A 136,076-nucleotide genomic window follows, 5' to 3' on the forward strand; every position below is an offset into this window, starting at 1 on the left:
AGATTGTACTGAAAGCAAACAAGGGATGTGTGACTATAAACAAAAAACCCCAGCCACCTGATACTATTTTAATATAATTTTCTCTGTGGGTACAATGTTTGCTGGAGAGAAGAGCCCACATGCCTGTCACTTGGAAACACAGAAGAATACTCTACTACAGCAATGGTCCTTATAGCCTAGTAGCCAGCTGTGGGTGAAGCAGATATTTGAGAGAAAACCCCAGTGAAGACATCCACCATACCAAAAGTAAAAGTCCCATCACAGATGGCACTAAGTACATATCCTATTGCCAGTTTGCACAATGGCAAAATCTAATCAACAAAGAAACACAAAACTAATTCTCACCTGGAACACCCACAAACTGGGCTGAGGGACTTGGGGTGAGGCTGATCAAGTTTCGCTGCAAGTGGCAGAACTGCAACCTTTTCTCTGTGTCTAACAGTTATCTATGGCTCTCAGTCTGCATCCTCTTAGTAGTTGGACTCTGCCGACTTAATCCCTCTTTCCTTCAAGATTCTGCTTTAGAGGCAACCAAGCTGCAGCAACCAGACTGATTCCTCACTGCTTTGTATGTTTCTAGAGAATAGTACATAGTAATTTAAACCAGTGTCATCTCACAGCAGTGTCATCTCTATACGTACCCTTACACCCTCTTTCCTCAGGAGCATGGTCACATGAGCAGTGAATAATGATACCTATATCTTCCTTTTTCCTTTTGACTTTTTATTTTTGCTCTAGTAAATGTGTGGGAGTCTAAACAGGAATAACATATTTGATAAGTACTGATTTTGTATGTTTCCTTTAGTGAAATCCTGCCTTATGCATGTACATCTTTGGTGTAAAGGTGCTCAAATATTTCAGAGGAATGTCTGTACCAAAAAAAAAAAAAAAAAAAAAAAAAAAAAAAAAAAAACCAAAAGGAAGTAAAAAACATGGCATGAGTCAGATCCCCTACATCAGCTTAATCTTGCCACTGTGGAGCTCTAGAGCAGGTAGGTCTGGGCAGTACAGCAAGTGTGTATTTGTGTATTTATATTTTTTTCTGTCATCAGGAGCATCTGGGATGCTCTTATGATGCTGGCTTCAGCCAGAGTTCAGGAAGAACTGCTGGAATGCCAGCACAGAGGGCTGCTCTATACCACACCCCATCACCTTTGTGTGTGGGACCTGAGAGCGGGAGGGAAGGAGGGCAAACAAGGCATAGAACCTGTGCAGTCAGCATCAGACCACCCAGCAGTGTAATGCTCGGCAGTGACTCCAAGCAATATACAAGTGCCTTTACAGAGTGAAACAATTTCAGCTGGGGGCTGAGAATCAGAACTCATGTTTTATTCATCCAAATTGCTTTTCCCCACTGCAGAAATCTACACTCATCTCTACACTACAGAAGCTGTTCAATTTCCTCTTGTTTAGCACTGTGCTGGAGTGCTCACATTTCCACCGAGTACCTTCACTTAGAGACTGATCAGCAGTAATCACAAGTCCAACTTCTCAGGAGTGAAGCGTGGGAGAGAGTTGTAGGCTCATCTAATTTGATCAGTCTGTTTTGTTATACTGAATAGCTGATCTTCAACAGCCAGCTCCCGTGGAAGGAAATAAAAATACGAGAAATCCAGTTTCTTTTTCTTTTTGCTTTTTTGGTAAAATTTTAGGTTTGAGTCATCTTTCCCAGGCTAATTGTCAAGAAACTGACAGATCCGTTGTGGTTGACAAGTGAGTAATGGCAAGAAAAGAGGGAGTGCAGCAGGTGTCAGTACTAATTTGGTAAAACAACTAAAAAAAATGAGTAAAGGGTGGCATGATAGTCACTTACATAGTCATGACGTTACAAGCTCTTCGTACACAATGTGTGCAGAATTTTACAACACTTAGAACATTAACTATTAACCAACCATTCCACGTTCCATTTCAAAGGTAACCTACAAGTTCACCATAAGATGTTTTTGAGCCTCTTAACAGGAAAGACAGGTTCACAGCACTGCTGGGGGACCAAACAGAATGTAGTTTCATGATTCTCATCTGTCAGATTGCTGGGAACACAGAACAGTCCTTGCAGGGGGCAGACCCCTTGTTCTGGCCATGGCTTGGCTCTTCCAGGCTGGACCGTCAGGGAAAGATACCCCTGCCAGACCTGGAGCATTTTTAATTGTTGTTGCCCTGCCAAGATCTCCATTGCCCACAGCTGCCCTAATTCTCCCAAACTGTGATTCTGATCAATCCCTGCTCATTGTTAAGGGGATGATTTTACAGCAAAGCCCAAATCTTACTTGCTGAGTGGAAGAAATGAGCTTTGCTCCAGGATAATTCCTCTGGCTCTGAAGAGAATACTCTAAGAAGTATTGCTTTTAGAAAGCAAACCCTTGGAAATACATTCTTTTACTTACCTGCCAAATCTGCCCCTCTGAGCTCTGTATTTCCTTGCTTCAATCTCAGTTGTCACTGCCACTGCATTAATAAGCAAGTAGTGTTCTCGTTTTGATCCCTGTAATGGTGTTAGTGACTACAGGCCAAATAATAGGTTCTGCTGGCAGACCCCTAGGACACTCTTTTGCTCTGAAGTAGCTGTACAAATAGCATTGCAGAATTTCATCTTTATTGTCTGCTAAAGAATTTGGTATCTTATATGCTCTGTTTCAAAAACATAAAGATTTTTCCACATCTAAGTATCAGTCCTGAAAATTCACCGGGTATTCAAAGAAAAGCTGATTTTTTTTCCTGGCTTCTGAATAGTTATTAAGAATACAGAGGCTGCAGGGCAACTTCTACTCTGGCTTTCATCTGTATAACCCCCATTGTCTTGTAAACTTGCCTTCACTTTCACACACATTATTTGAGTTGGAGGGGTCTGCAAGGCACCTCAAAGCAGTAGTTGTGTTTCTAGGGGGTGGGGCTGGAAGGGAATCTGGTGTCCTCTCCCAGAGCTACAAGGTAATAAAGCTCATTTCTAACTCAGATCTCAGCAAATCAGCTCCTAACATCTGTACAGATTAACTAAGCAATTATTTTTTTCTTCTCACTTTCCAGGATGAAAGTATTGCTATTAGAAACATATTTGGGTTGGTTTTTTCTGTTTTCTTTAAATGAAGGAGTCATCTCCACCAGCCATATGGAATGGCTCCCGCTCAGCAAAGCATATCTGGTAGGAAGAAGATCCACTCAACCTTTCACAATACAGATCTCAATTCAGCAAGGAAGAGAGCTGACAGGCACCTTTGCAGCAGATTTAAATCAGAAGAAAAACCTCAAGCAACATAAGCAATCTGAGCCAGCCAGCAAAGTCATGCTGACCTTCTGCTGGTAGTACTGCAGACCCAACCGTGACTTCGGGTGCTGCATCCTCAGGAATGACAGCACTGTGGGAAGCCACAGGCTCTTCCCAATGGCTGCCTCTGCTCTGTTGCTGTCTGATGGAGTATTATCACTATGACAACCTACAGGTATAGGATGTGTGAGATAGTGGGAGCTCCAGATGACCCAGATTGCATGTGCATGGCTCAGAGCTGGGCTTCCCTGCCTGGGAGAGGAGCAAGGAACATGTGGATCCACAGGTAACTCTCCCCTGACTCTGTCTTGTCATTTTCTAGCAAGTTTGGGATGTAAGGCAAGGTGAGAGCTTTAGAGACACTGGATATCAAGAATTTTAAATAAACTTCAGTGGGACAAGGAAAGGGAAGATTCATTTTTGTCCTCTGTTTCTAGAGCCCTTCTTCAGGGCTTCTTTTTCTTCAGGAAAAGACTTGTAGAGAATATAACAGTGCCCTTCAACTCTATCTTCTCCAGCCTGTTAAAAGGTAAAATGCTTTAAAACCTCATATAAATTGCCTGTCTCTGTGTCTGTGTGTGTGTGTGTGTGTGTGTATGTGCATGCGTGCATTACTTTCTTTCACTACTATGACAGCACATGCTCCTCCAAAGCTGTTCACAGCATTAGAAATACAACTCCTCCCTCCAGTGCCCCGTGTGTGTGTGTGCGTGGCTTGGGCTTTCTGCTTCAAATCACTCCCTTCCGATTGTGGGGCTGACGGTCACGACTCTGCTCCACACCTCCAGGCTTCCTATGGAGGGGAGGAGTATCGGGGAAAAGCAGGCACTTAACTGACCTACAGAGCCATCGATAACTTACTCCCTCGCAGCAGAATTACATAGGAAAGGGGAGGGAGGAAGGAGGGGGAGGAGGAGGAGAAGGAAAAAAGAGAAAATCCAGAGAATTCTAGTCTTGCAAATATAGTGAAACCAAGCAGTTGGAGTTCATTTGCTCTAGAAAAGCAGAGAAGGAAGGGGACGTTAAATGAAAAACAGCAAGAACAGTCTGTAGCTTTTTTTCCTTATAGTGACAGTGTTTTAGAGGTAAAATGATTCCTCCGAGCAGCACGACTGAAGTCAGCATGGACAGTGTGGAGAAAGAGAATGAAGTGGAGAGCCCAGAGCAACCCCCCTCTCCAGCATCAACTACCAGCCAGGAATCAAAGGTACTCAGAATATGAGATTTTATTTTTTTTTCACTCTTTCTTTGTTTTGAAAAGAGATGTGTTGCTTTGATTTTTATTTGGAGCCTATACCAGCCCTGCCCAGCAGTAGAGGTGCTATGAGCCACCTCTGAGTGCAGTGCCTGCTCTGACACTCCTACTTCTGAATTCTCCCTGTCACCTCAGGAATCTGAACTGGGAAAATACCTGCCTTTTGACATGTTTGGGTTTGGGGACTTTTGCTTGTGTTTCCTCCTCCTTATTACAGTAAGGTCCTGGAGTAATGATGGGGCTCAGGGAGGTGATCACTGCCAATGGATGTTGTTAGCTGTTTTCACACCAAGCATCAGATCACTTAAAGGGTTTGGTTGGAAAAATTGATTTTCTCAAAGGTTAGAGAAGAGATTTTTTTTCTGAGGGCTTGGAGTATTTCACCTGACTTACCTTCTCTGGCAGACCCATCAATGAACTTTCACTGTTTAATGAGGCAGCAGTTGAAACAGTATGTAAGTGACAGTTTTATCACAATGAACCTTATGTACACTTCCCAGAAAAGGATTTTTGTTTTTTTACAGCCTTTTTTTGGTTTAGGAATATCTTAATGTGGTTCAATTTACCTTACTGAAAACCAGCTTTCAGCTCAAATGGCATGGCCTCTGAATTTTTAATCGACTTTTATATTAAAAGTTTTTCTGACTGCCAGTATGTTACTTGGAAGATAGAGAGGTAAAGGGTAAAGTGGTAACCTTACATAATGAAAGTTCTTTACAGCTTACTTGGATGATGTGCTTTTGTTGATCCTCTATTACTAACTTATGATTGATACCATGGTAGCACCTGACAGATCTTTCTGTGAACTTCACAGTGATGCTGTGTGCTGTGTAAACATGTAAAAATAGGGAGGTCGTTGTAACTAACAGCTTACAGGTGGGTAGAGCTTTAGGAGGTACTGTGAGAGCAAAACAGCTGCTTCACAGGAAAGCTTTGTGCTGGCCAGAATATAAAAGCAGTGGCTGACTGCGTCTAACATAGAAAGATTGCTACATTATTCTGTAATTATAGCTAGATTTCTGGAGAGTGCATCAAAATTATCTGTCTGTGTGGGTAGAGTTCTGATGTGGGCTTTGGACTTTTTTTTAAAATATATTTATTTAGATGCTATACTTCAAGGAAAGAGCTGAGGCATTCCCTATGTAATACAACCTCTTTAAAAGAAAAGAGCTCTTCCAGTAGCAATAGCATAGAATATTCACTATACACATTCAGCACTACTGAGACAATGCTGGAGTCTTCCTGGTTAATGGGAAATGAAAATTAAATGGGTAATTGGTTTAACCACAAGCTCCAAAATGATATGGTTGATCCGTGCATAAATCCCACCCCCTGAGACCACTTCTCTGGAATTGCTGAATTGTTATTTGGGCAGTGGGAAGCTCAGCCCCCAGTGAGGTCCCAAAAGTAACTGCAGCCTTCACTGCACTGCCAGCACCAGCTCACCAAGTGTGCTGGGCTGTGCACAGGGCCTGGTGGGCTGTGTGCTCGATATGTTCCCAGCTATGGTCCTCTCTCAGTGCTGGAATGGTTAAGGAGCTCCATGTGCCACTTGATAACAGTGATGCTGGAGGGACTTTCCCACTGCATCACAGAATGCTGTTCCCAAAACAAACTGACCGGCATGGATCCCAACCTGAGGGAAAGTGAAGAGCTGCACTGAGGGTTCCTTCTTGCCATTTGTGCACCTATGTGTTTCCAAGGATGACAACAGGATTAAGGCACATCTGGTCAGAGAACAAATAGGCTACAAAACAGTTTATAAACAAACATTATTATCATTAATTTTTTCAATCTTGTGAGCATTTGAAGTGGTACACTGGAAGAGGCAAAAGCTATGACCATGCAGTTGATGCCATTACTTGTACACAGATATTTTTAGTAAACAAATAATCTGTGTATTCACATTTTAGAGCTGCAGATACGGTCAGATAACATGCTGTATTGTCATTTCAGTAGATGGAGTCAATAGAATCTTCTGATCACTGAGGTAATAAGATTTCTTTCTTTGGTCCTACTAAATAGCAGGATGGAAAAATTCTGTGATTTCATTTTTTATTTTTTTAAGAGAATTTATGTACTTCAAAAACTAGAGCTTGACAGAGGCATAAGTCAGTGCTTTTATTCTGTGGTGTCCCCTGCTGAGGGAGTTATCCTGTCATTCACAGAAAACTAAGCTTTCCTCAGGTGCTCTCTGCTACCTAGGTTAACAAGTTCATGCCTGCTGCATTTATTGCAGAACACTTTGTGCAGTATTTAATTACCTCACAATGACTTGTTTCTGTAGCACAACACTATTATACCTCCAAATATGGGAACAGAAACAACATGGATAATAGCAACCTTCAAAATGCATTTGAAAACACTTCAGCAGAAAAGCAATTTTGAAAAAATAATGTAGAACGATAGCAACAAGCTTGCTTCCAGTCCAGTGTAATCACAGACAACTGTGGCAGATAGTCCCATGTAGTACCAAACTCCCAAAAAGAGTTTTATCTAGCACCCTCTAGACTGTACTCAGAAGATGACAGGAAGGAGATACAGCAAATTCTGACTAACGTGAGTTTGAGACACAGAATTTCTGACTGCTACCAAATTGATGAAATTTGGAAGGATGACTCTCATGTGTTAGTCACATACCTCTGTCACAGGAAAGCAGCTCACTCTTTAACATACACTAAAACCTCCCACCACCTTTTCCTATGGATTAAGAAATAATTGCAGGTGAGCACACCTGGCTGCTGAAAGCTGAAGGACTGTACTCTGCTGCATGTCCTCCTCCTCATGAGCACCGTAACACCTGAATAACTGCTTAGAATGGGGAAATTCAAATATACTTTCAATTCACCAAATTTCCTGGGTCATAAAAGCAAACCGATTCGCATATTCTAAGTATATGTTTACCTTATAGTATAGATATTGCTACATAACCTGATTGAGTCTTTTGGGTTGTGTACCCTCAGGTACTTTACAGATAATACCTCCAGTGTACTGTCTCACTGTTCAAATAGGTGTCTGAAGAGCAGCAGACATGCTGTAACTGAGCCATCCTGCAGCAATATGTATACTGCTACTGTGCTAAAAACCCTACAGCTTGAATAGTTAAGGATGTTCCAAAACTAATATTTAATTTATTAAATTAATTTATTGGCTCTTGAAAACATTTACTTCACACTTAAGTGTGACTTGAGTGGGTACTTAAAGTTTACTAAGAGAATAACTTTAAGGGGTACCATTCAAATACATATAATTGCTAATTTTATTACATTCATATGTTTGTAGTTATGGCTCCCACCTGTTTGGGTCCTTTGCATCTTATTTCCAAGAAAGCAAATTACCAGTTTGCCAGAGACTTTTGTAGATTTACAGCTCAGCAAGGGAGGCAGTCATTAGTTAATAAATCCCAAGGGAAAATTTCTTCATGATGGTAGCAAAGACACACTGAACACTTGTTCAACCACTAACTTAGCAATATAAGCAGAAATCTAGTGGCAGCAATCAGAGGTCATATTTCTGATGTCTCTTATGTAAATATACCTTGGAACTTGGTAAAAAAACCTAAAATTTTTGTCTAAAACTAAATTTGTGTCTAAAACTAAAATTTGTGTCTAAAACTAAAATATGTGTCTAAAGAAGAGTCCTACGCATGACATTATTTCTTTATGTTTTGACAGAGTTGGCACATAACTCTGTTAACTTTACCCTTCTTTTATTTAATTGACATTTCTATATGAAGAGGAAAAAGCCCATCTGTTGGTTTCTTTAGGTGTGAGTCAAGTCTTTATTGCTCCACTGTGAATAGTGGCTGGGGTTATTCATAGCCAATAGAGTATATCTGAAAATTCCCTTACCATTTTTAAGTTTTAGGGGAGGCTTGAGCATCTATTATGTTTGAACTAGGATCAGTAGAGTTTATTAGCACTGCTGATCTTCAAGGTATTAGTGCTCCATGTCAAGTATGTTAAACATTTTTCAGGCTTTCTCACACACCCCAAAAGGGCTGTCAAGTCCTGCCCCTGCCGTTGCAGGCAATCTGTCATGTTAAAAGTTACTTTTTTGTAGACGGTAGTGGATTTCTGTGAAAAGCAAATGTTTTTCCACAGCTCTGCCCATGTCCATCTATTTTATTTTATAAAATCTGACTATAATTGTGATGTACTGCAGTCATGTATCTTTGGAGTGATTCAAAATTTTCCCCTGAACCACAAACTCATGGGCTTGATAAATTGTTTACAGTGAGGTGAGTTAGGTAAGTTGAATAGCTAAAAAATAAAGGAAAAAAGATAAATTGGATTTCCAAATAAATATGGCATCTGGACTATGTATTTCACAAAATAAATGAGTCAGTCTCAGTCTGACACTTTTGTACACTGACTATCTAGTGGCTGATATTCAGGGAAATGCAGACCATTATCTTCAAATTCAGGTATGGCAATTCAGGAGATGTAATATGATTGTTCAAATATGAGCTAACCTGGTATGCAATACATAAAATGGAAGTTGCTAGAGTAGCAAGCTGATAAAAGGATTAAGCATTGAAGTTCAAGATGTAGACTTCATTTATGAATATTCCTCTATCAATCAAGGTCGAACTTATATTCCTGTCCTGCTAGACCAATAGACCAATACTGTTTCCATGAGGCTTCAAAACCAGGTGTTAATATTAGATATTGAACTAATAGTAACACCTTGAAACTCTTTGGATTTTAACAGGATTGTGTGGGATTTAAATCTTGTAGGATTTGTGCTATGCTGCTAAGCAGATATCTTCCCCATTTAAAGAGTTAATACTTTATGAGGCTCCATAGATGGTTACTAATCAATTAATATTTTAAAAGGGCAGGGACTACGGTGTACAGTTAGTGTTTCACCCTCCACACCAGTGATAAATATCCAGTACATAAACTACTGCTGTAGTCTTCAAAGGAATACCAAACAGCTTAAAAACATCCCATGAAAGAGGAAGAAAAAATCAGTTCTCCTTCTTAATCTTACCTCCATGCCCCTGTGCGAAATGGTGAGTACATGCCATGAAGGTAAGACAAAGGGAAAGAAATTAGACTAAGTATTTTTATGCGCTTTGATTAAGAGTTGTAGCAAAATATATAGAGGAAGATTTTATTAAAGCAGGAAAGTAATACCCTACCCTATCAATAATTTCTTCAGCAGACTCATTCTTATGCTTACATTTATTTTGACTTCTCTCCCTTTCTTACTCTTGTTCTGATTAAAACACTCTGGTATTTTTTTCACTTTGATATATATGTCAGATCAGTTCCCAGGCACATCAAGATATCTAAGGCAAAATAGAAATGTGATCAGTTCATTCTCTTCTATCCACACTTTCAATAGCATCAAAATGAAGAAGACATCTATTACCTTTCAGCTACTAAAGATGACTTGACTGAACTCTGGTGTGGCAAAAAAATGCATTTACTAAAAAGTGCAAATTTTCACTGAAGCAAAACAAGTTGTTTTAACGGCTGGAAGAGAGGCCAGTTGTACTATCCCTGTCTCTTATGCTGTATTCTTTTTCATAAAGTAATTCTCTTGAATTCAGGTTTTACCACTACTTTTAAAAACTCTTCCAACATCTGTATGCTCTAATGGTTAAGAGATGCTGTCTACCCTTCACCCTCTTCTAATTCCAGTGGAAGTTTAATTTTTGCTAGCTTGTGTGGAATTGTAATTTCAAAAATGTTACTTTAGCTTAGACATCTCTTTTCCATTCTTGGTACCTGTTTCCATCATGTAAGAATAGACTTTTATGTCTGTTACCAGCATTTTATTTTCTATACCAAATAATCCTGACTGACATAAGATAAACTCTCCGTTCTTCACCTCATTCTAGTAGCAAATCCATGAATCTGTTTTGGTATTGAATAATCCTTCTTGAAAAAGGATGACTGAATTTTTGCATGGTATTCTATCTGAGATCTCATACAGTATCACTATTGCTTTACTAACTTTCCTGGAAACCTTGGTGTTTGTGTCTCCTAGTCAGCCCTTCGTGAGCCAGAGGTCTCCGTTCTATTATTCTATAATTTCCTGTGGATCCAGGATGCATTTGTCTGTCCTCATCTAGAGTGCTTTGAATCAGGTCTCAGGTACACAAGCTTGCATTTCCACGCCTGAACTTCATCACATTTCCCTAAGTCCATCCCTCAAGGTCCAGGCCTCTTCATACGCGGTGATGCCTCCCACAGAATGTTGTTAAAGAAACTTTCTTGCCTGACCATCCAGAAGCTACTCTGGTTGTCACTCTTGTGCCACTTGAGCTGGGGCCAAGGCCCCTTCGCCTCTCTACACACTCACACAGTCAGACCAGGTTTCCTTACTGGCTCAACTTCAGGTTTCCCATAGCAGAGTCTCAGGTGTCTTGATCCTTTAATCACTTTAATCATGGTACAGTAACAAAATAACAGCTTGAGCTGGGTGTCTCCAAGGAGGAACCCCAAAGAAAGGAAACCCTGGGGTTTTATGCCCTCACAGTCTCAGGGTGCAAAAGTCTGAAGTCCTTGTCCTCACCTGGCTGGACCAGAGGACCCTGTGCCCTTTGTTGTGCAAAGCATCTGCAGTTCACAGCCTCTTGCCTGATGTCCCACCACCCAGAGCTCAATATGCAGCTGCACACCAAGCAGTCTGCACTAGATGTATGTCAAGAATGTCGGAGGGAAATGGTCTTATAACATGCACAGTCTTTGCATCATATCCAGTAATAAAAGTAGAGAGCAATATTGACCCTAAGACTAGGTTGGTGTTGTCCTTTGATGAACTCCACCAACGACCAACTCTCAACTTCTCCTTTCAACAGTAACCATTTCCCATAGAACTTTCCATAAAACTTATTTACAACTTTCCCTCTTTTCTATCTTGGCTAATAGATTCCCTTTCAGTAACATATTCAATAATTTTAACAAAATCCAAATAGACACAATCTACCTTTGACCTAAAACATTTTCTGTGTCTAGAAAATTGTTCATGATTACAACTGGTCTAGGGGGATTTAACTTTTTTGGGGTTTGTTTTGCTTTTTTTCAGATTCTCTTGAGGTCAGATCTACACATCTGTGTTTGCTGGGATCACATTTCCTGCTTCTTGACAGAGACCTCTATTTCACTTTGTATCATTTCTGTCTTGACAAAGCTTGTTAAGAAAACTTGTTTCTAGACTTCCAAAGTAAAATTTTATGATAGAGTTTAACTGCTTTCTTTTCTCCCTTTTACCTCAACAGACACATTAATCTGCTTTTTTGATGTAATACCATAAATTTCTGCAACTTCTTTCCTATTATTCCTATTATTTTTCCCCAGGATCATGGTTCTGGGAAGAAAATAAGCTGAAGTATTTGCTGAAGTTCTGAGCCAGTCTTTTATCCCATCCTGACTGTACCACAGCCTTTTTCTTTCCCTACCTTGAATCAATTCATTGACATTTCCTTCAGTGGAAGGATTCATTCAGCTTTTCTTGCAATTAATATCCTTAGACCTATGGATAGTGCTTGAAAGATCCAATTTTATTTGCATACCATTTTTTTTCTTTTTTTTTCTTTCTCTTGTTCCCCTCCTCACCATTCAATGTGGACTCTGCTTATTCCAAATTTCTTTTTTGAAGTAACTATTTTCATGCAGTTTTCCAGGTCTACAAAGGCCAAGGCTGTTGCATAACAAGTGGTCATCTGGGTTCATCAGCACTCAGTACTTGCCGAGAGCCAGCACTTTTTATCAGATGCAGTGGCCTGTTTACACAGCTCTGCTGCTTTCCAGACCACTGCTAAAACATCCATACCTTCATATAGATACTAGTTCAGGTCCTTCTGCGTCACACTCCAAAGCGTAATGTGGTCTAAAATATATCCCTAGTTATCTGAGAGTGCCAAAGGCTTGGAATTTCTTCAAGAGAACGGAGCACATCAAGGGCTATACTTTTGAAATACAAAATATGTCTTGGAGGTTCTTTTTTTCCATGCCCCTTATTTAATTTAAATGAAAGTAAATCATAATCACTTGATAGAAAACTATAATTCTTTGTATGACAAACATTTCTCCTATTGCCTACCCAAGCCACTGCTGGATACTCCCAATGGGTAGAAGATTGCATATTTGATAAATTTATTCTCTTGTTTTCCAGGTAGAGGATTAGTCTTTCAGAGGTGAGCATGAGTTGTGTATTCTTAACACAGTACTCAGTCCTGCACAACTTCCAGTTGCATAGGCAAGTAGTCATTCAATGTTAAATGAGCACTGCCTTTCTCGGGCAAGTGCTGAAGCATAAGCAAATTTTGCATGTTCATTAACAAAGAGGACCATCTGTGAAAATGAGAGGTCTATGTGTGAATGACTGAAATAATTTGATTTTGTTTTCCTTCAGCATATGCCTCTACTTGAGGAAACACCCTTGATTCAGTAGATCAAATGATAAAATAAATGCTTCTTGTCAGGGAATTAAACTCATGGACCCTGGAAAACGTATTTACAGTAGATATCTGAAAAGCAGACTTCTCGTGTCTTTGACATCAGCAGTTAAATATGACATATGGCTTGCATATCTTCTTATTTATTAAAACAAAATTTAGTTTCATGTCTGTAGTCTCACATAAATATGCTAGAGGCTCATGGAATTTTCTCATTAACAGGTCAACATTTCTTAGCTGACTTGTTTTTAAGTGATGAGAGTAGTTTGCTAAGCACTGTCAAATGGAAGCCTTACAGTTTTAGGGGCTGCAGCAGTGTTAAAAATATCACAGCATGAATAATTCCAAGAGAGAGGTATTTCCCAGCCAGAGGAGGCTGTAAGTTCAATATGAAATTGCAGTCCTCTGTGAGGAACAGTGAAAATTTCAATGCTTTTCTTTTCTGTAGACATAATATGCTCCAATTCTGAGTGCCATTTAAAAGCTTGATTAAAATGCCACACATGCAATGTTTTATTAATAAAGATCATTTTAACAGTCTAATGTTCTGAATAGAAAAGGAAAATACAGCTGATCTATAGTAACTGATGATTAGGCTTAATTAAGAAAGGAGCAAAATACTATAAACTGGTATTCACAGAGCTATTAAAATATGCACTTAAAATATTTCTTTTTAGCTTATTCATCAGAATAAGACAAAGAAATGTCTACTTTGGAGGCACACCTCAGGTGAAAGAATGAATTCAACCTGACAGGATGTTATAGCAAATACTGTTGAATATTATCGTAGAGACAGACTTGCATCACCATCATCCTAGTATTTAACTTCTTTTTTTTTTTTTACAAAAGTTGCTTATTCATAGTGAAGGGAGACATCAGCTTTTTTTGGCCAAGGGTCAGTTTCCTGGCATGATGCAAAAAAGTTACTTCCCAAAACACCACTAATATAGGTGTACCATTCATCTTTATTTACCGGTGTTTTCCCTGCCAGTTTAAATGCTGCGGTAGTGATTCTCAAAATCAAAATACCTTGAGATTGAAACGAGAGGCTAAAAGCCTTGACCCAGCCTCAATTGCCTTTGTGCATACCCAGGCTGAGAAATGGTCTTGGACTAGGCACCTCTATCCTCACAAGTAAACAAAACATGCTAGGCAAAATTCAACATGGTAAACTTGTCAGACTGTCCATGACTTTTGCACAGCTAAACTAAGAATCCAGCTGTTAAAATGTTTCAGGTTCATATGGGGTTTTAAAATGCACCTACTCTTAAGTTAACAACCAGTATGAGTCAACCCAAGGATCCAGCATATACAATTTTTGTTGTACATCTTAGTATACTTACTTATATTATTTATAAGATTAGCTCATTTCTCATATACGTTCACACATCCTCTTTTAATTTAAATCATCTAATTAAGGAGTTATTTACAAATAAAATGTGACTTAAATGATCTGCCAGACATTTCTGGTAATGAGCCTTCCAGTGAAATATGTGCTTGTTGAGTGCTTTGTTTTGCTTATTTTTCAGTGTCAAAACATCTGGTTATAAGGAATTGATTGTGTAAACTTTTGTCAGGGAGATTTCCTTGGTTGCAGGTGAAATTTACAATCAAAAGAGGAGAAAAAAATGCATCCTAGATACATATATAGCCCCATTTGTGTTCAGAGAGCAACTGTGAGCAGATAAGTTAGTTGTTCAGACTCCCTATATTATAAAATGGAACACAGACCTAAGCTGTTTTGTCAAACATTTATTTAGAGGAAAAGCCTGCTTTATGTGGTCTAAATTAGCTTCTCTGAGGAGAAATCTCTTTCCACTGACCATAGTAGGCAGCTACAGCTGAGTGTAAAGTTCAAATTTAAGTAAGGTGAACACCACTTTGATTCTGTCAAAGCGAGGTCTTGAACCTTGCCTACAAAGACTGGTCAGCATCTGTCCCCCTGGCTGGCTAGTATGTCTGATTTTCCACTTTTCTGCCCTCAGCTCTCTCAAAGACATTCTGAGAACCTGCAGCTGTTTTTTATGCCAACGTGGAACAAAATCACTCAAACTTTGAAAATTTTTGCTAAGTGGAACTGCTGTTTTCCAGCCGTTCCTATAATGGAAAGTTATGCACCTATGACAAAAAGGGAGTGAAATGTGAGACTATCCAGGCTTCAAAACGTGAAGTGCTGCTATTAACTGCAGCCGCGAGATGAATCGTGTACCTGTTTCATGAAGTATGGGCACATAGGAGTCTTTGGCAGGTTCACAGCAGTCAGATCTGTCTCCTGTAGTTAGTCATAATGACAAATGGACTTCATCCTCCTCACCGTTAAGGATCCAGGCAAACAGTTAACTTTTTTGCTAGCTTACCCACTCGCTCTCTGCCTTTCAGTGTTTTTCTCTTTCTTTCCTCTCTGTTCCTATTCTCACACAAATGCTTTAATCTATGACCAGGCTCTCTGATACAATGAGTCTTTGCAGGAAAAATTCCCAGGTTTCCAAGCTTAGCCAAGTTTAAAGGTTCCTGTTAAGAAAATAGATGGTGGTTCTTCAGTTAGGGGGAGGGACCTTTTATAAACACTGTGTGGATGCTGGTGCTCATGCCATAAGAACACTTGAAAAAAAGCAAACACAACAGTTTGCACTTTCCCTTTCACCTATACCCAAGCCACACCTGCTTTATTAACAAATAAATTACTTAAGTTTCATTTAATTTCCTCATACTATCTGGTTTTAGGTGGTCTGTTCCTTGTATGTGGATGCCTAATTATCTCTTTATGTAACCTTATGGTGTCTTTATATGTATATGCAGAAAACTATATATAAATTTATAACCTAGGCAATGAAGTAATAGAAAACATTCTTTATGGAGAGGAAATGAGGCTGACTTCCTAGTCTTCCAGTCTTGTCCCCTCCTTTCTGAGTAGGTAGCTGAAGGCCAATTCAACTCAGAAGATCAGTTTTCAACTGCACTGCCAGTGGAGGGCTTTTTAGCTCCTGCCTCCCCCCAGCAGCTTAGGCTCTCACAGACTTCCCCAGGCTGCAGTTCTGCGCTTCAACAGCACTGACTTTTTTAGCAGTTCCTGCCTGGCATCCAAGAAAAATGCTCTGGGCATCTTCCTTAGAGATTATCAAAGCTAAAATGAGTGCCAACAGCTGTAATAGACCTGCGTGAATCCTGCTAGAATGTAGACAAATTAAAAGCTTTTTACAAAGGTCAAAAAAAAAAAAAAAAAAAGAGGCAGTCAAACCTTACACCAAAAACCTTAACAGAGTGATTTTCTTCTGAGGAGAATGTAGCTATGACTAGATGCTGGCCATAAGAACTAACCACTCAGTCTGGTAAAAAAAAAATGTCAGTTCTTTTTAAAACAGAAAGCTAGCCTACTTTTTTTCTGGCACTATAGGAAATGCACTGTAATAAATACAATATTCCCACAGTAGCAACAGAGGCAATGTCGTTTGGCCTTTACTACCATCTGCTGAATTCCAGAAAAGAACCTCTCCTTTCCTTAAGTTAACATCTCTCCAGTACAGTCACACTCACAGCCACTGCTTCATGTAAAAAAAAAAAAACCAAAACTGATGGGAGAAAATTGATATATATCTCAGAAGTTAGCATTGTGTTTGCTCTTTAGTACAGCAGTAGACAGTAGCTGTTTCTGCTATAATATTTCACATGTCTTCTAGGCCAGTGCTATTTGGCTGATATCACAACTTGCACCTACTCTGACAGTAGAATAGACTAGACAAAGCGAAGCTCTTCATGGAAATCCCCCCTCTTACACAAGATTCATATTCATATTCTTTAAAGCTCTCTCTGTTCTAATATGACTTTCCTTTCCTCTTCCTTCTATTTCTCTGCTTTCCTGTCTGCCTGAATCCCTCATGCAGCCCCATGCAATATGTTGTTCCTGTTGAAGTCACTGATATTTTTTTCAGATGAGACTTTGCAGTTTTACTGGTTCAAGATCCCTGACTTCCCTACCGAATCAGTAACTCCTTTTAAATCTGTTGGTAACTTATGTCAATGCCTACAGCTCTTTTCTCTCTCAACACCAAAATTATGAAGCTCCATTTATTAGGTGAGCACAACATCATGGCAGCATTATAGGCTTTTTTTTTTCCAAAATCATTATTACTATTATTAGATGTTCATGTGCAGGATTTCATTAGCAACAGTTTAACTTTAGAGAATTCTGAGGAATTTAAAAAAAATTCTTAATATTCAGAAAAAAAATTTAGTTCTTCAGAAAGAGTTATAAATTCTCTACCATACTATTTGTGGTATTCTCTGTGAACTATCTTCTTACACAAAACCAGCTATCTCAGTATCAAACCATATTTTTGCAGTTCAAACAGTTATAATCTTGAAATTTGATAGAGGTAATTTGAGAAGGAAAGTTGTGCAGCTGGTGAGGATAAAAATAAAATGTTTTTGTTTTGCAGGGTTGATCTTGGAACAATAGCTGGCTAAAGATATGTTCAGCAGCTTGGAGGTTTAGGAAAAAATATAAAAGAAATGGATTAACCTGAGGCAAATGGAGTCAAAGATATATGATAGATCTCATGCATAACAGCTCTTATTAGTTAATATCTCCAAATATATGTATTTACACTGTCAACTTCTTGAAGCAATGTTTAGGCCTTCAAGCATCTCCATAAAGTGCCAAGTAACTGTGTGCCATATATATGACAATATCATCATCAAATTAAACAGATTTTTCATGTGGATAGTTGGCCTATCCTTTATGTAGGACATTGAATGACTTTTTGCTGGGCATGACTAACATGTAATAACAAGAAAACTAAAGACAGACTGAGATAGAAACTTTCTGTACCAGTAACAGATTCCGTGGAAACTGTATTACAAGGATGATTTTTCAAAAAATTTTGGAAATACTTTTTGAAAATTAGAAAGCTACTAGAGTAGATGTGTTGAAAAGGATAAATGCATGTCATAAGTTACACTTTGAGAAGAGCTTTAATGGAAAATGTACCAGATCTGGACTGCATCTGGAAATAAACAGACTTTTGTCATGGTGGACAGTAAGATAACTGGATGCACAACAAATAACAAGGGAGATGTTATCAAGGTAGGAAAAAATTTTAATTGGCACGGCATTTGTTATGTATGTGGTAGCTTATAGGACTTTAGAACTGAAAATACGACATGAAGGAAACTCTGTGGATACCCAGAAGATTTAACTAGCCTTGCTCTGCCTGTGCTGTCAGCTCTTCCTCCAGATCAAGGGCTTCACGCCAGAGTGGTGCCAGGGCAGCGATGTGCATCAGAACCATATGGGTCCTGTTAGACTTGTGGTGTTAGACAGGGGTGGCTACATGCCCTGGCCTCCAGAGTAGCTGGCAAGAAGCAGTGTTCACATGACAGGACAGTGTTAGTTTTCAGGAGGGATAAGAGGAAGATGAAAGGCAGCAAATTTGCTACCAGATTGCAAAAATATGCACAAGAAGAGGAAGGGAACCATGAAAAAGAAAAACTGGAAGGGAACCAACAAACACTGCTAGTATTCTGTAAGGCATAAGTTCGTATGCCATCTCCCACTGAGAATTATTTGAAATGGAAACATGGAAACGAGCTGTAAAATTTGGATCTGAATCTCTGTTTGTGGACAGGCAGCAAAAAAGGAAGTGCAGAAACCTGTGGAATCAAGTAAGCCAAAATATCTGTGTGGGGGCTTCTTTTAAGCCAGTAGGCCATACAACACACAAATTCTGGCATTGTGCCCTCATTTTCTCTTTGAAAAACGAAGTAATATCATCTCAAAGCATATTAACTAAACAAGAATTGGACAGAATTAATTCACACAAAGTATGAGTTGAAACAAGTGTCTAGGAAAGACAAAAGAAGCAGGAGCATATGTGTCCACTGGATCTATCTATATTTGGTTGTGGAGGAGCAGAGATTGAAAAAGATGGTTTAAGAAAAGGAGAAGGGAATTAAAAAGTTGAATAAAGTCGGCCATGTAACAGAATATCCAATGTGGCCAGGTGTTTTTTCAAGCTCTGCATTCAGAAAGCCTTTGTTTTTAATGCACAGTGTAAAACATTGACAAAAATTTATTTTGAAAACATACAAACAAAAAAACTCAACGACCCAGGCAAACCCTGAGCTTCACTCTGGAAACATGCTCTCTGGAGTCAGCGGGAGTTAGAAGTAAGCAAAGACTTTAGGATTTGGCCCAATGACAATAACTTTGTTGTAGAGCTGAGCACTTACATGTTTTCATTGCAAAGCATTTTAACAGTGTAAGTTTTGAACCTCAGAAGTAAGAGTGGAAACACTGACAGAATATTAACTATAACAACTCCTGTTAGATCTCAGTCTTCCTTTTTGTTTTAAGATGATACAAATGTGATAATACAGTATGTGGGTTGTGGTGTTCATGTTAATTTGCCCTGAGTTAGTATCAGCCTCCCTGCCAGATGTATTTCCATATTTGCTTCAAGAGACATACTACCATTTAAAGTATTATAAAAGAGCTAAGCTTAAAAAAAAAAATAAAAAGAAGGGGAAAAAAGAAAAAAAAAAAGGAAAGAACAACAAATTGGTAAAATAAATTAGTAGAAACTATTGCTATAGGTAGCCCAGCATTTTTAAGCAGAACATTGTTGTGTTTGGTCTTTTTTAAAGGTCAAGTGTGTCATATTAAGCCATAAGATCAATAGTGGAGATGCACACTTCATAGACGGACAGATATGAGATACGGTCAAGGATGATTAATCTTACATTCACAATCACATTCGTTCCAGATTATTCATGAGAAGGAAAAGAAGCAAAACTCAGGTCCTATTATTATCATTCTTGAAGGCTCTCAGCAGGCATACACCAGTGTAGCTTCTTTCACCTCAGCAGGGCCTCCTGGATTTACGTCACTCTGAACCCTGGCCTTTTAACCTCATAATTTCATCATGCCACTTCCACAACAGCAAAGATTAGTAAATGTCTGAATCAGGAGTTAGCAAAGGGAAATTGGTGTTCCATTCAGAAGCTGATATGGAAAAGAGCTGTTCAAAAAGAGCTGCAAAATGTGGGATTCCCAGAAGTGATCTCAGAGATAACACTCCAAATGCCTTCTACATCAAGAGGCAAGAGATAATAACATCGTGATGGGAACAAAGTATGGACATGACCAGCTGCTTAACAACCAGGTGCCTGAGGTGAACCTCAAAGTACAAAACAAGATGATGTAAACACCTACCTGTCTTGAAATTGAAAGTACAGGCTGATTTAAAAAAAAAAAAATGGAAGGACTGTTCTTAAATATCTCTTGTTTCCTTCATGAGATTTCCTTTTGATTTCAGGAGAAATGACTGGAGGCAGCTCAATTGTCAGATCATGAAAGGGAGACACGAGGCACACAGAGGTCTACACCAGACACATTTCATAACCTGAATTATAAAGGACCTCCTGCAGCTGGTGCCACCCATTTTGGAATAGTTATTTAGTTATTAGTATAATCCTGGATATAGATAGAGGATTTGTGATCTTTCTCTCTGTTCCTGACAAAAGCAGCTCTTTTTTTACTAGGTGAAGCAGGAGAGGAGATGAAAGGGATAAAACATTTCGCAACCCCGATATAAAACAAGCAGCAGGCTTTTGTTACGTCTGAACTGTTCCTTTGTTCAGTTTGTAAAGTGTTTTTATTTATGCACATGTTGGCAAAGAAGGAAGAACTGATGATCTTTCAGCTCAACACAGTGAACCCAGTAGATCTTACTTTGGGACTGTTAATCTGATCTTCATTACTCAGATTATAAACTTTGGAAAGCTACAGTACAGCTTCTCTGAAAGATAATGTGAGTTGTTAGCTTGAAACACTGTAAAATTGAGAAAGATTCTCTGCAGAAGCAGGCCGAACATGAGCCATGGTTAAGTGATATTGCAAGCATTTTCCCCAAAATAAACTTGAATCAAACCTGTTAGGAAGTTTGAAGAAATATTGATAGAGAACAGATCTCTCAGGAAGATGATGTAATACACACTCTTTTCTTTCTAGATTACCCTTTCTAATACAGTGTGATTAAAAGAAATCAAAGGAATACACCAAAATAGGGCTGTTCAAAAACAGAGCAGCAAAAATGCTGTTAGGTACAAAATTTGAGAGTTTATGTGTGGATTTTACTTAGATTTTTGATAAAAAAGCCTTACATTTTTCTGCATTTTCATGCATACAAGTATCATTGCATTTATTTTATGTGTTTTGTCCTTTTTATAAGCTGTTTTAAACTGTTTAAATTACTGTGAGACTTTTGAAGTTACTATGAAAATATAATTTAACAGGGAAGATAATGTGAGCTCTGCAAGTCACAGTTGCAGAATATCTACTAGAGTGTTTACTCTTTTTACGCCTTAGGACTAAGTAAAATGTTCTGAACACAACAGAGACAGAAAAGGAGTTCCCTGAGATTTGATGGCAATTGGCCTAGTTAATAAATTCTGTTTCCTCAAACCTATTACTCCCTAGTTTATCCTGTCACATCTTATGCTGAATTTGCAGGAATATATGAAGGAATTTGGAGCACAAAGAAGAATTTTTCATATTTTCAGGACTTAAAACTTTCAGCACTTTATTTCACATTTCTCTCATATATTTGCTAATTCTGGTTTCTTGCAATATTAGAAGACTACTTACCCTAAAACGTAGGATAAATTCCAACCAACTGCAGGAGCAATTATTGAGAACTAGATGAATTTTTCAGCTTGGTTCAAACCAAACCAGGAAGTCATACAGAATGAACAGGTCTACTAAGCAAACATGCTGTTTGGCTACATGTGCAAGCTGACCTCTTGATAATTTAGAGTTCGGCTAATTAGAGATGCATACACACAGCTGGCAAGGATGTAGTACATCAGGAAAGGGCTGAGGATATGGGATTCACAGTGACACCTGAGCATCCCTTCAAACTTCATGGTTTCAAACCCAGAACCTCTTTCAAGGATTCTTGCTGCTATGGTCTGGCATGTCAATCAGAGAATTTCATTGTAGTTTAGGACTCCATGAGTGAAATAAAAGCATAGAAAGAGCCCTGTCTGAAAAGGGTCATATCCTAAATCAGTTTGAGAATCAGCGAGTGGATTTAAAAAATAACGTAGGACAGGGAGGAGAGGCTGAGGATGATGATCAGGGCAGCAAGAGCCAGCCAGAGTAGTTGTAGGTACTCAATGAATCACTAACAATATTATTGTTAGGTGTTATGAAAAATGTCTCCTCTTTGACAATTTCGATACAATATTAAAGCAGGCAGTTTGATTTGTTTACTTTTTACAATGGTAACAAATATATTTGTTCTAATGCCAGCTATGCAATCTGTTTGAGAAAACACACAAATATAGTACGTAGCAGACTATGCAATAATAAACACTCCGTCTTTGTCTATGGTGGATTAAAAGGATACAGATTCCAAGAAAGCTGGCTAGAGCAGACACAACTACATGGTACGGTCAGATTCTCAGACTGCATAAATCAGCTACAATTGAAGTCAATTTAGCTAATTCAGATTGTACTAGTAGGGTATTTGGACTATTTATTATTTAGAAAGAAGAATGTAGAAAAGGAATCAGCTTTGCTTACAAAATTTATCATGGGTGCTTTGGCAATAAACAATACCAACTCCTTAAGTATTAAAAATATCCTTTCATCTTGGTAATGCTATAAGACATGGTACTTTTCTCATCAGCAGGCAAATATATATATTTTTTATGAAATTGCATACTGCCTTTAGGTATGTTATAATCTTATTTTTCCCCTTTAAAATGCCAAGGCAGCGGATTTTCAGATCAAATCCAGTAAAAAAACCACCCTTGTCTGTCCTCAAAAATCACTTACTTTTGTATCCCTCAGTTTTAAGAAGAAAATCATTAGCCCGTGAATCAGCAGGGCTAGCTGAAGCTTAGCAATGCCGCCTGGCTAGCTTACACCCTGGTAACATCCAATCCTTCAACAAAGCTAGTAAACAACTGAAGTATATTCTGAGAGCTGCTAATACAAATTGAATGTTCCTTGACCCAGAAAATAGACTGTACTCAGTAGAGGAGATACCATTCATCAAGACTTTTGTTCTCTCCCTTATTTGAAAGGCTTTTGGTCTGCATCCATTTTGGTAATAGCCTGGGTACCTGACGTGCTCTCTAGCAAATCTACACAACATCATCTGAGCTTTCTGTGATGAAGTACTTCTTTTATAACAAAGTGAGAGTCAAATAATCTGAAAATTTGCTCTAAAAAACTGCAAGGAAGAAGTGGTTCCTTACAGAAGGTGGATGTTTATCTCATAGCAGAGTGAAATCTGCTGACAGAGCATTTTTAGTCTGCATACTAAACAAAATAGCTATGTTTCGTAAGAACTGCAGGATTCAAACTGGCTTGATGGTTCATTCCAACTCTGTTAATACACTGTATTACTTGTAATGGATCTAACGATATTGTTAACAGTAGTGTAAAGAAAGAGATAGAGAAGAGCAAGCAATATTTTTTGTTTATTGCTAGCACAGTAACAATACAACAGACAGCTGATGTCTGAAAATGAGGGCTTGGTTGTATGGTCAGTCAGTAAAGTTCACTTGATGTGTGGCTCATTTGTTCATTTCTCCTGGAAGATAGTCAACAGTGGAAATGTATAAAAATAATCTCCTCATTGGTCCACGCTGCACAGGAGCCTCTGCTGCTGGCAGGGATGTTAGCAGTTATTGAGAAGGCAACAAGATCAAGCATGCTGGGAAATAAGCTGATGTGGGTAGATCCCACAAGGGTTGCCCTGAATGCCAAAGCTCATGGCCCAAGCAAACATAATAATATAAAGTAAAGCAATATACACTTTGACCTCCTTGTAACCATCATTCACTGAGATAACTAGGGACAGAGTTTCAGGAAGGGGAACGAAGCATTTGTGCATAGGATGTGGTGGGAATGAGGCTTTCTCTGAGTTTTGAATGATGAGAAGGTGTGACAAAGAAGTTGCGTTGAGAAATGGTGAAGGCATAAGGGACACCCATCGTATCATTTTAGTTTGATTTGGGAGTGTGTTTTCAAAGTAAATCTCCCAGTGTTGAGATTGTTGCTACTCACCTCACTGTGGTTCTTATGCTCTCTGCACAGGCTGCATCACTTGGAGGTTTGCTTGTGCTCCAGGTGTGCACAGAATGCATGCCAGTACTGATGGGCTGGGATGGTTCAGAGCAGAGTACTCTGTGTCCTGAAATGAATACAGTGGGCATGCTGGGTCCTCAACACTCCCTATTTCTTTCTCCAGTCTGCTTCTACAGAGCCACACTGACTGTCAATGTAAACAAGCTGGAGAATCAAAGGAAAAAAAGTTTCTAGATATCAGGGAGCAATTAAGAACCTGAACAAAGAACTCTGCAGGGTGGACAAATATCCTTGTAACTACAAAGCTATAAAACAGCTCAAATCATTGGTATCTTTCCAACTTCAATGGGAATTTCTTAAATGAAAATTGTAGAAAAGTGTTGCATGCTTCTAACTATTACATAAAATGAAGTCTCAGTGAGCTCAAGTGCAATGCCCATTCACAGCAAAAGCGGTTGGCACCTAGCTAATACTAGGAATGAATTTGAATAGCTGTTCTTTTGCTGCCTCCTCTTTTCTGCTTATAACAGCTGAAGAGTTCTAGTATAGGGGAATTAGGAACAGAGGAGGTGCTGATAAGCTGTGGTTTGTCAGAGTTTCCTGATCCCTTGAAGCTTGAACATTCAGGGACTCAGAAAATTTGAGATTTTCCTGCAAGATACAGAAAAAAAAAGCTTAATTAAGCTCTGAGGCTGAGCTACTGCACTTATCTATACCTTGCCTGTGGGGTTAGTATGTGCAGTCACTGGGAGCCTGTGTGACTGATAAAAAGCTTTTAACTAGAGACAAACTTTTTTCCTTTACTCTAATTTCAAACTACAGGAACATTCTGGACTTAATGGCAAGGGTTCATGTTTCTGAACTCTCAAAGTTGTGAAGTCTTCTGATGCTACCCCAAGTCTAGAAAAACTCCTGTGCTTCTGGGAATTTTATTTTTATTTAAATGAAAGCTAATTTGTAGCCTTGCTTGCAGAAGAGAAAATGTGAAAGCATTAGGAGACTTTTTTCAAATACATTTCTTAGACCTGTTTTGTGCTTGGTTTAAGGTTTTATTTAATTCTGAGTACATGATTTTTCACTGAAGTGTTGAAGTAAGTACTGAGTGTAGAACAACCCTAGTCACAGGTTTTTTCAAAATTTTGGTAGTGATTCTTCCTAAGATTTGACTTTGAACTCATTCACTCTGCAGAAAGAAAGTAAAAATAATAAAATTTGCATACATTCGTCTCTACTGAGAGATTTGAGTCCTGCCTCGGGTGAACACTATAGCAGTTCTATTAGAAGCCGGTGGCATTACAAGTGCTTTAAATCAGTTTACAGCAGACCAAAATCAGGCATATCTTACATGCCCGTATTTAATTACTTTTGAAATCTTACAATAAAAGAACAGCAAATTTTGAAATAAGGAGATTGCGATGTTTAAGTAAGGGAAGCAATGCTCACTTGACTGTGGCATGATAATCACTTAAGCTTTTATGGTTTCATAGTTTATTCTAACTGTATAACAACCTGCCCTTGTCCTTGCTTGAGCCAACTTTTCCTGAGTAAACAATCACATACCAGTACCCTATTTCAAATTCTCTCATGGGCCTAATATGAGAAAGGAAAATTGGATCTAATTTTAAAACCCGTTGCCAATCTTCTATTGCTCTGTATACTCTCACTCATGCGTGAGGGTTATAAAACACGCTGATCTGAGGGGTACTTTTTAACAGTACTGATGAAAGTATATAATTAAGTGTGCAAAATGCTAAACGTTGCCAACATTCTTCATTCTTGCACAGTCACTTCTGCACACATATAACCTATTTGGGATATAATAGTCCCAGACTTCCACTGATGTTTTAGGTAGGCAATGTAAGCCAAACATGTAGGTGTCTTCCAGTCTAAATGCAAATGAGAATAAAATTCTGTATTTGGCTAATGACAAGGATGCCCATCTTGTCTGGGAAATATTTAAGCACATGAACACAGTACAGTGCTCAGGGAACCTCAGAGAGGACTATTAGCTTGTGCAGAGATATCTGTCAAATCTGTGAAGGTAACTTGGTCAACTCATTCTTGAATACGTGTCCTCTGAACATTCTGGATGGGAATGCATGCAGTTTCACACTCACCTTAGTGTATTTGTATTTCTTTGGGCATGCATAGCCTGAAAGCTGGACTACCCTTCTTTGGAAAATTATTGACTTTTCTGCCTGGGGGAGGAAAGGCCATAGGTACATCCCTTGACTGGCAAATGGCTGTGCACAGCAGAATGAAATAAGGATAGTAAATGCAGAGCTTCTTCAAATATACTGCCTGCATTGTCCAAACTAGCAGGATAGTTGTTTCATTATAAAACCAATACTGTATTTCACAGCTTAGTTTTCTTTCTCTGGCAGAAGCAGTGTTTTGAAATTTAATTAGCTTCATGTGGCACTGTAGAAATGGATGGCAAATCAATAATGGATGCCATTTCAGTCACCTTGTGGTGTTGTAATTCTCTGTGTTTTGCTACACTAATTAGGTCTGACTTCAGTGAGAAGTGTTTCAGGAGCAAGGGGGTGAATTATTGCTGACTTCCTGGCTGTCACAGGGGAGACGAAGTAATCTCAGAACAGAATAACCTCGGTGATTTCAAGAAGTGGTAACTTAACATTCAAGAAGAAGAGAGAAGATCTCACATTCTGATGGTGAAGTTGTACAGTGATTTTTGGGCTCAGTCACCCCATAGCTTAGGCTTCAGCTGAAAGAGCTTCAGAAACCATAAACAGGATTTAACTCATAGTTGGCATCTAATGACTTAATTGCTCTTATTTTCATATTCCCCTAGAGACTGAGAGTTTCTTGCAAATAGGTATTTCCTTCATTTGAACCCAGGGCTCCTCTGAAACCTGAGTGAGTTGTGGGTGAGAGTTGTACACGTGGGATGGGCCCCAGGTTCTGACCCCTCACTACTCCCAAAGTCACTGTGGAGGAACAGTTCAGGAAGCAGAATGCAGTTTGCTTCTGTGTAGCAAACACAAACACTGTTAACTGGAGGCAATGGCTGCTCCTTGTCCATTCATCTGACTCAAGGAGTTTATTGGGACACACTGTGAAGAAAGCTGGTGTCTCCCTCTCCAGGAACAAGCTGTTTTTGAAGGTGGAAGAGAGGCATCCTCCCAGGATGTCTTGCCTCTCCTCTCCAACAGCATGCTTTCAGCTGCATCATAAAGAAAATGGGTAGAACGGGAATAGAATTTAGGGAGAGCAAGTGCTCTGAGGCCAGTAAGTCAGTGTGACGGACCAGTGCCATGCTTTTTTGGGAAAGCATGTGAACTCCTTCCCTTTATATTAATGTGAATTATGGTTCCCAATCATCATTGCTTCTAACATAAACAGTTTCTAATATAAACCATTCTGGCTGCTTACCACAGACAGCCTGAGCAACATGGAAAATTTCAGTTGTTACCTCACAGTCACCCAGAGAATAGCAGCAGTGATTGAAATTATTTTGCAGTGGTTAGAATAATGCTGAGTGAAACGTGATACAGGGTTATTGCACTTCAGAGAAGGTAAATATGAAGTAGATGCAGAGCTGGCTTTCCTTTTACCTGGCCTCTACTTGTGGGCTCTTGGAGTTGTCAAACCCCTAAATTTGTGTGGCTGATAGCTTGATAGCTTCTGTGCCTCACCTAATGCCCTTCTCAGCCTTATATAAAATTGGGAGATGGAGGGGAGGGTTGAAGGATGAGAGGATTGCTGATATGGCACAAGACAGCAGTCAAAACTGCATATAAACTCTTTTTCTGCCAAATTCGAGAAATTTAAGTATATTAAATATATTTACTGAGTTCACTAGCCTTGTACTGCCATTTAACAGCTGTTCCTGTAATGGCTTAACAGGCTGCTTAAATACTATTAGAGTATGAATAATACTCTAAGTTCCCTCATGCTTGAATACAAAGGATATATTCTCCAATGAATACAACTTTCAACAGCACATTTATGCTGTCATACCTGAAAGTGAAGACCAATAGAAGCATTCATTAGGGCTATCAAGTTTATTGTCTGTCAGAAACCATCTGTAGTGTGGTTTGTTTTCTGGTTGGGATCTACTTTCTTTGCTCAAAAATTGCCATTTAAACGCTAAAGTCAATTTTATTGTTCAGGTGGTTCAAGGTCTGCCAGTGGCTTCCAGGTTCACTTGGCAACAGCACACCCAAAACCAGGAGCCTTGCATCATTTTTTAAGTAGAAAAAGTAGTAATTATAACTGGCTTATTTATTGCAGCTGCAGAAACTGAAGCGATCACTCTCCTTCAAGACGAAAAGCTTGCGGAGTAAAAGTGCAGACAATTTCTTCCAGAGGACTAATAGTGATGTGAAACTGCAAGTAGACTTGATGCCTGAGGTGAGCACAAGCACTGGACAGCTCCCCAACTCAGAGAGCCAAGCATCTTCTCCCACCAGAGCCCAACAGCTATCAGAAAACAACAAGACTCACATCTTCCAGGAGCACATCTTCAAAAAACCCACCTTCTGCGATGTCTGCAACCATATGATTGTTGGTAAGAAAAAATATTTTAAATCTGTGTGGGTGTCCATGCTAGAACTTGCAGGATGACCTTTCCATAGCTTCTGTGAGCCCAGATGTTTACTTGAGAATATTCATGCATAGAGACTTATGTCACATCTGCCACAGGTTAACACAAGTTCTATATTTGTTGACAGATATCTTGCCTTGTAGACATATACTGTTGTCACAAATTACAGGTGAGGGATTGAACTGCAGTCAAATTTCTCTGTCATTCAGGTTATATTGAGTACCAAGCACAAGCTCTCTTGTATGTTACACTAGAAGCAGCAGAAATCCATCTTGCAAATTTGTGTCTGCTATCCTCATTTTTTTCCACAGCAGTAATTCTAACTCTCCTAATCCTTGTGTCTGCTGTATTGCCCCCAGTACCCTTTCACTGTGGTGACCATACCTACCTCCTCCAGCTATCTCACTGTCATCTAACTGACAAGAAGTAACATCTGCTGGGTGAGAGGCTTTGATCTGCTTGTGTGTGTGTGTGTTGGCTGTCTAGGACACGCGTTTTGGGAGACCAGGTCAACAGAACAAATATAACAGCTGAATTTACACTGCAGACTTTCTTGGGATCCTTCTGCCTGATACTTGTGCACAAAATCTCACACTAATTTTATACCTTTGAAAGATAGGCCTGTCTGCTCTCTGAAACTGTCCATGAGTATGTAAGTTCCTGCCAGGGACTGACTAAGTGACACAGAGGAACTAATTTTATTATTCTCTCTAGTGTGCAGAGAAAAACTCCATACTGTGCCCTGCTTGTAAGGTAATTTTCAGTGCAGTGTGAAGACTTAAAAAGCCAGCTTCATTCAGTTCAACTGTGGGGCTGTACAAGGACAGATCAGGAAAGAAGTGCAAGTGGCTGGAGGTGTAGAACATGCATGGTCACCACTGTGGGAAGCTGCAGGAGTTGCTAATCAGAAATCTGATCCTAGAAATTCACATCCTTGTGGCTAGGGTGTTGTGCATATGGTTTGGTTTTCTTGCCTACTAATTATCTAGTTGTCCCAGAACAGTAGATCAGGAATGAATTCAGTGGCAGTTTACACATGTGAAAGTCAGTGACACAATTTCCAAGTTTTAAGGCAGGACAAGAAGTTAAAAACTGGTTTAGCTTCATGTAGAAGCAGTGTAGATCTTTTAGTACAAAATATTGTCTGTAATTTGTCTAGCTTACTGTAAGAAATTTATATCCCTTGGCATGGAAGTCACTGCCTTTCAGCTAACAGTATGGTAAGTTCTTGAAAGATGCTGATGGGGTTGCTCAACATTTTTCAGATGAGGGTGCTCAGTGGAACACTCCCCATTTTGTGTGAGGAACTCATGTTCTTTGGAAAAGGCAGCTGTCTACAGAACATTAAATCTGATGCAAGACAATCATGCTTCCATAAATTAAATCATATCCTCTCTGCACCACAGCTCTACTAAATCCAAGGAAATTGAGGAATTTTCATCTTAAGTTTTTGGTATTATTTTCCACTCTTTTAAGTTTTTTTCTACTTGAAGTGGTAAAATAAATAAAAGAGAGAAGGAGTAAAGCATCGGTATCAGGGAACTTCACAGTCCAGAGATTGAAAGGAAGTCTAGAAGACTAGTTACTTGAAATAACTTTATAAATGGAAACATGCCCAGAACTTGTCTCCTGTTGTAATGTGGATGGATGTTCTATCAAAGCTTAGTTTCACAAATACATACTGCAAATATAAGTTCTTTGCATTTCTGGCAGCTTCTTGTGAAGTTGTATGGAGATTAGTATAGTCACAAATCTGCACAACTCAGCAATAGTGTTTCAAAATACTTCTGCTCAAGATGGATTATTACTGGCAGCAAACTTTGCAGGGAGTAAATCCAGTTCATAAACACCCATGCCCCTCTCCTTTGCTGGGCAATCTGTGTCCGCCTGGAATAGGAAAGTCCTGAAGCATAGCTCCAAGCTTCAAAACATCAGCTTTAACCCCACCTGCCTTCTGAACTTTTTCTTCTATCCTCTGAGGGTTTTGTTTTTCTGTTCTGTATCTCAGCCACTTCATTAGCAAAAGAAGCATTTTATAATTGCTGAAGAAGCTAATGCGACCTATTTTGTCTGGTGGCAGTCTGAGTCAGGTGAATTGTTCTGACCTCCTCCAGCTCATCTTTGCTTGGAGGTAAGGCAGGAAAGATGTTAGGAGTTTTACCTTATAATGCCTTAAAGTCTAGATGCCCTGATTCTCATAGACAGACGTCTTCTCTATTCCTGTACTCTTCTCTTTGATCCTTACTGCAGTCATGCCTGGTTTTGTTGTATTGTATTTTAAACAGCATGGGAGATCTAGATGCTACTGTCTGCAGTTCAATTAATCCGTATAAGTTATGCAGTTGTTGGTTATGGGAAGGTGAAGCGAAGCAGGCAGCTTTTCAGGAAACCCTGTCAAAGCATGCTCTCAAAAGCAGACTGAAAAAACTTCACTTCTGTTCTGGAACTCTGAATTTACACTTGTAACATGAAGCCTATTTATCCTCTCTATGTGCATTTTTCGTGGGCAGCGACATTTAAGAGTAATGAGTCTATGGCTCTAAATTCCTTATTGATGAGAATAAACGCAAAGACAGACACATGTTTTGAAGACTGGAGGAAGGAGTCCAGGAAAATCCAGTTTTGACTTTAGATGGTTTTAATTTTGCCACCAAGAATGATGCCAGGTTCACCTTAAATGGCTCTCTGATCTATGGACTAAGCAGCTCTGGTACAGGGCAGCGTGATGAACTGTGCATAGCATGAACTTGCAGCGCACGCTTCAATCTCACTCACATGGCAGAATCTGTCTGTAGCTTCAGAGTGAACAGGACACTGAGAGCAGAGGCAGCAGGCTCCCCATGCTGCTCTTTTCACAGCGAAATGGAAGTCTGTGAAGCTTTATCTTCCTACAAAAAAATATGTTCATCATCTCTCCTTGACTGTTGGGCCAAATATTGCCCTTGGGATGCAGCCCATATGCCTGTTTGTTCATTTGACAGAAGTACAGTCAGAAGATAAAGGCCAAATACATGTAATTGTTTTCAGCATTCAGAGGATGATGTTTACTATGATCAGTATAATGTAAACCTGCTCTTTCAAACGTTTTTATGCATCCCAGAGTGCAGTGCAACATATTCAAAAGAAACCCTGTTTATTGATTTGATTTCAAAAAAGAAAGAAACAGTATTAATAGTATGCTTCATACCTCATGTTGAAGGCAGGAGTCAAAGTGTAACTACTATCTGTACAAGACTGGGACTCAATTTCCACTTGAAAAATTTGATATAGAAGCAGTAATTTTCTCTCAAATGAAATAAGGAAGGAAATTTCAAATTCAAGGGATGTTTGAAGAGTGCACAAAGGATCCATTTTATGATAATGGGGGCTTCTTACGGTGTCAAATACTCCAACAAAATCATCCGTTCTAATAATTAATTCAACAGTAATAATTCACGTAATTTCAGAAGCAAACCAATAGTGTCTTGGAGCAGACTCTGTACTCCCTTCTCCCACTCAGTTTTGCTGCTGTGAGTGCTCAGTGTTCATTAGTTTAGGACTGAGGTTTCAGCTCCATGGTAGATTATATATTTTCCTAAACATATCCACCCTCGAACATCCTCTCACGGCATGTTTCTTAGAAAACTATTAATTTACTGTTCCTAGTAGTAATATTTATTGCTATTTTAATATCTAACCTCAGCAAGGGAAAATTTTGAAAATCAAAGGACCTATGGAATGTATCACTAGATCATCATTTAGAAGACACTGGTTTTTTGTTGGTTTTTTTTTTTTTTTTTTACATCACAGTGAAAAGAAAATCAAGTCAGAATGCCTCTGAGTTGATTCATGTTTCTGCCATTTTCTGTGTTTACCAAGAATGTGGTAAGCTTTGGCAATGGCAAATAAAGGGAGGCAAAACTACCTAGCACCACCGAAGGTAGATACTATTAAATTAATGTTGCATCAGATTATAGTCTAAAACTATGCTGATCAGAAGTAAGTTCTTAGTTGTCTTCAGTCTCTGATGTGTCATCAAGCATCTCTGTGATACTTTACTATTGAACAAAATATGTCAGTACTCTACAGTTGAAAAACATTGTGTTTTTTTTAAAAAAAACTCCATCTGTAGACTTCTCAACATTTTACTCATTTGCAGATCATTTCCTGTGCTGATTCACATGGAAAAAATGTTATTTTCCACACATTCCAAGCATATGACATGAAATTAATGTATTCCCATCTAAGTCAAATATAAGCAATGCAGCAAAAAAATAAGGAACTTTGCTTTTGAAAATAGATTACTTTAAAGTAAATCCTTTAAAGTTGTGTTTTAAAGAAATAGCCGCTCATTTATGACAACATCATTGTATGTTTATTTGTGTGTCAGAAGTGTACTTAGCTATTTCATTCCATTCTTAACCTTAGCTCTGGCACAGGATTTTATCCAAACACCTGTTTCATTGACACCTGTTAGAGTATGTTTGACTGGAAAGACATTTTAGAGGGCCACAAACTTTCAGAAAGACCAGACAAAATTGTGTTCTGCAGTATCCAATAATTGTCAAAACCAGGTCCTTCTGGATCATGCCATCACTGGCTTAGGTACCTGAGATGTATGCACTTACAGATGCTCTCAGGGTAATCAGTTTTCTGGTTTGGATGCAGATTCTCTAGACCTTTGCAACTTTGGAGGTAAATAGCTCAGTAGCTGTCTTCTCAAGGAACTAATCAGGTTAGTTAGAGAAACCTGTAGAAAATAAACAAGCAAGTAAAAAAATAAAACCAAAATATAACTCTAGCATAGACTTTCAGTCTATTAATCAATAGACTTAAGCAGTGAAATTGTGCTGTCCCTTCATCATTGACTCACTCCTACCACCGTCTGTTCTGGTTTAGCCAGTCATTCTGGAGTTTCAAACAACCAAAGAAGTACCATGAATAATTCTTTCTCGGTACGTCTTTTAAAAGCAGCCTGTATTTCTTTATTTCACTGTGCAGTTGTGGCTACTAGAACTTTCAACCACTTTTATCCCCAAAGCTATGCTGGAACATCCTCCATAAAATTAAGCTCAAGGCTGATAATTTGGCCCAGCTTTTCAAATGCTGGAATAAAGGAAAAAAAGAGGTCTAGATTGGAGCCTTGGTCCCCCTTTTTCATTAGTTGCTGTATCCGAACCTCTCCTCTTAGACTATCAGCAAGTGTGACTAATAAGTACTGGAAAAACTCCATCGTTTGAGGAAGTGTTTATATAACTGTAATTTATGTGGATGTTTATTAAATATAGCAAAATTTCACAGGAACTATGACACAGTACTTTCTGCCTCCAGTCTGATCAGCTCCCTCATAAAGAATATGCTTGACTTTTTTTAAGCTTGCTGCCTCACTTCATTAAGTAGGAATTCTGTTTTGATCCAAGCCTGCCTGTATTCAGTATTACCCAGGTAGACAAAGATGCCATAAACACTCACAGATTGATCACCACTGCTTGGCAGCTAGACAGTGTAGAAACACTCTTAGAAGCATGGCTATAACTGAAGCTGTTTTTCCAAGGCTGTGGTAGTTTGGAGGACTCTTTGGACAGAGCTCTTAAAAAGAAAAAAAAAAAAAAAAAAAAAAAAAACGAAAACCAAAATAAATGCATTTTTATTGATCTTGGAGGATGAAGGACAAAAATAATGTTGTTCATTCAGTCTTCACCCTGCCCCCCACTCTTCCCAGTCTCTCTAGCATGTTCCAACCCACATGACCTTGGGGGAAGAGACTTGTGTTGCCACTGCATCAGTATGGGAGTTGTCCCCTCTAGAGAAGGGTAAAGAGCCACCAGTGAGGAGGAGATACCTGTGGAGCAGCTTGTGGCAGCAGCTTCATGTCCATCTCTCCAATGGGCTTGTGCAGTCCCAGCTGAGCCTTCCCACATCTATTTTCCAGATGATACACTGTTACTATTATGGTATAAAATTGTGAGTCTGAATGTTGTTTATTATTAAGAGTTTCCCTGTGAAGAGAAGTTTTCCAAAGCAGCTGAATCCAGCCTCCTTTTGTTTTGATTGTGAGGAAAAATCATGAAATCGTGCCCAACCAATCTAAAGCCTTCTACTCTGGCTGAGTAGGTGAGGGGAGAGCAGTGAGTGTTTTCTACCTTGACTTCAGCAAGGCTTTTGACGCTGTCTCCCATAACATCCTCATAGGCAAACTCGAAAAGTATGGGTTAGATGAGTGGGTGTTGATATGAATCAAGAGCTGGCTGAATGGCAGGTCTCAGAGGGTTGTGATCAGTGACACAGAGTCTAGTTGGAGGCACATAGCTAGCAGTGTTCTCCAGAGATGGGTACTAGGTCCAGTCTTGAGCAACTTATTCATCAATGACCTAGATGAAGGGACAGAATGCATCCTCAGCAAGATATCTGACAATACAAACCTAGGAGGAATGGCTGATACCCCAGAGTGCTGTGCTGCCATCCAGAGAGTCCTAGACAGGCTGAAGACTTGTGTGGAGGGGAGGCTCATGACATTGAACAAAGGCAAGTGCAGGGAAAGAATAACTCCCTACACCAGTACAGACTGGGGGCTGATCTGATGGAAAGCACCTCTGCGGAGAAGGACCTGGGGGTCCTGGTGGACAACAAACCATCCATGAGCCAGCAGTGTGCCCCTGTGGCCAAGAAGGCCAGTGGTATCCTGGGGTGCATTAGGAAGAGCACTGCCAGCAGGTTGAGGGATATGATCCTGCCTCTCTATTCAGACCTGATGAGGCCTCACCTGGAGTGCTGTGTCCAGTTCTGGGCTCCTGGGGACAGGAGAGACATGGAGCTCCTGGAGTCGGACCAGCAGAGGGCAAAAAGGTGACTAAGGAACTGGAGCATTTCCTTTACAAGGAAAGGCAGAGAGACCTGGGCCTGTTAAGCCTGGATAAGAGATGACAGAGGACACAACATCAATCTGTGGGAGTATCTGGAGTGAGATTTTCAAGAAGATGAAGCCAGGCCCAGTGAAATGACAAGGGCCAATGGGCATAAACTGAAACATAGAAAGATCTATCTGCAGATAAGGAAGAACTTCTTTACTGTGAGGTTGACACCACTGTAACAGTTGCCCAGAGAAGATGTGGAGCTTCCTATTATGAAGGTATTCAAAGCCCATCTGGCCATAATCCTGTGCAACCTGCTCTAGGCGAACCTACTTTACCAGGGGATTGGACTGGATTATCTCCAAATGTCCCTGCCAATCCCAGTCATTCTGTGATTCTTCGAAAAAGGGCTGTTGTGTAAACTTTTCAATGACAGGTACCAGTATATATTACTAAGTGATCCATAGTCTCTGTCTCTCCCTCCTCCTTTCCTTCACTAAATTTACTCCTGGATTTAGGAGACTTAGGTTCTTGCTTCAGTTGACGATGACAAACGGCTCTGGCGCCTAAATTTTCTAGCACTTTTGAGAATCAGTGTAAGAATTGCTTAAGTCATCTCTGACCTGCTGTACTACGGTGTAGGGCAAGCAAAAACATTATATTTTGTTAATATGTATCCGCAAAAAATTGGTGCAAAATAATAATTTTACCCTATTAGCTTGAAATTGAACTTGGCTTCTCCTACAAGATATTTCCTGAGTTAATAAATCTCCCTAAGTGTCAACCTTCCCACTTTTGAGGGAAACCCTGTAAGAAGGTAGCAAAAGCCTTCTGGAAATATGAATTTAAGTTCATCAAACTGTACAGTGACTAAACCATTAGTTATAGACTAGTCAGGTATAGGTAATGTCATCTAGACTCTCCAAAATTTCCAAACAGATGAACAGATGGAAAGAGGTAGAAACATGTATGGTATATGCAGTATAGGTGTGCTCCATCTGCTGATACTCCTATTTTTGATAAACATGACAAAAAGTATCCAATTCATACTGCCCCACATTTCTAGAGAAGCTACAGAGTGCCACACATTATCCTTTCTTTACATTATTATTTTTCTTTGGTAACAAAGAGTTAAACATACTTTAAAGCAAATATTGAAAAGTAAATGCTTAGTTTATTTACCCTCTGGGAGGGCTTCCTCCTCTGAGATGAGGCAAGAATGTTATCAGTAAATTGGATAATCAGGAACTGCTTAGCTGAGAAAAGAGGATGGAAATATATTTTAAATTCTAATTTGTCCTTGAACAGCATCAAACATGTTTCACACTTGTTACTAGATAATTTTCAAGCTTACTGTAATTTTGGGGAAATTGCTATTAATATGATACTGCAATTAATCCTCAGTCAAAAGAGACTTTAAAAATGTTGACCAACATTTGCTGTTTAATTAGATGAAAAACAATAAAAATTTCCAGCACATCTACAATCAGTATTTTACTGTGATGTTAGCCATGATGATTTTTAACCAAAAACTACATGAAAACCCACTAAATACTCTAGTGTGTAGTGGCCATCACTCTTGAAATCAGCCTTAGTGAAGAAAATAATTGTAAGCTTAAGGTTTTTTTGAAGGCCTCTGGATGAAGCAGAATACAAGGGTTTTTTATGTCCTTCTACATACTTTTTCTGAGCTCATATGGGACATCAGGTGTTTACAGATAAGTAAATCAAATGCACCTTCATTAAAGCTGACCTTCTTGTAAAAACATTATTTTTCTATTTAGAGTCTTTGTCTACCGGAGTGCCACTGTTATGTGTATAATTACATTGCCACATAGTGACTAAAGCACTAACTGGTAGCAAAATTACTAGAAGCTTCACCTTACCGTGAGTTGCAGAAGCCTTAACATGAGGCAATTAGCAGAAATGCTTTTGCAAGAAATAGAGCACTGCCATCATGTAGAGTAAAATGCCTACCCACAGTTGCTCGTCGCTGTCCTTAATATAGAAGGATGTTTCAGAGAGCAATGGTCCTGGTGGCTCACATGGAGCATCATGTGTTTTTCTGCTTTGGTAATAGGAATGTAACTGCAACTTCACAAATTACCTTCTCTAAACTGCCAAATTTTTAGTTTTCCAGGTATACATGACCTATAACTGTTTTGCTCTTTGACATAAGTTTATCTTACATACTGAAGGATGCTGTAGACACCTGGATCCTGACTTCTAATTCTGAAGACTTGCTCAGTTGAAAATTACATTGTGGTGGTTTGCATGCAATTACATGCAATTGAAAATTGTGATTACATTGCAGTTTCCTTTATAACAAGGAGGGAGTGATCTTGAAAATCTTGGAATAGTTTGTTTTGACCACTAGATTATTTCCTGTTTAATAGAAGCGTTGGAAGCAAGAAAGAAAGATGGGGGTGAGGGGGAGGGAAGAAAAAAAAAGTAGTTATGTCTTCCCTCCACTTCCTGCAACAATTTCATTTTCACAGCCAAGAGAGGAAGTGGCATACGGCTGGTATAATCACTGAGCCAACACGAACTACAACATCATAGTCAGTATGTTCCTGTTTGGCTTCCTGGAAATCACAAAAGAATGCTATAGATTTAATGCACACAGGACAATCCCTCCAAATGACGATTGGGTGTATTTATGGGGGGACTTTTATTTGCAGTGCTAATATTGCCTGTTTTTCTAGCTGCACCTCTCAGAAGTGTAGCAACCTTTCATATCCTAAGATCTGTGGCATATCAAACTCTCCAGACAGAGTTTATTCTGTCCCAGGTCTTTTTTTTTTTTTTTCTTGTGAAGCATGGGGAAGAATTCTTAACACTGCTGATTGCTTACAGTGGTCCATCATCAATGAGCTTGACTAGGCTGCTTAGGGGTGTTCTCCAAGGGCAACAAACTCTTTGTTAGCTGAAAAAAACACTTAAGACATTGATGGGATTTGAGCGTGTCTATCACAGATGCTATTTCAAAATGCCCCATCTGAAAATTTAGACTGATTCTTAATCAAAGAATCCAAAATTACGTTGAGCTCTTGCCAAGGGAGAGATAACATAAAATCCAGTGTGTGGAGGATCTGGATACCAGATTTTATTGAAGAAACAATGACAATACAGATTTTATCCTGTTTAATTTTTCTCACACTCCTTCCGTCCCCACCAGCATTTCATTCCTGAAGTCTCCTTTTCCCTGCAGAGGGGTCACTACTAGCCTATGCAAGTTGAGCAGGAGGGTGTTGTTCCTTTTGTGATGCTCCTTGCAATTACTCTTCTCAGGTGCCTCTGGCCAGAGTCCCTGGCTTTGATGTCCATGGCTTCCTTATCTCCAGGGTCTTCCCCCGTTTCCCAGACCTCAACCCAGGGCAGGATCTTCAACTTCTTTCTGGGCCCCCTTCTGCTTTCTGAGACTACTTCTTCCTTTCAAGAACTCACCTCTTGGCACCAGTGCTTCTTTCTGGAAACCATGTTCCCAGTTCCTAAAGTCTAAATAATGTATGTGCATAAGAACAGCACATGACCAGCCTTTTAACCAGTGGGTTGGTCTCCTGTCTCTCTATTAATTGGAGGCTTTGGGATGCATCACTTTTGTTTAGTCCAAGTGTTATCAACATTTCCAAGCAGCCAATAGTGGTTGCAGCTTGCAGGTAGCAGTCTCCTGCCTCAGAATTTGGGAGTTCAATTTCACCCATGCAGTTATACACAATTATCTGCTGCCTGTTTGTGTTCATAATTCCAGCTCTTTTTTGCCTGTGACAGCTCCTAAATCTTAGTATCTGTTAGTAACATCCAGCTGTGTGCCAGTACCTTCAGACACATTGATCTGGTTTTTTTCTCTTCTCCCCTCCAAATCATGCCTTTAGACATCCCAACAACAGCTCCTTTTGCGCTGGAAGCCATTTTGCTAAAAGCAAGGTTGTCTCATGGGTTTTGCTGGACTTTTGTTATATGTTATGTCATTATACACAGTACAACAGATAGATATAGCTGCCAAACCTATTGCTACCCCTTATTGGTTTACTTATCTCTGATAGTGGTAGCACATTTATGGTCAATGTTAATTAAGGTTTTTGGACAGCAAAAAACATAATCATGCTGGTGCAAACCACATGTGTAGATGAGAAAAGCTATGGCTTGAATTGGCTTTGCTTGTTCCTACTAGAATCAAGGGCGAAGTCAGATTATGCAAATACTTTCTAACCATGGACAATTTATGAGTTATGCATTGAATTATTCCTGTTGATAGACAAAATCTTAGAAAGCAAATTTTTCATGGGTTTGATTTAATGATTTAAATATTTAGAAATAGATATTCCAGCTTAATATCTGTATTTTTTCACTCCTCAGATTGATCCTGAGGCAGATAATGTTCTTTTTGCTTTGCTGAACTACATAAACTTCTGTACAACAATTTGACAGAAGTTTTCATATTCATTTCAACAATAATTGGTGCCCCATAGAAGTGTATCTGCAGGTGCTTTCTGAACTGCTATGTGTCAAATAATAAATTCTCCCAGGCTGTAACAGTGAAGGCTGAGATCGCCTCTTTGAGCAGATGACAGTAGTAAATAAAGCATTTTTACTGCCCAGCCTCTGTGATTTCACTGGGGGAAAAAATTAAAACAAACCAAAAAGAAACATACCTGCATTTGGTGAGAAAGGTTTCATTTGAATGTTTTTCCATTGGTTGGACATTAGGAAGAATTTCTTCACAGAAACAGTGATTAGATATTGGAATGGGCTGACCAGGGAAGTTGTGGGTGGAGTCACTATGCCTGGAGGTGCACTTAGTGCCATGGTCGAGTTAACAAAGTGGTGTTCGGTCTTGGGTTGAACTCAAAGATCTTAGAGTTCTTTTCCAACCTAATTAATTTTATGATTCTATGATTCTGTATTTCCCACGTGGAAAAGAAACTGAAACACACTTTGTTATAAAATGCAATCGTACAAAAACACATTGTGACTTAATGTAGAAATAAATTCTCTGAAAACTGATCCCAACACACTGTTATAACTACCCAGTTACTTATGATGAATTATCTCTAGTTCGAGCAAATCAAGATGTCAATTACCCTGTAGCTTCTGATGAAATCCTCCTCAGCTACGTGTGATCCAAGGTAAGAAATGGCTTTGGAGCAGAAACATCTGTGTGTGGCCAGATCCTGACGAGCCACTAGATTTAGGTGGAAGCTCCAATTCCCATCTCTATCACTAGTTACTGTGAAATGGGCAAAACAGGGAGAGAGAGGAATTACGGTCACAGTAAGTCACACTTCAGCATTTCATGTGCAAGGCTCATCGCCACAGGCACTGCCAGTCAGTTTGTGCTAACACAGACCGGCAACAACACTGAGGCACTGCGCTGATGAGGGAGTGTTTTTGGTGCAGGAAGGAAGAGCCAAAACCCTCAGTAAGCTTGAAACGGCAAAGGCTAGAGAGCAACGGGTATTTATTTATCAGGGGCACTTTTTTTTCTGTTTGTTTCTTTTTTCTTTTTTTTTTTTAACTAAACCTTTCATAGTTCTAATTGATTGTCCTGATCTTCTGGTAAATAGAAGCCTCTCATTTCAAGCCCACTGATGATGATGAAGCCATGTAAGCAATAGGCAATGTTAAAAATCCATTAAGAGACCAGTGAGGATATTAAATCCCTTTGCTGAGGACAGATTGTTCTTTTGTTTGCTGTGTAATTCTTTTCCCATATTTTCAGCAAGCTCATAGCCCTGCTCTTCATTTCACATCATAATTTTTGTTCAGATATTGGGTTTGTGTTTTCCAGCTCCTCTATAATGGTACAAGGCCCTTGAAAGACAAAAGTTTTGGCATATATAAGTGGCCCTACAAAATTCAACTGCTCTTTCAAACCATTTCAAAACACAGAAAAAAATGTCTGCACCTGGATGACCTTGCATTTCAACATATGTAAGAACACAGGTGCAAATAACCTGAGCCTGCCAACAGAGATCATTTGAAATCTTTCATCATCTTCATCTCAAGAGTTTACTAATATTACTGAGATCAAGTAATATTGGTCTGGTTTACTAATATTACTGACACCAAGCCATTGGTCTCTGCTTGTCCTCAACTGGGACAGCACACCAAGTTTAATTTCTCCATGTTCCCTTGTCCTGTTCAGCTCTGCTACCATCATCATCTCTGAAGCAGTTCAGCATCACCTCCCATAGGCAAGTCTATGCCCAACTGTTCTAAGCTATTTGCCTTCTCAGCAAAGCAACCCAGTGCAAAGACCTACAAGCACAGGCTCATTGGTCCAGAAAATTGTCCAGGAAAGTAGGCATTGATATACCAGTGCCAGTTTGTTCAGAGCAAAGAAGGTTAGATAAGACCGATCATGATCAGTGTCTAGAGAACTGGGACTTTTTCTTTCAGTAATAGCTGTTAGTTTATTTACCATGGCGTTCCAGCATCTTAATTAACATTTAGATGATCAAAAACCTGAGATGATATTTTAAGAAGTATGGAGGTGGATATTTCCTTTCAGGGACAGACTTTTATAGCAAAGCTGCTGAATATGTGAAAAGTGCTGTGCAAAGAAAAAACCTCTTGTGGCCAAATTTTTAAAAGACTTTATTTTAGCAGGGATATTTTTCATCTCTATAACAGTCTTGCAGAAAAACCTGCCTATTACTGCCTCATTTTTTTCTCAGCATGTCATTTCTAAAGAAAACTATGTCACTAGGAAGTCAGTTCTAATTTTATGCACTGTTTTGTTGCCTGCCTACATGCAAGGCAACTTTTATTGCTATTTGAACATTGGATATTGTTATGGAGAAACTGGGATAGGCATTCAAATGGACCCGTACCTCTCAGTGACATATAATCTAAAATTTATTAATTTGAAAGGATAGGTACCATGATTGGATATCAAGTCTTATTCTACAGAACATAAATATATAAGTTCCAGCTTCTCTCTACACCCCATTTGGTTTAGATTGACATAAGGTGGACTCAGGGGAACAGGACACTTCAGCCAATCAAGGCATCAGGTTCAGACCTGGCAGCTTGGTCCCAAATGCAGGTGTTCCTCCTCTAGTTCCAACATGTTGTTGGAGATCCCTGGACAGTGTACTGCCATCCCAAGAAACTATTGACTTAACCCACCCAAAACTCTGTACATTTTAAACTGGCACATTTAACTGTAAAAAACCCAAACCCACAACCTAATTAAAAAAAAAATCCATTACTAAAGAGTAAAACCTCTGAAGTCAATACCATGCTGCTATTATTTATGAAAAATTGCTTAAGTAAGATTTTTGCCTAGTTTTCTCTTTGTTTTTTAGATATTTTTGTTCTATACATCTGTTATTCATGCGTAGAGTGCCTTTGCCATAGTGTTCGAATGAGATAAGACTATCTAGTCAGGTCAAAAGAGAAGAGTACTCGTAAGTTCAATTTCATCTTCTTACAAAAGAAAAATTAATACTTTTGGATAGTCAAAATGACAATGCCAAGAACTGCCATAATATATTTTCTGTGGCTCAGTTAGGAACAATATGCAGCAGACCAAAAAATTATTATGTCCTCTTTTTGTTGCTTTTTTAAACAATCCATCTAGTCCTGTATTTAACAGTGGAATGTGCAATGGTAGGATTGTTAATAGTACTGATAATTTTATGTGAGGTGAATATTTGTGTGTAAGTCAATGTACCTGGCAACTCTGTGCCCATCAGTTTGAATTATCAGTCCGGCATCAGACAGCTGTAACTTCCAGCGCTCAGCCATCTAGGCTGCAGGAATCTGGGTTTGGACTTTGGTCTATAGCTCACCTGATGACCAGATGAGGATCTGTGCCTCTGTCCTCTCCACAATGTCATCTGAGGCAAGTGATGGGGTAGCATCAGTTAAGAAAAAGAAGCAGAAGGGTGCCAGGTATTAGGACAGAGAAAAGGGGTAGTTCCCAAGGTGGCAGGAGGCACTCAGGGAGGCTAAAGGAAGAAAAGTGCCCAGCTCATCCTTATAAACCTAATGATTTGAGGGAATTAGGGTCAAGATTTTCAACTTTAAAGATGTGGATGTCCTGTGTAGAAAATGCCATTCTCTCATCTACTCACAGTTCTTGACTGAGAGAGAACAGGGGAAGGAGGAGGGCAAGCATTTGTCCAGCAGCAGCCAGCCACAGGGGCAGGAAGTAGCCATAGAGGAATTTTTAAAAATAGTCATCCCTTTCAGCATCAGAGCTTTTACAAAAAACAATTTATTAAAAATGGAGAAGGGGGCATGAGAGGAGGGTGCACAAAGGCTTAGAGATGACCGCAGGGGCACCAGTACCATTTCAAGGATTTCCTCCTTCTAAGGTGACATTCTAAACTCTTTACTGCTACAAGACTGGCTCAGCTCGCTTAAAATTCTCCATTTCCCATAAATTTTGGCATGGATGCAGCTTCCTGGTGACAATTGTAAATACATTTGGGGAGAAAGGGGCAAGGCACTCATTATTTTTATCATTCTCCCACAGCAGAAGTTGAAGTATTACGGAAAATATGTAATTTAAAATGTATTTATTTTTGTAAGTTTTAAATAAAAACAATTTCTGACTGGCATGTTCTTCTCAGCTGAAATGATAAAAAATAATGGTTGGGTCATAGCTAGATTAGCTGGAGGTGACAGTCTCTCTGTGTCTCTTTCTCTTCCTCTTTCTTTTATAGACCTGAATCTTTTTATGCTCTCTTTTTTTTTCTCCACTTTAGCATAAGTGCCTAGTATAGTTACCTTTATACAGTCAGTGTAACATCATGTTGTTACCCACATATGCAGTTTTCTTTGAAATTTCTCCGGACTGTAGAGCTTGTTCTCCCTCTCTACCTATTAATCCTATGTTGAGTCTTGGAACAACAGGCAAAAAGCATCAGCCAGCAGTGATGTGACCATAGCTGTGCTGGCCCAGAGGATGATACAGGTCCGCTTCACATGTGCGTGACAAGCAAATTCTCATTTGCATTCCTTGGAATAAATGTCACTTTCCTGAAACGCACAGTAGTTACTAAATTGTTTTTATAGGAGACACAAAGAGTTGGAATCTAATTCTGCCCTGTTTCCTTTGCTCATCTCTGCCTCCAAATATTTCCATTCAGGCTGACTCCAAAAAAGGCTTAGATTTAAAAAAGTGATGCAGTGTGTCCTTTTAGTTGTATTTAAGGTCATATTATCAGAACAGTTTAAGTTTCAGTTTTCCATGACTGTTCTGGAAAACCTAGCCACTGGTTTAGCTATTCAAATGGGAGCTGACCCAGTCATAGAGTATTTCTATCAAGGTGTTATTAAACATGACCTGATTCTGAAAACGCATTCTCAAAATGCATCCTTCCAGTGCTATATGCCTGGATACATTAGCTGGTATCTGAGGAAAATGACTCATTTGTAAGTTTATTTAAGAGCTACTCAAGTATTCTGACATGAAATTTCCTCATTTGCTTTACGTGAAATATAGTTTCTTTTGTCAGTTTTGGGGTTTTTTTGTTTGCAAAAGGAATACCAGCCTTTACAGACTATGAGGTAATTGATACATTAATTAATAGGACACAGAGGACATTTGTGCAAATTTCTTTGTATTTTTTCCCTATATGACTTTCATGACTACATTTACAGTTATGTTCATGAACACTCTAAGCCAGCTAAACATATGTAGTACTTTCCATTCTAAATCCCCAGTTTTAGAGTTTGCAATTTTTACAACTTAAACATCATCATCTGGACCAAAATAGTATTAGTGAAACCTCTGACAGTTTTACTCCTTAGTCTCTCAAATGAGAGACTTCCCATACAAGTTGTGGCAACAGACAAAGACAGTGAGCCCATTGGAAAGCTCGTGGGGCTAATAATCACTTTGCATTTGGAATAAGGCTAGTGTGGTACTCAGGAGATGTTGCTTATGGAAAGTATACTGACCAAGGAAAGTAAAAAAAAAATATTGAATAGAGTTGCCTATTCATCAAGTGTTGTCTGCCCTGTTCAGTGAATGAAATAGTGTTCCTTGAATAAAAATAGTGGCAACCACATCCCTAGATTGTAATCAAAAAGTGACTGAGCAGAACTTTGTTCTAGCCTGCTCTGTATTTAACAATTGCCTAAAGTCACCACAGCGGGGGTCTTTGGAGAAGAGGGTAGGAGGAGTGATTACTTTTTGAAGGTAATAGCAAAGAATCCATCAAAGCTCTTAGCCTACTTCCCCTTTGAATGAAAACCAGAGAAAAAGTAGCTAGGTTGCTCCAAGTTTATTTAATTGCTAAGCCTTTGCTTCCTGTATTTCTGATCCACCACAAACTAAAATTATTCCAGGTGGGCTAAGACATATCAGTGAGTACTATACCAGTATCTTCCAGCTTTCCTTTAAGGTTGGCATAGGGGAATATCTGCTGCTTGGAATAAACTATAGGCTGCAATCAAGCTGTCAGCTGTTTAGGGAGGCAGGAATCAAACTAGAGATTGATGGTCAGGTTTGCAGGTCATCAGAGTGTGTTCAGCCAAAGACCCTGAGGAGAGTGTTTTCGTATCCTAGACTTCACTAGCTGGAACACTGCACCTTCCAGACATTGCTGTAACCATCTCAAATGTGAATTCTCTCCTTATGCTTCCCCTTCCCCATGCTTCAATCTACAGAAAGATTAAACCGGTGGGGATAAGCACACCACAGAGAGGTTTTCGACTGGTACCCTGTGGCAGTGCAGTGAAATAATACAAATTCTCCTTAAATAGTCTGCCATATTGTGTTGTTGTTGCTATTGCTATAATTATTACTATCTTTGTCAGTGTCAAAATTTTTTTACTTTTATGAGTCATAAATACCAGTTATTTTCTACTATTTAATGTATGTTCAGGCAAAATTCCTAACTTTCTTATTCTCTCTGGGGGAGTTTATTGGCAAATAATGTTTCAGCATATTGCTATATCCTATGCCACTACTTTAGGCATAATGAAATAACTCTCTTATGCTGGTGCATGACCATAGAACTCTCACTGTACTTACTCAGCTTTAAATAACTTCCTTGCAAAATCCATGTTCTGCCTTCTTTTTCACTATTCCAAACTACCAGGATGCCTTTCAAAACCAGTCCCATTCAGGCTTATGCAAAGCCAACAAGCTTGCTTAAATGGGAGGCCAGAAATAGATGCAACAGATCAAACCCTGGTCTCATTTGCACCTATATCAAATATGACCTCTTCTCCTAGATGTGAGCTGTGATTGTGCCTCAGTTCTGAAGCTCAGGAACTTTTGGATCAGATACACTACTGATATATAGTTGTCTAATCCCTGGCATGCAGTTTTGAAATAGCTTGGCCATAGTTCTCTGATGTGGTTTGATTTAGTGTAATGGGGATAAAACTGAAGAAGAAAGAATTATCATGTAGAAAAAAGATGTGTCTTGTAAAAATGCCATTTTCAGAGCTTGAGATATGGTGGTTAAGCATAAGTACAGAATAAATGACTCTGTGCCCCTTAGTTATTCCTCAGTGGCAGGCAGGGAGATACATGAAAATTCTTTTCCAAGCTAGTCGCACAGCAAACCAAGAAGTTAGAAATGAGAATTAGTTGAAGATCAAAATTTTGGTAGTTATAGGGAATTTCATTTTGATTTACAAAGACTTCTTCTAGACTTAAGTGTGTGACTGAAATGCTTTTCCTCTCTTTGAAGCCACTACTTAGCTACCCACATGTAAAATATGGCATTCAACAACAGAGATATAGTGTTGTTCTTTTGTAATCATCTTACAGAGTTTCACATGACCACCAATTTCTGTTCTGGAGAATATTGGGGTTTGATTTTTGAAAGCAGCACAGATATTTTACATTCACTTTGCACATCATTAGGGTGCACAATTGTATTGACAAATGTGTATCTTCTCTGATCACATGGTTATAACATGTAAGGAGCAATATCCACCCTGTAATATTAACACTAAAATGGCTAGAAGAGCATAACAGGAGAAAGAACTGTCTGCCTTTTCACAGTTGAATCTTAGGAGTAACTTGGTAGAGCAGGCAAGAGTTATGCCAGTATAGACCAGCGTGAGGGGAGAATTAGACCCAGTGTAAGCACTGATGTGTTGCTAGGCAAGTATGATGTCATTTTTCTTTTTTCATTCTGCCTTATAAATATAATAAAAAATTGTGGAGGAAGTACTCTTTCCTCAATGCAAATTGTTGATCATCAGGAAGGGTGATTCAGCATTTCATCATCAGTAATAAAAGCACAAAACTGCTGAAGTCAATATTGGTTTGAGCATGTGTAATTGAGAAGAAACTATAACTGAAAAAGTCCCCCCAGCACACTAATCCAAGTGCAACCACACAGGAAAAAGAAACAAAACAAACAGGGATGTGTTCTTCTAGTAAATTCTGTGTTTGCTAGGAAAAAAGAACCCAGAAAAGAGGCTAGATGTCTGCATGTACCGTGAGAGGGCTAAAAGGGACCGGGTAGGCAAGAAGCAGGGAGCAGTCAGTGACCCCACTCCACGGAAGTCCCTGGGGCACACCCTACACTCAACCCCATTCACTCTCCATCTCTCCAGCAGTCTCAATAAGAAGATGGGGAGGTTCCCTATCCTACAAGAAGCACAGAAGTGAAACATCTGAGCCTGGCTCACTGCAACCACCCACAGCTACTTCAGCCTGCCTTATCTGGCTTGGAAGTGCTTCAGGCACCTCTTCCCCTGAAAGTGGTCCTGTCAAACCTCGGATTTTGGCACCAACTTGATGAAACCTTCCCTGAAGTGCTTCTTTCAGACACAGTGTTTCACCGGGTGAATCCAGCAACATGTACACAGCACTGACTACTCAAATAACCAAGAGCTACATGAGTAGGATCCTTCTGACTAATATTCCTATCATGTCTGACTAATGAAGGCTGGTTAAAATGTCAAGAGTTTTTTAGGGGTTTTTTTACTACCTTATTTCTTACTCACTCCCACAGTGGATGATAATGAACTGACATGTTGTTTATTCATTTCATTTATACAGTCCTATGGGGATAAAAGAGTTGCTGCAGCATCACTTCTTCTGCATAGTTTAGGAAGTGTTACGGTTGTATGAATAAGAGTGACTGTTCCTGCCTGGAAGCAAACAGACTTGGGTCTGTCATTTAAGAGTAGGTTCACACTGAAGATAATGCAGAAATACTGTTGGTCAAGTAGGAGAAGTCTGCTTCTGTTAGGCAAAATTTCTCCTGCAGCTCCCTACCTGTAACACAGAACTTTTCCGCTGCCAGTGAAGGAGAGCAAGATCAGACTCGTGGCATCCTCACTGCTCCACTTAGGGACATAAAAGGAGCCCTTTCTGCACCTCCTGAGCACTGGCCCAGGATGGTGAAAGCAACAATCCCTGGGCACAGTTGTCAATATTGGTTTGAGCATCTGTAATTGAAAAGAAACTGTAATCGAAAAAATCCTCATAGTGCACTAATCCAAGTGCAACCATGCAGGAAAAAGAAACCAAACAAACAGGGATATGTTTGCCCATGGGTGGACAATGGCAAAGGAGCTGGCTTAGCCCTTGCTGCCCCTGGAGCTACCTCTCACCCATGAAACCTGGCCTCCACTGATGGCCAAACTCCCCAGGGCAGCTCCAGAGCCTGGGTGCTCCTTCACAGGAGCACAGCCTTGCACAACTCTCATATCAAGCCCTTTCAAATTAGCAAAGGGATTTTGCTTGATGTTCACGAGGCAGAGACATCACTGATAAGACTATCATATAGCAGAACATGATCCAATATATGTGTCTAAAGGCAGTAATAGCATGGGAAAGAGCCTGGGGGAAAAATGCCTAAAATGGAGAGGCTGTAAAGAAAATGTGTGTATAAATGGGAATTTTAAAAAGTAGGTAAGGCAAAGAAAACTGTCAATATTTGCTCTACGGCAACTGACCCCATCAGTTCTTTCAGGTCATTTGTTTAAATGCATGGAAACTATTGATTGTGTCTAATTAAATCATTTCCATGCATTTCACAGGGATAAATGCTAAGCATGGATTGCGCTGTAAGGCTTGTAAGATGAGCATCCATCACAAATGTGCAGACAGTATCGGACAGCAGCGCTGCATGGGCAAGCTGGTAAGTGAGCAGCTCAAGGCAGAAAGAGAAGTGGAAGGCACCAGCTTGTGCTGGAGCCACTTACTTTGTGTGCCTGACCCCCAGCTGGCATTTAGCTGGTGCCTTTACAGAACTGACACCAGATCACTTTACTGAGGTGGGAAACATAAAGTCAGGTAGTGCCCTGTTGTCAATTTGGTCAATTGCTACTACTCGAGAACCCAAACAAAACCAAAACACAAATCTGGTCTGCTTTGTGGATGTGAAAATGCAGTTATAGAATCCAAACTTAGCTAAATAACAGAATTGATTGCTTTGATTTAAACTGCACTTGCTGCAGTGTAAATTTCTCAAGGTATACTATAAATTAATCAAAATATTTCAATGGAGTTTAACAAATGAAAAATCCCTCAAATTACTTTTTATTGGTTTTTCCACTGTTAGGACTTGAAGAAAAAATATAATTCATCTAAAAAGTAAACCAAAGGGTATTTCACAGTATGATGACAAAGAGTTTGAAGCAATCTCTAAGCTGGCGGCTGAGAAGAGCAGGAGCCTGCCTCTGGATGGGCACAGCACCTTAGTTCCTGGGTTATCTTCTGAGCAGCAAAATCTCATGACTGACAATGGCAGTACACTGTGTCTGAGACAATTCTAACTCATCTGATTGACTTTTATGGGAAAATGGGTCTTTTGGTCACTACCGGAGAAAAGACCATTTGGAATATGAAAACTGAATACATATATTCATGTTTCAGATGTTCTCAGATTTGTTGCAACTGGAAGGCACTTGGACAAATATGAGCTAAAAGCAAACAGTTTCACTGCGTTAAATGATGGAAAAAATGCAAGCATTGATTTGAAAAGGGCTACAAAACCCACCTTTCACTGGAAAAATCTTTTCTCTCCAAGAGTGTTCAGTGAAAGCTATTGTTGTTTATATCCCTGAGGCAAGTCTTTATGTATTTAAACCATAATCATACTTCTAGCATGAGGCATTCTGGTACTGGAAGCTGATCTGTGAAGAGCTGAACGACCTCATTGCAAGCCTTGGACAAGCCGAATATTACATCAAGTTAATTGATTCATGCATTTCTTGATTCTGGCCTCAGATCTTGTGGTCACTAGTTTACAAAAACAGAAAAATAAAGACCAAATTTACATCAGGAAGTTGTCAGCAAAGTCATAGGAGTTTTGTGAGCTCATGCTGCATCTGAATCTAGCTTGGAGGTAAACCAAGGCTGAAGAATCTGGAATGTATTCCTCTAAGAAACCAAGTTTAGCAGTCCACTCACTCCTTCTCAGCCTATACTGCAGCTCATTAGCTGAAGAACTAGTTGTCTGTCACGTTTTAATGTATACTGAACATAGGATATGGAAAATATGCATATCTCTGTTAATCTTTTCCACTTTTCACTGTGACTAGAAATTCTCGCAGCCTGGAGACATTAGAAATCTAAGAGACCATTTGTGAATCTTTAATGCCTTGAAAGGCATTTGCAAAGATGCTAGCACCTTCATTTTGAGTACTAATCAAATGATTAGTACTGAGTTAAGATATTAAATAGAGAGTCAACAGGAAATGTTTAACCTTCTAAGAATGCTTTTTAGAGTGGTATAGGGCACCATTATTTGCCATATTGTGTTATTCGTTAATGGTATAGCTTGAATTGTTATAGTACATTTCTCTACAAGTGTACATTGAGGGGATATCTGGTGACAACTTGGAGAGTTTTTTGAACTTACAAGACAAAAAAAAGCAGTGAAAGCTGCAGACAGTATGCAGCAAAACTTAGATAAACCTATAGAAAGGCTCTAAATTTTTGGGGTTTCACAAGTGTATATATGAGAACATGAGGATTTGGAGGTAGGGTGGGGAAGGGTAGTCAGATGTATAACAAATACAGAAAAATGCCAATTCATGTTATATCAGAGATAGGGAGAGGGAAACTTCCCAGAACCTCTGATGATTCAGCACTTCTGCTGCAATTGATTAGTGCTGCTTTTTTGTAAGACAAAAATAAAAAAGGGGAGCTGAAAATTAGCCCTCCTTCCACATAAATACAGAAAATTGTTTTTTTCCAGAAGAAAAATCATATAGACCCCTATCTCTAAACCCTACACTGACTGAACAACAGGAGGCAAATTTCCAGTCTCGTCACACTGTTACACAAAAGCTGAGGCTATTTCTATTAAATCAATCAAAGCAGCAATGTCCTTCACTTGTTTTTGCTTTTTCTCCCTCCAGCCAAAGGGATTTCGACGGTACTACAGCTCACCACTACTCATTCATGAACAGTTTGGCTGCATCAAAGAAGTGATGCCGATTGGTAGGTTTTGATTGCTTTTCCATTCAGTCTTCCTTTGGCAGTGCTCTGCAACAGCAGCGGCAGATTTCCAGCCATGGTATTTACCCTCAGCAGCCTTCCAGCTCCTTTCGGTGACTGCATGTCCTTCTGCCATCTCAGGAAAGGACCACTTCAAAGATACAAAGCTGGAAGAGGAGAGGGTGTGTTTATTGTGTGTTTCACTCAATACATATACCCCATATACATACCTCTTAGCAATTACCCCGTTTATAGTAATAACCACCTGAGATCAAGGTAGGAACTTAGAAGTGAAGAAACACTTGAATACAGAGGTGAAGGTCTGAGCTAGGAAGAAATAGAGAAAAGACAGAGAGATCAAAACAGCAGGAGACATTCAAATTACTGGTTTGTCTTTTGAGGGATGTCACTAGGTTACTGTCTTTTTTCATGCACACTTCTTACTTTCCTCATATTTTTCCTTATTGATCATCTCTACAGATTTTCTGAGTATTTAAAAGACCATTTTCTGCTCACTGTAATACCATATTCCTGAAAAAAAAATTGAAATGGAGAAGTGAAATTTATTCAGGAAAATATTTTTCCCTGCTGGTACTCTAACCAGGCAAATCTGGAAGCGCAAAAAAATGAAAACCAAAAGTAGGCAGTCAGTTTAAAATTACTTGTCCGAGGACATCTGCATTGTTATTTTCAGCAGTTAAAAAAAATGAATTGCAAGGATTTCATCAAAGCTTCTCTTTCCAAAAAATATTCATTATTTTTATCAGAAGAAACATTTTGAACAAACTCTAGCTAACAAATGAGAAGCACTTTGCTCTACTCAAAATCCAAAATATCTTGTATTTTCTCAGTTCTTTGGCTAAAATTTCCCTCCTTCTGCATAATGCTTCCAATGTACTGTATTTTACATGTCTACTACCTTGTATCACAAGGGAGGTTGAGGGCTAATAATGCAGTACGTAAAAGAGAGTCTGAACTGAGATTGCTTCTGCCCATTGAAGACATCCATTTTTTTCCATGGGAGATGACTTTTGTGGCTAGCTATGAGGAAGAATGGGAGTGAGAACTAAACAGATATATGCCAGTGAGGTGCTGGCCTTTATGGCAACACCTAGACTGAGCTGAAAAACCTACAGCACACGCTCAAAATCAGGTATCTTCTCATGCCTGCCTCCAGAGCCCATAAAGCTCCACAGTGGGGATGTCAGGACCTTTCAGGGAAGGTCCAGACCATCCTGTTTACATGCAGTAGCCAAGCAGGAGCACTGGGAGGGTAGATGGATAAAGACAACAACCCACTCATACGACAAGGATGCTCAGGTAACAATATAGAGCTTTTTCCTTCAAGCTTCTACTGTTGAGAGCAACCCAAGAGGTCCATGGTAGAAACAAACATGAACTAAAAACTCCTGGTACTTTGTCTTCCTTACCTCAGCATAGGCAGCACCAGTGATGACTAGAAAAGAATGGCAGATGAAGAGAGACAAGACAATGGCCAAGAACTGAAAAGCCTGTATGAGGGGAGAATAATCTTTATTGGAGTAGAGAGGCAGCAGAAAATTGCTAGGAAAGGCCAGTTCCATTAAGTTTATCAAACACTTTTTATCAGGATAGTCTTTCAACTCGTGTCTAAGCACACATCCCAACATGCTGGTAGAGGCAGATGTTCCTCCAAGTGAAGCAGGAACATGATCAGAAATATCTTCAAGGTACTGATGCATGTTTTGCTCCTTCTGTTGCAGCCTGTGGAAATAAGGTTGACCCTGTGTATGAAACGCTCCGTTTTGGGACTTCTTTAGCCCAGAAAACCAAAAAGGGAAGTTCTGGGAGCGGGTCTGACTCTCCCAACAGAAACTCTGTAAGTATACCACATCTTTCTTCTATTATCTTTCTAGAGGAGCAACAGACATTCATTCACATGAGCTCGTATCAGAGCTCCAAAAAGTTTCAGAGTTTCAGTATTTCAAACTGAACTAAAAATACTGTAAAAAAAAATTTTAAAACTCTTACTCTCCTCTTCCAAATTGAGACCAGAAAATACATTATTTTTGCAAACTCTAATTTTAAGAATCTTTTAGATGACTCTTGAGAAAAAGAGAAAAATAATAATTAAATGAATAAACAATTTTTATTGGATTGGAAAAGGAAATATTATTCTTTTTATTTTGCAAATCCATGTAGATGTGTAACAGACATATTTAACTGTCATGCTGGAGTAGATGCATACTGCCTTTTGCTGATGGTGGGCATTTACCCTTCATACAGGTGAAAGCAATGGGTTGAAGTCCTCAGAATATAGATTTAAAAGTGCAAGATCCAGAGCACAAGTTTTTCCTACATTACCTGACAACCTCTTCTGCATTCACCTAAGAATAAAAATCACCAGGCACAGAGACAGGATAAGACTTTGTCTCCAGGCCTTAAAACATATGTTTAATTCCAAGTTGTGCTAATATCTGTATATGTTTGGTACACAACATTTCCCTGGCATTTAAATGTATGCTAACTTATATGGCTGAACTGTAAGGTGGTAAAAGTGGACTCTAAACAGACATCAATTCATGTCAGATGGGAAAGAAGACAGAAAAATTTAAGCAAGAACTAAGTGAAATCTGCAAGGGATGTATTAAGGGACATGTCCTCTATCTACTTCTGTTTATGCCTTAAAAGAAATTTGGTAATTTCCACTCATTTTTAAAACCCAAAGTGACTCTACCACCTGTCGCACTGTGATCACATTTCTTTCTTTCATTTATTTAATTTACTTTGAAATAGTAGTCCTACAAATGTAATTATTGCTTTCTAAATCAATAAGCATTATGTTGAATTATAAATGACAGCTCAAGTATAGAAACCATGAATGCTGTGTCAGCTTACCCGAGGGAGCTGATCATAACTAGGTGGGGTGTGGGTGTAGAATGAGGAATGCAAGTTCATTACAGGAATTTCCCCAGGGTATTGAAGCTGAGAGAGAATATAACATGTGTCAGCATACAGGAAATAGAAAACGTTAGAGAATTGAATAAACAGACTTTGGAAACCATAAATTTTGCCAACGCAAGCCTGTGGATTGAGACAAGGATAAAACCAGGGCAGACACAACCCTGAAAAAAATGATGGGGCCATGGAGCTTTAAAACTGATGGTGACCTGAGAGTAGGCACTGACCAGTGAGTGACCAGAACAGGGATGTGACACAGAGCCCTTAGAAGCACTTGTCTAGTTAATAAAATGCAGTGACTAAGATCTTTCACAAGTGATTCTCACTTCTGTGCTGCTCTGCTCCTCTCAATGCAGCTGTGAGGCACACAGCAGCAACGGGGCTCTGCAGCTATGCCATGTCCCAGCCCTGGGAGCTGGAATGTACTTCAGGGTTCTGCCATGTCCCCAAACTAGGGATCATGGTGACACCTAGGATACTACTTTGCCTCACAGGTGATGTCCAAGCTGTTAAAGGTCTAGCTCTAGGTCAGTGTAGCATAGCTGCTCCTGCTGAAGGTAGTTAAAAGGAAAGGTGACTAGCCTAGGATCTGTGCCTTGCCCCTACAGCCATGAAGCTTCCAGACTGCATGGAATTCATGTCTCTGCGCAGAGTAGAGATAACCATCTTCCTCTGAACTAGCCAAGGTATTTTTAACATGACTGAGCAGTGTGGACGTACCCACTGTGATTTTTCAGCCCAGATTCTGCATCTCCCATAAAAGAAAAGGGCCATATGCTCCAGATTTACTACCTACTGCTTGCTTCAAAACTCTGCTTCTGCAACCCACATTTATACAGAAAGGCACTTGAGGTAATGTAAATGTGAATCCGGTTCTTGTTATTTTTTTGTACATCAGCTCCTATCAAAAGCAGCTTTGTAGCTCTACCATTTCTATTAGAGCATTTGTCATGTAACTCTTGATTAAAAAATAATTAAAGGTAACTGAGGTTACTTCAGGAAGTTTTGGATGAGGTATATCTTGAAGGAACAGTCACTACACATCCCATATGCAGTAAGTACCCAACAAAATATGAAGCTAATCAGTAATTATGAAGCTAGTTAAGACTGAGGAACATGTTATAGCAATGAGCTGAAAAATATCTGGGACTTACTATTTCAACAAAGCCAGTCTTTCTTTTCTCCATCCAGCAACTAGAAATCCATAGATATGCTCTATGCTGACTCCATGTTAACATTGCTATAGCAGTACCTTCTCATCCCTGGAAGACCCATTTGGGCAGGGCGCAAGGCAAGCATGACCTGCTGCAAAAAGCTGAGTCTAAAAAAAAGGAGTAACAGAGCAGTAAAGCAGAAGGCTCTTAAAATAGCAAATGAAACAAGATAGCCACAAGATACCTGTGGCACAAATCTACTTTCAACCTCTTTGTTCGTCCGTTTCCTGGAATGGAGAAGTATCTAGGAAAATAATAGATAGGAGAAATAAAATGGTGAAAGTACGTTCTAAAAAAAGCTTTGTTGTCAACACTAGTAAAAGCAAAAAAAACCAACATGTAAAATCTATAATGCAATTCAGATTGTGCTCCCTGAACGAAAGCAGTGAATGTTCCTTGTCTTGCTTTTCTTTCTGTGGTGCAGGCAAAGGTCTGCAAAGCAATAGAGAGAGCTACGTGCACAGTACAATTGTAAAATGTCATGGAGTAATGAAGCTAAATCCTTCATGTGTCTTAAAATCCTGTTAACAAGAAATAAATAAAGCTTAGGACCACGTCAGGATTTATAGCTATTCAGATTAGAGCAAGCACCTGACTCAAGTTCAACGTTTGGGTTTTTTATGGTTATCAAAGATGTGGAGAGTTCAGTAACAGGTTTCGTTAAGGTCAGATTCGGGTAGAGCTGTTTGGAGCAGCTCTTGGTTCCTGTTGGGCTATACAGGGATAAGCTGACTACCCCACCAAGGAATTTGGTGCCTTATGCAGAGTATACTTCCGAGGCTTAAGATTATGTCATCCCATGTTTTTCTACACCCTAGAACATTGGGTCCCTAATCATGATTGACATTAATGTGGTACAAGTAAGAAATCATAGTAATTCTAACAACAACATTTGGGTTTCATTTTTCCCTAACCATACCAGCCAGATGACTGTTTAAAAAGAAAGTGAGGGCAGATATTTAAAGACTGAATTCATCAACTCCATGGCACTCCAGCCCTTTCTCTTACAGGATTTTAACAGAATTTAAACCACCATTATATTACAGTTATTTTACTGAATAATATATTCAGGGCTAATATATTAATAGTCAGTAGTTTCAACTAATGTCCAGTCTCCTTGGTAGATAACTATTTAGCATACCTTCAGAATCTGCAAATTCCCTCAAGCCCTTTCTGTTTTACACAGAGAACCACATTGTTTAACACAATCCTTTGTTCCTTAACTTTCACTTCATTTTATACTGCAGAAATCTTTTGTACTCCAGATTGCAAATTTGGTCTGGTGTTTTTTTCTGGGCTTTTACTGCTCCCTGTGAAGTAGGTATGTGTTGTGCATCACCGGATCTAATGTTTTCTGTGATCCCTTTAGACTAACTTGCTCTGCTCTGATAGCAGCCAAGTACTGCATTTCCCAAAGACTCTTGCTGTGATTTTATTTCACTTCATTGGTCACTTTTTCTGGCTCATCCCATCTCGTTTGCTCTTTCTGTCCCTGCAGACAGCTGACCTGGTAGAAGTTCCAGAGGAAGGCAATAGCTCTGCAGGCACCCTTGACATAAGCAGGAAACGCAGCAACAGTGGTGAGTGCAACCAGACCAGGACAACATCTCCTGGCTTATAGGCCTTTGTACAAACTATTTCAGATGGGAGGTTGTGGCATGTCCATGTCTTAGCAGCATTCAGGTTTTCAAAGCAGGAGCTGAGCTGATGCAAGCATTTGGGGAATGCTTTTTGCCATTGAGATGAAATTCAAGTCCCGGTTTTCTCAATTTGGTGTGTTCAGAGCTGAAACTGAACAAGGTTCAGTCCTTATTTTCTATTTTCACTTCATGAACATGACTGTAGACTAACCACTTAGCATGATTCAGTTCCACATTGGCAAAGTGGAACAAAAATAATATTTTCTTTCTTTTCCATATATTTGATTTTTCTGCATGATTTTGTATACCATAACCTCTTTGGGACAGAAAATTAATCATAAAATATCCATATGTCCATATGTTGTAAAATATGCAACACGATTAATTTTGATTATAATTGCAACTTCTCCATGCAACTATAGTGTGTGCCCACTAATATTAATGGCCCAATTCCTTTGTTTGACTTGAAGTACAAAAGTAATGTTTTTACAACCTTAGCATGATAGGATTTAAAGACCATCATAGCAATCGAGAGCTTAGTAATGAAATCTTAGCCACCAGAAGTTGGTGGTTTTGATCCCATTCTTGAATTTGGTCATGGTGAGGGAAGTCATAAACACAAAGGGTTATTGCTAAGTAAAACTTCAAGCCCAAAGCATCAGAGTAACTTCTCTAGCAGCAACTGAAGTCTGTTTTGCTGAATCTCACAAGATTTACACTACATAAACAAATCGCAGTGAGTATAGCTTTTTCTTCATAGCACCCCCGGTGCTACTTACGTGCGGCTACCAGTTGATGTAGGTGAAATGCCAGCTTCAGCTGTCCATTCCCATATTATGCTACCTTCTTATTCCTTTCCTCCCTTCTTGGTCCTATCACCTCTCCTCACTGTGTTCAGTTTTTTCCTTCCTCTCATTTTGTGAACACCTCCTCTATGTTATCTGATTTCTCCTGAGAAATTTTTTAGGTTTTCTCTCTTGCAACTGCAAGTTGACCTAACCTGGTTAAAGATAAAGAATTCAGTCTCCATCACATTGTTTAATCTTGCCCACCTGAGATTAAATTGACCCTGTTTGAGTTTTCAGAAAATTTTTTTTATTTCTCTGTTAGTCAGTAGTTTCATTTCTGAAACCCAAAGAAACTTTTTTTCTCTGAGATCTGTATTCACTGAATGCACTGAAAGGCATTCAAGGAACTTACTTAAAGAGATTAGTTTAAAAACTCAGCATGTGTCAAATCTCTAAATAACTTCCGCGGCACATTAACGATTCCTTTGATCAGCACTGCCTTTTTTACAATCCATCCTTCAGAGGCTCAGGGTATAAATTATGCATCAGTCACTCCAAAAATTTCCTCATGGTAGATTTTTAATAAACTGCCTGCACTGTTTGCACAAGCTATGGAAATGGTAAAATCCTTTTCAGAATGTAAAAAACCCTGGTTTTTTTCTTTTTTTTTGTCTGCTGCTGCTAGGGCAAACAAATATGAAAATAGATGGATTTCTGTTGTGTGGAGATATGAACTACATGCCTCTATGGCTTTCAGATTCGAGTGCCTCTTATTAATATCCAGAGATCATGAGCTAAACATAGATTAAAAATTTAACAGACTAAATTCGAAATGTTGTTACAGGGTGATTCATGACTCCTTTTCTCTCAGTTGTCCACTGCCTCTTTATCAGGCAGTTCCACATTAATATCTTGATGACTCAGGTCCATTCCAGTTGGGTTTTTCTGTGTTGGGGTTTTTTTGGTTGGGTTTTTCCCCTCCCCAATTAAAACACTGTCCTCTACAAATAAATATTTAGAAAAATGTACATTTGATACCCTTTGGTAAAAGGAAACAGCAGAAGAGACGCAGCCTGCAGAAGGGTGAAAGGACCCAGTATACGTGCGGCCATGTAATCGCTCCCGTAGACTCCCATGACAACAGCTTCAAGGGGAGATTCTTTCCTTTGGGACCTGGCATGCATCCTATGAAGCAAAGCTTCCCAGTTTACAACTGTGAGATGGCATACCTAATTTCTAGCCCTTCAGCTTCCTCTAAGCCAGTTACACTCTTTCACTGCCATGAATTGCCATCTGTAACAGAAGCCCCGCAAGCCAAAATGTATTTTAGGTGACATTTAGGAGCCTGTGATCAACAGGGATTTGAGCACTTTCCCCTTGAGTCAAAGAGTTTGCCCCTCCTGCAAACCCAGTTTTGGTGAGCATGAGCACTTCTCAACAAACACAATGATACAGTTCAGCTCCTTCCCCACCTGCTGGGTCAGCTCCACGGTTCACAAGGCTGTCCATAAGTAACTTGGCTTTATTTTCTGTCACTAAGCAGAAATTACTCCAATTACATCCAATTACAGTGCTGAAATACTTCCACTTAATTTCCCCCAGTCCAAAATGCTGCTAGTTACCCAACTCAGTATTCATCAGAACACCTTTAATTTGCCTCCCTAACTCCCTTTCCTTTGGATGTGATAAACAAAGCACAGTAATTTGAGAAGGATTTAAATACTGCCAAATTGTAACAGAAGAAGTTTACACCCCTTCATACAGATGTCAGGCATACATATACCCCTATATTAAAGATAGAGGAAATTAGATTTGTTTGTAAGGTCTTCCTCTGGTATTTGTGACAGTCTGCAGGGTCAGAGTGCCTTTGCAATAGGACTTGGTGAGAAGCATATTGAGGCCCAGCTCAGCTGCAGTCAGGTCACCTGGACACAACTTGTGGCATTTTCAGATTAAATGTGTCAGGTATCAGCTCACATGCTGTCTTCATATTCATGCATTGGACTTTATGATTACAACATTGTCTTACATTTTATCAGAGAATATGTGCTTCTGTGTGCTCATGGATGCATGTCACTTGGTACAAAATATTTCTTATGCATGCTGTGGCTGCCGTTTTACTCATCTTCAATCTATTACAAGAACACTGTCTTGTTTGTCAATGTTGAAGTACAAGTCTCTACTATCAAAGAACCCTACTATTTCCCTCATAAAACTTCTTCACAGAATCTCTGTTAGGTTGTCACTTACAGTGTAGAATAGTCACAGAAATATGTGTTCATAGAAGAAAGGGTGAGCAAGTGAAAGAGCAGAGGAGAAGAATTCAGTGGTTTGGTGTCCCTTGGACCTTCTTTTCCCTGGATGCATGCAACTGTATGACAGAGAAACAAAAAGAAAATGTGCTCAGTTAGCCTGATACTTATTACCACTTTGGTTATTTTTTCCAAATTGTTGGAGACTATAAAATGGTGGGAGAAGACACTGGCGGTTCTAGATGCTCAAAAACTCCAGCTAGTAAAGTCGTATTCAGACTTTATGCAGAAGCAAGAAACACCAGGCAATTCTTGAAATGTGAAGGTGGAATTCAGTCAATATGATAAAGACACTGTGGTTTTTCTAGTGAGATAACTGAGTACAGCTCATGAATCAATTACAATAGAGAGTAACTGATTAGATATGAGGTATGTTAGGTGCTGTGACTGTTACCTTATTCTAAGAGATTCTGGTTTAGAAACTTAGAAGAAAATTTTCACATGTACAGGCCTGTGTTTCAGTTTACGCTTCCTGATCTGAAAACAAATCAGGTACCTCCTGTAAAATCAGAGAGATGCAGCATATCTAGTGTAGCCCAGGCATAGACTACTGGAGAGAGGGATCAAAGAAGATGATCAAATATTTGGACAAAGAGGACAAAGACAGGAAAGAAAGGGTTTTGCATACAAACCTACCTCAATACTACTCATAAATGATCATCAGGTTTCGTAGGTGCTTTTAAATAGAAATACTGGTTATCTGATAATGGAAATGCAGTATTCAATGCGAGAAAAAGGCAGTTGGACTTTAAATAGTAATGCTTTTATAGTACCAAGCTTCTATTCCTGGTGCTGTACTTGTGTATATTCATCTGATCAAAATGGTTTACTTGTTACAATTATAAATTCTTGAGGACATTGTGTCATATGCCAGCAAGATATGTGGTTTTGTTAGGAGTGTAGAAGGCTTCAGAGGAGAGCACAAAGAATCAAAGAAAATAAGGGAGAAAGCAAAGAGATCAAAAAAATCAAGGTCATACTCTTGAGGTGAACAGTCTCAAACTACTCCTAATATGTCATATGTTTGCTTTATTTCAGTGTTTACATACTCTGAAAATGGCACAGAACACTTTGGAGAAGAACCAAAAAGTATACATTCCCCGGTATGAGCATAAATTTTGTGCAAATGCAATGGGAATGGGAAGTCAGAAAAAAGTCTTGGTGTTATAGCTGTCTGAGGACTTTGAGTAGGTCTGATGGGGCACTGATATCTTACTGTCATGTTCTTATACCATTTCTGGGCCACTGGCCACAGCTGGAAGCAATACACAGTACTGGATGGCTTTTCAGTTTACCCTTTGTGGTCGCTTTCATGTTTCTCTGTTTATTGCAAACTGATATTGTGAATACAAAAGATCCAGCATGTAGGCTGTGTAATTACAATAGAACTGATGTAACATAAAAACCACGGATTTGATTTTGAAAATTATTAGTGTTTATTTTAGCTATCTTTTTTTTTCCCCCACCAGATTAACAATGGAAAAAGTGAGCAGAAAGAGTAGCCTGTCTTCTCTGTGGAAAGCCCAGCACAGAAAGCTTTCACACATTAAAATCACTTTAAGGAAGTGATTTTCATACCCCGACTTTTGGATCTGTATACTGTATGATTCTAGCTCCATCCTTAATGAGAACTGTATAATAGACACCTTATGTAATGCCAATAATACACTATTGGGCTCATAAGAGTCATACACTACAGAGAGCAAAAGGCAGAATCATTTTTAAGATCTCACCCCAGAGACCCACTTGTGCAGATTTTTGCTTATGTTCTTTGGAAGCCTGGAATTTGTTCTTGGGGTTCAAATAATCTTATTTCTAAATGAAGATTTTTACTGCCTTAATGGCCTGCAATGTATCTGGTCTGTAGTCCTCCATGCTGTGAAAGGAGTGAGATGGTTGTGGCTAATTTATTGTAAGATCAGGTCTTGGTTCCTCTGTGTCTAACAAAGTGAATCAAACTCCTGTACAGAACAGATATTTAAATTTTCTCTTTCTCTTTTTTCTTGAAGGGACCATTTTATAAAAGCACGTTACAAATGAACACCTATGTTGCCTTGTACAAATTTGTACCACAAGAAAATGAAGACTTGGAGATGAGGTAAACCCCAAAATACTTGTTTGTTGATTTGACCCATGAAAACTCATGGTCATATGGTTACATATTACTTTGGGGAAGGAAGGGTTTGTTCTGATATTTTTAATAAACATTTTTATAGAGGTATCCACTTGTAGATATAAAGATATTCTCACATTTAGAAAAACTGGTGACCAACTGTTTTGGCAAGGACTTAAAACGCTGATGTCACCTCAGGAGCAAGATGACTTTGAGGTGTAAAATGCTCTGGTTTCTGTTACTTTGTTTTTCAGTCAGAAGTTTTCAAATAAGAATTCATCATCAGTTCTCATGCTAATCCTGACACATTTTACCAGTCCCGTTTGATGCTCCCTCACATTCAGGTTATGTCTGAGAAAAGGGAATGATGTCCAGCTGCTGAACGGCAGTGTTTTCACACAAGGAAGATGTATTCTGAGCTTAGTAAAATAACCTTGTTTATTTTTATTTTTAGCACTTTGTTTCTCAGTTCTGCATCAGTTGCTAGCATTACAAGATCTAATCCAAGCCCATTGAAAGGAAGGGACATCTTTTTTTTTAATGAAATTAGTTTGCTCATGCTACTCACATTTTGCATGGTCTTACTAGAGATCTTGTCATGAAACATGTCAGCTCTCTTCAATGCATACACTATATCAAAATAATGATGCACATGCCAGAGAACTTTGGGAATTGCCAGACAAATGCCCCTCATCAGCATCTCCTTCACTGAAAGCCTTTTTCCTGTTCCCAGCTCTGCCTTCTCATCACTCTAGAACTAAGTGTGCGATGTAGGGAAGAAATTACCAGCTTTTCTATTATTCTGCTTTGTTGTCATTTCCTGCTTGTTAGTTTAGGAATGTTGGCTCTTCAAGAAATAACCACAGTGTACGGTAACCTTTAGTGCAACTTGACAGATATTCTGCTTGAGGGATTCCACTTTGCATCCTGCTCCTTTAGGAGCGTATTCTAGCTTCCATGTTTCTTCCATGAAGTAGAACACCACTCGGACAACCCTGCACTGGACTACCATCCTCATCCAGACACAGAAATCCAGAAAACACATCATCCTTGAAAATTCTCCTGTCCCTCATTTTAGGGGAAAAAGGAACCTGTGGTCTGCAGCCTGGACTGTTGCGACTAACACGCTATGTCTAGAGACACCAGCCAGATTTTAGACTAGCGTTACTCAGCTACAGCAGCATGGTTTGTACCACGGTCAGAAATTCAGAAATTCATGTGTTAACACTGTTTCACAAGGAATGCCAAATACCTGGTAGTGTTGTTTGCTTTTTGCTAAGCCAGGCAGGATTCATCTCAATTGCATGAATTTCCATTTGTCAAACACAGTTGAGGTGCTGGAGGTGGATTTGGCATAGCAATCTTGTCAAGACTGACAAGCACTGTTCTGCGAACCCAACTCAGTAACCAGCCAGGTACTGATCAGCCCTAACACAACAGAGGCAAGTAGCAGGGGAAGGACCTGAGATGGGAAGAAGAATTAGGACAGATTTCTGGAGAGCCCAGCTCTGAGGGGATGCAATGAGTGGCAGATTACCGCAGTGGAGATGTGAAGCCCAGATTTCAGTAGCAATAAGTACTTACCACAACCCTGATTTCTTCCTCAACAGAAGGAGCACCCATTAAGGCTTTCCAGTTCTCTGGAATAAGTATAGTGGGACATTGCACTTGTAGAACAGGACAGAATAGAATAGAATAGAATAGAATCGAATCGAATCGAATCGAATCGAATCGAATCGAATCGAATCGAATCGAATCGAATAGAATAGAATAGAATAGAACAGAACAGAACAGTTGGAAGGAACCTACATGACAGCCTATCTTGCCACCTCCTGAAATATAGATCACTGAGGTAGAGCAGATAACTTACCCAGGGTTATAATTTACAGAAGAAAAAGATGAGACCTGAGGGTGATTTCAACCAGTAGTAAGCACCAAGCAGGTTACTCCCTTTCAGGAACTAGCAGCCTAAATCTAGGCAGCAACAGTAATATAGGTCCAGCTGGGATTTCTATTTTGAATCCTTTTTTGAAGTTTAGAGACATCTACATTAGCTCTCTCCTAAAAAAAAGTTGGAAAGCAAAATCAGCAGATCTGCCATCCAAAAATCTCAGTGCTCAGACCAGAGACATGGAGAGATTTTAGGTTCAGTTGCCATCTTTCTCTGACAGTCAAATACCTTTAAATTTTCTAGGTCATTTTTCTAACAACCAGGCTGAAGAGTACTGGGTGGATGGGGCTCTCTAAATCTTAAATGTGTTCTTCCTTGCAGTGTAAGAGCTCCAATGGTGTTACAGTCTATTCACTTTGAAGTCATGGGTTCCCTTAAAACTTCTTTGAGTGTTTTGTATTAAATATTAACTGTGATAAAAGATTCATGTCCTTTCCCATGGCAAAAAAAAAATTTCACCATTGGGATACCAAGTTATCCATTTTCCCTGACTTCCTTTCTCACCTCAACAACATTTAATTGTTCCAAACACATTGAAACAGGTTCTCGAAGAGGGCTTGAGGAAAATCTTCAAGTATCTTTTGGTGAAAGTTGAAAAACTCTGTTTCAGATTGCAAGGTGTTAGAATACTAAATGCCCACTTCTCCAGTTGTAGCAGCAATGATAACCCCTTGGGAAGCAGATCAAAGAGGCCCACCACTGACCCCACCTCCAGCTGCGTTCTGGACAGATCGACATTTTCTACACATGCTCTGAAATAACCTGTTAAATTGGACCTGTTACCCATCATGTGCTCCAGATCTGTTTACAGGCTCTCGTGCTGATACCTCAACAATACAGTGAGCCTAAGAGGGAATGCAAGGAGGGCTGAACAATTAGGGGTCAATCATTATTTTATTAAAATCAAAGAAGTTGAGTGTTCTGAGGTTAATCCATTTGGAAAAGAGCTGCCACTTTCTTTCTACAACACATCACTATTATAATTACATAATAGTGATGAAGTTCCACCAATGGGGGGAAAGAGGTCAAATAACTGTTCAACTACCTGCACAAAGTCAGCTCAGCACATTTCACTATTAGCATTTCCAGTCAAATTATTCTTCTAGATCTGCTTTGGAACTAGTCAGCTGGATGCTGATACTTAGCAATTACGACCCAGCACCAAACATTATAAAAGTAAATATGTCCCATTCAAATCAAAAAGACATTCTTGGGCAGAATTATATCCCTGCTGACTAATTGCCTTTGTCAGCTAAATAGAACTATTTTCCTGCTGCCTTCCTTCTGCAATCACAGCTTGAAAACACAGATGATGAAGTAGTGTGTCCCAACAAATGTCTTAAAGTAAAAAGATAATACCTGTAACAAGTAGGGACAGTTTCTTATTAAGCAGGAAGCAAAACTTCCAGTTCACAGATGTTGTCTCAAAACAGATCTAGCCCCAAAATATAGAGACTCTTATTCTACATTACCATGTACGACTGAAGAAAATCTTGCCACCTGATTGAGTCTACCTGCAATGAATGCTCAGAAAAAATAACCATTAAAGGACTACCTTCCTATTAGAAGGGAATTGTGAAAGCTGATTCAACATGACAATTAAGAGTCAACTACTATTCCTGTTCTAATTACAGGCCAGGGGACATGATCACTCTTCTGGAAGACTCTAATGAAGACTGGTGGAAGGTATGTGCTAATTATTAAATATCTGTTTTCTTTCCAAAGGGAAAAATATCTTCTTTTCAGTTGTGAACTTGCATTAAAGCTTCTAGTGTTAACGATCTTCTTCTATCAATACGTTTTCTCCATAGGGGAGAATTGATGACAGAACTGGATTTTTTCCTGCTAACTTTGTTCAAAGAGTGCAGCAAAATGAGAAGATTTACAGGTGTATCAGGACATTCATTGGCTGCAAGGAACAGGGACAGATAACTCTGAAAGAAAACCAGGTAAGATCCCCTTTGCTGGACCCTCAGCGAACTAGAGCATCCAGCAGTCTTACTAGTGACTGGAGGAAAAATTGTGCAAGATGAGGACAGGCAGATTCTTTTCACTGCGGTTTTACTGGTAGAGTTATTATTTGCATGGCAATCGGGTCTAGTAACCAGTTAAGAGCAGTGTTTGCCTTGTGCAAACACATACTCCCTGCCTAACGTAGCCTAAATTTTCAGTCTCACGAACATTCATAATGATACTTTGTACATTATGCACTCTCTTACTGACTTCAGAACGACAGCTTGACAAGCACACAGTCTTAGTGGTAGGCCTTGTGCACCTGAAAAATGCTCTCTTTTTCTCCTCATTATTGGAGCTAATCTAATAAAAGACAGGAGCTCCCTCCCCAGGCTTTAACTCACCTAAAAATCTAAACACAGCTCATGGTTTTGGCTTCGGCAGGAACAGAATTAAGACAGTATCACACAAGCCCATGAATCTTAAATTTAACTTTTGTTCGCCAGCTCCAAACTCTATTTAATCATTAATTTTTTGTGTCACCACTTACATACCCTCTCTACAGGCCATAATATATTTTAAACTATAAGTGCTGCTATGAGCTACCCTACATACAGTGAGGTCTTACAGGGTCCCTTCAGCCTGATGTACTTTCAGCTGCTCCTTCTACTTTGTGTCCTTCAGGTGGGTTCACTAGGCAAAAGCCATGACCCAAAATCTGCATTAGACAGGTTTGTTGCATAACCTCATGTAAATAGGAGGATGGCTGACTAAGGGTGACACACAGCTCAAGTTCTTTGACACCTGGATGTAATAAAAAGCTAGATTTTTCTCACTGCACTTTGTGAAGCCTAATGTTCTTCCACCTGATTGAGTCTTTCTTTTCCTTTGGCAGCTGATGTCACCTCACCAGTAATTGTTTGCCTGATTTTAATAAAGTAGAGCAGGAATCAGAATCAGTGTGGACTTCAGGGCCATAGATTTTCCATGAAGAACTTCTGTACTACTTCGCTCCACTGGTAGATAAGATTAACTTGTATCTTTGCTGCTGCTGTCTTGTGACATAGCAAAACATACAGGTGCTAACAATCCTTGGATTTACACAGCTTTTTAAGGAAGGTACAGCAATGCAGTGACCAGAACACATTTTGACTGCCCCTATATGCTGAAGCTACTAGAGAGAAAGTTCTTAAACTCTTTTTTCCCAAATCTCTTTTGATGTGTATGTATATATATATATGCACACAGACAAAAAATCCCCAAATATTACCAAATCAGAACAAGAGCTTCTGCAGACTTTGTGCTCTAGAATAAGCAATACAGAAGGGCAAAGCTTAGGGAAATGGTAGTGTTGGAATATGGCATGTCAACGTGAGGGAATGGTCAAGATCTGTGTCCCTTCTCGTTAGTGGGCACACTAGATCATCTCTGTTAGTGTGGCTGCTGCTGCAAGCAGTGAGAGTCCAGTTTCTTTCCTCAGTTGTCACAAAATCACAGTTTCCAAGTAGCAAGTCTGACAGCTTCATCTGAACACAAGGACCTTCCTATTGTCCCTATTTCATAATAGGCTCACAAGGGAGCTTGAGGTCAGGGGTGCCTCATCATCACTGGCAGGGCAGGAGGTAAAGAAAGGGATGAATCCATGTTGTCTGTCTACTACCTCCTCATTTGTTGTAAACTTTTTCAGCTCTATTGCAAGCCCAAACAAATTCTGAGGTTGAACGTGCATATTGTCAGGTGCTCTCTCCAAATGAGAGAGGTTTCAGAGGAAACTCTGTTGTGAAATATAGGGCAGAGATCAGACTGCACAAACACATGAATGCAGGGACATGAGAGGAAAGGAATGCAGCAAACTAATTCCTCTCCACTCTCACACAACTTATGCAAAACGGATACATTTAAGTAGCTTGAAAGCCATTTTGAATAATTTCCAGGCAGGATAGTCACAGCAAGGCCACGGGCACTCATCTGCTTCCTGCTGTCCCTCAACACAGTGTATGATTTTTGTCTTTTTTTTTTTTTTTTTTTAACAGAGCAATTCTGCCTTCACTGTGGAAAAACTCTTATTGTGAAAAACATTTTTAATTGTTACTGGGAATTCTTTACTTTAAAAATTTATTTTATATTTCCAAAGTCAAATTTCCTTTCTTCTTTCTTCAGTCATTTATCTTATTTTCTGTCTTTTATTTCTCCATGTGAAGCAGAGATAAAAGTGCAATAGGGGAAGGTAAAACTTTGGAAAAATTTTTTTTGTTCATTTTTGTTCTATTGAGAATTTCTATGGGATGTCATCATCCATTTTACCTGACTCTGGGCAGAGTCCAGAGTGTTGTGAATGCAATATATGTACTATGCTCAAAGCACCAACTTCTTCCAGATTAGCAAGAAGGGGAGATTTATTCGTTGCTACTAATTCCTGTCAAGTCTCACTTTACCTAGAAAAACTCATTAAGTGGTCTAATAAATTCTTGTAACTAGAGTATGGCAAATTGTCCCAATTTTATTGTTAATTCATTGAGTCAATTTGTATGTGGTTTAAAAGAGTCTAGAGCCATTCTGACAACAAAGGCAAGGAGGATATGCCAACAAAAAAAATTATCCAGAGAAAGTAACGTGAATTTTTATTATATTGCTTGATACCTTCCATGGTTTATACTGCAGGTCTCTATTCCCTTTTACCTTATATGAACGTTCCCAGATACACAGTCTATTCTTGCTAGGTTAAAGCAATATATTCACATCAACAAAGCCACAGGACTACCTTAAGAAAAGCTATTTTAGGCAAATAGAGATATTTTCAAAGTTTGAGGCACAGTGAGACTTTCTCTGAAATCACTAAGCAGTTTCCTGCCTCGGAAATAAAATTTCGAATTTCAGCTTCATACAAGCCTTTCCAGCAAAGTCAATACTCAATGGAGGACTGAAGAAAAAACACAATTTACTCACCTATCTTGAGCAATATGCACAAGCTAGTCTTCACAAAGGATCCCTTGAAAATTTCACTATGAAATATGAGAAAAAGTACTGCTTCAGAGACCCCAATATCTTGGATTTCAGGATTCACTGACAGATTTGTGAGTTCTAAAATCAATTCAGAAGATGACTGGACACCACAGGGCTCAATCAGTAATCTGTGGGAGGGAGGTAGACATAGCCCCTGACATCATTAAAGCAAGACTATTAACAGGGAAACCAAATCCAGCCAATTTCTGTGGCTTTCCACTCTTTTAAGCTGTCTCACAAACACAATATCCAATATATAATCAATACTTGGAAAAGTACCTCTTAAAATATTTTTAACATTTTGGTCATCCTTATTTGTAATGAAGTGAAAATAATCACTTGAATGTCTGCTTTTACTTCTCTTATCCTACTTAAAGAAAGGAAATAATCTTTCAAAAAAACCTACTCACACCCTTTTCTGGCTGACTCTGACACCTAGAGTCACACTGATACAAACGACTTTAGAGTTGGGCTTTTTGTGATTAAATAACACAGCTGATTTTAATTTGCACGAGTGATCTTGTGCAATGGAAATTACCCCAAATTGTAACGTTTGTAACAAGACTGAGAATCGGAAACTCTTTGCTTCATCCACTGTGAGTTTACATAAAAGTCAGTGCAACAGACCCATTTTCTGATGGATATTTATAAATGTCACTGATGTAAACTAGTCCTGCTGGTGAAAGCACGTCCCAGCCAGTTTCTGCGGTGACACCAAACAGGCCACTACTCTTGTGATGGCTACACTCTCCAAACCAGGCCTGTCAGTCTTGCTGTCCCCTTGGCACCACAGTTCAGGGGGCGAACTTCCCTCCTACCCCACCACCTCAACACAGGAATTTCAGAAAGAGTGCTTTTAGGCACATTTATATTAGCAGCTATGTGCAGATATGATGCAGCCACCAGGAGAGCCTGGGAATTGGCTTAAACATACCCACAAGGCTAAGCTTAACAAGGCAGGATTCCAGGCCGGGTTTACAGACCTGGGGAAAAAGTCTGGATGCTTTCTTGCTACCTGGCTTTTCACCTCATTGTCTAGCAGGTACTTTATGTACCCACATTCTAGGGATATTCTAATAGAAGTTGAACTTCTAAGAGTGTGAGTCAGCTGCCTCTGAAAATCAGTTTCATCACAGTGACTTATGCATTAGGCTTAAATTACTTAAACTTGGCACTGAAAGTGATGTTGCAGTTCTCTGTGTGCTCCCCAGCTGTAACTGCTGCACTTCAAAGCTAGGCTAAAAGGGAACAGGGTCTTTTTCCAGCTATCTATGATTTCCATTGACATCAGTCTTGCTGGCAGGGATGGGTGTTCCCACTCATTCTGAGATACTGAGTGGCACACAAAATTTGCAAGAGTTAATACAAGTGCACAGGCCATTATGCATCTGGTTTAGTCCTGGTCTTCTTTAAAAACAAAGTCTAATGAAACATGTCATTAAAGTCTAATAAAATCTGTCATCATCATTTACACTAGGACTGAATGGGTATGAAAACTGAACTGTTTATCTTTTCCATCCACAAAGCTCATATAGGCAAGAACTTCAGTGCACTGGCAGCAGTAGATGTAGAAACTCACAGTGTCCCTGTGCCATCATTCTCACAAAGACAAGACTTGAACTTACAAATGTCTTGACCTGGCACTTTTTGCAGGTTGCAGGACAGCTCTTGAAACTGTACTGTACTCATAATCAAGTTCCTATTTCATCAGAACCAGTCTATGGCTGACAGATAGCTTAAGTATACGGAAGAAAGAAGAGAACACAGTTGCAGAAAATTAGGGCAAGTTCAAAATTACCCCTAGACAAAGAGAACTGGCCACTTGAGCCCAAATTCAAAACACAGGCCTTAAAAGAACAGGAAAGTATTAGTGACCATGCAACTTAAAGAATCATTTCTTAATTGTTCATGTGCCCCACCTGCTCAGGCTGACTGACTGATAAAAAATTCTCAGGACAGATGTTGAAAAGTTCAGACAACAGTCATGATCTGAACAGTTGTTTTGTTTGTTTTGAGTGTTTTAGGTATTTTTTAAGCAAAATAAGATGAAAGAATGGGGAAATGACTTTATAATATTAGATCCCACTTTCAAATAGTTCCAAAGATCACTTATTGAGTGAAAAATAGGCCGAGCTCTAGTTTCTTACTCTGTGGCTTATTCCACTACTAATCTCTTGAGCCAGAGTGCAACAGTTTGTCTCCATTTGTGTTCCTACTAAATTCACTGGAGAGCGGTTGCTCTGGCTCACTTTTCTTGTCAGGCTAGCAGCCTTCCCCCCCAAAACATGTCAGCCTGAGTAGGTGCCATTTTAAGCAGTTTCCAATTTTATGCAGAAAATCATGGTCACCTGACAGTAGCTGTGGTACCTCGTGCCTTCAGAACCATCATCTTTGCCATCTGTCATCAGGGCTAATCCTCAGCAACAGCTGGTTCATCATGTGGAATCCAAAACTCTGGATACTACCAGGCACTTATCTGGGGTTACGTTACCCATGTAAGAAAGTCAAGAGCCAGATCCCCAGGCTATAACTTGAGAGTGAAATCCTTGGCAGCATTCATAAAAGAGGATGAGAGCAAAAGCGGTCAAAGATGGTGTTGTGTTCACTCTTTTCTGAAACTGCAGAATTCGGAGCAGGTCCAGGTCTTTGCAAAGCTCCAGCAGCTGTCACAGGCCCAGGAGACCTCCTGAGCTGCACAGGATTATGACAGTGTGGCATATTGTGTCCAAACTCACTCTGCCCTGAAACTTCCCCTTCCTTGGAAAGTAGTGGGAAAAAACTCTGCCATCTGGGGTCTGGCACATACAGAGGTTAGTATCTTAGTGTGAGAGAATTTCATCTGGTATTTGGGAGAATTCAGAACTATGTATTAGTACTTAGAGTGAGAGAAGTTCTTATAGAAAGGCATTGTACTCCTCATGCCCAGTGAAGATCTAAAGTTTTTGCTGTAGCAGAACGCTCTCACTGATATCAAGGAGCTCTCAAACCAGCAGCAGAACAAGGGGAAAAAAAATGAAGAAAAAAAAAAGAATAAAAACCACTGGAAAAAGAATGAATCTGCCATAATTTTTCACTCCAAAAATACAAAAATAAAGGAAATCAGTGTTTGGAAAGATCAGCACTCTGTCCTTGCAATATGTTCTGCACAGCACAAAAGAGGTTAAACAAGAAAATGCAGCGTGGTTAGTGAGCACTGAAGACCTTCTGGAGATGTGATTATTTTGGGGATTCTACCAAAAAGCTAGATGTCTTTCAGACATTTTCAATTAGGAGAAAAGAACAATGGTGGAGTGAGGTATTTCTTTTTACCAGGCAGATCTAGTTATGGAGAAGTTGCAAAAGCTCACAGCAGTAGGGATCAGCTGAGAGGGGCATCTTTCAACTAATGCTCTTTCCCACACTTGGATAGTCTGCCATACTTGACCATCCTTAGTCTTGTGCTTCTTTGCCAGCTTTTTCTCTCATTGTTGCAGTTTTCATAGTCTTTCTCAGAGACAGAGAACAATACATAGCAGTAATCAGAAACTCCTTTTTGTGTTCATGTGCTTTACACCTCTCCTTTGAATGGCAATGTGACTCCAAGGGAAGCAGATGCTATGCTGGGGATTCATGACATAAATAAGCTTTGCTGTTTTGAAACAGAACCTAAACCAAACAGCATCCATTCTATACCTCTCCCACGCTTTCCATGTGATTTAGCCCAAACAACAATACATTATTCTTTTTAATTGCATGTCAGCCCTGTTGGTGTGCTCAGTCATTCTGCCCCAGGGACCTAATTCAGCTAGTGTTGAGTAGGTAGATTAAGTAAGAAAATTAATGAGTCCGTTTATTTTCCAAAATTTTGTTTGCAGGTACAGAGATGCACCTCACTGTTTCCAAATACTGGAGGTGGCAAATATGAAGCAGCTTCACCTCCTTCTTATGACCTTTCATTTCTCTCTGGCAGCATCAGTGTTGTTAATAAATTTTATGTACGTAACAACAGGACAACCTGGCCCAGAGTTCAAATGAGGTATTTAGGTGTCACCCATAGCAGTCATGTTGAAATGGATTTACCCAGGAACATTTCAAAGCTATTTTTGTTAATTTCATGCCCTCTGAATTATTCTAAATAAACACTGTAAATACTTACCAGACAGAGACCAGTGGTCATCCAGATAGAGAGGTGACACTGACATCATGAGAAATCATTGAATTGAGCAGTCTCAACAGGACCATTGGTTTTCTAATTATATTTTAACCTTGTTTGACTCTTAGGAAATATATAGTTATTTGGCACAGATGTTTGAAAACAACTCTTTATTTTGTGTGGCACTGTGTTCAAGTCCCCAGTTTAAAGTACCTGTGCCACTAGGCTTTCAAACGGCTTGGCCATTACCAGATGTCTCAGGAAGGGCATTGAGGTGGAAATGCCTTCAGAAAATGAAAACCATTACCACAATGTAATATTTGTGCTATTGGAAAGACCACATGATTTAGTAACAACTGCCTCCGTTTGGAGTGGGTGTCGTACAAACACGCTCACAGAGCTGGATTTGCGTCACACATTTTGGTATCCAGAACAGGCATCTGTAAGTGCAAGGCCTGAATAAGTAACATTATCCACTGCTCATCTGAGAAGTACCTGGACTTCTTAAACTTGCAAAAGGAGAATATGTTTGCATTCAGGTCAGCTGCTACAAGTGACCCACCTTGGCATCATGATTACTTGTCACCACCAATTCCTCTCCCATCACCCATTCCTCTCATACACAGACAACTAAAGCAGAAGGATTACAGTAGGCTGAAGTCATAATTCAAGTTTCAAAATCTTTTATCAACCACAAGTTCTTAATGATATTAATGTCTCTGATATATATGTGCACTTCAGGGAGACTGGAGAAAGTTAACTCTCTAAATATATGAGTCTGAGATTCTTATCAAAGCAGAGTCCAAAAGGGATTGTTCTGCTTATAGAAGTAACTAGCGGGATGTCTAACTTACCTGATAAATACCCTGGAATAATTTGTCTCTTTGATCACAGCAAAGAGTTTAATATTTTCATACCTTCTTTGTATTCAGATTTGTGTGACTTCTGAAAAGGAACAGGATGGCTTTATCAAAGTATACAGCGGGAAGAAGAAAGGCTTTGTCCCCATAGATGTCTTAGAAAACATCTGATTTCAGCAGCCTACTCACTGCAGTAGGAGCCCTTTGTTGGCAATTCCTGTCTGCCTCATCTCACACTGTGTCAACCCAGCTGGGCTGTCTTGCAGATGTTCAGGGAAATAGTGAGAAAACTGCAACAACAAGAAGAAAAAGACATTAGACTGCCACAGCAACACTAAGAAATAGAAAAGTTGAATGTTTGAAAGAAAATATAGTCAGAAACCACCACGGAAATGAGAGGTCCTTGGATACTAACAGAAGTAAGGTAACAAAAAAAAAAAAGCCCGGGCTGATTTCTGGTGCAAGATGGCTGCTACAACCCTGATGGAGACAGACAGCTTGTTCTGAAGGACTAAACTTGTGTCCTGTTCTTGTGTCTTAGAAAATTTTTGGACTGCTTTCTTGTTTGAAGTGTGTATTTTTGGGAGGGGGAGGGAAGTACCATTCAAACTGTCCTCGTACTACAGTCCAATGCTTGTAGTAAAGTGTGGCTGTAGTTCTACAGTTTTGTCCCCAGTATCAATTAATGAGTTTAAGCGTTTAGTCCTGGTATTCAGTCTCGCAACCAATCAGTCTGGAGACACCACGTGAATGTCAGTTCAAGAAATGCACTGTGCCCTGGAAGTTGGCAATTTTCTCTTTCTGTGCAATCTTCCTATATGAAAGAGTAGCGAATCTGTGTGTCCTTTGTTTTCTCTGTATATGAACAAAAGCTCTCAGCTTATGTTGGGTGTGGTGGCTGCTCTCATAGCTCACGAAAATAGCCAGTCCTCCAATTCACAAGCCTGCTTGGAAGCATCCCTCTGTGTTTCCTTCATCTGGTGAAGTGAGTAAAATGCTGGGAGAGAGCCACAGGCTTGAAACATTTTATATTTTTCTGAGTTTATTGCACTTAAAAAGATTTTATATATTAATCCTATTTATAAAAAATAAAACACTTAACTAACCCCTGGAAGACTGAAAGTGCTAGTAAAAGGACAGGTTGCACATAGGAGTGAAGTCTGTAATTATCAAAGCACAGAACTCGTGACAGAAAGGCACTGAGTATCTTAGTTGTGTTCACACACTAAAGCTGTCCTCTTTATTTGCTAAATAGAAGGTTTGCAAATTCATCAGTAAACAGACTGACATGAATTTCTTCTTGGCATAAACCACTGTGACCATCCCATGAGTCTTCTCCATCCTAGTGAGACTGTGCAGACATCTCTGTTTTGTCCATATAAAAGTCCATCTTGAAACAGGTTTTGGGCACACGAACCTTTTGGTACCCGGATAGCAGTCTGTGAGACCTGTGGGTCTTGACTGAATTCCACAAGTCAGTCAGTGCCAATCCTGTTGTAGAGCAGGGGTCCTATGATGTTTGAAGACAGGGAACCTAATTTCCAACTACTTAATTGGATGTAATTGCACCAAATATACTTAAGCAGCTTAGCATGTATTATGATGTAGAGATTAAGTCCTATCCTAAAGCTCCCTGCTGAATTCATGCCTTCTTTGACTGGCTTGAAACTGAATGCCTGTCTTTTCTGTGATTAATCCCAAATTGACGTCCTAAATCCTGATACTGTAAGCCAGGCTAGTATAGGCCTTTGCAAAGTCAACACTATTTCTAAAAAGGAAGTTACTAGTCCTACTCCCATACATTGAGGCAGTTTGAATCTGTGATGCACAGCCCAGGTCTCAATGGCTGAGTTGCCCTATTTGAATAGCCGATCTTGCTCTAAGCCTCATGAAATCCAGGACAATTCTACACTTGGCCAGAATTTCACAGAGCAGTTCAGTCTTCAGCCTTTCGCAGATATATTTTGGAGCTCCTATGTACCATTTAATTGCAGAGGAGAAAGTTGCAAGGCTGCTGACTGGGGAAACGTGGCCCTTTGTAATGTAAGCGGTCCATACTGATTATTAACAACCTACTGGCTGATCAAAAAGTATCTGATTCCCTATCTTCTGAGGGAATATTAGCAATTTTTTTTTCATTTCAAACAACATTCACTCAGCTAATTTTCCTAAGTAACCAATAAACTCAGTGGGAGAAGATTCTGATAAGCCTTAAAGATCAAGAGAAAAAGCAGTAGAGACACATTAATCCACTCTGATTTATAAGATTTTCTTTTATATTCACCCTTTCAAAGGAAAAATTCAAGTGTTTGTTACAATTACAATATTTGCTACTTTTGATTAGGCCTGTCAAGTGCACAAAAGGAAATCTGTATTAATCTGTACATATGTGCTATTGTTTACATGATTGCATCATACTGTGATTCCCTCCTATTTTGGTCTTCTATGACTTTGATTTATCCCTACAATGTGCATCATACTATTCAAAGAATTATATGAATAATACTTACAAATCACAATGGCCTTTAATCAGTGTCAATTTGATTCCTTTTGATACTGAGCAATAAATAATAAAGTGACTGAGTAAAAACAAAACAAGCCTTATGTGGACTGCATTACATCTGAGAAACTATTGCTTCTGAACCAAAGCTTTCATGGTTATCTTTAATTCGTGGAGGTGTTTTTGTTTTTCTGATTTTTTTTTTTTTTTGGTTGGTTGGGGTTTTTTCCTTTGTTTTGTCTTTTTACTGGGCTTTTGTTGCCATTTGATATGTAGATGTAATTTATACCTAATTTAGCAAGAAGCACATACCATACATGAGTCTTACTTTAAGCATGTGATTCATTGTCTACTTGCATGCTTGAGGATGAAACACTTTGTTGAATTAAGGTCATTTTACTCAGATTTATTTTGGATGCCTTACTCTGAGTCCAGAAAAGTATCTGATATTTTTTTTTTCCTACCATATGCAGTTGCAATAGGTATTGCTTTAGCAAGCAGTTAAAAATCAGACAGAAGATGGAATGGACTTTATCTGACATATGCTCAGAAATTTGAATTTTAGGAGAAAAATGCTGTTCATATTTAATTTAATATTCTGCTTAATAAAGACTATGTGATGGTTGAAAGGAGAATAGATGTGTATGTTTCTTGTATTCTTTGTATCAGATTATATAAATTTTCAGGTATCCACCTTCAATAACAGTCACTAAACCCATCAGCCACAGGTGTTACTGAGCATTCCATTTAAAATCTACAGCACTTGCATTTGCCACGATTAGCAAAGCATTTCTAAAGTAGTTCTTTTGTGATGTATGTAGCATGTGTAGACTCAGAGTGAACTTTAGTTGTCGGGCATCCTGAACATTTGTTTACGAGAGATCAGAATGTCTTTTCGGCCACTCAGCCTCTCATCACAGCATAAAACTGGCTGCAGAATGTTCCATAAGTGCTAGGAGCAGTTGCTCAAGGTAAGTTGAGTACAAGCTGCATGAATCATGATCTCCTCCCAGTGGTAAATAACACAGCATCCCAGTTTACCACCATCTTTTTCTACACTTGTCCATTTTGACTCAGTGACTTCTTCTGGAGATGGGTGCTGAAGTGCAACACACAGTCATCTGTGGATTCATTGCCCCAGGGGAACTAACACACTTATTCCTACAAACACTGTATATGTTTAGAATTGTTTACAAGTCTTTTTTTCTAATTATTTGTTGAGATTCAATTGACTAAATATAGCACTCAGTGCCATCAGAGAAACCTGCACCAGGTCAGCAGACAGTGACATGAGAGATTTAGAAGAGCTGTGACCTTCTAAAGAAAACACTGGAGACCATGTAAGTTGTCTAAAATGGAACTAGACAGATACCTTTGGAAAATGAACCCAGCTCATTTAGTTTAAATATGTGCAGACAAGTCTGATTTATTGAGCACTTAAATTACATCTTTCCATAAAGGATGCTGAATAAATGCAATATGGCATATCAATCTTATCCCATTTAAATACACAGTAAAAAGCATCCTTGACTGCCACAGGGACTAGAGGTCATTATCCTGCAAAAGGCTAGTCAATGTTACTGTTCTCCCAAAAACCTATGATGTAATTTGTCTGATCTATCTGTAAATGTCTACAATTAAACGAGTAAATTAATTTGCTTTCTCCTTTCCCTGGAAAAGAGAGTAACAGGCACTTCAGTACTATGGTTCATCTGACTGACTAAAGTCTTCTGCTTTTGCATGAGCTAGATTGTGCCTCACAAATGCCTGTTTCTACCCATCAACAACCATGGTAGTGTTGGATAGCTGGGACAGATGTAGACCTTCACACACATAACATCTGTATCATGGCAGAAGAATTCCTAGCCCTAATTTCTGGATATGTTGGTGTAACATATATATATATATATATATATATATATATGTGTGTGTGTATCAGATACACCTGACTACCATGTATCTTGCACTTTTTACACTGTCTGTGAAATTATTGGTTATGGTTATTATTAGAAATGAGAAAAGAGGTGCATTTTTTTTCTATTTTTCTTTCTATAGAATTTTGTTTACTGGTTGGTGGGTAGAGGTGGCTTCCTAAATAGAACATTTGAAATATAAGGAGGGAGGAGTGTGAATGATATTCCCATGCATATTCCTTCTGTATTTTGCTTTACTACAAATAGGATCAGACCAACACTAGTGTTTAATTTCATATTTGAGACATTTCATAATAAATGTAGTCCTAAATTATCATCCAGATTTTGCACACTACATTTTGTAAAGCAAGGAGAATAAATATTTCTCCCAGTGGGAATATCTGTCACCACAACGTTGAGTTTTCCATGGCTAAATAGAGCATCTGGATCTAAGAAGTACACGAGAGCTATTTTTAAAACCATTCTTTATATAGAAACCTGTTATGTGCCTGGAGAATGAACACTTGGCAGGGTATGTAAAAAAGAGGCCCAGAAAAGCTATAGTGGAACTGCTGCAGGTCAGTATGTATGTCCAACTCCCGAGTGGCCCAAGGAGCTCTATGAAGCACTTACCTAAATTAATGTCATTTGTTCAATCAAGTAAGCTTAAATTAATTTCTTATTTTATTCATGTACATACAAGCAACACATAAACATATGCAAATATGCAGGTATATCTTACATTCATCAACATCCACCCAATTGCAAGAGCACATCTTATCTTATTGTGCTCATAACCTAGTTATGGTTGTAATTGGTGCTCAATATGTACTGAGATAGGAGCCTAAATGGACAAAGTAGTCTAGAAGTTTTATCTGTGTTAGACATCATCATGGCTAGGCTTCACGAACAAAGATGTTAGACAATGGATATAACATATAAAGCCAGAGTGAAAGCAGTTGAACTGGAGATAATGCAATACATTGAGCACAGTCAAAATGCTCACTGCTCTGAAATGCACGTCACTCATCAGGCAAAGATAGAACGGCATGCCACATACAAAGTGGCAGCCTGAAAGCATTGTCAGAACATCATGTAAATCATATGGCTTTGACCTGGGTGCCTCACAATAATGAGATATGGAAAATAAAGAACAGCTTATCCTGAGAGACCTGAAAGAGAAGAAGCCAAGGGGCTTTAAAAAATGCTAGTCAGTTCCACGTGCACACCATGAGAAAGGCACATAAATTTACCTTCAATTTAAGGAAGTGAATCAACATCTGAGTAATTACTATGCTACCAGTGGTTTGCCAGCTGACAGGGTCAGGGACTGACAACACAAAACTGAAAGACCATGAGACTTGTTTCAGCTTTACATCACGAACAGTAAAAAATGACAGATAGCAGTGGATAAAATTCACTGTTTAAAAGAAGCAGTGTGCTGTGGCACTAAAGCAAACCATTTAATGTGTGCTGTCTGTTCCATGTAGCCCTCTGTCCTTGGCAAGGCCAGTCTGGGTGGCCATGGCAGCAGGTCCAACAACATGCTCTCTTCCGAATGCGGCACTGCAGGTGCATGGGCACAATTGCAAAGCAGACCTCTGGAGTCTTCCCAGACTGCCAACCCTATTCCAGCAGAGCCCCTTTCCAGATGCTCTTCCTTCCAGGAGTCATATCGCTTTGGTTGCTGGCTGGCAACTGCTTGCCCTTGTGAGTGGCAGAAGAAAATAACCAAAATAATCCCAAGCAAACGGCAGCTGAACAAAGCAGCCAGTGTGTCAGCAGCAGCAGTCCCCAAAACCTTGGAGTTGAGTCTAGCTGTCCTGCACACCCCTATGGCATTACAAACTGCACTGTGAAAAGTGGTGAGGTTTTGTGCATCCTTTGCTCCTGGTCCTTCTCTGATTAGGCAAGCTGCAGCACCTTTCTCACCAGCTATCCTTGTTTTACACTCACTGAGTCCCACGCTCTGTCCTGCCAGGAAAAACCTTTCAGGCCCATCCAATGCAGTTACTCTGTTAAATGTTTGCTGTCAAGCAGTTGGCCCAAAAAAGGCAAGGCTGGCATTGACCCTGGCTCAGCAGCCTTCCCACATGGACATCTATGTACTGTTCGGAAAAACCTCTTTCAAAGGTATATGAGGCTGCTGTGAGCCACATCCCCACCCACACTGGGGATGGAAAGGGTCCACTCCCACATGATCAAGGATGGAAGGGGAAAACTACTTTATTTCGAGCCTTTGGAAGAAGTCTGTGTATCTAAGGCCATAGTATTACATGAATCATATTAAACATGGGAGAACAACTTTTGGCTTTAGCTCACTCACATTATTCATAACCCCATGTCTCCATATTTTGACTCAAGAAATGCCAAATGAATGCAAATCTCTCCTGCTTTCTCTTTCACTCCACATCCTAATCAGCTGCTGCCATGTATCTTTATGCTCAGCCTTACAAAGGTCTCCCCTCCCTGGCTTTTCTCCTCCTGCCACAGGCAATGCTTCCTGTATATATTATCCAAAGTACAGTCAGAAATTCCCCCCTGCAGGATGTTGTTGCCAGACTTTTTTAATGTTAACAGTGTTCCCTGGTAAACAGCAGTTCCCTGCAGACACCCTTGTTCATGCCATGGACACCAACACCCAAGCAGAAGGAAGAGAGGGAGGGCAAAGGTCTTCATTAGCATTTTTGTGGAATGACTTCAACGTAAAAACCTTGATCTCCAGCTGGACAGCATCCAGACCCATTGGTGTACCCATACCTCTGTCAGAACCAAAGGTAGACAGCACAGCCATCAGGTTTGCAATTCATCCTGCTGCAAGGAAGCATAGGGTCATGTGTTTTTTAAAAAATCCTTAGTAGACCACTTAACCAGAAGTCACTAGCCCCAGATTGGTACTGGGAAGCTGAATTATTTGATTAGTGGGATTGAGTGTGATAAAGTTCCTAGTCAACCACAGCAAACTTGCTTGCCACTCTTCCCTGCTTGCAGGCAGGGCTAAAGTACATCATCCTTCTTTAGTAGGCACAGGGGAGACTAAGCTGACAGTATATGTGATATGTTTTACTGAAATACAGCTATCCACATTGGCTTAATTGACTAAGCCATTTGAAGTTCAGTTCTTCCAGGAATGAGGTATGAGCTGCACAGGCAAGAAGCTCAGACCACTATGGTTACCCCATAAAAATAGTACCCAGATCCCATATGTTCAGTTTCTTGCTTTACCATGGACAAAGTAATTAATCTAATGGAAATGGAGCTACACTGATAGCTAATACTGTGATGGGACAGTTTAGAAAAGCCTATTGGAGCAAATACATGGAGTTTTTTGTATTTATACAGTTTGCAGCATTTTATCACATAAATAAAATGGTAAATACACACAAATAATCCAAGACAAAAATAATAGCTTACTCTTAACCTTCATCTTATACATGCAGCTTTTAAACTGCTGTAGTTTTCCTGTAGAGGTGTGAACAGTCCTGTGACTTCTAGAAGTTATGTAATACAGATTATTAGTACAAATGGCAGGCAAATCTGCTTTACTGACATCCTGAAACTAACTCACAGGTGCTTTATGGAAGGAACAGAAAATCATTTTAATTCCTGTACATAAATGTTCATTGGACATTGAGGCATTTCCTACATTTCCTTAGAAGAGCAAAAGCTCCCACATGGCCAGACTGAAAGAAACAGATTTCTTCCTGAAGACTGTAGCACCAAGACCATTGCTATCCTCCATATTGCTTGCAAGGCACTGTCCTTTGAAGACCCCAGAGACACCACAAAGAACCTGTTCTGACCCTCCATCTGAGTACCAGGAGTGTGATGGGACATACAAACCTGCATGTAGTGTTAGCTGGGACAATTTCTGTATCCTGAACACTTATATGGGTTTTGTGCAAATAACAGGTGGCAGGTGGGGCATCCCTGTACCTACAACACACTTCATGAAGACATAATGATGTCTTGTTTGTAAGCTAGGTCTCAGACGCCCTGCAGCAGGGGTGGTGAATGCTACCTGTACAGAAAGCACCACTTCCCAGTCTGAGGTCAGGCAGCATCTGCCCAGGGGTGGCCATACTGCATTCACAGGTCATGATGCTCTAGCTCGGTTTCTCAAAAATCCCAGTGGCCTTTATGTTGGCTCATGTGACATTAGTAGAAGTTGTAAAAATGAAGTCCTCTTCTCTGGATAACGCTCACCCTCCCAATACACAAACCCAATTACCATAGTGCATCAGCTGAGACATCAGATGCTGGAGCAGATATACAGTTCTTCATCTGTCTGCACTGTACTCACTCCTCAGAATTCAGTTACGCAAAGTCTGCTAACTGAGAAGGAAGCTCCTTAATTTCTTGAGTTTTAAGAGCTCTTTAAGAAGTCTTCCTGCTTCAGTGCCCCAATTAAGCCCCTCATAGATTTAGCTCACTAGTCGCATTTAATGCTAGCAATTAATGAAACAATCTGCACTAGGCCATAGGCATCAAAGGAGCCTCTTGCCTGAAGTACTATCTCTGTGACTGAACTCCTCTGCCTGCCAGATCAATGCAGCACTGGGTGGTGAAGGTAATAGGAATTATCACTTTTTCTCTCGTTCCTGTAAGTTTATTCCACTTCCAGACTAAGCCATATCATCTCGAGCCCCAAAGAGTCCTTTTTGCAGGCAGGCATCACAAGATACTGATCTTGGCATGTTTTAACTAAAAAATCAGTATGACTTGCAGAGTAATACCACTTTCATAGCCAAGTTTCAAAGATGTTGCCCTCTTGTAAGTAAGATTTCACACTCTTTTAAGCAACGTCACCATAGCTTTAGTCTCAGGCCAGTCAAGGAAAGACCTGAAAAGTGGATGGAGGCAGCATCTAATGTAATGATGTAGTCTCTGAGTCTCTCCATGAAAAGATGAAGATTCAGCACCCACTGAGTGGAAATCCAAGCACAGATGGGGTAAGTGCCATCCCCTCCACTGTCTTGGGAGCAAAAGAAGGAAGAGCTGCCAGTGCTAATGAGATATATAACAGGCGATGTAATTATTATCTGAAAGCCTGAGTGGGATGAGACAGATGTTACTTTTAGGGTTCATTGCTTTATTAGTGACACTCGGTAACCAGCTTATGTGATACCCCCATAGGCACACCAGATTCAGACTCATATTAAATGAACTGGTTTGAGTAAAATCAAAACAGCATAGCTGATATCAAAGCCATACTCTAGGTTGCCCTATAACAGTGGGAGTCCCAGCAGGAATTGAAAACAGGGACATAAATTACACTTAAATAAAGTAAATATGCCATTCCTGCTTCAGTCTCTAATCTTTTACAACATCACAAGTCCCTTGTTGCTGAAACAGGATCATCAGCTTTGCACAAAGCTGTAGAGGAATGGGGACTCTCTACTCAGCTGCAGGCTGAGGAATAAGCTAGTTAACTCAAACCATGGTTTGAGTTTACTCTAGGAAGGAGGGCCCAGCTAACATTCACCCAGTCAGATCCAAGTGGTGCTGAGGAATGGAGACAGATCTCGCCATAGTGGGAATGGCACAAGGAGACTTGGAGTTTGTAAAAGCCACAGTTGCATGTCAAATTTTAGTCAAGCACTTGCAATAATGCCAAGCATGACAGATCATCACTCTAACAGGCAGGATGTGTTTGGGAACTCTATTTTGCCCTAGGGAAGATGAAGGGAAGCAAGAAGATTTTATGGATCAGTTTAAACCACTGCATCCCTCCCAAGTGAAATATCTCAACAACAGTTGTATTCTGTGATACTTGGTGATACTTGGATCTGTGTTCACCCATGCTGCTGAGGGCTGAGAACAAGTGGACAAGGGTGATAAAAACCCATTAAACATGGGACAAGGTAAGTGAGTAGAGACTGTAAAGTGCTTTGAATCTTGTACCTCTAGAGCCCAAAGTGTTACCATAAGAGAGATATTGGGCAGCAACAAGTGCTCTGTAAATCACTATAGAATGAATTAGATTAACTCCAAGGGCACACAGGAGTAGGTCTAAAATTTCACCCACAAAATGTGTTGCTCTTGTTCTTAGGCTTGTCTGGATTGTGGGGAGCAACATAAGCGCTTAAAGGGAAATTGTGTCAACAGTGTCAGCAGGCACAGAAGAAATGTATTTTGTGCCACCCATCCAACGTGACCAGAGAAAAGGACTTTTTCTTTGTAAGCTGTGTTCCGTCATTCAAATATTTTTCAGCTAATTAACACTGGGCACCAACAGAACTGATGTTCCTTGAAGAAGAGTGAAACATTTATTACCCTTCTTGTCTTCCTTCCTGAAATGATTGAGGTGAAAGAAAGGTTAGAAAAGAGTCTTTTCTCAGTTGTCTTATTTCTCTTTTGTCTTTCACATTGGTTCCAGGAATGGAAAGTCATTAATCACCTATCAAGACGATAGATAAGAGTTGCCTAGGGGTTAGAGAGGATTGTAGAAGATCATTTAAGCATGGCAATTAAGTGAAATGAGTAAGATTTCAGACTCTTTATTCAAAAGTAAGTAGCAGGTGATAGGCAACAGATTTGGGCTAGTATTAAGAAAAATTGAGTCAGGAATCTTGGCTGACAAAGAGGGAAAGTGGAAAATGAGTTATAAGGTAAAAAGAAAAAGCAGCAAAAGAATGGAGAAAAAGGTTTAAAGTGATAATCCCAGTTTATTTATTGTTTTAAGTTATTCAGCTGAAACCTCTGACTCAGCCAGTCTTCCTAATTATATTAGCCATGTCAGTACTACATAGATAAAGCAGTGAGAGCCTAGCAGCAGCCACCCTTGAGGCTCCAGAAGAAGAATGCTTCAGGCAGTGATTGCATTATGCACCTCTGTGACAAAGTTTTCTCTCCCAGTTAGACTCTGGGGAGACACCAAGGATATATCCTGGAATGCTGCAGCCACTGAGTTGCATGAGCTCTCATTTTATCTTCTGCTGTTTTTATGCATCCTGTGCTTTTAGCACAGCCACAACAGATTCTACCATCCTTCTCCTGACACAAGTTTTCCTCTGTGTGAAGGATTTACTAGGAGGTTCCTGGTGATCACTCACCTCTCTCAGATTTGCCTCAGACTCTCAGTGTTTTTGTTTTTTTTAATGGGACAGACAATATGATTGAAACATCCGCTGCTTATACTTCCTTTCTGAAGGAGGTGCCAAAAATTGAGGAAATAGCCTACTTTGAAGAGCCAACACAACTCAATAAAAACAGCCCACAACCTAAAAATACTGAAAAGATTTAGAGGCCTTTCCTTTGAAAAGTCTTACATTAAGAACAAGTGCGGATGAAATGTTTTTTACTGTGTTCAGCAGTAAAAAGACTGCATTCATAAAAGTCTGGGAGATATGATTTGACCAACATACAATCATTTAACAACAATCAGTTTTCACATTGGTTACTTTCACCTCTTTATTAAGCGCAATATGTTCCCTACTAAATGAATTTGATGCCTCATACCCATGCAAAAAATTTTCTGATAGCATATGCAGAGCTGGAATCTCAAAAATACCAACTTAAGTGTCTAGAAATTGCCATTTCTACAGGAAAAGGTCATTAGAAAAAAGTTTAACATAGTCATGGGTGCTGCTTTTTAGATGCTGTAAAGATGCAGTAGGGTTACAGGGTTATGTGGTGTCTATTTGCAGGGTCTGCTACTCTTGCTTGTTGAGGCTACTTGGATTTTTAACCAAGGTCTGGTGCAACACAGTGAAAACACACAAGGGAGTAGGCAGAATCCCAGTTTGCCATCGGAGCAGCTACCAAAAGAAAGCTTTGGTCTCAGAGGAAACTTGAGAAAGGGAAAGGTTTCCAGGAGGAAAAATTAATTAAATTCACTGATATTTTCAGCTGGCTACAAATTGTTACTATCTAGAAGAAAGGAGGAAACAGGACTGCAATTGTGTTTCAGAGACAGTCCTATGTTCGGAAGTAAAAATTTTTCTCCTGGCTGTCACTGAGTAACTCACAGTCCTTAAACTGAGGCAGAAGCAACCAAGACTTAAGTTTTCATCTTCTCTCTGCCCAGAATGTCCATTTCACAGTGAGTCCTTACAAGTAGCCACCAAAGGTAAGGGTCTCTTTTGTTCTGGAGTGGTGGTTTCCAGATAAATTAGCAGCCTCTTAGTCATCACCCTCCCTTTCTCTTTCATTTAAAAAAAAAAACCAAAAAAAAACAGAACACAAAACCAAAACCAAACAAAACAAAACCAACAAAACAAAACAAAACAAAATAACAAAAAAAAAAGCAACAAAACCAAAAAACCTGAAAGAGTACGTTTTGAGTTGTGAGTTGAGACGGATGGCAAAATAAAAAGGCAACCACCTCTTGGAACTGACAACTGATGTGTGAAGAATCCACTTATGACTTCTTATTTCCTGCTGAATAAAAGACCGGTATTAATAAATAATTGATTCCTTCTATTCAAACTTCAATATTTGATGCAATAATTTTTTTTTGCATAAATATCCTGTTCAGCTGCTAGGCTGGAGCACACAGAGCCAGGTTGATCTAAAGCATCAATCTTAAGGAAATTGGAGAAGTTCATAATAAGCTCTCAGTCATACTTGCAATACAAAGATAAACACTGTTTCTGCATGACTTGGCTCAGGCTAAGTCCTGAAAGACTGATAATACCTAGAGCAGCTGTGACTGAAGTTCACACACTGGACTGTCATTTAGTGGACATTATACTAATTACAGTCCTGCTGGCTTCACAGAAGAATTGTTCTGCTATCTTTTAAAAAGTTTTTAAGGCTGTTGTAATCACATGTAGTGAAAATAAATCTCAAAGAACTGAAAATAGACCTAAAAAAAAAAGTTCGGGTAGCAACTTCATTAACATTGCGAACTTGAAACTAGCTTTGATGCAACATGGCAGATTCCACTTTCTAAAAATTAGGGGTTTTTTAGATATGTTGACTGGTACAATTCTCTTTGCATGCACTATTACTGCTCAGTATATGGGGCATGACTCATGATACATCACAACACAGAATGATAGCTAGAGAAAATTGGGCTTCTGCAAAGTGAGATTAAAGGGGAAGAGCCACAGGAATAAATAATAAACTAGACAGATAGAGCTGGAGCATACAAATGAGATGTCTCAGAATAAGTTTTGGCCTGTTGCCCAGACCCTCCAGTGGGCTGTGGACATGCTTTATCTTTCTAGCATCCAAAGGAAGAGTCATATAATTATAAATGAAGCACGAGGCCACCTGCTACCCAGAACAGGTATGCTGGCACTTGAGGGTCAAAGACTTGTCCTTTTTTCAGCATCCATTTTTTTTCAGTCTTCTGATAAACAGTCCTAGACCACGAGCCAGCTCTGCCCACCTGCATCCTGCAAGGATGGAGACCTGCAGCAACTCCCCTGTGGTTCAGATCTCAGCACTACAGCCCATTCCCACCCAGCAAGCCTCCCACTTGCCCTGGATGCAGTGCATCCAAACACAGCCACACACCTTCCCTTGGGAGAAAAGCTTCACTCTAGCTTTGCTCCCTCAGCAGAGACATCTGTGGTACAAGTGTAAGTAAGTACCACAATTTTTTATGTTTGGGTTTTTTTGGTTGGTTGGTTTTGCTGTTTTTTGGTTGGGGTTTTTTGTTTGTTTGTTTCGCCTTTTTTTTTTTTTTACTTAATAATCTGACTTGAAAAGTTGTCTTGCAGTTCTTCCTGTGAATTTCATATTTGTCAGGTGGGGTCTTGTATAGTTTTTATCAGTTAAAGCACTACTTATAACTAGGAAATCTTTGTGCAAACTTTGCCTTGGTTTAATGGAAAAGACTTTGTGTTCCTTTCCAGTATTTCATACTTCTCCATACCTACAAATGCACACACAGAGCATAGTGCATGGGTTGAGCAGAACACCCCTTACCACCTCTGCTGCTTCCTTTTGGGAACAGAAGAGATGGCAAGTTTGGTAACTGGAAAGAAAACAAAGAGGGGATGGAGAGAGATCAGAGAGCAAAGAGAAGGAACAGTCCTCCCAAATCTCTTGCTGCTGTACAGGCTTTGCAGATAAACACACAAACGTAAGTTAATTATCGGGCCTTTTTTTTCCCCAAATGACTGTCTCTCAGTACTAAGATGCAGAAGCTGACCTTATAATGATGATGGTTTTAAATTAAATAAAAAGAAGATGATAACTTCATAATGGCTTTTCCAGAACATAAGTGTCCTTCATCCGAAAAAAATAATAGGATGTTATTGTAAGAGCTGATAAGCTTTCACACTCAAATTGCCACAATATTGAAAACTAAATCCAGGCAACTCATGTATTATTTGTTATCCTTAGCTGCATATGCCATTTGCTGGACATGCCATCTGCCCTTTTTTTCTGCCTTGTTTTCCATACTCAGAAACGAGCTGCCGAAACTCCTCTCAAAAATGCTAGGATATACATGCCTAGGAAAAACATCTTGTGTTGGCCCACCCACTCACCCTTCTACCTGACAGACGACTTTTGTTAAATTGATGTCAAAGAAAAGCCAATAGAAAAGATCACGTCCTCCTTTGTGCGAGTGCATAGACCATTTCAGCATTGACCACCTTCAAAACAACTGGGAGCAAAATAACTCCAATAATGGTCTCTATTTTTCCGAGGAAAACAGTGGAACCCCAGAAGGGTAAATGAAATATCTATGCTCCGTCCCTACTTTTAAATGATGGTCTTCATCTCCAGTGAGTCAAATCCCAAAGATGCCAGAGGGATTTTGTGTGAGTAAAAGTTTTAACTGTCAAGAACTCAAGGCTCAAAATAAACAGATTCTAATCCTACTTCCAATGAAGTCAGCTGAAAGACTTTCATGGACAGTATGATCTGACCTCTCATTGCCTGTGTTTATCATTAGAGAGAATTAAAGAGCAGATTAAACAAGATGGATTAAGAATTTATTATTTTAAAACAGGTGTGATGGAAGAGGGAGAGAATGAAGAGATGGAGATTGATTGATGCATTTGGGAAAAAGCTTAGAATTTCAAGACAACAGGAGATACGTTAATGAAACATCATCATTAATAATTAGAATGTTTAAGGTGAATGCCTCCATATGTACTCCTTAAAGAAAAACATACTATCCAGTGAAGTTCATGTATATCCACCTAAGTAGATGTTACACCTGAGAAGGTGAGGGTGGTGGTGTACAGACTGTCAGTAGAGGAGAATGAGTTTCCAAGTCACTTCTGTTTGAGACGAATCATTCTGGAGAAAAAGGATGTTAGCACTAAGATACCATTCCTGTCTCTGTCTATGGAGGAACTCTAGTGTAACAAGGTAAAGACAATCCTTTGCTAAACACATTCTCTAATTCTCCAATAAAGGATGTACTTGCTGATATTAAAAACATGGAAAAAGTATAAACCATAGAAATCAACATGGAACAAATTTCAACACATAAAAATGGATTTTAGATTTCTCCTTAGTGTCTTTAATTTTCATTATTTTTATGTTCTACACATAAAAACTTTACACTGAAAATTCACATGAAAGATCTAGGACTGTCAGAACAGGGAGAAAGGAGTTTTCAGATCAACAGAAATTGTATTAAGAACTGTCAATGTTGATGCTGAAGTTCCAGTTCAGCAATGGGCAAATACAGCTCAGATATTTTTGGAAAGTCAGAGCAAAAAATATTCACAAAGAGCTGAATCACCCGTAATGATGACCTATTCAAAACCTGCTGTGTGCTGGTGCCCAGAGACTCAAGATCTCTCCCAGATGGATGAACAGAGACATTTTTTTATCTAAGACAGAGAAACTACAGACCTTCTGATCAGGCCTGTCACATCCTGAAACTCACTGAAAAGAATATAAATTCTACAGGTTTCCCATCCAGCACAAAAGAACCTTCAGCATGATGCTGCAGGGATTTTACAAAAGATCCTAAGGCATTTAAAAAACAAGTATGTGACCTGCTGTAAGGGAGATAGTGTTATCTGTGCAGGCAACACAGATAAGTTGAACACCAGCTACAGAACTAGTTGCAACTTAAGTTCTGAAAAACCTAGTACTGGAAAAGGCATAAAAAATTATGCCAGACACATCAAAAATTACATTCAGCCAGATAGTCATTCAGAAGCTCATCAAAACGATGTTTTCTGATTAATTTGTTCTCCTGGTGTTATTGCTTTCAGAGAGCAAGGCTAAGGCCGTTGACAACTTTTTTCATCCAAGAAAGACATTAAAAGCACCAAGGTCTCAAAGATGAATGAAAAAAATTCAGACCCATGTTTTGAGGAGCAAGGGTAGCTGACTGGTTGGACAAGATGCCAGAAGAATGGCAGAGTCGCAGTTAGAGATGACTTGGAAAACATTCTTCATCCTGAACTGAATCTACTAGCCTCAAGAAAGCAGTAACACTGCAAGACCAGGAATAAACCTGGAAATACGTGGGATAGTGTAAGGGTCAAATCAGAACTTAACCTCTCTGAACTACTGTTGAAAATTATTGTTATTAATCTGAAACATAAAATGGGAACGAATCACTGAAAGTCTCTGAGAGGTGTTTCGTTATAAGTATCCTTGCTCTAAGTTATTCTTCAAAGAAACAGAAAGGAACAATTCTCCTATCCAGGAACAAGGAGTGGAAATGATTTTAAGGGTTAAAAATGGCACTTACTTTTTTCAGAAGTGCTGCTCAATGTTTTCAGCGTTAGCCAGAGTTTTCAATTCTCTAATCACAGGTAATCTCAGCCTTGCATCTGGTTAATAGTTAGACAGTCACTGAGAAGGGTAGGGGATGAGGGGAAAGGTTTGATGTCACACAGGTGTTAGTGCAGAGCAACCCTAATGAAGCCAGAGAAATCACAATAATGTAAAACATATCTAATGCAAAACACACATATATTGTAAAATACACATATTCTAACTCTGGGGATTGCACCCATGCCAACGTGACCATCACATGAGCGAGCAGCACTGAGAAGCAGCCCTGTGTGCCAAAAGACACCCACTCAGCCAGTCCTGTAATATGAAAAATTTTTCTTCCCCAAAACCCCCTCTCCTAGCTGGTGATTGGCAGTGAGCACTTGCAAGACCAGCATTGAAGGGAAGTACCAGAAACTAATCCAACAGCCACTTGTGCTCTCCTGTATCCTGAGGCACTGGTTTTATGGAGGAAAAGATGGTGGGATCAGGCAGGTTCCCTTGGTGACCAGACCTGGCACATAGTGATTGGCCATATGAGTTTATATGTCCCTGGTGTGAGCAAGAGACATGGTGGTGTGTATCTGCTGGAAATGAATCAGAAAAATTCCTCATTAGCGCTTTGAAATCAGCTTTTCTCCTGCTTTACATAACTGTGTAATCTTTTAATATGGTCCTAGGAACTATCCTTTTTCCAGTACCCCATTTGACTTTGTTGTTGATGTCATGGAAAAAAAGCAGTCAGTTGTTTACCAGAGCATTTGATTTCTTATCAGCAGATCTGGCTATGAATAATTATATCACATATTAATACCATAGTAAGCCAGCTAATGGGCTACAGACGCCTAACAAATAACAGGATGAGAGAAGAAAGGGCAGATTGGCAGGAGGTTGTTTGCCTTTGCGAGGGTTGAATTATAGAACTGGCTGGGCTTCAAAACTATGAATCATTAAGAACATGCACACAGCAGTTTTACATCAGTGATGTCTATTGACTGTAGAGGAGCTAATATTGATCTACTAAACATATGGGATTAGGGAAGCAGGTCCCACACAGTTAAAAACGTGTTTTAATGTCTGTCCTTTGGATTGTCTTGGTTCCTTGAAGCACTCACACATTTCTAACATCATGACCAGACCTCTATCCAAAGCCTTTGAAAGGATAGGTGTTTCCTTTCAGGTTCACAGTGACAGAAATCTTTGAAACCTGACTGGAAACAAGATCATTGTGAGTTACCGTGCTTATCATGTCTTGTATCTTCCTTATCACATTAACCCAGTTTGCAGCACCTGCACTGATGTTTCAATTAATGGAGATGTTTCGAAATACATAAAAAAATTATAATTACATAATTGACTTGTCTTTTCTTAGTAGTTTGGATTTATCTTCATTTGTGCAAATGGGGCAAAAATTTTGCTTCGCTAGTCTGCAGACATAACTGTTGTGTGAACTATGACATCAGCAAGGAGTCTCCCTGCTGAACAACACACAGCACTCTGTTCTTCACTCCTGAAAGGAGGGAAGAATGAATGTTTTAGACAATGAAGCCGTGACAACCCCAGGGAAGGGAAGTCAGACTATAACCGCTTTTCTACCCATAAATACACTTCATTGTCCTTTATAGGAGATAGCACAAATTAGCCCACTGCTATCAGAGGCTATTTCATGGGGCAACAAGAAAAAAATTAAGCAGAAATTATATTTAGTCTGCTTTATTCACAGGACTTAAAGACCCTGGACTAACATCAATTAGACCATGACCATATGGGCTTCCACCTGTGTGTTCTATCACATGTGTGCATACAAATGACATATAAACATTTAGCCTCCTGGCAGGCAAACAGTGAATCTGGGAACTTACATAAACATGTGAATTTTCTTTATGTTCTCAGTTCATGCCACTGGTGGTACATGGATCTTTAAAAGATATTTGCATCTCTCATCAAATCGTAACATTTGCTTGAATTTGTTCATAAAACCTCTCAGCAGCATGGTCTTCTATCCCTAGTGACCTGTTGCTGACACCCTCTTACTTTATTATTCCGAATATCACATCCCTGTCACCATGAGCCATAACACAAGGCTAAAAAAAATGGAAGCTGAATATGGTCCTCTTCTTTCATTCTGGCAAGAAGGTGCACATCCATGAACACTTAACTGTCTTGGCAGCCTTCAGTAATAATAATCAGCCCTGCACCCTGTTGAAATACAGAGAAGAATCTCTCTGCAAGGTAGGGTTACCTGCAATACAAGACATTCTTCAATTCAAATGCTAATTTTCCATCTCTCCACTGTAAAGAAGTAGCCAGTGTGTGATATGCATCATTTTCAAGGCAAAGCTGTTTGCAACATGACCTCCAAACACTGTGTCCTATGCACCGACAAACACACTAAGCATGATGGAAACCTATCATTTCAGGTTCGGCTATTGAAAATCAAGAATACGTGTGATTTAATTTTCAGCTGTTTACAAAGGGCATAGAGCTTTTTCATTTTTCCTGTTAATCCAACCCGCCTCACTGAGAAACTGAGCCATAGCCCTTTGTGACCCATTTTGTTCGCTTTTGTATAAGAGAAAGAGAGGGAGACTAGAGGAAATTAAAAAAGCAAGGGAGATAAAGTGATGTCTCAAATGACCAGGACACTGAAAAAAATTCAAAACCAGCAACACACCTTAACATTTCCCAGTCTCCAGTTTCCCAGACCCTCTCAGGAAGCCAAACTTCATACCTTGCTCTGGAGCACAACACAATTGGCCTCTTCTTCAGAGAAAGTACCCAAGTTTTTAGATGATGAAGAAAAAAGAAATATTTCCTCTAAGATTAATCTTGCCATGCAAAGTCTCAGGGAAGGACTAATTTTGGGCTAATTGGCCACTTCCTTTGAACAGATGATTGGTATTGTAAAATTTGATCACTTGAAGTCACTCAGTCACAATCAAACTGTAGGTCCAATTGCATCCCTATTTTCCCTAAAATGCTTTTGGAAACAAGTGAGATCACTGAAAATATAAGTTAATGCAGAATGTATTAGACATTTACAGTCTATGTGGGGTCAAGAAATGATTTCACCACAGAGAGGAGAGTGTAAGCTAATGGAAACTGACTGGGCATGGTAGAAGTTTCCATTTAATATCAAGTGCATTTAATACAACTATTTTATACCTCTGAATAAAATGCAGTCTTTTTGACTGCAGTAGACTATCATCTGCAGAAATGAGAAGAAATTCTGGCTTACAGAGCAAGTGATAAAAAAAAAGATGGAAACCTTTATTTCCCTGAAATAAGATATGAAAACTTCACTTAAGGAAACTGAGCAGCTTCCAAGAACTGGAAGTTATTTATGGTACTTATACAATGATCAGATTCACACCTTTTGCTATATGATATATTTTTAAACATAGTTTTAAACATAGTTTAAGCAGTTTGATTAAAAAACAATCTTTTTTATAGTGTCAATTCATTTATTTTGCACAGGGCTTCTAGTATTTCTAATTATTGTTGTAATGCTACTAAAACCTGTTAACTGTCCTCCCTTTCAATTTCACATTCTTGAGCTCAGACAAAATCCTGGTAAAACTTTCACATCAACTCTTTTCAAGCATTGTGGCTGTTGGATTTAAACCACTGCATTGCATTGAACATCCTCAGTTTAACAGGTGTTGCATCTGATGGACCTTGAGCTAACTCTACAGAGAAAGCCAAGCAAGTCCAATAGGAAAGGGAAACTTGAAACCTGCTCTGCCTGAGGCTGTGAGATACCTTCTGCCACAGTGCAGCCACTTGGCTTGCTGAAAGGGCAGAACTGACCAGGAATGGTGGGCAGAAACCAGAAGACACTAGACCTTTCCTGTTTTGCAACACAAGGCAATGCAGCCCTTCAATAACCACAGGGAAAAGACTCACTTTAAAAGAGATAACAGAATTTTGTCTGAAAGAAGAACTAAGAACTTGAGTGATCATGAAGAAGTGAAAGAAAACAAGGCAAGATTCTTGCTCTGCTCCATCTGAGCTCTGGAGACCATGAAGCTACACCAATTTCAGTCCTGTGTTTCTCACGATCAGTCCATTTATTCAATGTCTGAAGTAATACATTCCAGAGAAATAATATATCCTCACTGCTCCTTTTCACACTGATCCTGCACTCTGCTTAGAGCTTGGATTTCAAAGTTTCATATTCATTCCCTGTACATAAAGCTAATTACCTTGGCTAGATGACAGACCACATTACTTGCAGAGTGACACTGGCAAACCCAGCAAATTAACTGAGGATCACATAACTTCACAAATCCCGTTTGAATGAAGTCTTAAAGTGAAAACTCTGAAAAGAGTTGTCATTCTCTGGCCCTTCTCCACCTCCCAAAAGAATTCTGTCCAAGAAGGGAGCTGCAGAATGGAGATTGCTATCGATAAAATCAAATTTGCAAAAGAAAGGGCTATAATGCCAGCTTCTTGATGTGAGGCTTTGGTTACCTGCACTGTTCATTTGGGGGTTTTAATAGCGATAAGTATGTGGGATTGGAATAGAGATTTGATCATATGAAGTAAAATGAAAATAGGAGCCCATATACAGTAAGCATTCATGTGGCATTATTCATAATAGAAGCAGAGATCCTGCTGCTATTTCAATTAATGACCATTAATGGCCAAGAAAACCTGAAACTGATCCCCCAAGGAAAAGGATGTGCAATGCTGTCTCTTCCTGCCCTGATTTTAAGACTCAAACTGGTTCACACTGTTAATGGGATAAATATTCAGCATTTTTCTCTCCTCTACCATCTGCCTCTCCTATTTTTACCTTGGTAGGCATCATTACCATAATATAGTCTCGTTATGTTATGCATTGGACCCAGTTTTGAATGTTTAATAAGACATCCTGCCTTGTCCTGTAGAACCCAAAGGGACTATTTGTGGGGTGATTATTTACATAATTAAGGATTGTGCTGCAAGATGTGGAGTTGACTTAGCAATATGTACTGTGTATTTAATAATTTCTCTTAATATATTTATTAACCAAGTAAATATGTTGAAGCGTAACAAAACTGTTATCATTTCACTGTCTTAAAATAGGTGAGGGATGCAGAAGGGAGGGGGAGAGAATCCTACACTTACAATAAGCACAAGGCAGGTCTCAGAAAAATGGAAGGAAGGAAAGGAAAGAAGACACCAGGCGAATGGGATACTGAGGAGGATAGACCCAAAGAGACACAAAAAAATTGTATGAAAGAGGGTTAAAGGACAACTATGATATTCAACAATTTTGCATAATGTCTAATACCATTTCACAAAATCCACTGTCATAGCTAGTTCAAGTTGCTTTGGATGTGAACCTAGACAGAAATTTGATCAACCAGCTTATGAGTTCAGGGTGATAACAGTATGCAGCAACATGTAGCTAAGAGATCACAGAGTCAGAATCATTAAGGTTGGAAAAGACCCCTAAGATCATTGAGTCCAGCCATTAACACAGCACTGCCAAGTCCACCACTGTGTCCCTAAGTGCCACATTTAGACATTTTTTGACACTTTCAAGGATGGTGATTCTACCATTTCCCTGGGCAGCTTGTTCCAATGCCTGACCACCTTTTCAGTGAAGAAATTTTTCCTAATATCCAATCTCAGTCTGGTACAACTTGAGCCATTTCCTCAAGTTCCATGTTCTGTTGTCCTGTTGATTGTTACTTGGAAGAAGAGACAGACCTTCACCTCACTACAACTCTTTCCAGTATTTTCAGAGAGCAATAAGGTCCCCCTTGAGCCTACTTTTCTCCAGGTTAAACAACCTCAGCTCCCTCAGCTGCAACTCATCACACTTTTTCTCCTTCCCCAGCTTTGTTGCCCTTCTCTGGACACACTCCAGAACCTCAATGTCTTTCTTGTAGCGAGGGGCCCAGAACTGGATACAGTATTCAAGGTGTGGTCTCACCAGTGCCAAGTACAAGGGAACAATCACTGCCCTGGTCCTGCCGTCCTTTTCTGCTGTGCAGCCTTCCAGCCACAATGAAGTATATGGTCAGAGTCTGCCCATGTCTGACGATTTAGGAGCCAGGACACTGTGGCAGTGTACTATAGAAATGAATTTAGAAGACTGATTGAAAAAACTGAATGGTAATGACAGATTTAGAAGAAAGGGAAAAGGGTTGAAACAGAGTAAATATTACTCAAGGAAAAATACACACACTGGTCAGAAGGAAAACACATGGATTTAGAGCTGTTGTAGTATGTTTACCAGTGGGCATTTTAGTTCTGATAGTATGACATCATTACACCTTATTTAGTTCTGTAATTGGAAAAATCAAGATTGATGTGCAAAAAAGTATTTTAGTACACATTTTAGCAAAATAACCTTTGCAAAGGGTAAATGCTCTAACATCAAGAGTAGCAAGGAAACAGGTTTCTTAACCAGATTGTCTAACTACCTTTCCATAGTCTCATGGGGAACCACCTCAGACCCAAAAACCACACAGACACACTTTGGTGGCAGGAGTTTGTGTCTGCATCCTACCCTGGGTCTGTGCTCACAGGGGCATCTCTTTCCTTTGCAGATCAATGTCACAGCTTTCTGCCATGCCTCATTGACATGTTTCTTGCTACCTCTGTTGTGCCTTCCCTCTTCATCACCAGAGGTCACAAGGATTGTGTCAGTGCAGGAAAGTTCACCCTCCTCCTTGCCACAGGATATGCTTGTTGTAGGTTGGGGGACAGGGGATGTTGATGACAGCAGGAGCGCCCCTTTTCCAGCTTCAGTTACTTCCCATGAAACTGGAAGAAATACCCCTGGCTGGCTCCTTTCACACCTCCCCACTGGAATGGCAAAGAAAGGAAACAGAGACAAAGGAGAAATTAATTCCAGCTTGACTTCAGTGCACTTGTTAGGAGTGCTCCCTGCCTGCCAAATAAAAGCACCATGGTAACAGCAACAAGCAAATTAGTGAATTAGAGAACACTGATCTTTGCAAATTGTAGCTGTAGCCACAAAGTTCCTTACAAGGAAAAAACACACAAATTCAGAGGCATGTGACACAGATCTCATACAACTGCAGAGTTCCCTTGCCCAGTCAGAGAAGGATACCAAATCACAGCTAAATGCAGGGGTCTGAAGGACTGATTTCAAATGGGCGACTGGTGTTTTGTCCACTCTGATTTTGTGCTTTTCTTGCCATCAGACTCTTGCCATGGGAGATCTTTGGGGGAAGAATTAATTCTCTTGTTCTGAATTTATAGTAAAAATCATCGGACTGTTCTCCATTACAAATCGTGCCTGCTTTTACTAGTGCCAGCTTCTTGCTCCAATAGCAATACAAGCAAATTTCAGAAAAAAAATTGAATTATTTGAGCCTCAGCTTAGGAAAGCAAGCACAAGTAACTTTACGTATTCATGAGGTTCTTGCCTTTTTTGAGAGACTTTCTGGCCTCTCAGTAGAAGTGAGTTCTATTGGGAGATTCAACAGAAGAATAAAGATCACTTTTCTGGATGCTTAAGGAGTATCTCTCAAATGTGAAGAACAAAAGGAAAAGCAGAAACTTCAAAATGTTTGGAAAAATACAAGAAATGGGCAACCTAGCAAACAGCAGAGCTGCCTCAAAAGAGGGAGAGATTGTTGATTAACAGCTAAGAGTTGTGATGAAGGATGAACAGCTGAGTTTTAGCTGTCTTGAACTGGAGCTGGGGATGACACATCGAGAGGAAGTGCCGGGCAGAGAGGATGAAATTTTGTTTGGACAGAAGCAGATGGGTCTGGAACAGAGAGATTGATCTGAGGTTTATCCATATAAAGACAGTAATTAACTTTGTACTTACAGATGAGTCAGGTACATGAGAAAAGAGAAGAAAACCATAGGTGGACTGCTCTACAAGACTCAAAATGTGAGCTAATATTTTCCTTCCCTGTTTTCATGCCCTTGAAATAATGTGTTCACTTTCATGTCGCTTGCTTCAGTGATTTCTTAAACACAGAAATCAGATTTTCCAAACCCTGAGCCTTCAGAGGCATCTTGCAGTACTAAAATAGGGTACTGGAAAGAGCATACATTTTCAGAAAACAAGATGTATTTCAGTTTGGGGAATCTAAAGGGTTACTGACATATGTACAAACAGTAAGTTATGTATTAAATATTGCACATGAGTGAGAAACATTTTGTATGACACTTTGAGAAGAGTAAAGTAAGTCTTACTGGTGTAACTTACTGAGAAACCTGGAGACTGAAGCTACTGATCTTCCTTTTCACTGACCAGACGTGGACTTCAAGTTATTTCTAGAGCCTAACAAGAGGGCATCAGGCTGGTTTAGGTGACAGAGGATAATTTCAACACAGGTCTTGTGTGGAAGTTCTTTGACTCCTGCAGATGCTCAGGAAACAAGCATTCATCACAAGACAGGGTCTGAAGTGCTCTGTGGTCAGCTCATCTTCACAGAAATGCAATTGCTTCAATGTAGTTCCCAATGGACACAAAAGTTGTGGGATGACCCTTCGTGGTAGCAGTAGGAAACCTTGACTGCTATTTGAGCCAAAACCAACAATCTATTTAGTAATGTTTCAACACCTCACACTTGCCTCACTCACTGGTCAAAATTAGTCCTGCAGAAGACTTTCTTGGAGGGCTTGTTTTTAGAGTGGTGCTTGGAAATGCAGTCCAGTTACAATACCTCTAAAAATCTGTGTTCTGTCAGAAACAGGCACATCCATGCTGACTCCCATTATCTCAATAAGCATCTGTCCGCCTCATGCTTTTACCAAAGCCCCAGTGCCCACCAACATGTAGCAGCCCTCAGCTGACTTTGGCAGCTGCAGTCCTCAATAGACATCAGCTCATCACCACCAATGAATAATCTCACTGCTGTAAATTTCTGCACATCCTCTTTGGTGCCTCTTCTACCTGCAACATCTTCAGGTGAAGGCAACGCTGGTGCCCAGACCCCTGTGAAGATGTGCACAACACACATGCACTGGCTGTTCTCCAGGAAGCACCAGAGCAGCCAAAATGGCTAATGGCTGTATGACAGTTTGAGAGAGAGATTCTGTTGCATGCGAATTTTTCATCGCAGGCCTGTATCTTTTGAATAAACATCAGGTTTACTAGATCCAAATTAAACATATATTGCTAATTTAGTTTTGCCATTAAGCATATTTTACAGTATTCTTTATTAGACCTCTCTTGGCTAAATGTAACTATTTTCACTCAAGTACCAGAAGTTTCCTCAGCTTCTTTGTCTACCCTTTTCTCTTCAGGTCATTTGATGATTGACAGCTCAATGTACAGCAGGAACATTGGAGGCTAAGAGATAACTGTGTGCTGCAGTCAGAAGGTCCATGCTGCATAAAAATGTATTCTCCTCATTATTACCTACTTGACAAAGATTTAAGAGGGTTTTGCAGCTAAGAGCCACATATAAAAAGACTACAGATCATTTTCAAAAGACAAATTACAAAAAGTCTGGCTAATTTACAGTGAGATATACTCACCTACATTAAGGAGTGCATGAAAGCACATCTGTGGGGTACACCACCACATCACAGAAAGGAAATTGGGAATAGCAAACAGCAGCACAGCTGGATGAAAATTCTAGGAATTACATATGCTTCCACTGGAAAATGGGAATTTGTTGAACTGGGAAACAGTAAAATCCCCAATATTTGTTTGTTTCTCTGTTTGTTTTACAATTAGCAAAAAGAAAGGCACAGATTGTGTCTGCAGGTGTGTGAAAAGGAAAATCTGCTGTTGTTGAGGTGCTACAGAGCACTGCTGGAGTCACAGTTCATTTCCCCATTGCTATCACTTTTCCTATGGATATTGAGCCCCAGCTGGATCAGATATTCCTGGAGCCACATCAGCCTTCTCAGAGATACTGCTGAGCAGCACCCACTGCACTGCATCTTCCCAGCAAGGCGAGGGAGAAAATGTGTCATTGAAGGCACAGCACGTCTGCCATTGGTACCAAGAGTGAAACACAACCTTCTGTCCTGCTCTTCTCCTCTGTCCTCACCTTAATATCCTGGTGCTGGGCCCAAGTGCTTGTAATTTCATGGCAGACATAATCTCACATGGCACAGCCTGAGAATCAGTGCTTGGTCAGAGAGCAGAAGTACAGCAGGGAGGAGGGCCAGGGATTTGAAGGTCCCATGAGGGTAGCTGAGGTAGATGGATAAACTAATGACAAACCATAATGCACAAAGCACAAAAGCGCTCAAAGAGAAAGCTAGTTTTACATTCTTGTATGTTGATACAGATTATGAGAACCCACATTAATCTCCTGTTTAATGTGTGACTTTGCTGTAGGACCAGCCATCAGAACCTCATATGCTCCCTGGTTCATCTGTATAATCTAAAGGTGCTAGTAGTGAACTTTGATGACCTGAGACGTCAGAGAGATGCAGTCAATGCAGTAAATCACCTTATATTTTACAGAAAAACTAAAATTGGTGAACGGTCGGATGACAAATGCAATTAAGGGCTATTGACAAGCTTTTTAATTCAAGTTGATCCCAGTGACATCTTAGTCAGCAAGTTTCTTTGTAGACCTCCTGTATTTAGATAAGAGATGCCAAACACAGCTTGAATGCTCCATTAAACCAAACTTGCCTTTGCAAGGAGCTGTGCAAGGGCTGTATCACTTTAGCCCATGCTTGCTTTGCTTTTAGCGTTTGGTTTTGAACTGAAAATGTGTGCTTTCCTCTTTGCCACTTTGAAACACCAAAACAAAAATAACTACTACAAATAATACTTTAAATAAACGCAGAAGAAAATAAGCATGTCATTAGTAAATTCCCCCTCTTGCGTAAATGGCAATGATTCCCCACTAGAAGTAATTCCCATGAACAGTGTCTCCAGTATCTCTTTACCTTAGTGACTCACTGATGTCTGCGTAGCACAAGCTTACTGCCTCTCCTCTGTGGATGCACTGTTCTCCTCCACATAGGTACTTTGATAAACCTTGCAGGACATTTTGATCTTTGAGACAAATACGCCTGTGTCAGATATGTCTGATGTTGGCAGAGAATTTGTAGGTAGAAGGACACATCCTCCAAGAGTGTGTTCACACAGCCTTATTACCATAGGGACCAAATTGAAAAGGGTAAATCCTTGTGCTGGGAGGCACTTGCAGCCAGGCTGTGATGTGATGCCATCCCATCAACCTAGATACCTGAAGAAGGTGGGCTACTTGGGGAACCTACAAAATATGCAGTAAAGGGGCGGAAGAGTTGAGAAGACAGGATGAGCAATGATTCAATTGTTTGCTTTGGCACATGGAAGGAAATCCACAAACCTCCTTATTCACAGCAATCCCAGTGCCTGTACCAACAACACATTTGCCTCCTAGACCTTAGCTAACCCATATTCACCTCAAGGTAGAAAAAGGAACTTTTTTAGATAGGCTGCCTGATCCCGTATGCCAGCTTTCCCCATTGTCCTGGCTGGCCAGACTCTGTACAGAAGAAGGTCAGCAGATAGCTGTCAGAGATGACAACACTTCTCTCCCTCCCTGTTTTGCCATGCTGGTGACCTTTCCCAGCCACAGCTAACAAACTGGAAAGAGAACATCTGTTGGGGGACTGGTGGTGAGAGTGGGGCCAATGCAGCACAGCTGTGAGGCCACTAAACAGCAGGGAGGACAAGCGTGACAAGCAAAACGGGCTGTCAGAGGGCAGCTGAGCACATGGCACAGCCATCAGCTCTGGGAGTGGCATGGCAGGCTGGTGTGCAGGTACTGCCTTGCACATAGATTTGTGCAAGAGTTTCACTTGCCTGGGACCTCATGTTGTTCTTCTGTTCATCTCTAATTCCAAAAAAGGAAAACACACGAAGAAAGAAAGAGACAGGGAAAGAAGAGCATCTCTAGTGCAAAGCTCTCACTGAGTAACTTGTGAGGCTACATCCTAAAACAGAGGATCCATTTCGGCTCCCTCTCAAGCCACAGGAAAGGCATTCATACTCTGATCCATTTCTCCTTGCTCAGCAAGCTACAGCTCTACAGCTGGTTCCAGCTATTTCCATTCTTCAGTTTTTAGAAAATTATCATCGTGGAGTAAAGTCATTAGGAGAAATGTATTTTCAAACCTTCTAGAAGTGTTACCTCACAACCCTGTGGTCTTAGGACAGACAAACATCTACAGGGTCCACTAAGCTGGCTTCTGTCTTTCCCATGTGGTCTGTGTACTTCTGCCTAAGAATGCAATCCTATCCTGCCCTTTCCCCTTCCCAAATAGGTTCAAGTAGACAAAAACAGAGTAGTTGTTTTGTCAGTAGGAAGAAAGCACATTTTTTCTGTGAGTCACCAAAACAAATGAAATTGTAGAAAAAGTCCCAACAACCCTAAATTTACTAAGTGTCTGAGCATTGCTTATACATTGCTCAGGGGATGGATGGGGTGCTGAGAGCAAACCAAACGTCAATGCCACTCTGAATACCATGGGCTGAATAAACTTCTCATGTCATCGACATCAATAGGCAGCTGAATTAATAACAGCACCTTGCCTTGCTTAAATCAAGGCCAAGCTTTAGTCAAGCAAGGACAGTAAGGGAAACTACAGCCTGTAACTGCTACGGCTTGGAGCCAGAGCCCAGTTCAATGGCCTTACAGTGTAATGAAGCAGCATGATGCTAATCTCTTAATTTCATCCCAGGATCAGTATATCTATGCCCAGATCAAAATCAAAATTATATGATCCTGAGCTGATCTTGGCAGGACTATTTCATGCAGGCAAAGGACCACACTAATGCAGCTGTATTTGCTCCATTATTGGAGCATACAATACATGTTTTGTAGAAAACAGTCTTGAGTACTCATTGGAAATCTGGAGTTTTCTCTACACTGACATTACTGTTTCTTCTTTTGTATTAACATAGAGTTTGGGAACAGAAAGTAGAAAGACAAGAAATATGGAAACTTATCTTTTATCCTTCCTTCTCCACCATCTTTGCTGGATTTGGTTCCATGGAGTTCTGTGGTCACATTGTCTTAATAGTTCCTCAGGATGGCCCTTGTTCAGTGCCGCTGGTACCCCAGGTTGGTCTCCCAAGGGTTTCAAATGCTTTTGCATTTGAGAGAAATACATCCAACTTTGGATCTCTGGTAGGAATAAGTGAAACAGAAATGCTGTGTAAGTCCACACAGTCAGGCTGGAGGGGTGAAACAGAGTCTCAGGTGTTGTTAGAGCAACAATGTCCTGTCTGGGTTGCTGCACATTGTCATATACTCTTCTGGTTCTACAGCCCAGTCATCCAAGTGGTTTTTGCTATCATTACAAAACAAAAGGGAATCTTGAACTTTAGACTTCGCCAGTGAATAAGAATAAAATCAACCAACGCTAAAGAGGAGTCCTACTGACAATCTCAACAGAGGGTGGAGAGTAGGAATTCAAGTCAGTCAAGCAGTGAATTAGGATGCACTGGTGGGAAAGCATAAGCTGTTCACAATACCACAACACATGTTGATGGTACTAAAACAGTATGTACTTGACCCAAGATCCATTTCTGGTGTTTTCCTGGAGTGCTCCATTCATATATAAAAAATAAAAAAAAAAGATTGAGGTTTTGGAATAAGATGAAATGAGTACCATAAGATTCCACTTAGGAGAGGAATAAAGAATACGAACACTATCAGAGCAGTGCTCTCCATTGCCTAGATGACAGAAAAGTTTTGAGGAGTTTTAAAATTATGTCAGTGACTGTGAATGTCCTGTTCTGTTTGTTAGAAGCCTTCAAGTCTCATCGGGAAACAGTTCATTAGAAATTCCTCTGCAGCTAGTACAAAATGTCTGCTACAAATGACTCGAATATTCTTTAACCTTATTGAAAAGCTCCAATATAAGCAGAGTGTGCCTAGAGTTGCAGTGGCAGACATTATAATAGTTATTAAAGTGTATGTATGATCAGCTTCATTACAAGCATTGTAATTTTAGTAATTAACTGAAGTGCTACTAGTAATGCAGTTCAGACAATGTGATAGTTTTCAGTTCAGTATTTCTAGAGCAAAATTTATCCTACTTTTTAATAGACATCTAGGATACCACCAACAAAACAATATACTCGTTGTGAGTTAAATGGTTGTTGTTTTTAATTTTCTTTTTCTTGGTACCAGCATCAAATTCTCTCATTCAAGTCTTTGACACTACAAACCAGATCTTAACCTGGTTTGTTATCCAGTGGAAGGAAGTGGACAGTGGAAGGAAGCAGGTAGTCAAATAGTCCACATTCCCAAACACAGGAATGTCAGGCACGTACACTGTACACCAGGAAGTCTACTTTTCTAGCTCATCCTTTCATCCTCTTTCCATCCAGCTGTAAAGGGGAATCCAAGTTTCACTGTCTAACATCCTGGTATCCCCCTCCACAGAGTACCTTTATTCCCTTCTTTTACTCCACTGGAATATCCCAAATGCCTCTGCTAGTGGTACGCAATCTTTGTGACTGGCACAGCTGCAAACTTGTACACCTTTGACCTTCCTAGATAGTGCAGAAGAACAGATATCTATTTCTTATTTGTCCTTGGACAGTGAAAGAGGTAGCAGTAACTTTTCACAGGATGTCATTGATTTAATGCTTCTCCAGATTAACTTCAGCCTTATACCACTTTTAGGTTTTCGTTTTCGTCTTTGTTTTTGCTTTTTTTCCCAGTAAAAATCAGTGGAAGGACTCACATGCAGATATCTTCATATGTTAGAGCTTACAAAATCAGATCCTGTTGTCATTCATTTTATCTTTCCGTTTCAACCGGAAAATGCAAGCAGTAACCAGCTGTGGGTAAGGGTAGAATGGACTGCTGTTCCTTGTAAACAGCACTTTTTACACTATATTTGGAATTCTGGTGGCTGTAATTTCATTAAGTTTTGTAAATACCTGTGTTTCCAATGGAGGTTCATCTCATCCAGCACCAGAAAATTAAATGTATACTTACTACTCAAAGATACAGGTCATAAAGTCAAATATCTTATTTGCTCTAGCTAATGGTCTGACAATCAGGAGCCATAGCATCAAATTTGGGACTAACACTTTTCGCATACCTCAAACACCCAATGTTTATTTCCTCCCTGTAGACAGGCAATAACAAGATCACACTCTGAGCAGCTTTCACACACGCCAGAGTTCAATGAGCTCCTGGAACAGACTGATGCCTATGCAGTGAGGCATCAGACATCTACATTTTTTCTTTTTTGGAAGTGTATTCATCCTCCATTACAAATTATCTCTAAGATATGAACATTGCATATTTTACTTTCATCACTCAACATAAGCCAATTAGATTATAGGACAGGGGTATATCAAACATCATTCCTGTAGCGTCTACAGACATCACTGGGTAAGTTTTGCTCCTAGATGTAAATATTACCACACTCAGCACTGGAAAATCCAGGAAATAAAATAAAACTCCTGTGAACGACAGCTACATGACAACTATTTAGACCAAGACATGCCGAGAAAATTGGATACAGATGAAGCTCCGAGGAACATTAAATATGGATGGGATAACTTGAAAGAGAAAAGATAAGTTGATGTGTCACAATCTTAAAAAATGCACTAGGTTGAAAAGTCCAGTACAATCAGAGATCTGCTGCATTACCTTGTGAAACATACCTTGACAGTCTTCTGACATATTTCAGGCAAGACCTATTCATCTGAAAGGGTGACTCCAAAAAGAGGAGAAAAGAGAAAAAAAAACCTTCCTGGAGATCTTTTTTTAGTGCTTGTATTTCAGAATGATGACAGCTAATTATAGCAACTGCTCTCATTATGGGTGACCTCTGCTCACAGTGTGTGGTACCTTGTTACTGGGGCAAGCCAGGGAATTAATTCAATCACTTCAGTGTAAGTCCTCGAAACTTCAAAGCATAGCAGAATCTGGCCCTGGTTAGCTATGCAGCTGCCCTGTCCCCCAAAATCTCCACTGGAAAGGACTTACTGCTGTAACAGAAAACACTGAATCAGTACATCTCTGTGTGGGCTATCTGAGCCTAGAAAGCTACGAAAGAAACTGTAACAAAAGGGGAGGGGTAAATCAACATACCTCAGGTCTTACTTCGTGTTACTGTCAGGGATACACTCATGACTGATTTTCTGATAATGCACTAGCGCTTAAAAGAATGTCTGTATTCCTGACTTGTTTTTGTCTCCATGAGGAAATCCATGTCACAGACTCATCATGGCTCAGTTAGCTGGCTACTCACAGACATCAAAGGAGATGTGAAACTTTGAAGGGAGGGACTGAGACATCACTGTGAAAGGTGTGCAAGAGATATTTCTCTTGCATATTTGCTAAATGGTCACAGGAATAAAATTAAAACAAGTTATCTCTTCTCTGGACAGAAATGGAAAGTTGTTCCTACCTTTCACTGAGCTAAGGAATCAGAACCTTTCTATCATGACACTGTTTGAGCACTCAAGCACTTCATAAGAAAAAAATCCTTCTAAACTCCAAAATATATTTTTTCTTTGAGAAATATTGAAAAGGTGATTTAGACAACGTGATGTTTCTTTCTTGATTTTTTTTTTCCAAATTGAATGTTTTCATCTCTGTTACAATTTTGCTACAGTCCAGTTTGGCTTCCATCTTCATTCCATATGAATCTCCATTGAGCTCCAGGCTTTACTTTCTCATTCTAAGTCAAATTAATTGAATCATGTTGCAGACCTGTAACTTTTCTTCAATATGATGAAAGAACTGTGATAAAGTTAAAGCAATTTGAATGTCATGTTACTGTACACCAAATTACTTTGTAGCAGAAAGTGGAGTTCAAAGGCTGTACAAATACAGACTCCTTTTTCCTTTTTTTTTTTACAATATGTGAAAAAGCTAAAAAGCTTAATGCAATGTTTAATATGTGTATTCAGTGATAAAATACTCAAATATGATAGTGCACATATGGATTTCAAAAGTAGTTTTGTAGCTTTGATGGAGCACTTAAAAGACTTCGCACGCAAGCAATGCAAAGGGTTAAAAGCTACCAATTTGACCTAAAAGAGGAACAAATATGCTTTTGTATTTATTGTGCACAAGAAAGCAACCTCTCCTCTTAAGGCTGATACTAATGTGTTCAGAAAACATTAGCAATACTATCAACCCAAAAGGTTAAGAGAAGGATTTACTTATCTGTAATGATTTATTGAACTGACAAGACAGTGTACAAATAGGGCTGGAAATGAATGGGCAGAAAATCTTAGAAAGAAATCATTGTGTCAGGGCACTGAGCAGATAGATCCTTTCAGTAATGAAACAAGTATTCTAATTCATAAATCATGTTTGTCAGGAATAAATAAAAACAGAATCAGAGTTGGTACCTTCTGTCTTTAACATGCATTAAGCAAAAAGGTTCTCTCCCTGGAGCATAACAAAGAAGGAAGCATTACTACTCCAACAAGGCATGTCTGTGTGACATTTTCCACCTTTCCTATCGTGTTTGTGCTGTATATTACCAGTACTGGCTGCTGATGCCAAGGTCTCAGTTGTCACCTAAGTCCCTCTGCTGTGACTTGGATTTTAAGCAGCAAATTGTCAATGTCCCTCCAAGAGATGGACACTGCAGTAAAACCTGTCATTTATTTTAATGGCCCAGATGTCAGAGAGAAGTTTTTTCATGGCAGATGAAGCTGTTTTTTAATCCTCCCCCTCCACACTGAGATGGATGGGATTGCATGCTTACCCATCCAGCAAAGCTCCCCACGTAAATTAGCCCAAGCAATTTCCCAAAAGGTAATAAACAAGTATCAACCTCTCAGTAGATGGCATTACAGATGAGATATATCCAAGGACACATTATTTTGGTTCAGCAAATTTAAACCTTGGGGCAAGAGCAATATTTGACACGATGCAAGAACTGACCAGAAATACTTCCCAGATCCACCCAGGATAATTGTAAGTTGAGTGGCACACTTTTTATTATTGTATACTACAGCATTGATACAGCTTAGACCTTGGACCAGTGCTGGATCTTCACCTGCCATTAAAACTGAGCAGCTGACAAATGTCACTGCAAAAAGGAATCTTCTTGGTTTTATGATTTAAAATTTAGACACCTATGTTAAGGGAGTGGTCTGGTCACCCTCCATAGCTGACAGTCATCTCCATATTGCAGTTCATGCCACTTCTTTTATGTATTCCTGCCAGAGTGTTCTTCAAAAGTGCATCTCTTTTACTTTTAAAGAGGAAAAAATTTACCCATTCTGTTTGAGGCGATTTAATACAAAAATGCAACTGTGCACTTGAGCAATAGACACATTTTATTTGCCCAAGACTGCTCACACTCTGGAAGTCTTCTTCAAACAAGAAGTGCAAACAACTATGTTGAAGCTATTTAAAGCAGAAGAACAAAGATACTGGGTCAGACCAAAAGTCTAGCTAACATAATATCCTGAATCTAAAAATACCCTCAGAAGATGGTCAGGGACACACACACACACAAAGAAAAAACAAAACCAAAACAAACAAACAAACAAACAAACAAAAAAACGGGGCATAGTTTCATATTTCCCTGAATTGCCTAGTCACCATTTAGCATAATTTTATTCTCAGCACAGTCTTACTTCTTCAGGTACCCTTTGTGTCACCAGAATTAAACCAGTGAAGTTTTAACCAAAGCATGTGCAGATTTTCTGTATATCTAATTCATCAATAGTACAATTTCTTGTCTATACATGCACTAGATCCTCAGTGCAGTTACACATTCACGTAGATTTAAATGGTGTGAGGACATTTCTAAAAGTCCTTCTTTATGGAAGATGTTTTTATTAATCTCCAAGTCCTGACACAAAGCAAAGGTTAAAAAGACTACCTATACACCAGACTACAGGGTAGTATCTTGACCTCCATATATTCAGCATAACCAGTCAGTGTGAAAATGGGAAACCAGATTTGATAAAAAATGCAACTATCCTGCAACAGATCTTGGTTTGGAGGAAATGTATTCAAAAGTTAAGTTGTTCGCTGTATGTCACTGTCTCAGATGGGCTCAGCTAATAGAGAGAATGAAAAAAACAAGTCATTCAAAGTGAATCTCAATTTCCAAATGGTAAAAAAAATTGCATATCATATGAGCCATAAGTAACAGGGGAGAGACAGGATTCTGCCATTAAGAATAGCCCTTTTATGTGAACCTTCTCCCTTTGTCGGACCTGCCTCTCCTAATAGGAATATGCCCTTAAAACCATAACTTTTCAGGTTTGGGACTCTATTTCATACATTGCCATGTGAGACAAGACTGAGAAAACTGAGTTGTTTCCCTTCATTGAAGAGAAACTTCACAATGACTCTTGTTGCTTTGGAATAGATCTGACAGAGGAGTCACAGAAAACACTGTGAGCACATACAGATGTAGACACAGCTTGAGTTAAAGGTATTGGTGCATTCTGTCTTTGCTCAGGACATGAATATGTAGAAAAAGGTCACGAGGTGTGCTGCATCACAGGGATAGCAACAAATGTCAGGATCTGAACAATGAGAGCCACTAAGCACTGGCACTTTTACAGGCAAGAGACATTAGATCGAAGAGAAACCACCTCCTTGTAGAGGTGTCCTTGGCCCAGACAGGAGATGTTTGCAAATCAGGGCACTGTCTGCATGCTGTTTCAGCTTTATTTCTCCAGTACTAGCAAACCAGTTCACAGATCCCCAATGATGTTCCCACAGATGATTTACTGAGCTGTTGACAGGGAGCATGAAAGCGTACACACTACACTTGTCGGTGCAGAGCCACTACAGAGTATCTGTCACCCTCCTGCAAGGCACAGAGCCACGTTCAGCATTTGGGTGAGCAGATGAGGCAAGTGAGGCTTTTATTCCTTTCCCACTCTACCTCATGAACTTCCAGTATTTACCAAAGTCTGTGAAAACTGACCAGGACCAGTGCTAGGAAGCAGAAATGCTTTTTGATGACAGTGTTCAGGGATGTTCTCTGTTAGTCCTGTCACTAATGTGCCACTTCCATTCATTTCAGCCAAGAAATAATGAGCCAAAATACTTTTTGACTATTTTAAAAAGCTTTCCTTTCCCCAGAGGCACCAACCACGCATTAGTCCATACCACACATCACTGTTTCTCTCTGGCCACTCTATTCCAAAGAAAACAAGCCAATTGCAAGGGTGACTTAGCCTAGTTAAAAACTTTACTCAGGCTTAAAGTTAACAGAATACTACACATTCCGCTGGCATTTTAGAGCAAAGCAAATTGATAGATTGGGAGAAAGAAAGACTTCACTGAAGTACCACAGTGTTTTTCTACTTTACTTATATCTCCTGCAACCCTCTGCGTGTAGAGAACTCAAACTGCTTTTCAGATATTAACAAATTATCTTTATTCGTCCTCTATAACGTATCTTTCCCGATTTTGCAGAGGCATGAAAACATCACATGAGTTTATCTGATTTCCACTCCTGAAAGAGCTAAGAACAAACTTGGACTACCCCAATTCTCAATCCCATCCTTGGGCCACATGAAACTATTTTTCAAGCAGAGTACCATACAGGGTCAACTCCCCTATATTACAACAGATCAAAATGAATCCTTCCCTGCATGTGAGAAGTAGGCTGGAAGATTGCTTTGTTCCTTCTTATCTATCTCACATAAATAGATGAAGGGTAGAAATTGCTCTGTCTAACCTCAAGAAAATGTTTCCAGTTCCTCAGGCTTAACTGTGCTCTGACAAAAGTAGAGACAAGAAATTCCCTACATCTAAGATATTTGTTATATTTACCCAATTTTTCTCTTATCCATTTACATGTTACATACACAAGCAGAGAGAGGAAAAAAGGGAACAAAACAGCAAAAAGAAAAAAAACATTCTCTTTAAGACTTGAAAATTTTAGAATTCAGTTCATAATTCTCAGTTTACAGTGGTTCTCAGTGTAGGCATGGCGGTTCATCCAGTTCTAATCCTGTTTTGTGGACAAGCAGTGGTAGAACTTCCTAGCTTTCCATCAGTGCAAAGGGGGAATCAAAATAACAGCTAGCAGTTTGCATCTTATATGCAAACTTGTTCAGGCATTTTATGCTTGAACAATTCTAAAAATATAATTTTTATGCACAGTTTCTCAGAGAAAAACAATTTCTTTATTTGCTTGGTCCCAAACTAATTGAAGAATTACTTTTTCAATTAAAAATCCAGTTCTCAAAAATGCAAAAAAGTACAGACTGCAAAAACACTAAGATGTCTCCAAACCTCCTGTTTTGGCAAGTGGGTGGGGACCTTCTTCCTTCTGTAGAGCTTTCTGGAGCCTTCACTACAGAAAAATTATATTGAATCAAGCTGGAAGATAATCACTGCCCGTTTTTTCCTAGTATCTGCAAAGTACTACAAACATGTTTTTATGGCTTAATTAAGGTAGTTCTCCACTAGTACCTCCATATACAACAACACTCATAGAGATGAGATAAAACAACAAACCCACTAACAAAAAAAAATTAAAAGCTCAAACAAACAAAACATAACAAAAAAACCACACAAACCACAAAAACCCCCACCAAGCTAAAAAAGGTCCCTCAGAATGTAAAAAACAAATATGTCATACTATCTACATCTCTTCATGAACAGGTCTAAAAAATGATAGTTTGTCCATTTCAAAGTTCACATAAATCTGGCATTATTTCAAAATACTAAGAAAACTATTGTTTCTGTCAGAGATTCAGTTACCCCACTTACAACCAGATGCCTTTATGCTTTCGTGTGTGATTTCACTTCCCAACCTGCTGGGACTAGTCACTAATTGACTCTGCCTATCGTTGAACTTAGTCAATTACTTTGCCTAATTAAATAGGGCAAATGTTCAAAGGATACATACCCTTCAAAAAACCTCACAGCAGTAAGTACCTTGAGAGCTGTTTTTATAGATTATCCTCAGAGACAAATCCTTTAAATATTCCTTTAATCAAATATATTTCAATACCCATCTCCTCTCAGAACTTGCTCTCTCACTTTGGTACCCTTCACCGGCAAACCCACAAAAAGGAAAGAGAGAAGGTAAAGTGAGCAGCCAAACTAAACCTTGAAGACCCATTGTTCTGATTGGTGATGCACACATGTTGACAAAAATACAGCTGGAAGATGAATAACCTCTTTGAGGGCTGTTAGAGCAGGGAAGGTACATGGCAGCAGCTGCCTGGGACAGCTATTTGGGAAGCCCAAGTGACTGCCACAGCACCAAGGCAAGCACTTCATCCTGGAAATTAAAAGATCCCTGTGCACCAACCTCCTATAGCCTCACAGTCCCACAGAGGCCTGATTGCAAGCAAGGTGTGTATGTAATCCATACGTGTGTCAATCGCCAAGCCAAGAGTGAAACACATGAGATACTCAGCCACCCTGTCGGACTGTTGCTTGGGGATTCTCCACCTCCTGAAACCCTCCTGTTCACCAGCTGTAACTGCAGCACCTCCTCAGCAATCCTCACTGTTTTAAAGAGTTTGCTAGTGCCAGGACTAGGGGAGGTTGGGATTTAACCCTTCACATCATCAGTTGTAAGCTGAGCTCCTGACATCTTGCACTGAAGCAACCTTGCTCATCAACGTTACTGTGACTTTCACCTTCTTCCCACACAGGGAATCCCAGACCAGAGACTTGGAAAGTGTTGGGTTGTGTGGAAGGGGCAAGTTTCCACTATAAGAAAATGTTAAAAAGGTATTCATGTCAACGTTAGGGGGACAGAGGAGCATTTGGGGGACAGAGGAGCATTTGGTTTTGTGGTTTTTTAAACCACTAACTGAAATGCCACATGATGCACAGGAGAAGTTGTGTTTTGGATGCCTTGCATTTTTATTTTCTGTCAGAGCCTGTGCTGGCTGGATCAAGCTACAGCTCCCGAGGTTCCCTACAGTATCTCTTGCTGGTCTAGAGGGACTTGAGATTATAGCAATTACAAAGCAGCTTTAGGAGACAGAGAACCACTGTGATGCTGGAGAGGAGTTTGGAGCTATGACAACTCTAATGTAGCAAAGACAAATATTCCAGAAATTCTTTGAGTTTAGGCTGAAACATTTCAGTCTGGAAAAAAGAAGTGCATGTGCATGATTTCTGCTTTCAGTTGCTCCATTTTTTGAGTAAATAAAAGTCACTGAAAGACATACATGGAACATTTCAATCCATCAAGGAGAAAAATATACAACAGATCTCTATTTTTTAATAATGTACTTTCAATAATCACTGTTCTGTCATAAAAAAAAAAAAAAAGAAGAAAAAAAGCAGAAGAGATGGCAGAGTAGGGCTGCTTTACAGAATCCTTTCACAAAGTGGGTTGTGCCCTTTCTCCTCCCCACTGCATCCCATTGCATCAGGAAAGTACAATTGCTGTCAGAGTGACACAACTATCATGCTTAAGAAGGCAAAAGAGGAAGATAATTTCTTGAACCTTATCCCTTCAGAGCTACTGCCATGCCTGAGCAAACACCCAGTGCTCCCACGGTTAATCTCTGGGAACATTAATCCTGCCTGTGAAGTTTCACCCAGGGAGTTTGTCGATAGGTGATAGTGCCCTTTCATTGCAGCTGGATGGGTAGTGCCACCACACTCTGCTCTCCATGCAGCCCACTGCCTCCATCCAACCCCAAGGAACCCTCAGGCTTATTTCTGGAGTACCACTCCTCATCATTCGAGAAAGAACCACACACTGCCAACCTTAAGCATCACTGATACATGGGTGCAATTACCTTGTTTGATGTTTACACGACAGATCAGTGGTACATCTGGTATTAAAACCCCAGAGTCCTGATTCCTTGGCTCCCAGATGCCTGCAGTAATTCATTCCTAGTGCCAAGCACACCCTTCAAACGAGACAATACTATTCCCCATAGTTTTCACGACACAGAATGCAGTCAGATTACATTTAACACCAAGTTTCCATTCATAAATTGTTAAAGTCATCTGCAGATCTTCTAAGGGGCTATTGTATCAGTAACGGTTATCTGTTATCATTGCACAGTTTTAAGGCAATTTTACAAGCAACACATTAAATAACTAATTTTCATGCCAAACTCTGATTAAACTCTCAGTTACAGACACTTTAGCAACAGAGTTTTCTATGAAGTTATAAAAATAACCTGTTGGACATAATGTTTATCTGAGAAAATTCTGGAAATTCTGGTTTTGGAAAAATGATGTTACCATCCTGAGGCTTCAGGACTCAAAAATAATATTTTGAAGGGATATTTCATTAAAATTGAGCTTACTATAGACAATCTAATGGCCCTTCTGACCTTCCAATCTGTGAATCAGGACTGATACTAACTGAGAAAATCATTGGAAAGGAAGAGGAAGTGCAGCAGTTTAGAAACTACTATCCTCAATTAAGGTTTTGAACAGTGATGCCATCATCTCACATTTTTCTAACTGGCTAGGACATTAATGTTTCAAAACATTCCTAACCATCAATATCCACAGCAAAATTAAAACTGAACTGTCAGGAAATATCCAGGACAAACTAGTGAACACTGTGTTTGAAGCAAGTTGCTGTGTTCTCCCTGAGACTCCTGTGAGGGAACAGGAAAGCGGCCCAGCTCAGATTTAACAGAGCAGAATCTTGCTGAATGCAGATATTACAAGTAGAGCAAATCATCCTTCTTTAGCAGGTTATGGCTTTGTGGCCATGGGTAGCATCACTGCACCAGTCTTCAACCTCAAGAACTTTGCATATACCATGCTGCACCCAGGGCAGTGGGGGACTGCACCTGAGGCTGCAGCACATTCAATTACCAAAGCTATTTTACTCTTCTTGCTTGACTCGTTTTTCCTCCCCTCTTGTCTCTTCTGTCTCTGGTTAGTACCTTTTCACTCCCCACTACAGACTGCAGGGCTGTGCCAGCTCCTTCCTCAGAGTTTTTTGGGGGATAACACATCATCACTGCCTTCCACAGGGCAAACTTTTACTGCTGGGGCTGGAGAGCAAGAAAGAGAGAAACTACAGAAACTATACACACATTGGAACAGGCCTTGGACCTGCCCAGTGGTTTAACTGCATTAGTTTGTTAAGAGTTGTGCCTGGCAGAGGCAGGAGCAGCCAAGGAAAATAGTGACTAAAGATTTTTTCTAAACATCAGTAAAAATGCAATGGCTTCTTAAACAAGTATTTAGGGAGATTTTGTTGCTCTGCAGCTCATGTGGTAAATACAATTTTGCTGTATAATGCACACATAGACAGCTTGCTGAGAACAGCACCTCTTTTACTGGACATGAATTAGGTCCTTCCAGAATTTTTCTTTGTAAGGTTTTGTGTTCATTTGAATAATTAAAAAGGTTATAGCCTTTGTAATAATTATCTCAAATAGAGACATTAATGAATCATTCACCAAGTGAAAGGGAGCAAGTGTTATATAAAATGCTTTAGAAAATTTGCCTTTGTTCTAGTAATTTAGCAGCTGGCAGCTACCTCATCTTCATTCACTAACACACACATACACACACAGGGATTAAAACAAAAAGAGAAAAATTGGGCTTAAATCTACCAGAGACAAAGGCTAGAGGGTAAAATTTTCAAAAGAGCCTGTGTGGTTTACACACTCACATCCTATCCAAGAGCACAACTTTTGAATTTGCATGACACTTCTCTTGCAAAACCATTCTGCAGAAATCAAGTTCCCCTGTTGGCACTGCAGCCCCAAGACACAAAGGCAATGGGGACATCCCCACCCACAACCATATTATGCTGGCCCAGAAGTCTGGGCTCTTCTCAGAGATGGGTCTGTATAGAGATAGACCAGTGTGAGCAGAACAAAAGCCACCAACACTCCATGCCCACTGCCATTTCTCCAGGCTGAATGTGAGAGCTCTCTCTGGCACATTTCAATCCAATACCGGAGCTGAAATGCTTCTTCTGCCAAAGGGTCAAATTTGTCCACTTGTACAGTCATATTTCCTTGCTTCGTACCTGTGCTTTATCATCCTTAGCTGCTTAAATAGAAGGCAGATGGTTGACATTGTGCTAGGTTGGGGATTTTTCCACTTCTCTCCTTAGCATGATGGGTAGCATGTTATTGAATAAACAGACAAGACAGATCCTGGGAAAGGTCAGGATTCATTATGAGTAAGAGGAAACAACTTATCCCCCACATGCATATAATTGGGCCTGACTTCCATTAACACGAGGCGAGCAGGCAGTTTCCGACTGGGTACCTCGAGGGAGTGTTATAAAAATAGCTGCAGGCTCAATCAAGCTTTATCCAGACGGGAGTGAAGGCTAGCACAATAGCTAGCAGGGAACCATAGAGGAGATTAGGAAGAGGTGCAAAGCAGACTGCAGGTGATTGCTTGCACCCCAGACAAGTGTTTGTTAAGACCCCCATTCATAGTTAAGACCCCCAACTTATTCTGGAAGGAACAAAACAAATTATTTTTGCCGCGTCCTTTGTGAAGGTCTGATACTAAAGCAGTACTGCTTTTTCTTGCTAATACTCACATGTTTTTGACATTATTCTTTCCCTACTATTAGTTTTCGGTCAGACAGAGTAGTCAATAACTCAGAAGGATTGGCTGGTCAGATGCCTGTCGGCTTTAGGAAGACAAAGGCAGAGGCACGATTGATGCTACAACCAATCTTCCACTTTGTTTGGATAAAGGCAATTGTAACCAGTGCTCCAAAAAATTAGCTTAAGTTTTTTGATGACCTTGGAAAAGATAGGTAATAGCAGTGTTTCACCAGCATGTTTCTGCTTTAAACTGAGACAAAAGAAACAGAAACTTAGGTACAGTCTGCCACAGAGAGTCCGAATCAATATGCCCAGATCCAGCACAGATCAGGCTAATTGCACTGTTGTAACTCCCAGGATAAACAGCTGCACCTGCTTAAGCTGCTTTAATTCAAGTTTGCTCAGCAGATGTTTCAAAACAGTGCGAGCACTTGGTATAGTCAGCACAGCCTGGCTTTGTACCAACACATCAGAACCTGTCTTACTGAGAGAATCATTCATGAGAGGACAGGGCAACTCGGTGTCAAAAGCCTGGGCTTTTCCTGGCATCCTCAAAAGCTTATATGCCTCTCCACTGACTTAATTTTGATAAGGACAAAAGCAGAAAACTGGATTTTACTCTGCACAGGTCAGAGGGACTGCAGCTATTGTGGTGTGATATTGTGAGAGTTGCAGGTACTCTGAGCTCACACACTTCCCTGGGCATAGCAGTGACATCAATGGAAAGTGGACATGCTAATTAGTTGGCAAGACTGGTAAATGGGTGATAAAATTATAGGAGTGAAGAACATCACTAGCATGACTAAAACTTGTAAGCTACTGTGAGTAAGGTCCTCCAAAATGATGGTGGCTATGACTAGTGTGGTTTAGACAGGGAGAAAACACCATTTGCTCCTGCCAATTTAGCAGAGAAGGGGATTAAAAGGCTGGTTATATCTTTTATGTAGTTTCTTGTGTGTTGCTAATGCTTTCAAATGAACAGGAACAACCCTGAAATGCAGTAAAAGCCCTGACTCCTAATTTAGCTACTACAGAGAAGATTCTCAACCTTGAGAAATCCAGGTGAGATTTTCCTGCAGGTCTCTAACAACAAAATTGGTAGGAAAATATACATATATATATACACATCTGTCTTACAAATATCATAAGAAATGCAACACAGTATTTTGCCAATGACAATTGATTGGAGACATTTCTCTGCCCTCCAAAACACTTTGCTGGCTTTCCCAAGAGAGATGTGATTTATTTTTTTTAAATCTTTAATGACTCTCTAGTCACACAACAGGCAGTTCATGTAATTCATTAAGCTACGTTGCTGCTTGCCTTGCCAGCAGCAAGCAGAAAAACAGAGACTTGCCCTTGCACCATTTTTGTGCCTATTGATTGTATCATTAGGCAAGAAAACTGGTTACCTCACTTCAGACTCGGTGCTAAATTATAGTCGCTAAGGTTTGTCATCACCTTAATAGGGTATTGACTGCCACGAAAAGACTATGTCAAAAATCCCTGTGTCCCAGGAGAAGCGATCATGAAGGAGCATTCCCAGCTCAGATATACTCTCAAAAGTGACACACATTGTACTAAATTGTCATTTATACCAAGGTCAAAATTCAAGTCATTGTATGTGCTGCAAGTACTCATTTTAACAGATCAAGTAAGCTACCTGTCACATACAGATTTCCCAAATAGTTGCATTGCTCTGCCAATGGGCAGCATACCAGCCTCCTTGCAGACAGAAGAACACACAATGTGTTTGCAACAGCTGAACATCCTAGGAGACAGAGATATGGCAGATTTACAGGAGCCTCCATTGCAGGGATGCTTCTCTGGTCCTGCAGCTCTGACATCTGGGTTTTATCTCTGGCTCTGCCACTCCCTTTACTGAGGACTTTGGGCTCTGCTTACCTCTGCCCTGGTGAGAAATGAGGATTGTACTACTTTCACCCACCTGCAAAACAGTCCCAATTAAGGGAAAAATTGGTCAAAGTCACTAAATCTCACCAGGCATAGGAGTAGCCTAACCTCAGGTCTGACTCTTCCTATTCACAAAATGCATGCTTTGAGCTAGAAATACAGCCAGCGAATAATCTACTCCAACCTGCTCTCAGACCCACTTTTCACCTTATAGCACAGTTACAATGGGAGTGGTTTTTTGGGGTTTTTGTTCTAGGCAGGTCAGCTTAAGATCCTTTAGCAGTCTCAGAAGGATATAGTGAGTCTGGGCTGACAGCACATTCTGACTTCGGCCTCAGGGAAAGCACATTATCACTGCTCTGCAAAACGTCCCAGCCTGCATTAAAGGAACAAAGCCACAAGGCAAGTTGTGAAAGCAGAAAGATGGGCAAAGATGGCTCTTGCTCTGGTCAGGAAGATACCAGGCAGCCCAGAGGTAACATCTCTATCCTGCAACACCCCATGCAAACACACACCCTACTTTCTGCTGGGCTACAGTCAGTGGAAAAGTAGATACAGTCTTCTCAAAGGATCTCTCTGTTAAGAAAACATTCATCGATTTCCATCAGCTTCTACATTAGGCTCTTAATTACTATTAACTTCAGCTGGGGGTTGCAAAGCAACTTAGCAGCAAAAAGGCTGGCAAATACCTCAACTGCTCAGTCACTCCACCAAGTCCATGTTTAGGCTCAGCTCAAGTTTGGGGTAGACATACAGGTTCTCACCTACTTAATCTAGAGAAAACAGACTGTCTGCTTTCTGGCTTTATTCCACATCTAACAAATTAATATTTTTTTTCCACATCCATATAAATTTTTCATGGGTTTTGCTATATAAGAAAGTTAGCCAGTGAGTTGTTTGTATTTTCCAAGAAGCACCATTAACAGTATGTGACACCCCTGCCTGCATTGCTGCAATTAAAGTGCACCCCAGAAGGCTGCACAAGCTGCTCACATGCCATGAACCCCACAATGGAAGAAGAGCAAGACACAGGGGAAAGAGGTGGATATGAGGACTCTGCACAGATGCAGTGCTAGGGCTGGAGGAAAACCACCCCTTTTCTCTAGGATTTCAGCTTCATTTTACCTAAGAAAGAAGCAAAGCTGTGCATTTCCCTCTGCAATGAGAAAAATTGGTGCAAGACAAAGCACAATTAGCTCCCACCATGGGAGAGGCCACAAGTCCAAGGCAGGATGATAAAATGCTGAGACAGGAGAAGTTTCTCATCCCCTGCAGCTTCCCTCCGAGCTGCAAACAGACATTAGGAGAAACCATCAAGAAAGGACCTTATCTAAATTATATAACCTCTGAGTAGTTTAATGCAGGATAAATATAGCCTTGGCTCTCTGAACCACAGTAACTGGATGATTTTAGTATAGTTTCTTTGTAAAAATATTAAGAAAGCTTATCATCATCGCAGGCATTAAATGCAATGAAAGATTCACTCAAGCACAAACAGAATTCTAAGCAGCTTCAAGAAAAATAGATAACTTAGAAGACCTGAACTGTACCACAGGAATTAAAGAGTTTGAGGCATATTTATTAATGGAACATATACTCCCATTAGAACGATCCAATGTTTATTGAATTGGTCTCTAATAGCTTTATCAATACCGGGTCTATTAAATGGATATCTTTTTGATTTCTCTAGAGCAGAAATATTAGATTTCCAGGCAAGAACCCATGCATACTGTCAGAAAACAATTCTGCATGGCAAGCTGACACATATCTAATGTCCTCATTTCCCTGACATTTGAATTTCAAAGGTGATTCATTTTTTATGCTCCTCATTTTGTTTGTTTCCATATTCCCAAGAAGTTGCAAAGCTCGGTGCTGTTTCTGGCAAGGCATCCTTACCCCAGAGCAGGGAGAGTTTCCTGTATGCTGTCTTGAAATGAAAATGCAAACAAGCACACCTCCACACACAATCTGCAAACTCTAACTTCTCTCTCAAAAATACAGCAGAAGAGAGTGATTGTAAGGAGAACAGTGTTGCTGCCCAGGGACCTGATTGTTCCTCCAGGTTCGTTAACACCTGCGTGCCTGAGCACGTGGTTTTGTAAGGAAGTCATTTCACTGGCAGGTCCTTGCTTCACTGGAAACGGTGCATGGACAGTTAATGCACTAACTGGGCACCAGCACAAGGAATCTATCCCTGCTGGGATGTGGGCCAAGGCTCCCTGTGTCTGTGAGTCATTCTGCCACCCAAAACACAAGAGGTTTACATGAGTCATTGCTTGCAGTGAGGCAGCTCCTTCCTCAGCTCCAGCCACGGGACAATGCACGTGGACACTACATCACTCTACTAACCACAAACTAGCAGCATCAGGGGCAGCACTCTGGCCAGAACGAGCTGTTTGTCTTCTGAGGGGAACACACCTCTTTACACCCCTCTGTAAGATGCTCTAGGATCCCATGCGTAGGATGGATGAATGGTCTTCCAGCTGAGGCTGTAAAACTTGAAACTGCACACTCTGCATGTGTGCTGAAGAGCTCACAGCATTTTTCACTCAAGGTGCTATTTGCTGGAAGAATCCTCAAAAAAAAATCACAGTGAGCAGCTTTTTCAATAGCACCTTGGGATTCTGAGTCCCAGTTTCACAAAGTGACATGATTTGGTTTGTCTAGACCACTCAGGTGCTTTAAAATCCTCCATCAACAGATCTTTTTTTACTTCCAATTGTAGGAGGAAGCAGAAATTACAGCAGCATGGAGGTAGCTGCACCCAGATAACAAAGTATGATGTGAGAGGGATGTAGGAGTCAACAGTGCTTGCAAATAAAGTTCTGAGAACTCTGTGCCGAGAGGATGCCTGCCTCAAAATTCACATTACCAGGAGAAAATTAAGAATGACAGTTTGCCTAAGAAAATTATCAGATTGATCAAATAGAATGGATGGGGAATTCCCAAGAGACTTGAGGAAAAGCATTAGCTTGGAATCAAATTGAAAGACACAGGAAAATATGCAGCAGTGGGGAGAGAACTGATAACAGCAGCAGGCAAAGCTCAGTCCAGCACTGCCAGAAAGTTAGAAAGGTTAGTCATAAGAAGAAATTTAGGCATTTATAGACACTAATTAACATCTTGAAAGTATCTAGACCTATGGTATACCTGTTGTGTTGCTAATACTGATGTTCTCCAATTGTTGGTTTACTAGGTGCCCATAAGTGCTTTGATCCAGATTTGTTTTAAACCATGGGAGTCAAGTAGTTCTTCCCTGCAACACACCAGGAATTTTCCTGACTGTAGGGGAGAACGTAAGAGGAGGATCCGGCTTATGGCTCCAAATCCCAAATCCTTTGCTCATCTCTGAAAACATGACTCACCCAGCAGTAATCATCCCTATCATCTGGAAGTTTAGAGCACCATTTCAGCGCTTCATGGAGTGCCTTGAGAGAAAAGATGCCATATAAAAATATTTTATGTTTAACATTTTGGCATTCCATCTCATAAAGGATAATCAGAGTTATATACAGGATAACACACTACAACATTATCTTATGAATCAACCTCATCAAAATTTAAGTGCTTCTCTAGCAAATAGGACAGAGCAAAAAGCAGAAACCACCCAGATGATTTTTTTTAATGCTATATTTGATCCCTTTTCAAACCTAATTTGTTTTATTATTTTTTTAAGAGCTGAAAGAAGTCAGATTAGATATTTAGACTCAGGTGCCTTTCAAATGGGAGCAGATATACTCAGAGATCAAATTTTAAAGCCTACATAAACCTTAGGGGTTTCTGGAGATTCAAGCAGAACCATATTGCCATTTATGTTCTATTCAAGGCAAGATAGATGCAGTCCCAAACCCAAATATGCCTGGATAATACAGACTGCTCTAAGCCAGGCATTTTCCAAACGTGCAGTCAGCTGATTCTCTAACAGACACTATTTGGCAGCCTTTTTTTCCCCCCACAACAGCTTTATATAGAAGAGAATAAATGATCCTATCCTGAAGTTTTGAATTCTTGTAAACTTGTGAGTATTGTTGATAACCCTCATAAATATGTGTTGAGATTTTTTTTCCTTCAGTAAGTTTGTTATGCTCACTGTTTTTTAGGGTTTAGTTGGTTGGTTGTTTTTCCCAGGGGATTTATAAAGGTAACATTAAAAAAAAAAAAAAAAGGAAGAGATAAATTTGTGCACATAGGCTAGTGTATCAATTGAGTATCCACCAAGATTTGAAATACGATGGGAATTAGTAAAATTTTGTGGGGGTTCTATGTAGGAAACAAACTGCAGGAGAAATATAGCTCAAAACAGTGTCTGTTATACAGGGACAGGGAGAGATATTGAGAAGGCAGAGTTGCCTCTGAAGCTTCTCAGTGTTTTCCAAGGATGCAACCAGGCTCCAGGTAATGGACAGCAACAAAATTTGTTTATTCCCAGGATTCTTTATAGCTAAGGTCTAAAGCTCCACAGTCTTGGATGAACTTGAATTAAAAAAAACGTCTCTCCAAAAGGCTTCCCTCCAAAATGTATTCCTCGTAACCAGCTGAATGCTCTGCACAGTCTATAAGGCAGGATATCAAATCCACCTTTCAGTGGTAAACAAAAGGAGCAGACCACCTACCTGCTCACAGGTGATGTACGCACACAAATGTTCAACAAATTGCCAAGCTCACTCCAGACACAGGGTCATGGCCTGACACCTGGAAGCTACTAACAAACTTTCAGGTGCTGCAATGACCTACTTTTAAATGAAATCTTCACAGCAGGTGTAGCAAATTCACCCGTATGCTCTTGGCCTGAACCTCCAGACCAGGTACTCATCACCTATAGGACAAATACATATTTTCTTCATAGTTTCATAGAGTTCTGGCCTTTTTTTGCCTCAAGATGTACACAGCAAATTTTGTTTCATATGTACCTTTTTTCTTCAAATATGCATGTAAACAGCTTCCATAACTCTTTCAAGAACACCTTGAGAACATAATTTCTTATTAAAAGTACATTCCAGACAGAAAATTTATTTTAGTGCAAACCACTTACCAACAACTCAAATCAGCCCATTTAGTATCCATGACACCGAATCAGTGCAATTATAATTTTTTCAGTACCCATATATTCTTTTACTTATGCCAGTACTACACTGGTGTATCCCTCACCTGTGAACACACAGGCTCCCAACTCCAGAGGCAGCTTTTAATGTCTAACACAGGATTTCTCAGACCACATCCTGTTTAGACATATCAAGATCTTGTGCCTTTTATCAAGAAACAGCCAGCAGTGCCAAATAAAACCAACAAGATGCTGCAGAACTCACAGCAGGGAAGAGAAAGAAAGAAGTGCTAGCCCAGAGAAAAGTCCCCTGCCAGCTCAGTGACCACCTCAGGTGGGAGGTCACCCCAAGGTCCTGGGGTATAAGCACTCCTGAGTGTCAGATGTCCACAGGACTCTATCCTCCAGGCACTGCCAGCACAGGAAGGGCTCCAACTTCCTACAGCTGAGAAAAGAAAATGTAAAGAAAATTAATTTCCATTCTACTTGTTACCTTCAAGAATTTTGTCTTCCCTTGCTTACACCCTATTTTTGAGACAAGCTTTACAGCTCATAGTCCACCTCAGGTCACAAATCGCTGCCTCTGACATCTTCACTTCCACAACAGACCCCTTCTGGTGCAGGGTCTCCATCAGAAATGCTGATGGTTCAGTGTCCTGGGTCCTGCTTTTGGGCACACGCTACAACTAGTAGCAAAGCCCGCAGAAGAGACACACAGAAAGAGCAAGAAGTATATTCACAACTGTTTAAAAACCAAACTAGTTACAACTGCTGCAGAGCCAGCAACACTGTTTTTTTGGTAGTTCAAGTTTCTGGGAATAAGAAAAATATATAAAATTAATTTTTTTTCATTGAAACCGAACAGTACATTTAAACTCAAGAACTGGAAAGTCTTGATCTACTCTAAGAAGAACAGGATCTAGTAGATCCCATAACTGATTTCTTTCCCAAGTATGATCACTTTAATTTCATTTGATTTTAAAACCCAAAAATTCTAACAATATATGTTGCTAAAAGGGATTGTCTACCAAAAAAAAATGGTAAGAGAGGTATACAACACATATCCCGTCACAGTCTGGCACCATTTTATGTATCAAAAACATTTTTAAAAAACAATAATAATCTGCAGAGGGGCTGCCTCATAGCTGGACTTTTTATTAGCAAATTCATTTCTCCTGAGCTTTGGAAGATGACAGAGAGACCTCTTGGGACAGAACGATGTACTGCAAGCACACACACCACATTACAGTGCTTTCTTGGTACCTTCCTAGTCTTTTCCCTCTTTCCATACTCATGGGCTCTTTAAATTAACATCTCCACCAGTTTTGTGCTCAAATAACAGAAGGAAAGAATCTCAGAGGACCTATTAGGCCCGTTTAGTAAGACAGCCCTAAAGGAGGGTCAATTTAAGCAAGAAGGAAAATTGATTTCCATCCATCATAAAAATTTATATTTATTTCAATAGACTTGAAGTCAGACCCCAGGTACATTTTCAAATTGTTTTACAAGCATCTGAAAGTTTGTGCTTTATATTTTTTGTCTCTTAAAGAAGGAAGGAAGTGAGAATATAAGCAAGTCAGAGCTGGTGGAGGAAAACAAAATTTTTGTACCAAACAATAGGCACAAAAAAGCCAAAGTATGGAAATTTCCAAAGTATGGAAATTTATTGTCTCTAAAATGAGAAGCTTTTCTGTGTATTACAGAGCTTGGCCTCCATTTGGACGGTTGCAGAACTGGGTGTATCACACACCAACAGTGAAGGTGGTTGATACAGAGTGCAAGTATATTTGTAAATCTGTGAGGGATCTCTACATGACACACACTTAGCAAACAGGAATCAGTGATATCATCAGGGGAGTTGTTTGCATATCAGTGGTCAAAGAGCTCATGTACTCTGACACAAATCTAAGAACAGCTTCATTGTCACCACAGTCTTCCTCATCAGAATGCTTTTATACACTGCAAGGCTAATTCGACAAGACTTGCAAAACAAATCTCAGTGATGGCCATTTCTGCCACAGGCTCAAACCCCAGATTCAAGAGTGCAACTCCCACAGTCAGTGTGGGACAAGGACCTGCAGTCAATGCCTCAGTGCTGCCTCACAACAGCCATCGCTGGCAGCAGCAGTGGAACGCCTGAAATCCATGACTTGAGACATCAGGTCTCAAAACTTGGGCTGAAATAACCCAGAAGAATACCTGTCATGACCCGAAGAATCAGGAACCAGAGGGGGCTGCAATTGTTTTACTGGATATTATAAGGGAAATATAAATATCTGAGGCTCCCCAAATACAAAAATAAATGAAGAAATAAATTTGCTGTCAGACATTGGCTGTTTATCAGTTAAGAGCAGTGATGAGCCATTAAAGGATAACTGCACACAGACACTCCAGTGTTTCGTTCTGGTGTCTGGTTTGGTCTTTTTCAGTATCACCCATTACAACAGTAGCACCGGAGGTCAGTGTCTTCTGTATCGTGACAGCTGATACCGGACAGTAATTTGGAAAGGCCAGTGCTGTTACTGCACCTATGCCATACCCAAAATGAATGCTAATGATTGTGTACTGGGCTGCCATCTTCTGGAGCAAGGAGATAAATGCTCCACTAGAACCTCAAAGGCCTTTTCTCTGCCAGGTGCCTCACCTTCTCATGAAGATGCTGGAGGCTGTCAGAAGAATCTGAGTGCAGGAACTTAAAGAAGCAGAGTACAATAAAAACTCAGTATTTGCTTCTAGCAGAAGTAAAACATCAGTGTCCTAGTTAGGGTAGCTGGGACCGATTCATCATTGGATGGATATAGCCCAAAACTGTGTATTCTATGGCCCTCCATGCCATTTCCCAGAAACTGTTGTCGGGGGGGGAGGGGGGGGGGGGATGCCTGTGGGGGGGGATGTTCCTGTCCTCATACCCTTTTATGGAATTCCCCGCTCTGAGCATCCTCATACCCTTTTATGGAATTCCCCACTCTGAGGGAAGGATTGACCACTCCTGCCTGAACTGGAGAATATATAAACTTGGAGTTTCAGGACTTTACTACCACTCGTGGGATCCAGAAGAAAGACTGCAGCTCGCCACTCTCAACCAACCTGAAGCTCACCGCTCTCAACCAGCCTGAGACCACCACCCTCAACTGGACTGCAATCACCACTTTTGGCCAGACTGCAGCAGCTCTTCCACCAGCAGGTTTTTCCCCTCGTCCTTTACTTTGGACTCAAGGGGGGGCCCAAGGAACACCACTTTGTTCATGCCCCAGGATGCTGGGTTATACATTTGGGTTTTGTGGGTTAAAACCAATTGTTTGTTTGCATAATTGTACTTACTGTATTATTTTAATAAATTGTTATTCTGACTTATAATCTCTCCTTTGAGTTGAGTTCATTTCCCCTGCTGGTTAACTCTTAAACCAGCACAATCAGAAAAAAAGTTGAGGAAAGGGAGGTTGCTGAAATCTCAAGTCCTGCTCTGAGACTCTCCCTGGCAACAGCCCCCGCTTTCAGCAGACTCCTACCTATCCCAGTAATTTCAGTCGGTCGGAAATGGCTGGTTCAGGACCACAGTATCCAAGCTGCAGCAGCACAGGTCAGCCTTAGCATAACACTAGGACAAATCTCCTCAACTCTGACTCAGTGGAAAGCAAACAGCCCACAGAGCTTAGTAAGACAGAGAACAAAATAACACATTTTATCTCCAGCATCTCCATCCATTCTCAATCTATTTGTCACTCAGGGACATGACTTACAAGATCGTTCCCTGTTCACCTCTGTCTGGATCCTTCTTTGTATCTGATAGTGTCAGATGGCACATCACTGACAACTGTTCTGCTCATCTCAGCAATGGGAACAAATCTTGTATTTTGTCTCCAAAACAGACAAGCTGAATGGGAGGTGAGGGCAAAACAGTGGCCAAAACAGCCAAGTCTTCAAATTGTAAAAATCACAAGGTGTCATTCACTGCCAAAGGGTGACTGCTAAAGGCATGGTTTTTACCAGGGAAACCATGCCAGGAAAAAACAGGGTATTGAGTTTCCCAACAGGGAAACTTAGAGGGATTCTCAGTAGGAGAAGGAAAGAAGACTGTCTTTGCAACCACATTAAAGCCTTTTTTTCCCCTCAGGAGACACTGTAAGGAGATGTCTATATTTAAAATGCTTTTTCTGGACTAATTTCAAAGTCAGGGGACTTTTGTGCATCCTGGAAAGGAACAGCTGTTCGTGTTAAAGTTCATTCGCAAATTATTGCTGCAAAAAACCTCGTCTTGGAGCTAACTCCCGAGCGGAGAGCAGCACCCTGCAGTGCTCCAGTCTTCCCATTTCTGTGCCAAGAGCACCACCCGGTGGCCTTCCCTGCCACGGTTCTCTTCCCCCAGAAACCGTATTACAACTGAAATACTTAAAGGGGAAGGAAAAATTAGAAGCCTAAAGCTGTGCACAGAGCTGTACTGATAAGATGGGCATAAAGCCCTGTGTATGAAACCCAGCCAATATCCTGAATTACAGGTGCCTTGTAGAAGAGGGAAGAGTCACAGAGTGGGTTTTGCTGGGATCAGTTGAATGTGCAGGGCTGCAGAGGCTTTGAGAAAGAAAGTTATGGTCCTACTCTGGCAGGCACTTGTCTTCTCCTCCTCCAGCACCTCACTTTCCAGGACAGCAGCTCTGCTGCTCATGGGAGGCAAGTACCGCCACGCCAAAGGTGCTGCATTGCACAGCAGCATGTCCCTGCTCCATGCACAGCTCCCTACACCCTCAGCCAGCCAAGACAGGTCTGGTGCTGCTGGTGTGGGCAGTGATGGGCAACCATCTCCCCTTTTTTACCCTCCCTTCACAATCAGTTTATTTCTACCCAGTGTGTTCCACAGGTTTACCACAAGTTTTTCTGAAGCTGTGAAGATCCTGAGGCCTAAAACTGAGTGTTTAATACATGGTCACCAGTAGTTTTCCATATGCAGCTCCCAGGCTTTGGCTGGAATTGCGCACTCGTTAGGTTCCCTGGGGCACGCTCACCAAAGAAGACCTTCCTGAGCACCGTGGGGTTTCTGTGTGCATCCCCCTGCTGCCTGAAGCAGGAATACATTAAATGGTTCAGTCCTGGCAAGGGAGACAGCCCTGTGGGAAACAATTTATACAAGTGTTATTGGCTGCTAATGGAAATCTTTGGGAGGAAAAAGAAAATGTACACTTCTCTTAAGATGAAAAAGGAGCATGTCCATATAACAAATAATTCCCAGTAGCTATGCCTCGAGGCATAGCTTATCCTTATATAAAGGATAAGAAAGGCCCAGTGCTTTTAAGTATACTGCTCTGAAAAGTTTATATAAGAGCTAAATGGATCAGAGGGCAAATTGAAAAGGGTTGAAGAAAGTCATGCTCTGCCTGGCATGGGAGACCTTATCAAGCAGGCAAGTGAACTCACCAGTTACCTGAAGTACTAATAAATAAAAAGACCTCACAACAACATGAGCAGGAAGGAGGCAAGGGTCAGACAGGGCTAAGCTGGGAGTTAGCAGCCTACACCAAACATCTCTGAGCCCAGCCTGGCAGCATGTGCAAGTTCAGGTCACCCAAGGCACCTTTAGCTTACTAGGTCATGGGAACCACAGCAAAAGCATTCAGTCAGCTTATACAGTCATTCACCTCTCTTTTTCTCCCCTCATTTCTTTTTGCTTTCCTTCCTTTCCACTTTCATTTTCCGTATAAGTTTAGGAAGAACGCTTCCTATCATCTATGAATAGACCAGTTGGCTGGTCACACAACCATACCTATGACAAATACTACAAATGTGTGATAAATACATCCAGCATGTACTTGTCCTGTTTATCTTCTGGATGTCACTTTGTCTAAATACAGCCACACGATGAGAGGTGTTTTTTTGCTAAAATATCAAAGCCGCTTTAATAAAGACAGAATTACCTGAAAGGCTCTTCACTTCAAGAGACACTTCAAGACACCACAGCGCTATAAACCTTTATCATTTTAGTTAATAGAAAAATCCTCTCAAGTGTTTTGTACTGTGAGCAGTATAGTTTCTGCTCACCACTTTTTTTCAGTCAGCATCACTGGAAAAAAATGAGATAAGAACACGTGCAAGCACATGTTGTGTAACAAAACGTAGTGTAGCTTTTGTTTCCTAATATTGCAGGGGCCCAGTTTTACAGGGTGACATTGAAAAGACAAGACCACACTAATTAGAATTGATTAACGGTATCACAGAAATTTCATCAGAATACAAAAAAAAAAGGCAGTATTTACTTTTAAAACATGGTAACTTTTTTGGACTTTACTTTGACATAAAAGTTCTTGATGTTACAATATGCAAACATTTTCAACAGGTTAATACAGCTTCCTAAGCCATATCCTTTCCTAAACATCCTTTTACAAATTGTCGTTTTTTCCCCTCTGAAATTCATTTCATGTTGCAACATTTGTCATCTTGAATCTACAGCCATATGTCTTTTTCAAAGCCAAGCTTTCAGATTGTAGAAAAGGATGCAGGCAAGAAGATGGTTTCTCTGCAGCAGGTGCAAAGATATTACCTGTTGCTTACTTTCACTGTGAATTTCCATGAGGGTTGCTTTTGAAGTGAAATTTTGAAGAATGGCATTAGGATTTTTTTTTTTCTAAGCTGCTCTTTACACTCTCCTTTGCCTCCACTACCACAACAAGAGAGTCTCTGCATGCTGCTCCACAGCATATTTAAAATAGTCTTTGTAGACCTCTTTCTTCTTAAACCTCATAGTGCTCATCTAAGCAAAGTATTTAAAATCTTCATATAAAATGCCACTAAAATTCAGTTCTCAAATGTATTTCTCCAGTAGTGTTGTCTCAGGCTATACAGGTTTGCATGTGCTGAAGCCACCCATAAAGAAATGAGACTGGTGCAAAGAGGGAGGCAAGACCCAATCTGGAAGTGTTTGTAGCTTACACACAGCACTGAAATGAGGTATAGACAGGGACGTAAGATTCCACTGTAGGGTTGATTTTGTTGGATATTTGTTAATGCCTAAGAAAAGGACAGTAAGCCCACTGGAGAACAGACCTGAATATGTCAAAACTTCAACCCATCTCCCAATCATTTTCTAGCTGAAGGCATGAGCCAGCCCCGTCCCTTCTCCAGAGAGGTGACTGTGGGGAGAACAACTCTCAGATGCAGAAGGAGAGATGAAATAACATGTTCTCCAAACCCATTCTGGCCATGAGCAGAAGTAACAGAGCTAAGGTCTCGGCAAGAGAGATTCATTTCACAAGAGAAAAATTAGGAAACTCTTTCTAACAGTAAGAAGAGCAAAATACTCACACAGATTGCCTGAAAAGCATACAAAATATTTTTCATCACACTCAGGATCCTTTTCCTTAAGCTTTTAAAGAACAGGCTAGCCAGTGTCCATAAGGAATACCACAAGAATCTTACCTTGGAAGAAGATGCAGTGGTGACTTCCTGAAATGCTTTCTAGGCCCCTATAGAGTCACAGAAAACATCCAGGGGAGACCACAACAGCAAAAAGAGCTCTCAGCTACCCCCTTTGAGCCTGGGGTTTTCCCTTGGCAATACCTGCCAGCTCAGGTCTCCCGTTTGCAACCTTTTTCCCCTCCTCCACACCCCATGGTAGACAACATGGACCTGTGGCAAATGGGTGCACAGCTCACAGTGCTGCACCGTACGAGTGTGCTGTGTACTGCTTAGGCTGCAGGAAGCACAAAGGAGCGAGGTGAGTACCCAAGTCCCACATTTGTTGCACAAAGCGGATTGGTTCAGTAAAGAAGTCCTATGGGCTGAGCTCACCACTGTACCTGGCTGGCTAGAAAAACTGAGTAGTAATTATACCAGTTCCCTATATCCATCATACACATAATGATTATAATATTCATTGCTCTATGTGGTTATAACTGAAAATTGCTGCTTAGCGTTCCAGCTCCAACTGTCCTTAAACTCATGTATCCCAGACAAAAGATATTTAATCTTTTGAGTATCATCTACTGGCACCTTAGATACTAACCACCATTCAATACCACAGTACGAAGAGTTTATGTTAGAATCATAGAATGATTTTGGTTGGAAGGAACTTAAATATCACTTAGTTTTAACATGACAGCCTCCTGCAAGATGTAAAAGGCAGCTGTCATTCTCCAGCAAAAGAAAAGTGGAGATGAGACAGTCTGAACCCATGCTTATGCACAGAGCAGCCTCCATCAGTCGCTTGCTGCTCTCCTTGCTAGTACTACTTCTACTAAGGATTTTCTCTTTGCATTTCTTGGATTGAAATAGACCTGGATACAAAGAATGAGTGTTTATCTTCAGGTTAATTCAAGCCTCTTTGACAAAAGAGTCAAGCAGTGACAAAATAGCTTGTGTCGCCCTGGCTGCTTTACAACCATCACTGACAGTCTTCGTTGCCTTTCCTTGGCTGAGGATTTCTTCTTGCAATTCTCCTTCCCAGGCTAACCTTTCTTAAAACAGAATTTGCTTGGAGGAATCTACCCAATTAGACATTTAAATCAATTAGGCTGATTGGCAGCAGGATTATGTCTAGCATACCCTTGATTGTGGATACAAACACTCAGCTGGAATAAATACTTGCCTCATAAGGAATTGCCGAGGCTTAATTAGTTAACATTTGTGAAGTGCTTTGAACACATGAAGTGCTGTACGTGCACTGTTATTCCCACTGTTCCTTTCAGCGGAGGCTTCAAATTTGGACATGGCAAAGACAAGAAGACAAACAGATTTTGAGGACAGAAGGGGACCTTGTCCCTGACCCAAGGCCACTGGGGACCGCAGCTGCAGGAGCAAGAGGACAGGCAGGGCTTTGCTCTGACTAAAGATCACTGGTGCTCTGTGCTCATGAAGCCTCTCTCATTCCTCAGCAGCAGCCCCTGACCTCCAGACCTCCACATCAGGACCTTTCCCCACACTGGAGCCACATCAGCATCAGTTCAGCAGGCTGAGTGAATCCTGGATGCCAGTTCTGCACCCTGTACTCCAGCATTCTCCCAGGAAGGAATTCAGGTTGTCTGTGCTTTTATAGAAGTGTCATTCACCGAGGTATCAAGGCAATGATGCCTAATAAATAAACAGGGACTAAAGTTCATGAAAGCCTTTGAGGCTGCCCAAAAGCAACACTCCTATTATTACTAGCTGATACACATGTAGGAAAACTTCACAGTAACAAATAAAATATCCACACATCTCAGCAATACAAAGGATCTCTTTTCAAAGAGGCATACACCAAGTGTCACCTTGAAAACCTAAATATCTGTGGTTATACGGGGCTAAATATAGATCCAGTTTTGCAAGTTTTATTTTCCACCAAAAAAGACCACACCTGAAAGTCAGTAAACTAATTATAATAGCTAATATATCAATGAAAATAATTGGTTTTTTTCAGCCCACGCAGAACTGTCCTATTCAAATTACAGATGTATACATATATGTGAACTGAAAAACTTACAGTTTTTCAAAATATAGTTTGGACTGGCATAAAAAAAAAATCCTCAGAATCCAAACAATTGCAGAATGCCAATAAGGAGGCTTCCAACTAAAAAACAAAGCTGTCACATCCTTACCCTTCCTCTAACAGTCCATTTAACATTGAAAACAAACTGACAGTCAGTCCTGGTGATTTACCTTGCCAGAATGAAGCTGCTGAATTCTTTGTCAATTCTCTTCCCAGAATCCCTTGTACATAGATTCATTAAAACAATCATCTGAATACACTGTTTTTGACAGCACATTTTGAATAACGTATTCTTTCTTTTCTGCCATGTGGAAAAGTAGTAATGCTGGCAGACAGCCCCAAGAACTAACACAACAGAAGAGCTGGCACAGAATATAGCATTTATACCATTAAAACACATGCATCTGCACACACACACACACACACATCTCCCCTCTCCAGAAGCTTCAAACCTGAAAATCCTCAAGCAATAATTATTCGCAGCTAAGGGACAAAAGTCTCCATCACCAGCTCTAATCCATTGGGACACACAGGAATGCTCCCAGAAATACCAGTAGATCTTTTCATTTCAAAATATACATTTTGGAAGATGTTCATGTTCAAGAATCTTTGCCAATGGCAAGTACATAGTAGCCAAGTTTAGTGTCATGGAAATATGACACTAAATGTTTCTGTTTTCCTTAAAACCTGGATTAATAACCAGCAGAAAATATTGTAAGTAAAGGTGGGATTTTCAAAGCAAAAGCATAAATTCTAGTATTATTTCACAAAAACTGATAATCTAAACCCCACATTTGTGGCTTTTAGAATTCCCACCATTGAAGCTTAAAAAAATACTAAAAGAAATATTTCATCTTAAAAGAAATGCAGGTTCATTTTCAGCAACCATCACATTCAGTGGTCTGTTTTGGCAATTAGAGAACCAAGTCATTTTCCTTTCCATTAAGGGACCTATCTTTTTCCAATTTTCCTTTTATATCCTGCTGCCTTTCCCCAGGTGAACTCTGTACCCAAACACAGGGTTTGGAATATTTTGATTTTATAACCTTACCAGTCATTTGCCACTAATTTATCACAGAATCACAGAACATGCTGAGTTGGAAGGGACCCACAAAGATCATCAAGTCAAACTCTTAGCCCTGCACTGGACCATCCCCAAGAGTCACACCACAGAAGGTTTCATCTGTTAGGAGGGGTTTATTACTGTCGCATTCTAACATCCAGCTCTGACTTTTGTCCCTTGAACATTAACTGCGTGAGTTACAAAAGCACATAAACTTCCATAAAATTCTTGTCTGCACGAATAATTGCTCAGTTATTTACACGGTGGAGCAGTTTTGGTTTTATTTCTTTTAAGGGATTCTTCTCCTGCCCTGTCATTAGAAAATTATTATCCAGGTGGGATAGTGCTAGTGGTTGTTATAGTATCTGCTTGGAATTAGCTATTCCTAGACACACAGAAGTAACTGGGGAGCCACCACAGGAATGTTATACACCAGCAAGGGAAAAGACATTTTTTA

The 136,076-nt window shown here is 40.0% G+C and overlaps 1 protein-coding gene across 1 annotated transcript; it reads left to right on the plus strand.

Annotated features, from left to right (window-relative positions):
- The first annotated feature begins 4,002 nt into the window (after positions 1-4,002).
- STAC (SH3 and cysteine rich domain) lies at positions 4,003-77,850 on the plus strand. The gene is made up of 11 exons (XM_064669774.1): positions 4,003-4,469; positions 28,286-28,562; positions 49,403-49,503; positions 51,731-51,812; positions 53,552-53,667; positions 57,462-57,543; positions 61,742-61,806; positions 62,713-62,801; positions 66,402-66,453; positions 66,579-66,716; positions 74,788-77,850. Exons 1-11 carry the CDS (start codon positions 4,353-4,355, stop codon positions 74,884-74,886), a joined length of 1,218 nt encoding a protein of 405 aa, XP_064525844.1. The 5' UTR covers positions 4,003-4,352; the 3' UTR covers positions 74,887-77,850.
- Positions 77,851-136,076: the final 58,226 nt, after the last annotated feature.

The sequence above is a fragment of the Pseudopipra pipra genome, chromosome 1, assembly GCF_036250125.1.
Source record: "Pseudopipra pipra isolate bDixPip1 chromosome 1, bDixPip1.hap1, whole genome shotgun sequence".
Lineage (NCBI taxonomy): Eukaryota > Metazoa > Chordata > Aves > Passeriformes > Pipridae > Pseudopipra > Pseudopipra pipra.

What these genes read in the sequence shown, in the direction of transcription:
- STAC (XM_064669774.1), top strand. Translation starts at nt 4,353, where the DNA reads ATGATTCCTCCGAGCAGCACGACTGAAGTCAGCATGGACAGTGTGGAG. An exon ending in CAAAGAAGTGATGCCGATTG is followed by an intron (nt 51,813 to 53,551) that starts GTAGGTTTTGAT and finishes CTTCTGTTGCAG; the next exon opens with CCTGTGGAAATAAGGTTGAC. An exon ending in CAGGAAACGCAGCAACAGTG is followed by an intron (nt 57,544 to 61,741) that starts GTGAGTGCAACC and finishes GCTTTATTTCAG; the next exon opens with TGTTTACATACTCTGAAAAT.